Genomic DNA, 144,179 nt, shown 5'->3' with positions numbered 1-144,179 from the left:
TATAACAGACATATCAGATATGCAGCCCTCTAAAAATCAACCTTTTGTATCCTTTCCCTCAAAAGACAATGTAAATAGCACTCCTGAAAGCCTTCCCAAAACAGAAATACCTCAAGATAACACTGATAACCAAGAGAAAATTGCTGAAAGTGCAATTGAAAAAGGAAAATCTACCAGTCACAATACTAAAACTCAATCAGAAAAACCTTTTGATTTAGAAGCAGAAATTGGTAAACTGAAGATATCTATTCCTCTCTCTGAACTTGCCAAACATGATGTATATAGGCAGCAAATCAAAAGATCGCTGCAAATGCCAGAGAACAGGGATGATGTAAATGTTTTAGATGATCAACCAGAGCTACTTTTCAGTCCTGAAGTCGATGGTAAATCAACACATGGAGGTGTTCTATCATTCTATGTCAATTTACACATACATGATAAAGTGTTGCACAATGCAATATTTGATTCAGGTGCTTCACACAACCTAATGCCGAAAGCTGTAATGGAGAAGCTAAACCTTGATGTCACTAGACCCTACAAGGACTTATTTTCATTTGATTCTAGTGAGGTCAAGTGTTTAGGCTTAATCAAAGATTTATGTGTGTCTTTAGTCCAATATCCCAACAAAACAATCTTAATGGACGTGGTGGTTGCTGACATTCCACCAAAGTATGGCATGCTCTTATCAAGATCTTGGGGAGAAAAACTCCAAGGATCTCTCCAACTAAACCTCTCCTATGCCACTATTTCAGTCTTTGGGGAACCAAAAAGACTCTATAGGGAAACACTTATGAAATATGTGGTAAGTAGTGAGGAAAAGCCCAAAAACTTTCCAATTTACTCAGTCCATTCTGACATGGATTCTTTTATCTTGTTTAATGCTTAAATGTCTCCTCCCACTGATGATAAGCCTTTGGCTTTAGAACAAGACGCATTCATAAGTGAAGAATCAGTTTCCCATAGCCAAGAAACTGCCAAAACAGTCAATGCAACCAGCACACAAGAGGAACTCAATGAAACAGAAAATTCAAATCTACCCACTCCTAAAATGGTTGAAACTCTCAATACTAGTCAAGAGCAAGAAATACTATGGTATTTGGAGTTTGATGGTTCAGTTAATAAGCTAGGAGCAGGGGCGGGAGTATGGATCCATAATACACAAAACAATCATGCAGAGGGTCATGCTTATAGATTGAACTTTAGATGTACTAACAACATGGCAGAGTATGAAGCCCTCCTTTTAGGCCTTAAGCTAATCAAATCTCTAGGAGCTACAAAAGCTTCCATTTTAGGTGACTCCGATTTGATCACTCAACAGATGAAGGGCAACTTTGTTACAAATGACAATAGGCTAAGAGCTTATAGGACTGTTGCCACAAAAATACTTGATACCTTCACCGAATGCAAGCTTGCTAAAATTCCAAGAAGCCATAATCTACATGCATACAGCCTGGCTACTTTTGCTAGCACATGCAAGCTGCCATTTGAGCCCAATCACCATTTCTCAGCGGAAATCAAGCACAGGCCTACTGTCCCTAATAATGTCAAAGATTGGCAAGTTTTTGAGAACGATGCACAAATTAACAATTTCTTGACTTTACAGGAAGACTTTTCAAGCTTAAACATTGATGAAGATGTCATGGATGACCCACAACAGCAAACTAGCCAAAATGAGTAGACTATAATAGCTGAAACAGCAAATCAAATGCTACACCCAACCATTTTTTATGAGAAAAACATGCAAGAGCTGAAGCAAATGCATTTAGAAGAAATAGCTGAAACAGAGGCCGAAATCATTGATTTAAAAAAAAAAAATCTGCCTGCTGGCCTCACTCCATTAGAAGACTTATTTGATTCAAACGATGTCCCCAAAAAGCCTAAGATGCAGCCCTTAAACGCTGTTGTGGAAGACTGTAATATTGGGACAACAGAGAAGCCCAAAATGATAAAATTGTCCAAGTCTTTGCCTCCCGATCAAAAGCCAAAATATGTTGACTTGTTTAAAGAGTTTCAAGATGTCTTTGCCTGGAGTTATGAGGACCTCAAGTCCTATGACACCTCTTTTATTGAACATACCATTAACTTAAAGCCAAATCAAAAGCCCTTCAAACAAAAACTAAGGAGAATCAATCCTGTGCTTCTCCCCTTGATTGAGAAAGAAGTGAAAAGAATGTTTGAGGCTGGTATAATAGCACCCATTAGATTTTCGGAATGGGTATTCAATCTTGTTCCCACAAGGAAGAAAATAGGTGAGATTAGACTATGTGTGGACTTAAGAAATCTGAACCAAGTCTCCCTTAAAGACCACTACCCATTGCCAAAGATGAACCGTATTCTACAAAGAGTAGTGTGGTCTTCAAGAATTTCTTTGCTAGATGGCTTTTCAGGTTTTAATCAAATACTTGTTCACCCAGATGACCAAGACAAGATAGCCTTTACAACACTGTGGGGAACCTTTAAATATGTGAAAATGCCTTTTGGGCTAAAGAATGCAGGTGCTACCTTTCAAAGAGCCATGGACATTGCATTTGCCAAGGAAATCCATGATTTCTTAGTGGTCTACCTTGATGACCTTACTCCTTTCTCAAAATCTGATCAAGAGCATTTTAAACACCTAAGGCAAGTATTCCTAACCTATAGGAAATATGGCATTTCTTTTGTTGTAGATCTAACCCAAAATTATTATAGATCTGATATAAACATATAAGATAATGCAAATAAACCCAGAAAGAACAAGATCAAAATAGATATAAATGATTCTCTTTATTATCAAAACCCTTATGGTAGGGCAACACCATACATTCACTCCTTAAGGAAGGAGAACACTCCACAAGCCATATGCCTATTCATACAATAATACTTCTCTTCATATCTCTCCATGTGGAGTCTCTAGCCTCTATATAGGCCTCATACATACAATACCATGCATCATTACCATGGTTTCCTCATACCATCAACTAATACCATGGGCCCATTACATTATTATTAACTACTTGTGGTCCCTTACATGACATGGGTTAACCACCTTATTTATTACTATGGCCCATCCCATTATTACATTATTACCTTGGGTACCTCCCTTGGTACCCCATATTATCCCCCCTAGGTATATAACATTCCACCCCCCTAAGCATGTTTCGTCCCCGAAACATGGGAAGAACACAAATAATAAGATCTACTCAAAAGAGTAGTCCACTGATACCATGCACGTCCATCTAGCCATCCAAGAGAAAGGTGAACCCTCGATCTCGCTGGTGCCTCGCTCGCTTGAGATGGAAGTTGACCATGGTAGCTCTTCTGTGTTGATATGTAGTAGGTGGATCTAGGCTCCTTGCTATCCATCATACGGGGGTTGTTGTCCTTGTGGCTAGTTGGTTGCCATCTTGTTGGTTGTTTTCTTGCAGGGTGATGTGGGTGATGATATGTTGAAGTTTTAACCCACTGCGTCTTTTTCTTTAATTCACCCTGCTGTGGTGCCTGTTGTCGTGGCTTCTTTTCTAATATGACTTCAACCACTGAACCCTCATCAGATGTGTCAGCACCTGTAACCTATTCTACTTCAGCCTATGTTTGTGTTTGATTGTCGACCATCAACTGCTCATCATCTGATATGTCAGTCCCTTGAACATCTTCTGCTTCAGCCTCCATGTGCTCTACCTGTTTATGGATGGAAATATCCTGTAATGTAATTTTCTTCTTTTTATACCATAGCTTCAGGAATTTCTTCTGCACATTAATATTGATAGTACCCACGGATTCCATCCAAGGGTATCCCAAAACAACATCCATGTTATCCATATCTGAAGCATAAAAATCACCATGAAACACATACTTATCCATAGAAAGCTTCAAATCCTTGTACACTTGAACATCCTCATGATCAACCTGTGTATGTTCAATTTGTTTCGCCAGGACTTGCAATTTCTTTGCCAAGTTGACATTTATAAGATTTTGTTTGCAACTCGGATTGATAGACACATGGAGAGATATGAAGAGAAGTATTATTGTATGAATAGGCATATGGCTTGTGGAGTGTTCTCCTTCTGAATCAATCCATGAACCTGCAATACAGAGATACCAGCCAAAAATAACCCTTTTGGTTCCTTGGTTTCCTTCTTTCCTGTAAAAATAAAAGCTTTGCTAGGCTGTGTGTATGTCTGTGTGTGCTTATCCACAAAATTTGATTTACGGTCAAAGCGCTCTATAAGAGCTTTTTTGAAGGCATCCTAATTCTGAAAAGGTCCATTGCAACGCTGATGCCATTCCGCCCATTTGCATCTTTCAAGGTCCAAATACATTTCTCCCCTGCTCAACTGAGTATAATGATCATAGATGTATTCTGATTTGAAATATTTCTCCATTTGTTCTAGCCATTTAACTGGATGAGAGCCATCAAATTTATACAAGTCCCTCAAACTCCGATCTAGGCCCGCCATCACAAAAATATTGGTGAAAACTTGAAATGGTCACAGATCCGTCAATATTGCTCAGAATCTCTATTATAACATGTTTTTAGAAACGGAATAACCACTCTGCATCTGCCCATGTGGTAAAAATCTTGATCCAGGAACTTGAAATTTCAGATCTGCGCTGCTACTCTCCCGCCGTCACCCAAAATTTCTGCAAAAAGAGCGGGTTTTAATTCAGCGATATCTCCCTCATCCGGACTCCGATTCGACTGATTTTTTTTTTGAAATTATGTGTTTTTTCACAAAGATTCCAGATCTACAATTATATCTGGCAGATCTTGCACCAGGACTTCTAGATCTGCGCCGCAAAATCGCTGCCCTGAAAATTGTCTGCAACCCCACTGATTTTTAAATCAGCAATATCTTCTTCATCCGGACTCCGATTTAACTGATTTTTTTTTTGAATTTGGGTATTTTTTCACAAGGAATACAGATCTTTAATTAGATTCTGCAGATCTAGCACCAAAACGTACAGATCTGATCTGCAATTTCGCCACCCAAAAATCCCTGCAAAAAATAAAAAAAAATTCTCCACGGTTTGCCCAAGAAAGTGCTCTGATACCACTTGTTGTAGATCTAACCCAAAATTATTATAGATCTGATATAAACATATAAGATAATTCAAATAAACCCAGAAAGAATAAGATCAAAATAGATATAAATGATTCTCTTTATTATCAAAACCCTTATGGTAGGGCAACACCATACATTCACTCCTTAAGGAAGGAGAACACTCCACAAGCCATATGCCTATTCATACAATAATACTTCTCTTCATATCTCTCCATGTGGAGTATCTAGCCTCTATATAGGCCTCATACATATAATACCATGCATCATTACCATGGTTTCCTCATACCATCAACTAATACCATGGGCCCATTACATTATTATTAACTACTTGTGGTCCCTTACATGACATGGGTTAACCACCTTATTTATTACTATTGCCCATCCCATTATTACATTATTACCTTGGGTACCTCCCTTGGTACCCCATATTATCCCCCCTAGGTATATAACATCCTTAAACCCCAAGAAGTCTCTCTTCGGCCTAGAAGAAGGCAAATTGCTGGGCCATATCATTTCAAAATATGGAATTAGAATCGATCCGGAAAGGATCCAAGCCATTCTTCAAATCCCCTATCCAAGAAACATCAAAGAGTTGCAAGCATTCCTAGGAAAGATCAATTTCCTAAGGAGATTTACCCCAAACTTGGCCGAGCTGATAAGAATGCTAAATAACATGCTAAAGAAGGATTCCAAGGTAAAATGGACTTTCGAGGCCAAGCAAGCCTTTGAGGGAATAAAATCTGCCTTAACCCAAGCTCTAGTCCTCACAAGCCCTCAATTTGATAAGGATTTCATCATTTTTTCATTTGCATCTAAACATTCCATAGTTGTTGTCCTTTTGCAAAAGGATGATCAAGGAAATGAAAATCCAATTGCATTTTTCAGTAGAGCCCTTAGAGATGCACCATTAAAGTGTCAAATCATGGAGAAGCAGGCCTATGCCCTTGTTAAAGCAATCAAGGATTTCAGAGTTTACATTTTATATTCACATGTGATTGCTTATGTGCCAAATGTTGTTGTAAAAGACATATTAACTCAAGAGAGCATAGAAGGCAAAAGAGGCAAGTGGATTGCCAATATCCTTGAGTATGACATTGAGATAAAACCCACCAAGCTCATAAAGGGACAAGGTTTAGCCAAACTGATGTCCGAAACAAATCTCCAAGCCCTAGACATAAAGGAACTGGACAATGAACAAGAGCTGGCGACTCCACAGATCAGTGAAGCTTTTTTGCAATCCCCATGGTATGCTGATATTTGTTTTATATTGTTAAACATGTTTGCTCCCCCAGGATTGTATAGAACCAAAAAGAGATTTTTAAATATGAAAGCATCAAAGTTTTGTGTCTTAGATAGTGCCCTGTTTTAGAAAAATCATGAAGGAATTTTGTTGAACTGTTTAACTTTAAATGAAACTGATAGTGTTATGAAAGAATTCCATGTAGGTGACTGTGGAGAGCACTTATATTGGAAGTCGACTGCTGACAAGATTCTAAGGGCTGGATTCTATTTGCCCTCTTTGTTTGCAGATGTCAAAAAGTTTGTTGTTTCATGCCACAAATGCCAAATCTTTGAAGGCAAAAGAAACTTGCTACCCTTGCCCCTTAAGCCCATTTCAACCGAGAAGCCTTTTCAACAATGGGGTCTTGACTTCATTGGAGAAATCCATCCATCCTCTTCTGACCAGCATAAGTGGATTCTAACAGCCACAGATTACTTCACCAAGTTGATTGAATCCATCCCATGTAGGCAAGCCAATGACTCCACCATCATCCAATTCCTTGAAACCAACATTTTGTCCAGATTTGGCTGTCCTGAGAAGATCATCACAGATAATGTTGCTGCCTTCAAATCCAAGAAAATGATCAGTTTTTGCCATAAATTTCACATTACCTTAGGCCACTCCACAGCCTATTACCCTCAAGGTAATGGCTTGGCTGAATCATCCAACAAGAGCCTGATTAATATCATTAAGAAAGTGCTGGAGGAAAACAAGAAGAACTGGCACAAGAAGCTTGTAAATTCCCTATGGGCAGATAGACCGTCAACCAAGAGATCCATTGGAATGAGCCATTATGAGCTGGTCTATGGTATGGAAGCTAAGTTCCCTTTTTCTTTGGGAATCCCTATCATTAAATTGCTGCAAGAAATTCAGGCTGAACCAAATGATATCCAAAGGAGGATAAACCAAACCATCCATCTTCAGTAAACAAGAGAGAAAGTGTATAACAGAGCTCAGAATTTGCAAGAGAAACTAAAGAAAATGTTTGACAAGAGGACCAAGGCTGAAGATTTCTTCATCGGCAACAAAGTTTTAAGATGGGACTCAAGAAGGGAGGACAAAGGAAAACATGGAAAGTTCGATTTCCTGTGGAGAGGTCCCTTTATTATTTCAGCTGTGCAGGGCAACAACACATATTTCCTAAAGACTATAGATGGCGGTGCAGCTGAGGAAGGCCCTGTTAATGGCCGCATGTTGAAGCATTATCATGACCCCTTTTAGATGCAACGCAACTCTGTATATTATCTGTACATTAATATTTTATATTTTCAGCACTTTTTTTTTGCTTTTATAGTAGGCTGAATAATGGAACAACGTAGCAAAGTTATTTAAAGGCAGAACCAAAGCAAGTCCTCCATTTCAGATCTCTATCATTGCATTAATCTTGAAAAAAGAGCGCAAAGTTTTGATCCCTATTTTTGAATTTATTTCAAAGAAGCGTTCATGCAGATTTATATATGTTTAAAGCACGCAGAAAGAAGCAAGAATAGCGCTGTAATTTACAACATCTCAGTTAAAAAAGTGCTGCATAAAGGATCCAAAATTTCAGTCAATAGTATCAAAAACAGTGGATAATTTCAGTCTACAGCAACAATTGAAGATCAAGGCATTCTGACCTGCTGTTCTTGGCTTTTCATATGGAAAAGCCATCCCCAAGTGGAGCCATTGTTAGCCTCCTATTGCAATAGGTGTTCATATTTCATGATTGACAGTTGAAAATGCCAAATATGTCATCTTTTCATGCTGCAAGGTTCCATATTTCCAAGAAGTTCCATTTTTTAAGAATCATACCATTTTTGAAGAGTTTTACAGTTAAGGGAAAGCCAAACAGCTTAATCTTGGCTTCCCTAGGTTTAAATTGCTTGTTTTAGAAGACAGAGAATGAATATCTATCCAAACTGTTTAATCTTGGCAGATTTTAGCTAGGTAGAGAAACAAGGGTGCTCAACAGCTTAATCTGAGCCCCTGGAAGTTATAAGGGAAGATTTATATAGGAGGATAGCCAAAAGAAAAGTTGAAAAAGCTGGGTTTGCTAGTTCAAGTGCACCCAAACAAAAAGAAGACAAAATGTTAGGTAAGTAGACTGGGTAGGTAGTGTTGTGGTTGCAGAATGTTGATTTGTGATCCATTTTTATGTTTTCAAGTGTTATATCTACTCAGATCACAAATGCAAGGTAATTTTCACTTGGAGCAGCTCAATAGAGGCATGTCTAACTTCCCCTTCTTCCCTTTTCCCAAATCATTCACTAACTTCCCCTAAAGATGTTAAGATCTGCTTGACATCTCTCAAATTCATCATATTTCATGACATTTTGCCTAAGTAAAGGTCTACTTTGCTTAGGAGTGCTCATATCTCTTCTATGAGTCATATTTCCCCTTTGTAGCCTAAGATTTCTATCCTTAGCGCTTTTCTAATCAAATTTCATATTAACTTCTAACTTATTATGTAAATCCCTATCTATTTCCCCTCCCCCTACTAAAACAGCACTAAATAGTCCCTCTATATACATATCCCCTCTCCCTGGTTGAAAAATAACCATAAGTATGCTTGGGAATTACTAAGTTTTCCTGAAACTTAGTAAGAACCCTCATTCAGCTCATTTTAGCCCTCTTCTAATGCTTTGGACCCCTTCCTATGCATAATTTCCCTCCTTTGATGTGAAACACCCCTCTTTTAAAAACATTTTTTACCTTTCCAAGGCATAAATCCTCCTTTCCATGCATTTGGACTTCTTCCATTTGCACAAATTCCCCTCCGATGCATCAATGAACCCCTTCACATGCATAAAAAAAACCTCCCATCTCACATTTTCCTCCTTCGATGTACTATAACCCATCTCTAATCATAAGATCTCTCTGTTAGGATATTCCGACACATAAGAAATAGTTAAGTTCAACTTGGTCTAGTATAGAGTTAGGTATAGAGTTAGGTAAAGTGTGTTTCTTTACCGTTGTACATTTTGTAACTTACAATCCGACGGTCACGATATGTAGTGATCCGACGGTTCACTCTCTCCTCGGTATTACCGACACTTGATCCGTGACTTGACACCCGATTGTTCCATGAGTTCTATTTAAAGCGCATGGAGGGTCATTGTTTGGGTAATCCGTGCATGAGAGAAGCTTATGTAAATTTTCATTCTTTGATTAATAAATTGCCTGTAGTAGCCACGTTGGCGCAGGCCGTGGACTGTTTCCCTCTTTGAGGGTTTTAACCACGTCAAAATACTGGTGTATTGATCTGTGATCTGGTTGTGAGCGGTGTCCTTTTGGTGTTCTTTCTGAGGAACTTACCCTATAAATTCCTACATGGTATCAGAGCTATTTGAGGGCCGCGTCCGTTGGTGATCCAAATCTGAAGCCGGTAGAACTGCATCCGACTGCCGTTTCCTAGATCTGCTGTTTCTGACTGCTTTCAGGCCGAGAGGACTACTCTGTTGTGTTTGGAGCATCTGTTCCAGTGAGGAACCCCTTTCGTTTCACGCGAAAAGGTTTCCGGTAGCCCTAGCTGCGTCATTTTTCAGATTTGGAGGTATACAGTCTTTATTTGCAGTTTACTGTTATTTTCTCTCTGCTTATTTCGGTTTCAGTTTATTTAGCTTTTTTTTAACCGGATCTATAACTTTCATTTCTACGTATGCTCTTTGCCCTGCGACTCTGTGCGATCTGAGCAAATCAGAAACAAAAAGGAAGGATTTTTCTCATGCGTATGCTCTTTTCCCTGCACCTTAGTGTGATCTCGGAAAATCAGAAACATTGAGAAAAATATTTAGTTTTTCGGCTAAAGCTAACTTTGAGCCGCAAGGTTCATTTTTGAAAATATCTAGTTTTTTGGCTAAAGCTAACTTCGAGCCATAAGGTTCGTTTTCTTTGCATGTCCATGTTGGGTTTTGTGTTTTGTGTTTTGTAGGGAAAAAGAGCTTTCTCAAGGCAAGCACGAAAACCAAGGCCCCCCCCCCCTCTCTCTCTCTCTCTCTCTCTCAAATTTTTTGTATAGATCAATTGGTTCAAAGCTATTTTAAGAGAGTAGAGGTCTTGGGTTCAAGTCTCCATTTTATGGGGGCGGATTATTTCATTCCCACACATTCGCGCACTTTGTCGGCAACTTCAACAATTTTTTTTCAAAAAGCCATAACTTCTTCATCCGGAAGCCTTTTTCAGAGCTGTTTTTTTTTAAACAGCCTAATTTTTCGAGATCTATCCATTGGAACACTTACTTTAAGCATCTTCAGCTTCAGTTTTTTAAAAAATGGAAAGTCCATTCCAAGTCATTCTTGACAGCACTAACTACTTCCAATGGATAGCCTACATGGAAGATTTACTTAGAAGTAAAGGTCTCTACAGAATAGCCACAGGCCAAGAGAAGAAACCAAAATATGAAGACAAGGCTGCAAAATGGGAAAATAGACAAGATCAAGCACGTGGTTTGATAGGGATGTCTATTTCTCCTGATCTTAGATTCCATATTGCAGAACTTGAGACTCCTCATGAAGCATTGGAACAAATCACTAAATTTTTTGGGATTAAAAATGAAATTAGAGCCCATCAACTTGAAAATGAGTTGCTTACATTGGATCCTAATAATTTTTCTTGCATTGAAGATTTCTTGTCCAAATTCAAGACCCTTAGATATCTCTTGGAAGGTGTTAAGGTTAAGAAAGAAGATAGTAACCTTATTTATTCCATCCTTACTAAGTTGGGACCAGCCTACTCTGTATTTGTTTCCACCTTCCATTCTACAAGGGAAGCTTTCATTTGTCAAGGAAAAGACTACAAGGCCCCTTCCTTTGACTCTTTTTGTGATTCTTTAATAAGAGAACAAGAAAAACTCTCACGCCTTGGTCTTCTTAATCTTCGAAACTCTTCTAAGAAAGCATTAGCCGCCCAGCAGCAACCAAATTCAAAGAATCCTAAGAAGTCATATCCTAAAAAGAATGGTCCTAAACCAAACAAGGGTCCTAAGCAAACTCACCCTCAAAATTAAAGATCATTTCAGCAAAATGATAAGACCAATAAAAACAAATGGAAGAAGACTGATAGACATTGTAACTTTTGTAATCGAGATGGCCACTTAGAATCTAAATGCTTTAAGAAGATGGAAGCCTTGGAAGCCGCAATGAAGAAACATAACATCCATGTGGAGCATTCTTCAACTTCAACTTCAACTTCATCTTCAAGAATGGCACTTTCTGCATGTTGTTGTCAATCATCTCAGTCTGGTTATGCATTAAATGTATCTTCTTCTTCTCATTCTCATGAGTGGCTCATTGATTATGGAGCCTCTTATCACCAAAAATATATATGTTGGTGATGAAAAATCTCTTAATGTTGTAGGGACTGGAACTGTTCATCTAGACAATGGTCAGTTTAATGATGTACTATGTGTTCCAACCTTATCCTGCAACCTTCTATCTGTATATCAGATAACTCATTCAGGTGAAGGTAAAATTGTTGAATTTTCACCTCATGATGTTGTAATCAAGGATCTGAGATATCCTAAACAGATTCTAGCTACTGGTATTGCTGATGATTCCACAAGGTTGTATAAGTTTCAAAACTTTGGGTCATCAAATCTTCCCTCAGTATTTGTTGCACATAATGATGAAGTGAGCAAACTTTGGCATGAGCGATTTGGTCACTTAAACTATCGCTCCCTTCAGCATCTATGTAAAGAAAATATGGTGACAAGTCTTCCTATGGTATCTTGCAGAGATGGTGTTTGTTCCGGATGTGTACTCGGAAAACATCATCGGGACAGTTTTGAAAAACGTGCCTCTTGGCATGCCTCAGCCCCTTTACAGCTTATGCACAGTGATTTATGTGGTCCACTTCCTGTTGCTTCATTCTCTGGCTGCAAGTATTTCTTAACTTTCATTGATGATTTCTCCAGACGCACTTGGGTATACTTCTTAAAACTCAAGAGCGAAGTATTTAACACATTTTTGGCCTTCAAAGCCTTTGTTGAAAAACAATATGGACATCAAATTCTTAAGCTAAGAACTGATAATGGTGGAGAATATGTTAAAAACACATTCATCAACTTTTGCACCGAAAATGGAATTCAAATGCAACATACTGTTCCATACACTCCACAACAAAATGGTGTAGCTGAAAGGAAAAATCGCACCTTAAAGGAAATGGCTAATTGTATGTTGCAATCTAAAGGACTCAGTCTTAGTTTTTGGGCCGAAGCAATTAATTGTGCAAATTATATAATCAATCGCACTCCTACTAAGGTTCTAAAGAATATCACTCCAGAAGAAGCTTGGAGTTCCATTAAACCAGATTTAAGTCACTTTCGTGTTTTTGGAAGTGAAGCATGGGCCCATATTCTAGATGAAAAGCATAAAGCTTTAGAACCTAAGAGTGAGAAATGTACTTTTGTTGGATATTCTGAAGATGTAAAAGGTTATAGACTTATTCCATTTAAGTCCAAAAATGTTATCATTAGAAGAGATGTAAAATTTGATGAAAATAAATCGCCCTGCGAGCCTAGTCCGGCGGATGTGCCACCTCTTCCTATCTCTTCTACTTTTGGAAACATTTCTTCTTCAGATGATGAAAGTGAGGATGAAAATCCTCCCCCACCTTCTCAGGATCCTCAACTTCCAAGATGGGTCCGTGCTACTCGGGATGCAGCAGGTGATCTTGCCGATGATCCTACAGATCAGCAACGTACACGTTCTCAGTTTGAAAGAGCCTCTTCTTTACTGGCTCAAGCTCCAGTAAATCATGATCCTGACACTTTTGCAGAAGCTTCAGGCCATCCACATTGGGAAGCAGCTATGAATGAAGAATATCATTCATTGTTGGCAAATGATACATGGGATCTTGTTCCTCTACCAAAGGGACGCAAACTTGTTAGATGTAAATGGGTTTACAGAACCAAGTATGGACCAGATGGGAAAGTAGATAAACATAAAGCTCGTCTTGTTGCTAAGGGCTTTTCACAGGTTGAAGGCATTGACTACACTGAAACCTTCTCCCCTGTTGCCAAAATGAACTCTATCCGCCTTGTTCTTTCCCTTGCTGCCTCTTTAAAATGGGAAGTCCATCAAATGGATGTTAAATCTGCCTTCTTGCATGAGGACTTGCATGAAGAAATCTATATGGAACAACCCATTGGCTTCATCCAAACAGACTCCAGCCTTGTATGTCGACTTAAGAAATACCTTTATGGTCTCAAGCAAGCTCCTCGGGCTTGGTATGCCAAAATGGATAGCTTTCTTTTAGAATCTGGCTTTTCTAGGTGTTATTCTGACAATACTGTCTACACCAAGAAAGTGGGCAACTCTCTTATCATCGTTGTTCTTTATGTTGATGATCTTATTCTTACTGGTAGTGATCCCAACCTTATAAACCATGTGAAGTCCAGCCTTAAAAAGAAATTTGAAATGACAGACTTAGGACACTTACACTATTTTCTCAGTCTTCAAGTCTTGCAATCCGAGGAGGGTATTTCCCTTTCCCAGTCCAAGTATGCTTGTGATATTCTTCGTCATTTTCACATGGAAGACTGTAAGTCAACCCCTTCTCCCTTTCATTCTGGAGTCAAACTTTCAGTCTCTTGTACTTCTCCTGAAGTTGATGCTACCTTATACCGTCAACTTGTAGGAAAACTCTTGTATTTAACCCATACTCGTCCTGACCTTTCCTTTGCTGTTGGCCTTGTTGCTCGTTTTATGCAAAACCCCCGTGAAAGTCATTGGAAAGCAGCCAAAAGAATACTTCGTTATGTTCGAGGTACAGTACAGTTTGGGATTCATTACAGTGCCAAAGTTGCTCCTCTATTAGTTGGTTTCACTGATTCTGATTGGGCTGGTGACCCTGATGATCGGAAGTCTACTGCCGGTTATCTCTTCACTCTTGGTTCAGGACCTATTACATGGGCTTGTAAGAAACAGGCTGGCATTTCTCTTTCGTCAGCAGAAGCAGAGTATCATGGTGCCGTGGAAGCTAGTAAGGAAGCCTTGTGGCTTCGTCAGATCCTATCAGAGTTTGGCTTTGAGCAGCAGCATCCAACCACACTTTGGTGTGATAATCAAAGTGCCATTCAACTATGCAAAGATCCAGTCTAGCATCAGCGCAGCAAACACATTGAACTACACATGCACTTCATCAGAAAGCTCATTCATGACCATGTTCTTGAAGTGCAATATTGTTCAACAGATGATCAGGTTGCAGACATCTTCACAAAGGCTCTCACAGAGGCGAAGTTCACTAAACTTCGATATATGCTTGGAGTTCAGGAAGTTGTCACTAAGGGGGGATAGGCTCTAGTGCCTCCTTCCTTCTCCTATTGTGTCATATTTGTAAATCCTTCAATCCTATCCCAAGTTGTTCTTAAGGGTGGATATTAGGATATTCCGACACATAGGAAATAGTTAAGTTCAACTTGGTCTAGTATAGAGTTAGGTATAGAGTTAGGTAAAGTGTGTTTCTTTACCATTGTACATTTTGTAACTTACAATCCGACGGTCACGATATGTAGTGATCCGACGGTTCACTCTCTCCTCGGTACTACCGACACTTGATCCATGGCTTGACACCCGATTGGTCCATGAGTTCTATTTAAAGCGTATGGAGGGTCATTGTTCGGGTAATCCGTGCATGAGAGAAGCTTATGTAAATTTTCATTCTTTGATTAATAAATTGCCTGTAGTAGCCAAGTTGGCGCAGGCCGTGGACTGTTTCCCTCTTTGAGGGTTTTAACCACGTCAAAATATTGGTGTATTGATCTGTGATCTGGTTGTGAGCGGTGTCCTTTTGGTGTTCTTTCTGAGGAAATTACCCTGTAAATTCCTACACCCTCCTCCGGTCACTTTAGGTCTTGCCCGATTGACTAAACATGTCTCCGATTGCATTCACCTCCCCTCCGACGCGATATCACTGTCGGAGGTTTCAATGGAGGTATTGGCCCTTATATATGTGTTTTCCGATGGCAATCCACCGATCGCGACTTCGCAATCAGCGTTCGCAAAGTTTATATGCATAAAGTTTGTGTCCCCGACCCCTCCACCGATGCGATATCACTATCACACCCGAAGGCAATATCACTATCACAATGCTTCATTACCGCAAGTTCCACTTCCCTGCATAAACCCTATTTTATCGTTAATTTGCGTTTATCACAAAAACCCATATTTAATGATTAAACGCGCTTTATCGCAATATTTCTGTTATATCGCATCACAAGCCCTTTTCATATCGCATCACTGTAATACATTGGCCCGCGCCCCATTCTCCCCGCCGACGCGATATTCCAATCGTGCGGCAGCTATTGGATCAAGATCCAAATCAACGGTCCATATTAACTCGTCGCCCCCCATTTCACTCGCCCATTGCATAATATAAAGGCCTTCCTATCCCGATCACCGATAGCGATATCGACGATCGGCCCATCGCTGATCCAATATGCATGAACCCTCCGCCCCTCCGATATGCGATATTGCGAGTAGATCTCAGCCATTGGATTTGCCCGCATGCGATCCAATGGCTAGGATTTAATCCTAACTACAGTGTCGCTCCCGCTCAGTTTTTTCACGATTTTACATGGAAATTGTGCTTTTTCTATGTAAAAGAATAAAGGGCCATTTCTTCATTGTTTCACAGTTATGCCTGCGTGTGCCTAGTCAAAGGAAATGAGGCATTTCTTAGCCATTATTGATCGCTCCAAAGCCTAAGTTTTGCTCCAGAAATCTAGCACGGCTCAGCAAAGTCATTAGCATGCAGATTGTCACCTGTTTTGCAGTTTTCTTCAGATATAGCGTTGTTTTGATCGGCCAAAGCACTGATACAGTTCCAGAGGCCACAGAAATCGTTGCAGCAGTTATTTGTGCCTTGAAAAGGAAGAAAAGGGGTCATTTGACAGTTTAAAGTATATCAGGGGAGAGAAAGTGGCCCGATTCAAGTGTTAAAGAGTATCAGAGGAAAGATAAGGCCCAGATTCAGTGTTAAAGTGTATCAGTGAAGCAGCGAAGTGTATCAGTAGAAAATATCAGCAGCCTATAGCAGATGAACATTAAAGAGCCCCCCAAGCAAAGTCAAAGAAAGCGGTGAAGCCATTTAAGGCTCTCAGATCACAGTTAATGCACATCGAAGCCACTCAAGAGTAGTGGAGCAGAGACCAATGCGCAATTATGATAAGTGAATAGCGCATAACAGCAAAGGACACATATTTACTCGTTTTTGAGGCAGCTGCCCTAGCGCAACACTTAGATAAATATTTTATGCATTTACTTCAAGATAAGATAGATTAAAGCACTCATTTCCCTCAGATCTGTGTAAGATCTGCTGTAATAGATATTTTTGGGATATTTTCCCTATATAAACCACCCTGATTCATTGTTTAAAGGGTTGGTTGGTTGATAATCTAGGGTTTAGACTTGCGCTGTATACTTGGAGAGCATCTATAATCAAAGACTGTTGGAATGCTTGGATGTTGAAATATCTTTTGTGTTTTTAATGGCTAAAGAGTGACTATGGAATTCTTGTGCTTCTACATGGCCCAATAAGTGTTTCTTACCTCTGTTTTCAGTTTTATGTTTGCTATATCATCTATGCACCACCATCTAAATAGCAGGAAAGAAGAATAGCTTAGACTTTGCTTAGCAGCACTCTATGCTCAATTTCTGCTATTTCTACATGTTTTTCCTCAGAAATAGTTATGAATATGCATACTTAAATGATCATATTTACATTGTTTCTTTCATATATGACTGTTATTTAGGAATTCTTGACTGCTCCTAGATAAACGTTCATTCACCTTCCTTCTATGTTAGCTGATGAAAGATTCTTATTTTCCTTTCATCTCTGACCTTCATTCCATCTTCATTCCAGCTTGATATTGTTTTATGTGTAGCTATCTTGCTCTGTATTCCTCTTGTGACCAAGAAAACGCAACAACAAGCCCTAATCCATGACTCCATGCCCAATGGTTTGAACTTCTCACACTATGCATCCCAACTCTGCTTGAAAACATCATCCTTCCCACCAAAATCAAAACAAAAACCAAAGAACACCATAACTAGCCTAAAATCAACCCAAAACAAAGCTAAATTATAAAGGGAGAGACCTCTCTGATTGCAGGTAGGCTAGGACCTACAGTCCAAAGATTGGTTTGTGGTTACCTCGACCGTATCCCTTAAGGAGCCAAGGGAAAACCTGAGTGATAACAGTAACCACACTGAATTGTAATATGATGACAAGGTCGCTGCACTTCGTATCGACAAAAGTAAGAGACCTACCTATTTATGATGGTCTAAGTGAGGTAGATACCTTCTTGGATAGGTTTGAAAGAGAGGTGCTGGAAAAGAAATGCTACCAGGAGTTGGACTGGGTACTGTGCACTACGCCCGTGAGGTGCTGGGGTATGCACAAAGGGAGATTTGACGACCGGTGCGAATATAGGAAAATGATGCGAATGTGATTTGGGAAGCCTAGGGTGCGACTGACAGATAAATACAATGGATGGGATGATGTATGCACGCGTCTGGATAGGTGGTCACCAACGTATGGAAAACAACCTACGTGGATGCACATGAACTCTGCATTGAAGTGTATGGTCAATAAACATATGTTGGGGGGGCGCAATGTGCAAATGGCTCTTAATGTTGGTGAAACATTGTGTAGGAAGAAAAATTGAGTAGAAGGTTATCCATGTGGAAGCATTCACCAAAGTGTGCAACGTGCTGAACAAGCTATGAAATTCACACGAAGTGATTGGGACCTACGCATACCTGTAGTATTATGGGCTTATTGGACAACATGCAGGAAACTGATGGGACAAACACCTTCTCAGCTTGTTTATGGAGTAGAAGTCATAATGTCTATGGAGTACATCATGCCTAGTCTGTGCATAGCGGCACTCACAAGTATGACAGACCATGGAGCCCTAGAGGAGAGGCTTGCGTAGTTGGGGGAGCTCAAAGAAGAACGATTTTTGGCTTGATTCCACCAATAGGTACAAAAACAACATGAAAAGGCTTGGCAGGATCGACATATTAAGTTGTGCACCTTCAAGGTGAATGATTTGGTGTTTTTGTATAATAGTAAGTTCGATAAGTTCATAGGGAAGCTCCAATGCATTGGTTGGGACCGTATGTTATTAAGGAGATCATAGATGGTGGTGCGGTGCAGTTTGTAAAGTTAAATGGAGAACTCTTCCCAAGAAAATTCAATGGTATTCATTTGAAGGTGTACATGGGGGGCTCGGCCATCTGACTAGCTGATAGAAGCATAGTCTTATCACTCCAGGCAGCTAAAAGGAGGTGTAGGACTATGAACTACTCTACCTAGGAGCTACGCGATGTCAAGACTACACATAGTAGAGAATTGTCATAGGGTCTGCAACAGGATGAAGCTAGCTATGCTACGACGTAGGTTAGTTGGAAAGTGACTGTTCCAGTCACTATTCAAGATGTGATGCTTGGTTTGTTACCAAATGGAGTGGGTGAAAGGAATTTAAGGTGAACTTTATGGGATAGATTCTTCAAAATGTGCTGCCAAGTCATCAATAATGGACCAAATGTGGGGGGAATGATCGAATTCAAATTCAAAAGGCATTATAAATTACAAAGGGGTCTCCAGAAAACAACACTTGGCAATCTGAAAACTGAGCTATTTTGTGCCCAGACATTCATGAACCCGGACTTGATCAATCTGTTGAAGGCGAATTCCTTTTTTGAGAACTTACCCGAACTGTTGGGAGAATTGTAGAATAGCACAATGGCTGCACTTGAGGAAGCCATGGATATCGGAGTAAGGACTGATGAGGAGGTCGTAGACCATGATAGTAGGTGAAGCCCCAGAAAGTGTCGGGATAGTTGTAGAAATCCCTAAATCTTCGCACATGCCAAGACCTAAGAAAGACAAGCAGCCTATGATATCGGTGCACATGTCCCCTAGGAATCTGTTAAGGGCTAGGCTTACCATGGAAGAAAAGGGGAAGGTGGTCAATTTGGAAGCCAATAAGGAGGAAGACTTGAAGAAATCATGGTAGAGGAGGAGTAGGATGTAGAAATGGAGGTAGAAACCGAAGGTGTGAATCCTCTAACCAGGCTGCCCGCATATGTTCCTCCATGGAAGGGGAAAGCAAAGGTGCCTAAAGACCTAGATGAGAATAAGAGCTCTCTGTAGACTCTGCTGCTCCCCGATGACATCATTTTTGATGAAGCGCTCTTGGGGTGAGTGCTTGTTCTAAAATTTGAAGACTGGGATCTCGCAGACCATGAGAAGTTCCCAAATTTGGCAACCACACAGCTCATGTGCCAGAAGAAAGACATGCCAACGAGAGTTATAGAGTTGGAGCTATGCAAGTAGTTGAGAGGTGTAGAAAAGGCAAGAATGTTAAACCTGCTCTGGGTGTTGCATTACCACCGCGCCCCAATGACTATTTTCGTCATCAAGCAATTGCTCTGCCTAGTGCATGATGGGTGCTTGTGGATGGAGGAGCCCATCCCCATCATGGATATTTTGATTCATAGAATTACCCGACTCCCTTGTAAAGGGGATGACCCAGTGAAGATATCAGAGGTTAAAAGTGATGATTTGTCCATCACAGAGGGCATGAAGAAGTTCAAGCTAGAGAAGAAGAAGAGAGGGTATGCAATTTGCAACATCAACAACCCTGCAGTAAAAGTCACGATGCAGATATTGGCTGGGAAGGTTATGCGGAAGTGTCATGCAGATGAGGTGCCTCTGTCGGTGGTTGCTTTTGCCGTAGAATGCGCAGAAGGGGTCCAGTTCAATTGGGAAAACTACTTGTGTGGCAAGTTCCTAGAGAATTGTCGTGAGGCACAGGAGCAGGGGAAGGCTTTTCATTATGCGTGGCTGTTGTTTTCCATAGTGTTGGTGGCATCAGAATTTCCTGAAGATAGCCAGTTCCTAAGGACTATGCAAGACCTTTTGGAGGCAGTGAAGTATGCTTCAGTGTGGGCAACTCGAGATGCACATAGAATCAGGGATAGTAAGATATTCTGGGTGTTCATGGAGATGAACATCAAAATGGAGATTAATCGCAAGCCATGATTATCACCCACTGTCTACAATAGTTTAGAGAGATTTGCAAAGTTCAAGGCAGATTTCCACCATGTGTACATTAGGGCACAGAAGGACCCTGAGAAGACATGGCACGAGCTACCTTACCTGGTGATGGATGAAGTCATCTTCGCGGTCCTTGATTCATGGCAATCAGAGCGGCACTCTCTATCCAGCTCCGCAGTGGAAGTAGAGAAGTCCGTTGCCTAAAGGAAAAAGGATGAGGAAAAATTGCAGATGGCACAGTAAGCAGAAAAGCACAGGAATCAAGTGGTAGCTGCCAAGGCTGAGGCATCGCAGGACACTTGATAAGCATGGTTCTTTTCCAAGAAAATTGCACTTTGGTTGTCACAGTCTATCCTTATAGCTCCCTGTACTAACCCCATACTTGAACAAAATCTCTATAACCAAACTGCTTCCTTTCTTGCATGAGGAGCTGCCATGTATTCTGCTGCTGTAGTTGATAATGCCATTACATATTGTTTCTTACTCATCAACTGATTGCACCTCCAAATAGGTTAAACACATACCCACTTGTAGATCTTCTCTGATATAGATCTCCATCCCTTTCTGCATCAACAAAGCCACAAATATCAAAAATTCTATCCAATCATGGTCTTCCTTGGTAGCACAAACCATAATCACCGGTGCTACACAAATACCTGAAAACCCACTTCACTAATGTCCAACGCTCCTTCCCTAATTTTTACATAAACCTACTCAATACTGCCACTACTTGTGCAATAACTGGTCTAGTGTAGACCATCGCATACATCAAGCTACTAACTGCACTTACATATAGAACACGGGACATGTCCTTTTCCTTTTCTTGTCTCTTAGGATCTATTTAGCAGATAACGTTACACCTACAGGAATAGGAACCTTCACCAGTTTACTATCCTGCATACTAAACCTCTGTAATATTGTCTCGACATACTTCTTATGGTTTAGCTAGAGCTTACTCTTTGCCCAATCTCTTTTAATTTCCTTTCCCAAAATATATTTTGCAGCACCAAGATATTTCATGTCAAATTTGGAGGACAATTGGGTCTTCAGATCCTGGATAATTTCATTGTCATTTCCATCCAGCAACATGTCATCCACATACAAGAACAGATTAATAGCATGGTCACCAATTAATTTAAAATACATACATTGATCTACTTTTCTTCTGGTGAAGCCAAGTCCCCATATAGATGTATCAAATTTTTGATAGCACATCCTTGGTGATTGTTTTAGCCCATACAGGGACTTCTTTAACTTGCATACTAGTTCTTTCTTACCCTTCACCGCAAATACTTCAGGTTGCTTCATGTAGATCTCCTCTTCTAGATCCACATGGAGAAATGTCATCACATCCATCTATTCTACCTCAAAATCAAAAGCAACAACAACAGATAAAAGTAATCTAATAGAAGCTACCTTGGCAACAGGAGAAAAAATATCACCAAAATCAGTTCCCGACACCTGGGAATAACCTTTTTCTACCAACCGAGCTTTGTATTTCTCCACCTTTCCTTCTTCATTTGTCTTCTTCTTGAACACCCATTTTCTGCCAATGGGTTTCTTTCCAGTCGACAAATCCACCAAGTCCCAAGCCTCATTTTTGTGCAAAGATTCCATTTCATTAACCATGACCTCTTTCCATATTTTTCCATCATTTGAATCTACTACTTCCTTCACAGTTCTAGGATCATCATTAGTAATAAATAAAGCAAAATTTGAATAGAAGGGTTATGTACTATACCTTTTTGGCTACCTTCTTTCTTAAACTGGTCTTCTCACAACCAAATTTTGTGGATCTTCAACTTATGATTCCTCTTCTGCTGTAGAGTTTGATTCTTCCTCCTTTAGCTCAAACTCTATCTTCTCAGATTCCTTTGATGGGACTTCATGTTTAATAACATTTTTCACCTCTCTGAACACCACACCTCAGCTATACAAAATCTTCCTTGTTATTTGGTTTCAAAGCTTATAACCCTTTAAACCATCCTTATACCCAATAAAGATGCACTTTTCAGATTTACTATCCAACTTTGTTCTTTTCTCCTTTGGAACATGTACATATGCATCAAATCCAAATACCCTGAAATGTGAAAGAGGGTTTCTCACCAGTCCATACATCTTGTGGATTCTTATCCTCCAACACCGATGAAGGTGATCTATGGACTAGGTAACATATTGTGTCCACCGCATCTACCCCTAATTCCTGTCCTAACCCAACACCACTGAGCAGGCTTCTTGCCCTTTCCATCAACGTCTTATTCTTTCTTTCTACAACTCCATTTTGCTCAGGTGTGTATGGAGTAGTCTTCTATCGTTATATACCACACCTCTTACATAATTCTTCAAATTCCTTGCTGCAAAACTCTCCATCGTTATCTATCCTCAACACCTTTATCTTCTTCTCTATCTAGGTTACCACCAGAGCTATAAATTCTTTAAACCTGTCAAATACTTCAGATTTCTTCTTGAGGAAATATATCCATGTGCTCCTTGAGAATTCATCTATAAATGATACATATTACATAGACTTACCCAGTGATGGAACCTTCATAGGTCCAAACACATCACTGTGCACAAGCTCTAGTACTTGTTTCGCCCTTTTACCACTAGAGGGGAAACTCACACGATTCTGCTTCCCATATACACAATTTTCATAGGAATCAAATCTAGAGAGCTATTATTCATACCTTCTACCATAACTTTACCATGAAGTAATCGAATGCCTTTCTCTCATATATGTCCAAGCCTTTGATGCCACAGCATGGTATTTTCTCCAGAGACCACTAGATTTTATGCTCCACTTTCAGGAACCATAGAATTGTTGCACCCATCAATAACAATGCTACCTTGAAGCTTGTACAAAGTTCCAATCTGAACTCCCTACATCAATACCAGTGCTCCCCAAACCATCTTGCATGTATCTTTCTCAAACACTATTTTTACACTTGTATCATCCAGCATTCTTATAGAAAACAGATTTCTGGCTAATGCAGGAATATGCAGAACACCTGAAAGTGTTCTAATCCTTCCACCTTGCAACTTTAACTTAATTTTTCCGTGACCAATGATTCTAGCCTTCCTATCACCCCCCAAGAAGACATCACCACCGTCATATTTCTCATCCTCACAGAACCACTCTCTATGGGGAGTGAAGTGAAAGGATTCACTTGAGTCAATCAACCATGCCTCATGATCTCCATGTGTACTTGAAGAATCCATGTGCACATCCCCACCTTCATTTGAGGTGGTTTTCCCTTCTGCAAAAGGAGCATCATTAAATCCCTTTCCTTTGTTAAGAGATTTACATTTACAATCCCTTTTGTAGTGAACTTCCTTTCCACATTTCCAGCACACCACCTTTACAGGTTTTCCTAGATATTTAGACCTCCCTCTAGATTTAGATCTCCCACTCGATGAATTAATTTTGTTTTTGTTCTGGGACCGTCCTCATACAAACAAGTCATCGCCATTCTGGCTCTCCATATTTTTCCATTTCATCTCCTTCGTCAACAAGGATGAGACTATTTTATCAAACTACAGGGTAGTTGTAGTGCTACCTATTGCAATAACCACACTATCCCATGAATTTGGTAGAGAACACAACAAACTGATGCACCTATCTTCATCTGAAATGTTAATATCAATAGATAATAACTAACTTACCAAAGTATTAAATGAGTTCAGATTCTCTGACATTGAGTCTCCATATTTCATCCTTAGGTTACGCAACTTTTTCCGTAGGAACAATTTATCCACCAAAGACTTAGATTGGTACAAAGTCCCTAACTTGTTCCACAAATCCTTTGCTGTAGCTTCCCCTGATACATTCATCAACATTAAATTTGAGACACAGAATCATATTCTGCTCTTTGCCTTCCGATCCAACTTCTTCCATTCTTCATTGGACACTCTCATTGGTTTAGTACCTAAATCTATCACGATCCACTGATATTTATCTACCAACAGATCCTCCATCTTGAGTTTCCATAACTCAAAACTCTGACCATTAAATTTCTCAATCTCTATCTTTCCACTGGTCGCCATCTTCTTTCACCACCAGAATCAATTCCACAGATCTCCCACTGAACAGGGTCTACCACAGGCCTGATTGAAACCCCTTAGCAACAAATGCGTCCCATTGGAGGCAAAACAAATCTGATAAAAAATGTAGGTTTTAACCCCATATAGAAATTACCTGCATACGACTTCTAAGAACATAAAATAAACAATGCGAGAGAATAACACATAAAACACATCTACATAGAGATTTTCCCCTGGATCCCAAAATCGAGACTACCTGATTGATCTTTCATTATGTTCCTTTCAATGTTACAATACATGTTTATACATGCTGAAGCATCCAATACCATGGACCGAAAACCATCACACCCAAAGCCATGTGTGAAAACCATGCACAAAACCATAGGTAGGTCTGCCCAACCTAATATAGGGTCCAAAAAAAACTTGCTCGGAGTGCTACCGTGGACCCTGTAGAGGGGGCCTACCTGTCACCCCCTTGCCGAGAAATCAACGCAATAAAGGGGGGGCTTCTCCCCCCATCTATCCCCTTGGTTAACTAGGTTAGATAGTCGTGGGAAGAATATAACACAACACAACACCCATGCTACTATATTGTGTAGGCTCAGGAGTCCTCTTTAGTCCTTCCATGACCTATGTGATGAAGACTCATTCTCTTTCTTCTTCACTATTTTTCTAGCTTTATACCCTAGAGGCTCCTTTGTCTTGAGTTTTACTACTACATTGCATGTTGACCATTTGTACCTTTTGGCCTTGAGCCAGCTTCACTTGGACTCTTGTCTAAGCCACCTTTTGGCCATGTCTTCTACGAAATCAACCTTGCAATAATTTAGCCGCTACAACTTGACACACCTTTTTACCCATGGAAATAACATTCCTTTGAGTCTTATTGACCAGTTTCGTCACCTTTGCATAGGAATGTTACCCTCCCAAGAACTAGCACATTTGTATTTGTACACTCATTATTTCCATTGTACTATAGCATTCTTTTATTCTTTTTCAGTCTTCATGAATATGAAAAGGACAAAAAATATATATATCCTAAAAAGACCTAGAACAGGACATTGTTTCCATAATTAGTTGCAGCTAGAGTCAGTTGTGTCTCCCTTGAACAATGCACTCAAAAAATGAGTCTTTTCTCCATTAGGATGGGATTTAGTTTGACTTAGGAAAGCCTTAACCTTGTTATTGAGTTAGTACTCCTCTGATTGGTTATCTCTTCCAATCATATGGATAGTTTTCTTATCCCTCTTCCATGACAAACTTACACAAAGTTATCATATGTTCCATTTAGTCACATTTAAGTCATGCTTTTGTTCAAGGGAAGTAAACCCAAGTCGACCTTTCTACAGTGTCTCTTGACCTATTTTTCAATTTTCCATCCCTGGTTTTTAGAGTCATTCTCATTATCACATCAACTATTTGGTCCTTTTCTCATTCTAATTTGAGAAGGTCTCCATTCACCTCTTACTAATGGGTATTTCTCTTATCGTCTACAACACATTGCTCTGAGAGAAGATCTAGAGCTGCACCCTAGCCTTATTTTCATTATTGATAGGTTACTTTATGCACATCATCAATCAATATCATGGGTCTTTGACTGAGTGGCTTCCCTTGTGGTCGACATCAGCTTTCATTATCACACATTGGGATTCATGCATTACCTTGGTTTCCGTTTGACCCTCTTGGTGGATTCCTCACCTCTATGTTAGCTTGCATTATTGGTTGGTTCAGAGGGTTTCTATCATGTACTAGCTACATCTTGTGTATGCTAGAAATGTGCTTCAGTTGGGTTACTACATATTTATTCGTTTGATTCCTTCCACAATATTGGCCTATAGGTTACACTTGTACTGGATTGATGAAGGATGCCTTAATGCCTTCCTTCTAGCAGATCTTATCCCATCGACTTCAACTCATTTCTCTAGGAACAAGATCTAGATTCCATTTCTAGTACAATAGGGTTTGTAGTCATCAGTGGCAAACTCCTTCGCTATTGACAATGGGAAAACATCATTGTCTCCTAATTGATAGGTTCTTCGAAGTGTTCAACTACAATTCATTTATTCACACTTGTTAGATTGTACTTTGTACCTTGATTCTCATCATCATTATCGGTGAGTAGTCTCGCGTTTGTTAATGGTATTAATCAATGACCAGTAATTGAACGATTTCTCACATGGTCGACTTTAGATCATTTATTACCTTGTGTAGAAATGTACCATGGCTGTTGGTGAAGACCTTGGGTTTGTATCAAAATTTCTTGGTTCACTTGTCAGTTGGTCCTGTTTTTGCTAGTTGACAGCATCCACCTTATATCTTGTAGTCCCTTACAGTGACGTCCTATATGTTGGCACCTGAGTTGGAGTGTAGTACCATTTGTTCCACCATTTGACTTGGTAATTTTTTGGATTAGATTTATGACTTTAGTGATCGTCTTCCTACTTCAACATCATTGATCCCTTCTTTATATGTCATATTGAGACATGTACTTATCTGAATATGATTGCATGATCCACTATGTATCTTCAGTTCCTTTATACTTGTATACACATTTGATCCACTTTTGTACTTGACACGCGGACATGCCTTATTATCTCTAATCATGGGTATGCCCGCCTCATACACCAATTTATTTCTTATCTCCTTCACTAGCTTGGCAGGATAAATTCTGGTGAACTCCTCTCCAGTCACAGCATGATTCCTTCCATACACTTAATACACTTCAGCCATCATGTACCCCTTCTGACCTCATATATTAGGGGGCATCTATTATAGCACCATTTACCACTATTGGTAGATCCAATGCTCTAGTTATGGCCTAGGGCAACCTGTCCTTTCTAGACCTGGTCCAAATTCTAAAAAACAATGTTTTATTTCTCATATGCTACTTTTTCCTATGTTAAAAACATGTACAAATGAGTCAGTATATACCCAACCCGCGTAAATGTGTTAAAACACTAAAGAATAATAAATCTCCTCAAATTTGAGTATATTTTATAGGTTTTACCTGTTACTCACCTACTATAGCCCATGGTCCAACTGTTTCCCAATTGAAAAAACTAATTTGGAGAAGTATAAATAAACCTCCATGGGAGGCCTAAGGGGAGAAGAGATGAGATATTGATATTATATTTGATTGATCCCTGATCGAGTGTAAAGAAATCCCTATGCCTCCTAGACTCCCCAAGTTGTAGGAAACCTTTGTTTCCTCTTTTGAGATGTTCTTCATCCCCCTTATGACATCCTTGTGTGTATCGATGGAGGAATATTGCTGAGGCTAGGACATGATGGATTCAGAGGATGGTTCCACTTGGCATTGGAGGAAGACTCAAGTTATAGTTTTCCACCTTTCATTTAGCTTACATCAATAAAGAAATGTTGTTCTATTCCTGATATTTATCTTGTTTATGCATTGATCCATGTTGTGATTTTCTTATAAATCTTATATTAATGCATAATTTCTCATTTTATGATATGATCAAACACATATATCATGAACATGATTTCTATTATTGTTTTTGTACATGCTTTTCTTCAATAAGTTATAGGTTTTAAAGGCATCGGAAGAAGTACAGGATTTGGACCTTGCGGGATCGACCCCGAACGTAGGACCTCCAGGTAACACCATGTCTTCCCAGTTCAATAGTTTAAGCATTTAGATTGTTTGTATGCACATTTCTTGTTGTTGTATGCCTTTGGTCTGTTGGGGTTTTCAACCCAACGCCCTAGGGTGTTCCCACTTGCAACACTACCTAGCCTCTTTTTACATCCAATTTGGTGAAAAACGGAAGAAGTTATGACCTCTCCTAGTTTTCCTAGTATTTTCTCCACAAATTGCACCATTTTTGGCATGATCCTACGATGTTGCTCCAAAAAGCACTAACTTCGCAAAATTTTTTCCATGCAACGACCATAAGAAATCGGCACCAATAGATCATCGCAAACCACAATCAGTGAGAACCAACGGGTCTTATGGTTTGTGAACATGTTGTGGGTAATATTTGATTGTGACAAACAAGGGACCTGACGGATTATTAGCTGCAGTATAACTATATTACATCCCGAATATATAGCAATCAGTGGAGCTAGGGTAATACATATAATGAGACTTACAGTACGTCATATGTGATTGCGATATCGCAATTGCAACCTAATATTGTTGGGGCTGATTCTATAGTACTTCCCTTTTGCGATGTGCAATTGTGATTATCGCACCACACCCACGATTCTTCTGGGGGTGATTATTTAATGCCGACCCTCCTGGGATATCCTAAGAACCAACCTGTGGGCGTGGTGATAAAGCTTAGTGTTTTTGTAGATGAGGTCGCGGGTTTGAACTTGACCTCCCCACATAAAATTTCATTCGACCTTTGGGAGGGCACGTGGCGACCTCTGGGCTTGCCATGTGCCACTCTCTCATTGGTCCACCTGTATAACCTTCAACCAATAGGATCCTACCTACTCATGCCTATACGAACCTGTCACATGGCACTCAACCATTCCCTGACCATATTATTGTGCCACCTCAGCTGCATAGTGAGCACCGACTAGGTAGCCTAGTTAGCAGTACATACTGCTAATTGGGTCGTCCCCCTCTTTTTTCCGAAAATTTACTTGTTTTCCAAAGTGAACAGAACACATTTTGCAAGCCATATGGTGCTTCTTTCATATGAAATTCCTAAGGTCAAAATTAGCCGTTAATCAATCTAGCCATTGGAGACTCTGCTCAGGCTATTTATCATGCTAAGCTGAATCTGTTTCTTCAACTTGTCCTGACGATGAACCACACTAGTTGGTTCGAAACGCGTCGACAAATGATACTCCATGTGATTTTCGCTGAAAAATCTCTCACAATCATGAAATAAGTTGCGATAGATTCAAGATGAAGAGCACTATGCATTCGTTTAGGTTCCATACCATTCTGAAAACTTTGACTTTTGAGCATAATTTTGAGCACCTGATCACTCCTCCCCATTGGAAGCCTTTTGGACCCTAGAAGATCACTTTCAATTGTCTAGAAGGTGAAGGTATAGTACCCTCACCTTTCCAACCTCTATCCATTTTTCTTTTAAAGGATTTGTACTCTTGAGCCCCACTCGAAGACAATGGACACTTCCCCTTTTTGATATCCTTGTTCTTCTCTCAAGTATAGTGTCTTGTTGAAGCTCATCAAGGAATTTTGGACAAAATTCTTCAATAGGTGGAATTTGAATATTCTCTCCTTGATCTTTAATCAAAGGAGGCTCATACAACCTTAAATTCTCGACGTTAACAACAACATAAATTTTCATATATGAAGGCAAATCGATCCTCAAGGCATTGTTACCAATATTTTCCAAAATTCTGAATGGACCATATCTAATTGGTTTTAACTTTTTACCTTCTCCTTAGAGCCTATCTTTTTTGATGTGAAGAAAAACTTCATCACCAACTTAGAACTTGTGATCTTGTCGATGCTTATCGTGCCTTGCTTTGTACTTGCCTTGGCTTTTCTCAAGCTATCCTTGAACCTTTTGGTGTACTAATTGGATTTGTTCAATGAACTTTCTTGCTTTTTCTATGTGACTATGACCTTCAACAGCAACATCTTTGCTAGAAATAAAATCCAAAGGATATTTAGGAAAGTATCCCAAGCATTACTCAAATGGAAAAGTTTGAGTTGAAGAGTTTTTGGCTCAGTTGTAAGCACGTTGAATATAGTGAAAATGTTCATCCCATAACATAGCATGCTTGCTGCAACACCCACATAGAAGATGTATCACTATTCTATTCATGACTTATGTTTGACCATTTGTTTCTTGATGAAAAGTTGTACTCTTTTTCAATTTGGTGTGTCCATGAATCGCCATCAGCTTGACCAAAAGATTCCCAAAAAGGTGAGAATCTCGATCACTAACAATGGATGTGGGCAATCCAAAATGCACCCAAACATTCTAAAAGAATAACTGAGCAGTTTTTTCAACTATAACTTTCTTTTTACATGGCATCAAAATACACATTTTGATGAACCTATCCACAACTACATAGAAATAATCATGACCTCCTTTTGAGAATGGAAAACCTCCTACAAAATCTATAGAAACACTCTCCCATAGTCGTGAAGGAACCAAAAGTGGTGTGTACAATCCTAGCTACCTATTTCTACGCTTACTGATTGCACAAATGAACATCCTCTAATAAAATGAGACACACTTTCAAGCATACAAGGCCAATAAGAATACCTCTATAGATGTTCCATCATCTTACTTACACCGAAATCACCAACAATAAGAGAAGTATGCGCCTCTCTTATGATGTTAACTCTTTCTCCCTGTGGAATACAAAGCTTGCCAAGATGGTATAGCAAGTTATCATACAAATGATAATCTAATTCCTCTACTTGGTTACCTTGACTCAAGCTTGCATAAAAATTTTGAATGTCATTATCTAATACATATTTCTCAATATAACTTTCATGTAAAATAGAATTATGATTGAGTAAAGTAGCTGGACTAACAATAGGCCTAGAAATCATATCAACAACATTATTATAGATACCTTTCCTATACCTGAATACCAAGTGGAATTGTTGAAGAATTCCCATCCATCGGAAGTGCCTTGATTGCTACAACTTTGATTTTGATTTCAAGTATTGCAATGGTTGATGATTAGTGTGAATGGATGTTTCCTTACCATCAAGTAGTGTTTCGATTTTTTCACACTTTTCACTAATGCATACAATTCTTTGTCATATGTAGGATAGTTAATCATTGCACCATTAAATGTTTTTGAATGAAAACAGATAGGCTTATCATGTTGCATGAAGACTGCACCCATGGCGTAGTCACTAGCATAAGTCTGAATCTCAAATGACTGTCTCAAGTCTGGAAGTGCAAGTATTGGAGTTGTACTAATATTTTCCTTCAATGCATTAAATGCATTTTTCTGTTTTCCTCCCCACTAAAAAACCTTTTTCACACTTGTCAATGCATGCAAAGGAGTGGCTATAAGAGAAAAATTTGTAATGAATTTCCTCCAATATCGAGCTACTCCCAAAAAACTTCTTACCTCAATAATTGTCTTGGGCCTTGGCCAATTCAAAATTGCATCAACCTTCGAGGGATCTATTTTCAACTCACCTCCTCCAACAATATGACCCAAGTAAAATAAAGAAGTTTTTCTAAACTCACACTTTGATATCTTAAGATACAACAATTCTTTTCTGAAGACATCAAGTACTTTTCTTACATGCATGACATGTTCATCACAATATTTATTGAAAATTAATATGTCATCTAAGTATACTATGACAAACTCATCAAGAAATGGCCTCAACACATCATTCATCACATGCATGAATGTAGCGGGAGCATTACGTAAACCAAATGGCATAACTAGCCATTAAAACCAACCTTGTTTTGTTTTGAATGTTGTCTTCCAAATGTCTTTTTCAGCTATTCTAATTTGATGGTAGCCACTTCTTAAGTCTAGCTTAGTAAAATAATTTACATCTTTCAATTGATCAAGTAAATTATCTATTCTAGGAAGTGGGTAACGCTTCTTTACCATAATTTCGTTCAATGCCTGAAAGTCTGCACACATGCACCATGTTCCATCCTTATTTTACACGAAGACAATAGGTTAACCACATGGTGAGGAATATGGTCAAAAGATCCCTTTATTCAACAACTCTTGAATTTTCTTCTTAATTTCTACGCTTTCCATCACTGACATCCTGTACATGCTAATTTTAGGAAGAAGACAATCTTGTTGCAATTGTATCTCATGTTGAATTCCTCTCTTGGGAGGTAATCCCTTTGATTCCTAAAACATCTCATCATATTAGTTAACTACTTCAACCAATTCAGATTTCAAATTTGAATCAAAACCTTTAAAAGCTTCATTATCAACATCATTCTTGGGTTTGATCATTAGAAGCCCAAAATTATTGCTTGAGTTAACTAGTCTTTTAATATTCCCTGCATTAACAAGTGAAAGATTTATTTTCTTGTTATGAGCTCTCACAATACTTCTACTCCATGTTGAAATTTGGTACCGGAGGACAGGTGGTTCCCTTAGGCTTTGATCTTTGGCCTAAGGAAAAGTGTCCAAAAGAATTTAATTTTTCTCCTAAAGTGACTTTATAGTTTTTTATAAAGTCAAATTTAATTTAAAAGTGACTTTAAGTGATAAACGTACTAAAATCTAATTTTTAAAGTGACTTTTATAAAGTCAGTGAAAAATTAGAAAGGAAAAGTGACTTTGGAAATAAATGATTAAGTGGGTGTTTATTAAAGTGGGGTGAATTAAAAAATAGAAAGTGAGATTTAAATGAGCATTTAATCTCAGCCCTAGATCTCAGTCTATTTCAGTAATTGGATTTAGGGATCACCCAAAAGTCACTTAGGGTTGGATTAAGGGAGGAAAAGGAGGAAAAGATCATTCATTCTTTCATGAGCAGATTGAGAGAGAGAGAGCAAGAGAGAAAGGGAGATTTCTGGACAGGGAGGAGAAGGAGGCAACAACTTGGCACACATACCAAGGCAACAGTTAAGCAAATCCGTACAGCTGAATGAACAAACAGTAAAAGGCTGACTTTTGCACAGAAATCAAGGCAGCTGATTTTCTGCACAAAAATCAAGTTCTGTACAGTCCGTTCGTAATGTCCATACAGCCTGTCCGTACCGTCCGTACAGCCATCTGTACCATCGGTACAGCCGTCCATACCATCCGTACAGTAGCCGTACAACATTGTGTTGCTATTTGGAAATTTCCAGTGGGCTGTGACGCTCAAAGATCGAGATAAGTTGTAAATTTGCTTGCTGACTTTTGTTGAATATTTCTCACTGTAAAAGGCATTTTCTAGAAATAAAGAAGAGCTCTCAAATTGGTTTTCCCCAAGAGTTGTAGGGGGTTTTTCCAAGGTCACCTTGACCAAAAATCTCTGTGTTTAAATGTGTTTTAATGGCTGTTTGTAACTGCTGAATTTTATTTCTGCATTTTCAGCATTCTGTAAAATTTCCAGAATTTGTGTTTTCAGCAAAAAATTATTTTTTCAGTGTTAAATGTATGGATATGGGAATAGGAATTTAACTATATGGGAGAAATAAGGTGAAACTGAAAACTGGGGTGGGAAAACAGAAATTTTTACATGGTATCGGAGCTTGAGTGCTGAAGGGCAGTTTGGGATAGCAAGGAGGAAAATTACAGCCTGTTGATTTTTCACTCAGAAAATTCCAGCAAGCTGATTTTCCACAAACAAGAGTTTTTATCTTTACTACAGCAGTGCTATTTTTCAGCTTTAGGACAGTAAGATGTCATTGGGATTAAGGGTGGGGGATAGGTTGGATGGGCATACAAACTACAACGTTTGGAAGGAGAGAATGGTATCTTTGAGGAGGTAGAAATCTAGGACATCATGGTGCGTACTGCACAAAACCCTGTTGTTGTGCCTACTCATGCCACTCAGTTGGCTGAGTATAATAAAAAGAAAAACAAGGGTAAGAAACTAATTCTAGATGGAGTCAAAGACCATTGCATTCCTCATGTGAGAGGAAAGAGAAATGCCCATGAGATGTGGACAACATTGTCCAATCTCTACCAAAGTACCAATGAGAACTGGAAAATGGTCCTGAAGGAGAAGCTGAAAACTATTAAGATGGGTAAAGATAGTGCAGCTGGATATCTCACAAAGATTACTAATGTGAGAGATGAGTTGGCAGCAATTGGAGAGGACATTCCACCCACTGAGTTGGTGCGGATTGTAGTGAACGGCCTCCCCCGTTCATAGATGAACTTTGCTGATGGGGTTTGTGCATGTGAGACCCTTCCCACATGGGAGAGGTTTTGTGATGATTTCATTCAGACAGAGATTAGGAAAGGTCAGCTTGGGGCAGCCAACCCATTTGAACAGGATGAGGATGTAGCACTGTTGGGAGGAGGCAAGAAAGGCAAAGGGAAGAAGCAGGCTTCCACAAGCAATGGTGGGGGCAAAGGAAAAGGTGACACATAGAAGGACTATTCCAAAGGTGAAGTGTTGGAATTGTCAAAAGATGGGACACTATGCAGTTGTGTGTCCAGAGAAGAAGAAGAAGAAGGGGAAGAACCAGAATGTGGCAGCTTCAGCAGAGGTTGAGGACTTTGCAGTTCATTTTGACTGAGAGTTTGGGTTCACTGCATATGAGTCCCCTAGTGCAGGATCACTTGCCACACAGGTTCAAAGGGAGCATGCTTCTCCCTCGATTAGCGAAGCATCTTCAGGTATCTGGTATGTGGATAGTGGGGCTTCACGTCACATGACAGGAGTCAGGGAGTACTTCTCAGAGCTTTCAAAGAGTGGCACTGATATTGAGGTAGTACTCGGTGATGACGGAGTTGTCAGAGCAGTCGGGTTGGTGACACTGACATTTCAAAGGGAGTCCAAACCTCCCTTGAAGGTGTCAGACGTTCTTTATGTGCCAGGGATGAGGAAGAACCTCATATCCGTCCCAGCTTTGGAGGACAGAGGATATGAGGTACTGTTCAGGGGAGGATAGGTGTTGATGTATCCCAAGGGCACTCCAGCTGATTCAGCTAGAGTGATAGGTGTACGCCATGTAAAAGTGTACAAGTTTGCATTCTAGTTCCTTGTGGCATTGAGCAGTAGTACCGACAACAGAGCTAGCAGTTTTGAGCTATGTGAGATTTGGCACCGCAAGATGGGACATATGTATCATGGAGCCTTGATGACCTTGCGGCAGATCACTATAGGTGTGCCAGATTTCAGCACTGATCACTTTGATACTTGCAGAGGGTGTGCGATGGGCAATTTTTCCAAATTCCCTTTTCCCAGCAGTGATAGCAGAGCGACTGGGATACTTGATTTGATTCATTCTGATGTGAGCAATGAGATGTCTCATGTTTCCTTTAGTGGATATGAGTACTATGTTTTATTCATTGATGATCACTCCAGGAGGACTTTGATTTATTCTTGAAGACCAAGAGTGAGGTCTTCAAGCGATTTCAGGAGTTTTAGAGCTCTTGTGGAGACACAGACAGGTCGGAAGATCAAGTCCCTGAGGTAGGAAAATGGGGGAGAGTACACCCTTGGAGAGTTTGTTGACTATTGTGCGGAGGCAGGCATTAGGAGGGAGTTCACTGTAACGGGGTTGCAGAGAGGAAGAACAGATCCATCCTAGGGCCTACCAAAGCCATGTTACATGATCAGGGGCTGCCATTGTTCTTATGGGCAGAGGCCTGCAACACAGCTGTGTATTTGCAGAATAGGAGTCTGCATCGTGCCTTGGGGAACATGACTCTGGAGGAGGCTTTTTTTGGGAAGAAGCCTGATATTAGTCATCTTCATATCTTTGGATGCATCACATACTCCTACATACCCAAGGAGAAGAGGACCAAATTTGAGCCCACCACAGAGAAGGGTATATTTGTGGGCTACAGTGAGACCTCAAAGGCCTTTCGGATTTACATTCCTACACAGAGGAGAGTTGTTGTCAGAAGGGATGTGAAGTTCGAGGAGGACAGGGCCTTTAGGAGATCACGGAAGTTAGAGTATCTGGATCAGCCAGACCCTCAGCAGCAGTTGAGTCAGTCACAGGGATCTAGTAGATAGGGATCAGGAGGATCTAGAGGTACATCTATGAGGATGTCAGGTTTTTCAGTGAGCAATGGCTCACCGAGCCAGAGGGGTGGTGATTCGGGCAGCATGCAGAGCAGTTCACAAAGCAGTTCACTAGGGAGTCCATTGATGGACAGTTCACACAGTACCTCAGCTTCTACAGGTTCAGGGGCAGGCAGGAGGACAACAGATAGACAATCAGGAGTTTAGGCTCTTGATGATGATGGGGAGGAGGAGTTTCATTCTCCTATGGGAGAAGTGCACTAAGGGAAGAGGAAGCCCAAGTGGCTTCAGGACACCTTGAGAAATGCCACATCTATTGCTGAGCCTAAGAGGCTGGTCAGAGAGAGTAGACCACCTGAGAGGTTTTGTAGCTATATGGCAATGGTTACCAGCATTCTTGACTCTGAGCCTTCTAGCTATGAGGAGGCAGCTAGCCAGCAGGTCTTGAGAGAGGCCATGCAGGAGGAGTATTCTTCTATCATGAAGAATGATGTTTGGGAGGTGGTACTGAGGCCTGAGGGCAAATCCGTGGTTACTTCCAGATGGATTTACAAGGTAAAGCATGCTGCAGATGGTAGCATTGAGAAATTCAAAGCGAGGTTTGTGGCTAGAGGACTCTCCCAGGTAGACGGAGTTGATTATGAGGAGACCTTCACTCCCGTGGCTCGATATACTTCAATCCACTCCATTATATTGATTGCAGCAGAGATGGGTTGGAAGATCCACCAGATGGATGTGAAGATTGCATTTCTCAATGGCTTCATACGGGAGGAGGTGTACATTGAGTAGCCACAGGGCTTTGAGGTGCATGGGAAGGAGTCCCATGTGTCTAGACTGAAGAAGGCCCTTTATGGCCTGAAGCAAGCTCCCAGAGCTCGGTACTCGAGGATAGATACATACTTGCATGGGTTGGGTTTCACAAAGAGTGAGGCAGATCCGAACCTTTACTTTATTGTGATAGGTGAGGAGCCTCTCATTCTGGTGTTGTATGTGGATGACTTGGTCATTACAGGTGGATAGAGACTCATAGAGAACTGCAAGAGAGATCTTCCGGCGGAGTTTGAGATGAAGGACATCGGCTTGATGCATTACATTTTGGGTTTGGAGGTGTGGCAGGAGGAGGGGCATTTCTTCCTGGCGCAGGGGAAGTATATTGTGGACATCCTTGGAAGACACCACATGGGGGATTCTATACCCATGTCGACACCGATGATCACCAACTGGAAGAAGCTTCATGCTTCAGATTCTGAGTTGGTGGATCCCACATTGTATAGGCAGCTGATTGGTTCCTTGATGTATTTGGTCAACACTTGACCAGATATTTGTTTTGCAGTGAACACGATGAGTCAGTTTATGTGTGAGCCTAGGAAGGTTTACTAGGTGGCTGCAAAACAAATTTTGCGGTATTTGCAGGGGACAGTGGATTATGGTCTAGACTACAGGCAGGGGGATGGAGTGAGATTGGTAGGTTACACTGATTCTGATTGGGCAGGTTGTGCTTCTGATAGGAAGAGAACTTCAGGGTGCTATTTTGGGTTGGGTTCGGTAGTAGTGTCATGGTTCAGCCGGAAGCAGCAGTCAGTAGCATTTAGTTCAGTGGAAGCAGAGTATATGGCAGCCAGTCTAGCTAGTTGTGAGGCCATCTGGCTTCACAAAATGTTGTTTGGCTTATTTGGTCAGCCGTTGAGACCTTCAGTGATTTACTGTGATAATGAGAGTTGCATTAAACTCATGGAGAATCTGGTACTTCATGACAGGTCAAAGCATATTGGGATCAAATATCATTTCATCAAAGACTGTGTTTAGAAGGGCACTGTGAAGCTTGAGTATATTCCCACTGATGAGCAGGTTGCAGATATTCTTACCAAAGCCTTACCACGGGGCAAGCATGACTACCTTAGAAACAAGATGGGTGTGGTGAGGAACACCTTCCTCGGTAAGAGGGAGTGTTGAAATTTGGTATTGGAGGACAAGTGGTTCCCTTAGGCTTTGATCTTTGGCCTAGGGAAAAGTGTCCAAAAGAATTTAATTTTTCTCCTAAAGTGACTTTATAATTTTTTATAAAGTTAAATCTAATTTAAAAGTTACTTTAAGTGGTAAACTTACTAAAATCTAATTTTTAAAGTGACTTTTATAAAGTCAATGAAAAATTAGAAAGGAAAAGTGACTTTGGAAATAAATGACTAAGTGGGTCTTTATTAAAGTGGGGTGAATTAAAAAATAGAAAGTGAGATTTAAATGAGCATTTAATCTCAGCCCTAGATCTCAATCTATTTCAGCCATTGGATTTTGGGATCACCCAAAAGTCACTTAGGGTTGGATTAAGGGAGGAAAAGGAGGAAAAGATCATTCATTCCTTCATGAGCAGATTGACAGAGAGAAAGCAAGAGAGCAAGGGAGATTTCTAGACAGGGAGGAGAACGAGGCAGCAGTCAAGCAAATCTGTACAGCTGAATGAACAAATAGTAAAAGGCTGATTTTTGCACAGAAATAGAGGCAGCTGATTTTCTACACAAAAATCGAGGTCTGTACAGTCCATCCTTACTGTCCATACAACCTGTTCATACAGTGTGTACAACCATCCCTATCATCCGTACAGCCGTTTGTACCATCCGTACAGTAGCCGTACAACATTGTGTTGATGTTTGGAAATTTCCAGTGTGCTGTGAGGCTCAGAAATCGAGATAAGTTATAAATTTGCTTGCTGATTTTTGCTGAATATTTCTCACTGTAAAAGACATTTTCCAGAAATAAAGAAGAGCTCTCAAACTAGTTTTCCCCAAGAGTTGTAGGGGTTTTTTCCAAGGTCACCTTGACCAAAAATCTCTGTGTTTAAATGTGTTTTAATGGCTGTTTGTAACTGCTGAATTTTATTTCTGCATTTTCAACATTCTGTAAAATTTCCAGAATTTGTGTTTTCAGCAAAAAATTATTTTTTCAGTGTTAAATGTATGGATATGGGAATGGGCATTTTACTATATGGGATAAATAAGGTGAAACTGAAAACCGGGGTGGGAAAACAGAAATTTTTACACTCCATCTTTGAATAAATGATATTTTTTTTCATGTCTGTGGAAGATATCTTTTATGTCATAAATGTACGGGTTGCCCACAACTATGGCGTAGATATCTAATGGCACAACATCAATCTCCACTTCATCTATGAAATTATTAGTAATGGTGAATTTCAGTTTACACTTTCTAGTAACCTGCAATTGCGCATTGTCACACACCCATCCAAGTGGATATGGTTTATGATGTAGAGTGGTTTCCAAGTTTAAACTTTTAACAATGTTTTAAGAGATAAGATTTTCTTGAGAGCCACTATTGAAAAGTGTATCAATCTTGTTGTGCTTTGAGATCACCCTTATGTGAAAAAATTATATTCTCATATTTTTATTTGGAGTTTCATTTTGTGATTTTGAAGAACTAGTGCTAGAAATGGATTCTTTTCCTTTTAACCCCATGGCTATGATTTTAGTTTCATCTCTTGAATTAGATCCCAAATCCTGTTGAGTGGTTGTAGTTGTCTTTTGCTTTCCCTTGTTGTTGTTTCTCTTTGGTCTCATTTGAGGATGAAGCTTCCAACAATGAGCGTCATCGTGACCCTCTCTTGAAGAATGCTTGCATGTCACTTTCTCTCCTTCTCTTTTGATAGATGCATTTTTCTTTGCCTTCCCTTTGAAAGCCTTTTCCTTTCCTTTACTCTTAAATGGATTTTCACTACCTTTTTCTAGGGTGTTTTTCCCTCTTTCCTCAATATCAGTGGCTTGCACACACACATCATCTAGATTATTTGGATTAAACATTAAGATAGTATGTCTAAGGTAACTACGTAAACCCCCTATGTACTTCAACAATGTGTCCTGTGATTGGAAATCTACACCTAATATCAAAGATTGTTTTCTGAATTCTTGGGTGTAATCTTGCACATTTTGACCTTTAAGCTGTCTGAAGTTATGCCAATTCATGATGGATTTCTTCATATAAGCTAGAGGGTAGAATTGTCTTTTGATTGCAGCAATGAAATAATTCCAAGAAATTGAGATCTTACCATGTTTTTTAGTCTCCTCTTGGGTTTTTGATTCCCTCCATACCAGTGCTATGCCCTCCATTCTCAAGGAAGCTAACTGAATCTCTGTGTCATCCTCTTGAAGGTTTTGAATCTTGAAATAGACCTCCAACTGATGAATCCAATTATCAAGCTTCTTTGCATTAACTTCACCATTATACATGGGTAGCTCAAATTTAACATGAACTTTTAAAAAGGTGATTTACCAGTTCCTTTTGAAGTATGATGATGAGTATGAGTGAGGGTTGTGTTAGTGGAAGAGGGTGAAGATGATTTTGAAGAAGATGATGAAGAATATGGTGGAGAGGGTGGAGGTTTGTCTCCATTTCCATTACCTCCTCCTGAAGAGCCTTCTCCTTTGGGAGGTTTGGAACTTTTCCCTTGCAACCTGGTATTCCTCTCTTCATAGAGGACCTTTATCATCTCTGCCATATCAAAGAAAGCCTTTCTGAAGGTCTTGTCATCTTTTTTCATAATTGTAGGTTCTCCTTCATGAGACATGATCTCTGGAGTCTCAACTGCAATTGGAGGCTGAACTAGTGTTGGAGATTGAGCCAACGTTTCTCTCCTTCCCCTTCACCCAACTTCAAGGCTTCCAACCAGTTTTTCTTCTCCTCTTCTGATTTTTAACCTTGTAAGAATGACATAAAATTACAAAGAGTTAAATCCTTCCTTCACAAAGAAAACCTGGCTCTGATACCAAAATGATATGATTTCGAGTATTAGATTGTTGTGTTAATATCCTCCTAAGATTAGAAACAAAATGCTTTCATTGTGCTTAAGGATTCATGCATTTTTGCAAGTGAAAAATGAGTTTTTTATGTTTATTTTATGAGAAATTAAACATAAATAAGAGACTGAACAACAACATAAACATGTATTTAACATCATCAAAAACAAATTACAACAGGAACATGATAAAGGAGTTAACCCCTCTTTGGATAGGTCTCCTTGGTATGGCTGCCAATGGTTTGGGCCTCTATATTATGCTCAAAAAGTGCAAAAAGATGTATTTACATTGCTCGAATGATTCTAAAATCTGATCCAATGAGTCAAGAATATCCAAAAATGGCTACCTAACCTCTTTTTGCATCCAATTTGGTGGAAAACTAAAGAAGTTATGACCTCTCCTAGTTTTCCCAATATTCGTTCCACAAATTGAACCATTTCCAGCATGATCCAACAATTTCGCTCCAAAAAGTGCTAACTAGCTGAAAATTTCGCCGTGCCACAGCCATAATCTATTGGCACCGACATATCCATCGCAAATTGCAATCGGAAAGAACCAACGAGTCTTATGGTTTGTGAATGCGGTGTGGGAGATATGTGATTATGATAAACAGCGGACCTGGTGAACTATCAACTACACTATAGTTGCATCGCATCTAGAATATATCACAACTGGTGGAGCTAGGGTAATACATATAATGGGACTTTCACTATGCGATATGCAATTGCGATATCACAATCGCAACCTGATCCTGTCACGGTCGATTCTGTAGTACATCCCTTCTACGATGTGTGATTGTGATTATTGCATCCAAGCTTAGCTTTTTCTAGGGTCAATTCTTTAACGCCGACCCGCCTGCGATATGATAGTTAAGAACCAACCTGCGAGTGTGGTGGTAAAGCTTGGTGTTGCTGTGGGTGAGGTTGCAGGTTCGACCACGGCCTCCCTGCATAAAAGTTTATTCAACATTTGATAGGGCATTTTGCGGCCTCTAGGTTTGTCATTTTTTACCCTCTCATTGGTCCATCTATATAGCCTTCAACCAATAGCATTTTGCCAACTCATGCCTGTATGAACATGCCACATGGCACTCAACCATTCAGTGATGATATGATAGTGCCACCTCATCTACATAGTTAGCACCAACTGGGCAACCTAGTTAGTAGTATGGACTGTTGACTGGGTTGTCCCCCTTTTTCCTCCAAAAATTATTTGTTTTCCAAAGTGAACCAAACATGTTCTTGAAGCCATACAGTGTCTCTTTCATGCAAAATGAGTTGTGCCAGATTTAGGATGACGAGCACTATGCGATCATTCAGGTTCCACACCATTCTGACAACTTTGATTTTTGAGCATAATTTTGAGCACCTGATCGACTAGGAACCCACATTCTTAGCTCATTAAGGAATATGTTTGTTTACATCAAAGTTTAAGGTGAAGTAAAAAATTTGGCAACACTAAATATCCTATGGCAATGATCTCCACTACTAGTCATGAGAACAAATTAGCGAAATTCAATCAACTAAAGTGCCATGAATGCTCTTTAGTTTTGTGCATAATCATTCACGATCCCACATCCTGACGCATTCCTTTGACCAGATTCAAAAACCAAACCAATGGACTATCCTCGCAATCAGGAACCATGTCCAGCGAAATGAGAGCATGAGTTTGAAAGAGTGGCCTTCGATAAACGATCTTGACAGGAATTCAATATGTTTACATGATACTACCAATTAGAGAGGAAGAAAATTATCTTATGCAAACATGTGTTCCAAATATATTCCATCAAACCTAAGCATAAAATAACCAGCATGAATTTAAGTAATGATGTCATAAATGTTGATATACAATAGGTGATATTTTCAACCCCTTTATTTTTCTTCCTTCTATCTCAAGTGACCCAACATCCTTATAAACCTATATATTGGGGCTTTGTTTATCAATAATGTTATAAAAAAAATTCATTATATCATATTTTGATCCTTTAATATCAAGCTAATGAATTATTGGCACAACTACTCCCAATATTGTTGCTCGGATCCCTATTAATGTTGCATCATTGCATAAACTAATGATATGGCCCTTTTCTCTTAATTCAAAATTTTCATGTAATATCCTCTAATGTTGCATGCAACATTACTATGATATATTAATCTCCACACAATTTTGGACCATAACTATACTAAACACTAAGGCCAAATCAACAAGAGCAATGCACATCTTCTCCATCGCTTTATGAATCCCCCCCTTTTTTTACTCTCAAAATCTAACCATATGTTTTTTTTGTTTTGTGCTAGAAATTTTTCATCATTCCATGTGCACGTTAAAATAGGTGTATATTAAGCAATATCACAAAAAAATGATCAAAAGATAAAATCAAACCTCAACCACATGCTTCATTACTTGCAGGAGATTCAATTGATTTTTTCAATTTTATCTTCAAGCCCCCCTTGAGGTTGAGTTGACCTTTGTCTTCCTTTTTCTCCTTCCTCTCTTAGATTCGCTTAGATCTCACTTGTTGATCACTTCAAATCATGTTCGAGGAATTCACACAAATATTCCTTTACGTCCATTCAAATTCCATTGAGGCCAAGGGAAACTTGTAATTTGTGGCCTTATGACCAATATTATCGCAAGTAAAACATCTTATGTTCCAAAGAAACGGTGGAAATGGCTCAAGCCTTTTTTTGGTACTCCTTTTTCTACTTGTTCCATGAAGCCTACAATCAACATGCTTATGCCTGAAATCGTTACACATGAAACACGTATAGCAATAAAGATAACTTTTATACCTAGCCAAAGAAGAGCGCACATGTGTGTGTTTCGCATTGATTTTCTCTTTTCCTACATGATTTTATAGTTTGTAGCAATATGCATAAATTTTTGATAGCTAAAACATTTAACTGATCTTGTGGATGATCTATTTGGTATGACCTTTGCCACTTTTAATTTTTGGTTCTGGTGTTGTCCTCTACTACTGTTGGCATCATCTCTTGTTTTTGTTTGTTTAAATTTTTCTTTTGAACTTGATTCTCCCTTGTTCATGCTATGATCTAGAGACTTTTGGCTAATCTTTGGGTGAGTGACTTTCTCTTTCAAAACACTTCTCGATTCAGACACTTCAACTTCCAATATTTTGCATTGGAATTCTTTCTCCTCATATTTCTTCCTCGTTCCTTCTTCAATCTGCCTTCCTTCATCCAAACGATTTTTTAATTTGATGATTTATTTTCTATAAACACACTCCTTCTCATCAAGTATTTGCAGTAATTTATGCTAGTTTTTATTTTCTGTTGTGATATTTCTAATCTTTGCTTTTAGGATAACAATCTTGCATGGTTCTTCAACTGCAGTTTCTGATTTTTCTGTAAAAACATTACCTTCACTTCACTCCAAAATATCGTACTATATTTATTTGTTATCATCTTCAAAACCATCGATCTCTAGAATATCACCATCACTACAAGGAAATGTTCTTCCAGATATAAAATGATTACAACATTTACCTTCAGTATTTTCTACCAGTAAGAAAAGGGGTTCTTCTGAATTTGAAATCTTCCTCACTTGTTTGCTTCTCTCTGTTTTGTGAGAATACTTACTTTTATTCTTGGCCATGGTCCATGATCTTCTTTCAAGCGATCAAACTTCACTCGGAGAACTTGGCTCTGATACCAATTGTTGGAAATCATCTAACTAGTGAGGGGTGGGTGAATCAGTAGTAACTGTGATTCTGTAACTTTTAATTATTTTTACCAAAATGCCAAATGATTAGTTAGACAACATGAAAACATAATTAATAACATGTATAGTAGCGAAGGCAACTAGATGTTTTGATTATGGTTGAGGGATATATAGGTGCACAAGTAGTATAGTCATTAGAGTCTTAGTTTCATCTCAGTTATTGATCCACTGTTAGTAGGCCTGGACAGTACCCCAGTGGAGTCAGATAGGAACACAAGCATGGCTCCGTTGCCAGCAAGCCTAGTCAGTACCCTGGCAGAGTTACTTGCATCACCTCTCGACGCAGGAAGCATTTCTCTTCTTTTGCCTTATTCATTTTTCATTTTGAATTTCATCTTTCATTTTTTCATTTATCATTGTGCATAGAACTTATTCATTTTAGAGGCGGAAGACAGATCTTGACTTATTGAGAGTAGAAGAGGTTGTTCCAGCAGAGAAGTATTTTATTGTATCTCTGACGTGCATGTTAAGGTTTCCCCCTTACCTTACTCTACTTGACTGAGCTGACAAGGCTTAACCCAAAAATAATCGACTAGAGAAGGTGACACTAGTTAGTGTGCAAGCGTTATGTTTACACCAAGGTTCACTTCAAATAGTACGTATTTTCCTTCGGCATATCATGGAATAAAAGTAACAAGCTCATCATATAGAGGCAAGATGACAGATAACCAAGTAGTGATAGCTTTACAAGCCCTCTTGTACTTTACCCATCTCACTTCAAGATTCATACATGGTTTCATGCGAAACTAACCTATGAATGAAACAAGTGAATGAACTAACAATCAATAAAGCAAAGAAAGAGCAGAAGGAAAAACGAAATCGAGGCAAGAAAAAAAACAAGCAAACAAATCATGTAGGCAGAAAAGAATGCAAGCAAACAACTGAAAGAAAACACTATTCCTACTCCTAAACTAATGGTACATGGGCCTGATCACGTGAAGTGATACTTCCAATGCAATCACTGATGCATTGGTAGATCCATGTTGGTGAAGGCTTGGTTCATGAGCAACCCAGTTGTGTGAACCAACAAGAAAGAAATATATAACAATGAAGACAACCACACTTCATGATTCAAAGTGCCCATGGGACATAAGTGAGTGTATCTACATGACTGGTAGTCTGCGGTCTTATCATGGTGTTGTGTGACACTACGTGAAACTTTGAAGCATAAGAACACTCTTGACTATGACATGCAATCAAATGAAAGAAACATAGATAACTTGCATGGCACACGAGTGCTTGCAATGTAATATTTCTCCAATGCATGAGAAATGGGATCATGTAGTTCGAGTGGAGTAACTAAAATCTGAGTGTTAGATTGATCTTGAGTGCATACAGAAGAGTGATGAGGAGCCTTGAGTGTTAGAAGAATTTCCTGATCAAAAAAGAAACTAACTTTAGGATAGCGAGGAGCTGACATAACCATGAGCTCAAGCTGAAGTGCCTCAATGGTCTATGGGGTTTCGACTTTTTTGATAGATGGATCTTCGTAGACTTGTGGCTTAGACAGATTAACAATGAGTGAATCAACATCTTTATCAGATGATGAGGTGAAGATATGAAGACAACCAAGATCAGAAAAATTCAGGATGTTGGTTGGCATCCTCATGGTATGGTGAATCACACAGAGGGGTAGATGAGGAGGAAGGATGTTCACGTTCTGTGTTTCTGGAAAAAGTAGATGAAATATCAAGTGGATTTCCAATGAATGATTAGTCCTCTCTGATGTTAGATGATGGGCTAACATACAATGTGTCCTGTGAAAGATCAACAATGGGTGCATCCATGAATGAAGACACACACTTGAAATCATTTATGGCAGGTTCACCAATGATGTTAGGAAAGAATGAAGGGGGCTCGGATGGGAGGGATTCGTCCTTCATCGAGTGTTGATGCTCAAGCCCCCACTCATACTCTTCATGAATGATAGAACATGTTGGTTATGCAACACCAACTCCATTAGTGGGTTGTTCCTTGTTCACAATAAGTGAAGAGTCCGGAATGGACAAACGTAAGGCAACATCATCCAGCTGGGTATGAAGACGGAGATCATAGAAAAGAATGCATATGAGGACTTGAAGGAATCAGAACCAAACCTACGCAAAAATTGAGTGAAGTAGTGTTGGGAGGGTGTGAAGGATGAACAATTGTGTGAGCATGATTATCAACATCACTGGGCAATGGTGGAGATAATGAATGAGAGGGAGGCGGACAATAAATAGAGACAGTGCCCACATACACATGACATTGCATAGCTCCATTAATGAAGAATGTTGAGTGAGGATTGATCTCAAGCTTCCTCTTGGGATAGGCAGATTTCTTAAGGAAGTACTCAAACTGGTCCCAAATATAAGAAAACTTCATCTGACTCCTCAGAGCTTGAAACTGTAAGTCATGGAAGCACTACCAAAAATCAATAATGGATTCATGTGGACCACTCTGTTGCTGTAATAGGTTCCAGTCAAGATGGTCTGGATGAAAATGATAGAACTTGTCTTCAATAATATCACAAAAGTGTTCAAATGTGTGCACATTGTCAGTCGATAGGCTGAGAACCCAACGAAATGGAGATTGGCTATGTGTGTATGAAAGAAGAAAACTGTCCCGTTCATTAGAAAACTCATCTTTCTCATGAATCATGGAAAAACATTTATGTAAGTGCTCATGCCAGGCCACTTCACTTTCACCATCATATGTGTGAGTGGACAAGAGATCGAAAATCTTCCCTGAGATGGAGACATCTTCACAATTCGAAAAACACCTCGAGGAAGAAGAGTGAAAGACTCCATGAAAGATATGCAAAGTTTTAAAACTGGATGAGAGGGAACTGCTTGTCATCAATCCATCCTTCTAGCACCAAAACTGTTGACGGTGCTGGATCCACCCACATGCCAAGGGGATCTCCCTAGTAAGAAGTCCCAATTATACCTCAAACCATTTGGTGTAGCAGTCCTAACAGTGGGTTGTAAGGTAATGCCTTGACTATGATATCACACAGAGGAAAGTAAGATAACTCTATCAATATCAAGGGTGTGACTGATGTAGTGAGTCAAGGAAGGTGTATGAGAGGTTCTAACACTCCGAAGAGAGATGAAAGTGAAGGTGAGTACCAGGTTGAAATGGATTAGTCCCAACTCAGCTAAGAACACATAACATGAAAGGACATTCATAGCTTCTGATGGAGCAGTCCACTCGGATGTATTAGTCACAGCATAGAAGGTAAGGTAACACATACAACACTCATGGATTAGTCTGAGATGAATGTGGCAGTTTTTACAGCATGGTTCATATGAGAGGTCTGTCTGATTTCCAGCAGAGTAGTCAACATGGATGGTGACAATAGTAACAACATATACAACACTTTAACAACAAGATTCATATAATTACATGTGAATGAGTTCGTACACAAATACATAAGTTAAAAAACATATATCATTAATGCAATTAGAGTAGTCCAACTACAGTAACAACATATGCATGAAAATGTGTTGGCTCTTATTATATAAAAGTGTAAGTTCCAATTATACAATACATCCATGTAAACCTCCTAGCCCCATCAGTGAAACATGACAACCACATCTAACTACTCCTCCAAAGAGATGTACTATCTTTGCACAGTGGAGAAGCCAAGGCACATTACAATACTGTCCAAGCCTTCTTCAACATAAGCTTAGTAGAAGCTTGGTTGACCAAAAGCCTCTACAATGAGTTATGAGGGACTATTTATAGCAAAGGGTGGGGTGACCCTTAACATTATCCTTTGTGATAGTTCAACTACCCTCATGAGTCTTCACATACTTTATGACTATTACATCCAACTATTGACACTTGACTTACACTTGACATGACTCAATGTTACAATGCACATTTACTCATGTGAGACAACATGGCTTGATCAAGACAAGCAAGACATCATTGGCACTCGGTCCACTATGGTAAGACCAACTCTTTTACATGCTTGTGATGGTGAAGGTGGTGAGATGAACCCAAGCTTGGTCATCCGTGATGGTGTGCATGCACCTCATGGTGACATATTGGTGACGCAAACTTTTGCCTGTGTTGAAACCAGTGCATTGGTTCGGCCCCTTTATCCAACTTGTTTGCTAACATGTGCATGGGCTTCCTGGGTATGGTTGAATGGAAACACACTGATGCATAGTGTTCATGTTGATATTCAAGTGTGTGTTGGTGGTCATGTGCATCAACTTTCCGAAGTACATGTTCAACCTCAGTTGGACTTGATTCTTGTCTTCACCTTGGTGAGTGTGTTGAATGGGTTGAATTGCATGTGTGCACTCAACGACATGCATGCTACTGAATCACTTACATGCGATCAACAACACTACTCACCATGTTTTCCTTGTGTTAGCTATTGGAATGGATCCTTAAATTGTACAGGTGTAGTTTCATTCGTGAGTACATGTTGCACTCAGTGTTGTTCTTGTTCCTCCCAAAACGCATTTGTCTGTTTGTGCAGCTTCATGTTATTCCTGAGTTGTTGCTTCAGAACGTGCAACTCTTTCTTTGTTCCATTCTTTTTCTTTAAATGATCTACATGTAGCGTCGTCACCTCATAGATGAAGTGTCCAAAGTTTCTTTCATCATCAATGGATCTGCTTGATCTTGCAACCTTGTTCTACCTCCATGTTGTCAACAACCCTGCTCTTGCATTCATTGCATTTGGGATGTTGTCTTCAACTTTTGTTCATGATGCTACTCATTGTGATGTTGTCACTGTCATATCTTGATGTCCTTGTCTACGAACAACTTGATGTATTCATGCATAAGCAAGTCCATAGACACTTGATCGACTACATCCCCAAGTGTGCTCTGAACGGTGTCTTCGTCTTTACTCTCTTCGAAACCATTGTACTTGTACTATTGAGAGGAATATGAACACTTGCGATACTTGGAGACATTGAAACACTCATGGCAATAAATTTTTCATTTGAAAACAAAAATGGACATGAGAACTGATTTGCAACATACCTGGGTGAATGATCATGAAGGTTGCACAATTTCGACCGGGAGGTCAGGAGATCAACTGCCAAGACTACACAAGACATAGTCTAAGCTATTGGGAGACTGATTGACTGCTGGAATTGTGCAATGCATAGTCCAGTCTCGTTGTTGACTACTGGGATTTTGTAATGCACGATTCTATATGGGAAGGACTGCCAGCCTAGGGACAAATTTGAGCAATTTCTTGGGTCAAGAAGCCACTGTCCTCCAAAAATGTGCAAAATAGTCCTAGAGTTGAGTTCTGGGTAGGAATGCACAAATCTGGAGAGTAAGGTGAGCCTTCCTTCCCTAAATTGCATAATGAAACCTTGGTGAAGGCAGAGTTCGTGCCAAGGTTGGCCTTACTCACCAACGAGAAACTGAAAGCAACTAAGACAACAAATGCATGGCGGCACTAAGTGATAGATGAAGTGATTGACAGTGCATGCAACACATGAATGAAATATTCAACAAACAGATCAACATGCATGTGGGTGAGGCAGTTCGCTTATTGGGCGAACATACATGGAAAACAATTTCATGCCTGCAACAACAGTGAGATAGAAACGAAAACTAAAACAGAGCTATGACAAGCTAGTATACATGTAAAAAACAACAAGCACTCAAAGAAATCAAGCAAACAATAATCCCACAAGCGAAAACACAAAAAGCGACTGAAATGCAACACAAGGCATGGGAAACAGGCTTACGCCAAAATAAATGAGCTGAATGTTCTGACTGCTCCTAGATGTGATGTGGGATGTCAAACCTGTAAGGTTGATGTGAGGAATGAGCTTTGCAGTGTCTGGTTGATGAGTTTTAATAACATTGAGGTTGTGATGCGCATGCCACAAATCTAAAGGAAGCGAGACGTGGTGGGAGGTTTTTGAATGGCGCCTTGCATGTAACCTCCAACTACTAAACATAGATCACCGAGACAAGTGATGCCTTTGCATGTTGCCTTAGGAGAAGCAACCTATGCATGCAATTCTACTTTTCTCGGTCCCAGAGGGAATCGGTCAACTCAGCTGCACAGCAAGAGGCTATTCCACTGCTTGAAGGAAATGTGCATTTCTGGTTGAGAGTTGGGCTGACTACCCAAGTGATTTGTGCAATTTTTGGGTAAAGCATCTGACTGCAACCCAGATTTGCACAAATTATGGGCTGAGTAGCCTTGCTGGGGAAATTTACGCAAATCCTGGTGGGTGTGTTGGCAGGCAAGATTGCATAATCTTGGAGCCCAGTAGGCTACCAGAGAGGATTATGCAATTTCTAGAGGGAAGGCTGGTTTCCCTCTAGAAACACACAATTTTCAAGGGGAAGCTACTCAGCCTGTAGCTAGACCAAGTCCGGGTGAATAGCCTGTGAGGGGAATGGATCAAGTTGTGATAGACAGGCTGCCTTTGTGCAAGAAAGACAATGAAGCTTGTGAACTTGACAAGGTTGTTGTGAAGGTTGGAAGGGAGGCTCCAAAACGAGGCTAAGGAAAAATTTTGGAGGGTGGTTGTAGCTGCTACAACAAAAAATCAGAGGTAATTACCACAAACCACTTGTGGAATTGGAAACTAGCCCTTCCAACCCGAGAGAGGGATCTCTCTTTCAAACAATCACTAAGGATTGGTTTCAATTAATAAAAATGGTTATATATTTGGAAAATAACAAAGCTTATAGGTGTGGTGGCAGGGCAGAGAGAAATCTATTGGGCATGGAGTTAGTAAAAAAAATTGAGATCAATGATGTAGTGGATGCTTGGTGAATTGGGAAAAGTTGTTCAAAGGGAAGATAGAAACACACCCTTATGTCAATTAATAGCTGAAAATGTTAGAAAATTATATAAATTAGATAACCATCTCAAGGCATCAAATAATGGATGAATCTTAAAATGATTATGGAAGAAAAGACATATAGAATGTCTAAATGCCTGCAATAGAGCACCATTAACTAGATGAATTATGAAACAAGTTTTTCATTTAAACATCATAATAATAAATATAACACACACAAAATAGGAAACGCTCACATAAGAGAGTTGAATCAAATGAATCTTTGAAAAGATTTAACCAGGTATTTCATCCACCAATTTCATTAAAACTCAAAAAAAATTACAATATGCACAATGTTCTTTCCTCTCCATCTCACCAACCCAAACTATTTTCCATGTCTTTACATCATTATATACAATGAGGAATTTTTATTACCACTCTAGGTAGTCGAATTCACGTCATAAAATTTGAATGGTCTAGATGTAATGCATTTTCACTTGTATGTAGAAAAAATAGAAACTATTATTACAATTTAGAAACATCAACTCAAACAATGCATCAACTCAAGCTACATGATTTTAAACCTATCGACATGATTTTAAACTTATTGAAACTTATCTAGAAGCCAAAATTTATTTTATAAGTTTCAACATTAGAAACTTTCTAAAATAACATTGACTCATATGTTTGTGGAGCACGTCTACTATGAAACATGGACTGAATTTCTGGAAAAATTGGGGTGGAAAACTAGCTCATATAGCCTGAATCTAGAAAAATATTGTAAAACCAATGGGGATTTTTGTATATGAGAGTGGCCTTGAGAGAAACCTCTCTCAGTTTCCACAACTTTCTCTCCATTTCCTCGCAATCGACACCCAAACATCATAAATAAAACAGGAAATTCCAAAACTTGAAAATAGATTATAAAGATTCATTTGAATCTTCCAATATATGACACATGTGCAGAAACTTAAGGAGGTTTTTATTCTTTGTTCCATTCTTGGAAACAACCTCTTTCAAGTTTCCAAAATTAAGCTCCATTCAATTAGAAACAATTCTGGACAATGATGACAAAATCAATCAATTTCACTAGAAATTCATAGCAAGTCCAAGTAGACCTCCATGCTTTGTATGTTTGCACACTTGCTCAGGAAGAATGAATCAAATGGGTAGGATTTAAATGTCTGTGTGATGGTTTAGAACTCTTGAATTAGTTTCTCCAACGCTTGGAGACCTCCTAGATGAATAGTAAGAGGAAAAACACTTTAATTCCTAGATTATATGATCCTGACACTTGTAATCCCAATACCAATTGTCAACCTAGACCAGACAAAAAACATAGAAAATTCCACATCATCCACCCACATACTAGGATGCTACATCTTCCATTGGATCCACACAGAAGCCAATACCATATAGTATCTTTACCTGCAATCATCTATCACACATATACACACTCAAGCCACCTGTAATACAATCATCAACAATACATGCCTAGGTTGCCATCAATGACAATCAACAATCACTGTAACCAACAACAACATCATCAATGCCAACAAACTATCCTTTGTTTTCCTCAACAGACCATATATTTTAATTCCTTATGTTTTTCTATGGAGTATGATCTTAGGGGGATATTTTTTAGCCACTTATCTTTTACCATTGATGTCAAAGGGGGAGAGGTGCCCAAACATTGATATTTGGGGAGAACAACTAAATGGGATTTGCTGAAAATAGTGCTAAAGGAGTGTTGCTAAAAACAATATCCTTTAAGGAGTGTCCTAGAAGTAATCACAATAGATAAGGGGAGTGTTGTTGAAAATAGTTTCCTTTTAGTAGTTTCCAAGGAGGAGTCAACAATTATTTTTTCAACAGCCATAAAAAGTGAAACATCTAAGCACAAAAGAGCCTACTAGGTGTCAATGGGAGTGTTTCTAAGTATTGTTTCCCTAAATTCCATAGAAATTTTTGTTATTATTTTCATCAATATCGAAGGGGGAGATTGTTGAGTTGAATGCAAGATGGTTGTCTTTGATGTTAACCTAGTCATTGATGCCAAGGGCCCACAAGTTTAGGAGAGTTTGTTGACATTGTTACTGATGTGTTTTTGGCATATGAAAAGTCATGTATTCCTTGTAGACTGTTGAATGAATGATTTAAGGGTCTACCTTTGTAGGCATTTTTTCTATAATAGAACAAGTCAGGTACTCTTGGAAAGAGTGTAGTTGGATATCCCTCTCAAATATTTTTCCAATGGTATATGACACTTGGTAAAATGTTGGAATTATCACTAATGTGTTGTCCTTGATGGAAACATGCTTGACAAAGATGTACTTGATGTCAACATGGCAATAATATAATGGTCATGGAGCTAATGTAACTATCAGGAATATTGGTACAAATGTTACAGTCGATATAGATAGAAGAATGACAACTCAATTACAGATGGATGAAAAATGTAGAAAGAATTGAAAAGTATATACAGTTCTTGGGAAGAAGGGTCGCATACATACACAGGTCTTGTGGGAAAATTCACCTACATAATTGGAACAATGGAAAAATGGATACCAGTGGTCATTACCATGGTAATTTTCCCATAGTAATTGGGGTGGATACATGCATTTGATCCTGTCAACAAATACTAACAACATTACCAAGGGATTTACCTAAGGTAATGTCTAAGGAAAAAACTAAATAAGGAGATGGAGATCAAAGTGTTAGGAGTGAAAGTAATGGATAATTTATGTGTGATATGATATGGAATAGGTGTGCACCAGGGAGTAAGGAGATGGCTCGATTATGATAGATCTGAAAGTGTAGTGAAGACTAATGAATATACTTGCTTGATTTGTTTATGCTTGTAGCTAACAATGTTAGATATGTAGATATGATGATGGTATGGTCTGAATGTAGTGATGCATGTTGAGATATGGATATAATAGATGTTGTGATTTGCAGTGAATATTTGATTTAGTATTTTAAGATCTGTATGTTAGTTTTCTTAAATAAGGTCGTGTACATATGTAGATATGGTTTTGTAAGGTCATGTATATATTTCGTGATGATTTACATAGTATGTTGAAATATATAGCAGGTTTTATGCATGGTAGTCTCATATATACACATACATGTTTTATGGAAGTCAAGTCTATGTAATAAGGTTTGATTATCTCCTTGATGATGATAATTGTTGTTTTCTGTTAATGATGTCTTGAAGCATCGTTTTTATCTCACAGTGATTGCATTGATTAGGTTTTGGCTTGGTGCATCGATCAATGATGATGCACCAAGCCACAACCTAATCAATCCAATCACTGTGAGATATATATATATATATATATATATATATATATATATATATATATATATATATATATATATATATATCTGATTATTTATTGTTGTGACTTAGTATTTTAGTGATTCAGTGATTAAGTCTGACAATGTTTCAATATTAATTGATTTGAGATTTGTAGGCAGATGTTATGCAAAGGAAATACATATATATGTGGCTATGCTTCAAAATAATCGCATATATATTATGAATTTAATATTGATAATGGTTTGAAGTGACTAAACATTGTTTCTTTGATCTCTATCTATTATCCAATAGTGTGATTAATTAGTGAATTGTTAAATGGTTGAGGAATAACAATATTACTTGGTATTGCATTGATTTAATCTAGTGCATGAATCAAGATTTAGTTCAGTGATTTGATATTTCGGTTATTCAGTTGGTTTACAGTGGTTCACTGATTCAAATTTTGAGATTCAATTGGCATATTGTTTTGGGCTTATTGTTGGTGTGAGTCCAATGTGAAAATATGATGAAAGGTGGCCTACATTTTTTATGTGTATTTGAGACAAGTGGATCCAATCTGAAATATTATGAAATGTGTTCCACAAAGGGTATTGAGGTATGGAGCGTTTAGTGAAGGAGTCAGAGCTTCCTTCCAGTTGTAACTGGTAAATTTGTTCAGGGGATATGTGCTCCCTTCCTGTAGGAATCAGTAAATGATATCAGAAGATTGTATCTCCCTTCTAGTGGGTGCTGGAGAATGACTGGAGGTTATATCCTCCTATAGGTGGATTCCTGCATGCTAGTAAGAGTCTCCTCCAATACAAGATGTAATGAATACTTTTTTTATATAATATGAATTTAGACATAGACTATGATGACGACGTTTTTTTCCCACATTGGGTTTCCACCTAAAATATGGGTGATCATATGTGTTGACGAGTTTCTTATGTATTGTGATTTATTTGTTCTTTAGTACATATTGAATGACTGATGAAACCAATAATTTAATGATAAAGTAAAATGTTAGATGGAAAGTATGAAAAATAACTAAATTGTATATACATTGTTTTCTTTCACTAAGGTTACATACACACATTAGTTGCATAAAGAACAATCTCATAGAGAATCCATAATATGAAATTAAAAGTTAAATTTAATTAAAAATAGTAATTCACCCCGCCAACCCTAGTTTTTTTCCTAACAATTGGTATCAAAGTCAAGTTCCTCAAAAGAAGCTGGATCTCTTAAAGGGAGATCTATCAAAATGAGTATCCAAGAGGGAGTATTTTCTTCCAAGTCAGCCTTGTTTAATGGAACTAACTTTATATTTTGGAAAGTTAGAATGAGACCATATTTGCAGATAGTAGGAGATGATGTATGGGAAATTGTTGAAGGTGGATATCAATACCAATACTCCTTTCCCACAGATAATGTAGGAAAGAAGAAATATGAGAACAATGAAAATGTGGTAAATTTTATTTTGGGAAGTTTAGCTGAATCTATGTTTGTGAAAGCCATGCAGCTGAGCACTACAAAGGAAATATGGGATAAGCTTGTCCAAAGCTATGAAGGTGACACTAAGGTAAAATGTTCTAAACTTCAAACATATAGAATTTAGTATGAGACTCTTAAAATACATGATGATGAAAGAATTACAAGATTTTTCCTTAGAGTATACACAATGAAAAGTCTTGATGACGAAATAAAGGAAATTGTTGTTGTCAAAAAAATCTTGAGATTACTAACCCCAAATTTCGATTCCAAAATCTCAGCCATTGAAAAAATGCGGGATTTAAATAATCTAACCCTTGAAAAACTCCATAGCATCTTGATAGCTTTTGAGATGAGAAAAGGGGATACATCAAGTGTTAGAGAAGCGACATTCAAAGCCACATACAAAGGGAAATAAAAGGAAAATCCTAAAGGTACAAGTTACATTTTATATGAGGAAGAAGTGAATTGGGTGAGAAAGTTGCAAGTGGGAATTGGTAAATTCAAAGGCAAGCTTCCCTTTAAATGTTTTTCTTGTGGAAGAATAGGTCACCATGCATCCAAATGTCCATATAAAGAAAATCACGATAAGAAAGAAAAATAAAATGATGTTGAAATGAAAATTTCCAAAATAAGTTTTCTTCCAAGAAATTTTTTTATTCTAATGAAGATATTCAAACCACATCTAATGATCAAGAAGATTAAGATTCATATTATAACATTTGTTACCAAATACTTATGGCTCTTGAAGATCAATCAACTAATGAATCAAATAGTTGTGAAGAAGACAATTTAATGAAAGCATTGAAAGAAAATGATAGACTTAGAGGTGCAAACAAAGAATTGAAACTAAAGAAAGAAGTATAGTCAAGGAAATAAACATGTTAAGGATGCAATTGGAGGAAACCAATAGAATAACATTAATCTTAGCAAAATAACTTCAAGGAAGGGAAAAACATTTTGAAAAAAATAGAATGAGAAGTTTTGATTCTAAGGAAAGATTATGAGAAGATCAACAAATGGGTAAAGGCATCTGAATATCTAGAAAACATTATCAATGAACAACACTCTCATGTAGTCAATACAGGAATTGGATACAACCATATGGCTTTAGATTCACAAAGTAATGAAAAGAACCAACATAAGGTGTTTCAAAAGAAAACTAAATCAAGTCACTCATCTTCACCTAGATCAAAGTCAAGATCAGTCCCCAGGCATAAAAAAAGGTTTCCCAGAGATTGTTTTTCGTGTAAATCATTTGGGCATAATCTCATTGATTGTAGTTCAAGCATATGGAATGGAAGTAAAAGATTGGATAAGCTCCACAAGTTCGAGCACATGATTAGAAATTGCAAGAATATTTGGAGGAAGAAAGAACATCAGTCATGGACCTAGGGAAGATTGTCCCTACTATAGTCCATTGCTCTTAAAAATAATACTTCTAACAGTGACTACATAAGTGAATGTGAGGTACATAACCTCATGAAGAACAAGTGATGATTATCAGGTCCACAAGATCAATGGTGTATGATCTTAGGGGGATATATGCATGTGTATCTTGATGATGATTCCCTACGTTGTTTTGATATTCTCTTAATGATGTTTATGTTACTAACATTGAATATGATGAAGTAGTAGTGAACATAAACATACATGACATGTTCATGGGGAGTTGTGACTATAAAAATCAATAGTTTAAATTATGTATGTAGTTTTTATGAAAGACAATTGCGTGTATACGTGGTTTTTGATCTAGACAATCACATATGCCTCTCAGTAATGAAAAAGAATTACCAAAAATTCAGGGGAAGCTTCTCATAAGCTTCCATTAGTTATTATTGGGTTTTTTGTTTTGACATTAGTTTGTTGCAATTTGGTTAATGAAGCCCAAGTATTTCTTAATAATGATGTTGGCTCATGATAATGTTAAGAGTTGTTATTGTTTCTGATGCAATGGCTCTTTGATGCATTTGTTGATTGATGAGAAGGATATGAGCATATTTGATTGGCATAGGTTCAGGGGAGCATCTTCTATGCTTCTAATGGTTCATTGTTGGAATTGTAGTTTCTTTAGTACTCCCTGTTGAATTATGTAGACTATGATTGCTGGTGATTTTGATATCTGGCTATCATTGTTGTAACCACTGAAAATTATACATGTTGTTGCCATTATTTCATGAGTTATCAATGATGCATGGGTTGGATATGGTGAAGTTATGGATGATTCCTATATTTTTATTGAGTTACATTTGGAGAAGTTGTTAATGGTGTACTATTCTTTCTAATCTCTTGATAGAGGAGAATGTGTATGCTGTTGGGGTTTCAAAATGTCATGCAAATATCACTCATTACCATACATTTTTCACCTATGCTTCCATTATATCACTCACTATTCACCACCTTGTCACTGCATTTTCCCTATTATTCACCATTAATGGGTCTCATTTATATTTTCCAAATGTTATTTATTTTTAAGCATTTTTGAGAGAAATTCCTGATTAAATATTAGAAAATAATATATTTTACTTTATATATGGAAAGTGGGTGTTTTTGTGACATGTGTAGGTGCCAAGGAAGCTTCCAAGACACATTTATGTGGCCTTGAAGGATCAAATTCGAATTTGAAGAGATAAACCTCATGGAGAAGATGATGATATCATTAAGAAGATCAAGGACAAAAGGGGGTTATGTGTCTAGATGGTTGAGAGATGTATGGAAGTAAATGAGAGATTAATGGATGATTGTTATAGACATTTTTGGGCACTGCAACCCCAATCAAACATGTCCATAAACCAAGGGCTCCGAAGTCCCTAAAAGTGCTGCTCCATACCCTAAAAGAACAAGGTCAGCTGATTACATCATCTCCCATAAGTTCTCCATGAAAAACTGCTCAAAACTGGTCAAAGCTGGACCATCTCACCTGCTCCATGGTCAAAGTGTGATGCATCCCACCTAAATGCACATGGGAGGTGTGATGCATATTGAAAGGCCCTTCTATGGGGTGCGATGGGCGAGAGTGGACAAATGGCAGAGTCAAGTTGAGAGGTGGATGATCATGGAATCTTCCAGAAACATTTCCTGTGACACTTGCCTCTCTGAAGTCGCCCAGGGATGAGTAAGAGATCATCAATCTCCAAGTGGAATCAAGAAGTATCAGAGAAAGGACACTAATCAGAATCCTAGAAGCTAACTCACCCCCTTGCAATCATCTATATATGGATTCCTCATCCCAGAGATCTAGAGGCTGGAATGTTGTATCTTGTAAGGAAGTGTTGCTGGTTTCTTGGTGTAACATCATAGTGTTGGGTGATCTAAGCTTTTCATGAGGTCAAGAAGGGATTTCTTGTTGAGAGGATGATGTTGGGTCAGAACAATTGGTTGTAATCCTCTTCACTATTCTTGATATTAATAAAGCTATTTAGGTTTTCCTCCACATTCTTATATGATTGATGATATATGCATTTGTGTGGTCAATATATATCTGGTCCTATATTGTTTGTGATAGTAGATCTCTGTTCTTGGATAGTGTTATGCTGCTTTGATTCCACAGGTGCTCTTTGAAGCTGGGTAGATGAGGAAGCGAGTGGCAAAGATCTATCAGAAGGGAGAGGAATCAAGCAAGGAACCAAACGAAAGACAGAGGTTGGTCTCCTTTGTTCCCCTCTTATCTACTTCTCATAAAGGAAAACGAAAGTAGTTTTAGTTTGTTTGTTTCTAAGATAGCTACCAATCTTAGTGCGACTAGCAGCTCCGCATGGACACTAGATTTCCCGATAGAAAAATGGCGACTCCACTGGGGAGCGAATAGCTTGTTTGCTTTTCTATACTTTTTTGTTTTATAAACTTACAAACGGAGCCTAAAGTCAAGCCAGCTAGCCTTCGAACTGCATTTTCTATGCAAATGCAAAGTAGATCAATGCTGCTTCAATCTATCTCCGGGTTTTGTTTATAAACTGAACAAATGATTTGTAAACATCCTAATTTCCCTTATTGTGGCTCTAATAACCTCCTTAGATCTACCCCTGTGATTTATTTACTGATTATCACTTTCTCGGCCTAAATCCTTGAACTGTGTTGCAAACTGTGATCAAGAACTGGATCAAAAGTCTCACACTGTACCATCACACCCTCTCTTTAAGAAAATCTGGATGCATCGCACTTCCCGTGTGTAGTAGGTTGGATTCATCCCTGTTTCCCTGTGTTATAGGTGTGATGATCAAAAAAGGCTAATTTTGCCTCTAGGTCTTGGTTTTTCTTCATTCTTTTCAGCTCTATTCTGGAGTTTTGTTGTCTGTGATTAGTATACCACTGTGGAAACCCCCTTCCTTTCCATCATTCCACCTCCATTGTGCAAAGAACTATAAATGTTTTTATGTATTGTGAGCCATTTTCAGTTCTCTTTTACAAAGAAGTAGCGTAATTGAACTGTCGTTTCTTGATTTGGAAGTGTCGCAAGTGTTGTTTTCAATCATAGAAGAGAATGTGATTGTTCTTGATAGTCGATTACACTGTTACTCTTGTATTTGATTTGAATTTGTAGTTTTTCAAGGATCGAAAGCAATTTTTCAATTCCAAATCGCAAAGTGTCGTCATTTTCTTCATTTTGTCTTGAAAAGAAGCTTGTTACTAATGTCGCTTTGAAAAATAATTCAAATTTGTGCTTAGCTTTCTTTTTATCATTCACACATTAAGAAGGCTAAAAAACAAATACATGCATGTGCATTTGCATTTAGACTGTTTGTTGGTTTGATTTAGGACAGTGCATATAGTGTGTGCTCTTTGCTCTATGTTGAAAGAATATCATCTCTCTTTCTTTAGTAGCTAGGATTTTCATTGAAAAAAGAAGATTAAACGATTGTTTATCATCTTAGATTCCATTTTAGGAATTGTATATCTACATCATGCGGTGAACCTGAAAGGAAAATTTCTTAAACAAGATCAAATGTAAAATAAATTTAACGAATCTAAAAACGCTTTGGAACCTAACGCACAACATTTAGAACTCTAGACTAGAGACGTATTCTGGTGTCGTAAAGCCCGGTAACTGTTGTTTTCATTGCTGGTTGGGTGATTCCTCCGTTTTGAGATGACAAGTGCCAGTACGAACTTGTGCTCCCATGTACCGTCGATTATATATTGGGAGACCACAATAGGCTATATCATTTATCCATAGGAAGCCGTGTCTTCTGCCCTATCGATCGCAATGCATTGAACACAACATTCGGGAATATTGACTGTTGTATCGTAAAAAGTATTCTGCAGTTTTGCGATTGGTTTGGTAATCCCTCTGTCTAGACTTCCAGAGTAGTCTCTTTCATTCCTTTTCAGACTCCTTAAAGGAAAAGGTCCATCTGATCACTTGTCACTTCAAGCTCATTAAAAATCGAAGGCAACTAGAGTCATCTTTTGTTTTTTCTCTACTCTTAAAAATTGAAAAAACAAGTTGTGTCAAAGCGTCTAAAATTTATTTTAATCGGAATAAACGTCACCTTTCCTACGTTGGTCTTAGGTTGAGAAAAATGGAGTCCAACAATCAAGGATTTCCCTTTGGAGGAAATCCTAGTCCTTTCTCCTCTTGGGGAGATGTTAGTGCACCCCATATGGCCACATTGTCGCTTCCAGGATTAACAATCAGTCTGCCCGTATGGATCTTCTCGACCTCTGTCATTCAGAACACCGTGATTCCTGAGCAATCAAGTCAGCAACTAGATGATACTAGAGTTACCCCCCAACCTTCTAATTCGTCTGATTCTCCCTCTCTTCCTTCCTCTTCGCTTGATGGAGCTAGTAAAGCCAAAAATCAAGTAACTAAGAAGGAGAAGAAGGGGAAGGAGAAGAAAGAGAAGAGGAAGAAGGAGACAAAGGTGGAAAGGGGCAACCAGGCATCATCTAGTGAAAATCCACACACTGCACTGTCAAAGCCTAAATCTCCATGTGTCATTTGCAAAGGAGATCACTATCATCGATATTGTCCTTGCATCCCTTGGATCTTAAGGGACTCGTCTCCTCGTTTATACAATCTGGTGTCAGAAACCTCTGATTATCATGTTGAAAGTACACCATCAACTAGTGAAAGTGAAGTTTCGGGACAGAAAAGGAAAAGTAAATTCCCTTGTAAACTGTGTGAAGGCGATCACACCGTCCACCGTTGTCCCTTCCTAGATGAGGCTAGAAGAGTTTTGGATGACCGTCCAGTTTTACCATTACGGATTCCTCTTGGATATAAGAAACTCTTGCCAAGTCCATCACTAGTTGAAAATCCGACTGACACGCCATTGTGGTCGGTTGAAGCGTCTATCATTGAAGATAAACCATCTGAATCCACACCAGACGAAAGTGAAAAGGTCGAGGCGGCAGTTGACCCGGTCTTGCCTTCAAAAGTTCCATCTTCAGATGATACAGTCACCGGAGAGAACAAGAGTGACAACGTTCAAATTCTCTTCGTAAGCACAGACTCCGATGAACATGGGGGCAGTCTACCCATTCCTTTACTGCACGAAGGAAGTTCGTCAGAGTCATATCTGGCCGTCTATTTGATCCCACCTCCAAGCAACCTACTTGTTTCCTTTGATTGGAATCTACTAGGCAGACCCCTTTTAACGGCTAGTGTACCATTTCAAATTATTGCACAAATATACAGAATGGTCATGGTCGGTACCATCATAGATGGAGGGGCTTCTGTGAGTATCCTTTCCTCAGCTGCTTGGAGAGCGCTTGGTTCGCCATCGCTTTTGCCTAAGATGAGAAATCTAACAGGCTTTAACAAAGGAACCACTCGACCATTAGGGATCCTTCCCAATGTGCCGATAACAATGAGAAGGAAAACCGTTCACATGAACGTAATGGTAGTGCAAGGACCCCTAGATTATAATCTACTCCTTGGATGCGACTAAATTTATTGCATGGGAGCCATTGTCTCCTCGCTCTTTAGAGTAATGTGTTTTCCGCATGAAGGAAGAGTGGTCAAGCTCGTAGACCAGCTTTCATTCCCCGGCTCACACATAGCAAATAGTCAAATACAATCCATGAATAGTCTTTTCACGCAAGGAATGTCTCATCAATCCCCAGTCTGTCCACCTGATGAGCGCGAGTGATTTGGGAGGACATGACTGAAACCTAGGGGGCATGCACCCTGGTCTATTTCGGCAGGAAAACCTTGGGCATAGGGTAGGTTTCTGCGAAGGATATATGACCGGTTTATGAGATTATACTGGAATAAGATTCCTCCGTCAAAGTTATGTGAGTGGAGGCAAGTTGCGCCACTCACCTTTGTCTATTTCAGTAGACATCGCTGAGGAAGTGTTTTGTCTGCAATGCAGATGGAACAATCTTTGGTAACCTGGAAATTTTTCGCTATACCTGGGGGCATGCAAACCTTTTGGCATGCAAGTGAAAAGCGGCCATTTATTTTTTAAATTTGTAGGACCTCTAACCCTTTAAGCTCGTAGGATTAGTCGTTTCGTAACTTGCATAAAGAAAGGATGCGGGGCAAAGCTCTGTAAGGTGCAAGCTCCATAAAAAATGGCATCTTAGATGAGACATCCTTATTATATGACTAGATTGAGCAGTTTTTATGTGGAGTTCAAGCTCGTTAAAAATTAAACATAAGCAATGAGCAAATGTTTCCCCCAAAGTTTAAGCTCATTCATTAAAAAATGAACCAATTTCCAGTAAATAACCATCGTGAATGCATTATCATCAAACTTTCATCCTTGTTCGTGTTCTCATCATCACCTCCACTCTGTTTTGGCTGATCATTCACCTCCATTTGATTGTTTACCCTTTTTGAGGAACAGCTGCGAAGAGTGATCCTGTTAGCCATCCTTGTGACACTGCCGTGATTGGAAAATTCCAAACCTTACCTGGAATCAGCCGTTACCCGAATTTATCACTCGTTCCTCGAAAAATGAGTCTCCTTTAAGCTCTTTTCATCTGACTCGTAAAATATGAAAAGATTGCCAAGAAATTGGCCTCTCCAACTCGTTAAAGCAACCGAAAGTGTTATTCCTCCTCTAGACTTTAATCTTTTTGGACCTGAGGTATTATTACACAAAAAGATCGAGCGCTTGTCTTGTTTGGCTCGTTAAAATTACCAAAAATTCATCCCTTTTGTATTAGTTTATACTTTTTCGGACTTAAGGGATTATATGACGAAAAAGGATCATTGGATTTTCCTTTACATCCCTTTTCATACTCTCTAAAATTGAAAAGGACCAAGTTATCTTTGTCGTTAAACTCGTTAAAATCGAATAGCGACAAACTTGTCCATACAGACAAGAATGAGTTTCACTATCGGTACGCTTGTTAAAACATAGCGATGGGTTTGCCCGAAGGGGAAATTATGGTATAATCATATGTTATCCTCATCAAGCTTGAAAAAAATAAAGAGGTACTAGTCAGCAATGACTGGGGAAAATTTGGGAAGATAACTTGAAGAACTTTATTGTTAGCAAGTCGCTCTTGAACATGACACTTTCACTCTGCATCCGAGTCGGGTTGGGTTGTTGCGTTCACTGGTCATATCACCATTGGTCCATCACACCATGGACATTTGGGGTTAACGCTACCAATCCATCATGTCAGTGTCGCCGGTATGTTCAAGAGAAGTCACTCAGAGAATTCACCTGTGTCTCATCCGTTGCAATACATTCACGCTCCATTCTTTCATGACCGCCACCATGAACCTTGTATCATCAAACCATTTTCACCTCCAAAATCATTTACTCCCTTCCGTGTCATAGATATGGGATTCATTAACGCCCTCCTACGGCGAGTCACTTCTTGTCGACATCAGCTCATTATCCAAGAAGTCAATCTAGGAACAACCCTTTCAGTACTTTGAAGCTTGCGTGCCTCAACGACAAGTTTCTCACTTCCGGCGACAGGTTTACATCAATGGCCTTTGACCGAGAGATTTTGAGTGGTGTTCGATGCCAAGTCCCTTACTCACACCACGTGAATTATACTGTAGTACCTTGAGGGTCATTATCATTATCGGTGATTCCTCTCGTGCCTGTTAACAACTTACATCATTGGCTAGTAATCAGGTGATGTATTTCCATGTTCGACTCCAGAACATCTCTCACATGGATCGACTTGTACTTTGAGTGAAGATCGAATGAGATTGAAGACCCTGGATCTAGTTTCATCCATCCAGGCTGCGATATATATTCAGGAAAATAAATACATCAAATGTACATCATTGCTGCACAGATGATCATCTGAATCGAAGGATGATGACTCTACCAGAATCACCAGTTTCCCGCACAGACGGTTGTCTATCTTATGTACATGGAAATGAATTTATAAAGCTGAGCATGGGAATGCCCGCCTCAGCTAGATCATGAAAAATATTATGAAGATAATGTATTGTATTGTATCTTATTACAGGTCACCTTCCAGCGTGAAAAAACTTTGATCCTCATGATAAAGCATTTCACCTGACATCAAAAGATTAAAATGACCTCATGCTTTAGGGCGAAACGGTTATAGACATTATTGGGAAATGCAACCCCAATCAGACATGTAAATAAACCAAGGGCTCCTAAGTCCCTAAAAGTGTTGTTCCATACCCTAAAAGAACAAGGTCAGCTAATTACATCATCTCCCAGAAGCTCTCCATGAAAAACTACTCAAAATGGTCAAAACTGGACCATCTCACCTGCTCCATGGTCAAAGCGCGATGCATCCCACCTAAATGAACACGGGAGGTGCGATGCATACTAAAAAGCACTTCTATGGGGTGCAATGGGCGAGAGTGGACAAATGGCAGAGTCAAGTTGAGAGGTGGATGATCATGGAATCTTCTAGAAACTTCTCCTGTGACATTTGCCTCTCTGAATTCGCCCATGGATGAGTAAGAGATCATCAATATCCAAGTGGAAATAAGAACTATCAGAGAAAGGATACTAATCAGAATCCCAGAAGCTGACTCACCCCCCCACAATCATCTATATATGGATCCCTCATCCCAGAGATCCAGAGGCTGGAATGTTGTATCTTGTAAGGAAGTGTTGTTGGTTTCTTGGTGTAACATCATAGTGTTGGGTGATCTAAGCTTTTCATGAGGTGAAGAAGGGCTTTCTTGCTGATAGGATGACGTTGGGTCAAAACAATCGGTTTTAATCCTCTTTTCTATTCTTGATATTAATAAAGCTATTCACGTTTTCCTCCACATTCTTGTATGATTGATGATATATGCATTTGTGTAGTCAATATATATCTAGTCCTATATGGTTTGTGATAGTAGATCTCTATTCTTGGATAGTGTTATGCTGCTTTGATTCCATGGCTGCTCTTTGAATCTAGGTAGACGAGGAAGCGAGTGGCAAAGATCTATCAAAAGGGAGAGGAATCAAGCAAGGAACCAAATGCAAGACAAAGTTTGGTCTCCTTTGTTCCCCTCTTATCTACTTCTCATAAAGGAAAACGAAAGTTGTTTTAGTATGTTTGTTTCTAAGATAGCTACCAGTCTTAGTGGGACTAGCAGTTGTGCATGGACACTAGATTTCCCTATAACAATGATCATTATGAGTTTGTTACTCATCCCGTTGTATAAATAGGAGTATAATCTCCTCCATTTGTAATCTTAGAATGTTGAAGTTTTTGTAATCTTAGAATCTTGAAGTTTTTGTAATGGAGATTTTGGAATAAAGGATCATACTTCAATTTTGCTTCTACATTTGAGTCTCCATTGAAGTGGTGTGCTTGTGGAGTTATGGAGTGCCCCCATGGCCTCACTTGCATGCTTATTTTCTTATTTTAGGTATATTTGTTTTATGTTTTTTTGTTTGATTTCAGCTTTCAAGTTTTATTAAATGTTCTAATATTGGAAGGATCTTATTTGAAAGTGTTTTTGTAAAAGAACCATAAGATCTCATACAATGATTAGATCTAGGTTTACTTCATTTCATCTTTTAAGTTCTTATTAGATGATCTAATTTTTGGAAGAGATCTTGTAGAATATGTTCTTGTAAGGGGACTTTAAGATCTTGGAAAAATTAGGAATATTTCTAGATCTATATATTTTAGATAGGAACTTCTAAGTTTACCTTCTCGGGTTGACATTAAGTTAAGCTCTAATTGACATCATCAATTGGAACCAAACATTTTGGCATTGTTTCCGGGGAAGTGCAACTAGAAGGATTTAGTATTTATTTTATGCATTCATTTTTATGGACTAATTTGTGGAACTTGGTGACAACAGGTTTGTAAAGGAGTTCAAAGTTTGGAGCATTTCTATTTTCGCACATAGTTAATTCAGTTTTTATTTTAAACCCCCCGTTTCTCACTAATCCATCTACGAATGAAGGCTTTGACAATGTTGAATAGGTACTCCTTGGAGAGCAAGGACAATAACCTTGAGCCAACTCTAAGACAGGATTCTCACATACTTGTAAAACATAACGTAAAATTTTTAAATCTTGATGTGAGCATGTTCGAATTTTTAGTCCGTAGATGGCTTCATTGGAAGCATTCTTTTACTTAGAAAATAAAACATCTTTCAAGTTAATGTAGAATAGATTAAAAATAAAAATAAAACGAGATCTCGTAGAATTTCGTCGTAGAATTTCATCGTAGAATTTCCTTGTAGAATTTTCTTTTAGTCTTGTTTTTTTCTTTTTAAATATCATCATGAATAAAAAGAGCTGCTTCATCTTTGCATTTCTATGTCTTGTTTCTGTATCACGGGTGAGCCAGGAGCCTGATTATCAGAAAGATTTGTCTTCCGAGAGTCTAAATGCCCCCATGACATTGCAGAAAGAGTATAGATGATGCAAGGTTTTGTCGCAGATCTTAATTGTGTTTTTTGTCACAGATTTTAATAGTGTTTTATCGATCCAGCCTAACCCGCATAAATAAAAAAGTCAAGATATTAGTGTGCTCTCTTCCAACACTTCGTGTGATCAGGAAGATCAGAAAATCTATTGATTTATTTCAAATAAAAAACACTCTTGCTGAAAAATTGAGCTACGCATTCTATAGATTATAAGATAATGAATAGTGGAACATTGATATTATCCCTCCATTCATTTAAGCCAATGACAACAAAAACTGCTCTTGACTGAGGTTTTCTTCCTGCAATGCATAAACATGTAAATAAGGTGCTTCTATTGGGGGTTCTTTTTCATAGAGCTGCAAGCATATATCGCAACTGCGTTTATAAGCCTCAAAAAGTGGAGTCTCCCCACTCTCCAATGGCAGGGATTTTAATCTCTGCTGCATCATGCCATGGATATACAGAATATAATGAGTATCTTCTCTCATATACTTCAACATTTCTGAAGGCAGTTGCCACAAATGCAAATCAGCAGTCTGGTAATTTTTATCAGCAGTGAAATCACAAAATTGTTGTAGTAGAAGCTTGAGTTTATTTCGCTCCAATTGCAATACTCTTGAGGCATGGCCAATATCAAATAAGTTACATATGAAAATTACAATGTCATGTTGCATCCTAGATTGTGCGCTGGGCTTTCCATGTGTTTTTCTATTCGACACATTAGGAGAACACTTTGTCAACATTTTGACTTGACCGCCACGCTTCACTTACACTTTTAAATCCATCATTTTAGAAAATATTGTCTCTAAGTTGACTTTCATTTGCAGCTTCAACTAATCCTGTTCAGGTTTTGGCTAATTCTGTTTAGTCAAGTCACAGGCTTAACAGATCCAATTGGATTTCGTTGAATTTGACAGGCAATCCATATGCAACCCTTGAAAACGTCAGTTTTAAAAAGTGGTTTGTGATCAAACCAAGACAGATCTAGACAAACGAAGACATGGGTTTTTTCCACAATAGAATTAGTTACATAACCCAACAATCGTTTGCTTGAATTTTTAACGTTTTGAGAGGTAATCACGGTTCTTTGAGACCCTATTTTGGTAATTGCGTAAAAAACAATTTTAAAATTAATGCACAAACAATTAAGGGTTTTGCTAGCCGTGAAGATCTTTGAGAAGTGCGTAAGTGTAAATATAGTTAATAAAACTCAAAGATATTGCAACGAGATTCTGTGCTACGATCTCTCACGTTTATTCCTTTTGTGCAATATGGATCTGATTAGCGAATATGGATTTGTTGACACAAATAACACCATCCCATCTTATCATCCGAACCACTGTATGCATGATCCCATTTGTCAAGCACATGATGAGCGTGCATAATTTTCTGTGGTATAAAATGCAGCGTATCTTCCATGTCATAGAAATTGAGCGTTACATTCCCTATTGATTGGTGATGGTTTCAATACTTGTAGAATAGATAAAGTAATGATTTCACTGCTTTCGGTTTCACTGGTTAGTGCAAGCCTAAGAAGAGAACTGCATAAGTGTCAAAACATGGATGGGCATTGGACAACCTTGTTTTACGAGATCCTATTTCCCAGTTCGATCTGCTCACCAAATAAGGTTTCAAATCAATTTAGATCGGAATAGTGATCCAAGGACCAGTGGTGCATGCCATGAGGCGACTATGTTCTTTCCGCTAACCAGGGCAAAAAGAGTTCAATGATATTTGTTAATGTTCTCTTCCTAATGGTTTGGTCTTAGGTTTTCTAAAACACACGAAATCAAGGATTCCCACAATGGCAGCGAAAACTTTACAACGGCTCGACTCATCCCTTCTTGCAGCACGCCCGTTCCTATCCTGCCTCAACCAAACACCCTCCATATGCCTTCAATCCCACTATTTCACAGGTTAATAATCATGATAACAAAATATGAAAATCGTGTGATGATCCTCTGTATTCATGATTTGAATGTGCCTTCTGACTCTACAAACAAACTTACGGCCCCTGATTGAAGACTTTGTTCTCTGCGTTATCATCATAGCAATTCGATCTTATGACGTCAAGCAAAATGAAGGTCAGCTATTGAGTTTTTATTTTATAAAACTCTGAGTTCATAAATTTAGTTATGGAGTTAATGTTTAGACTCTGAGTTTTATAAAGAGGGCCAAGATAGTAGGTGTTATAAAGGGATAGAATATAGCCCACTATTTTGTTTTATGTGTTTAGTTTTGACATGTATTTATTTTTGTTATTGTATATTTAGTTTTAATTTGTTTTGATATATATTTTTAGTTGTAATTTGTTATTATGTTTGTTATTTAATGTTTGTTGTGTTATTTAATTTTTATGTTTGTTAAATTTGTATTAATATATTAATATATTAATTGTATTAACAATTGTATTAATTGTTATAGTTGTAGTTTGTTATATTTAATTGTAATTTGTTATATATAATTGTTGTTATGTTATATGATTGTATTAATATATTGTTTTATATTAGAAATGATTGTCATGTTATGATTTAAAAAAATTGTTATGTGTTTTGTGATTGTTTTGAAGCATTTAAAGAGTAAATATTGGCATGTGAAGGATATAGGCATAAAACAAAATTTTGGTGATATGAAAATTGAGAGAATAATGGAACTGGATGAAACTGCAACAGTTGGTACAAGGGTAAAATTAAGAAAAAAGCAAACACACTTTTCACAAAATTCACGCAGGTTTGAAAATAAATAATGGAACACTTGGAAACAAATTTTGAGGATCGATTTATCAAACATTTGGAGGATTCTATAGATGATGATTATCTTGTTTTGATAGCATCAAGTTGGCATTAAACTCATAACATATTCCTGTTGAATGCTTTTATATCACATACTAATATGCAGAACACAACAGATCTTTCTAATGCCAATCTTTTTGTCGAGCATATTTCATCTGACACAAACAGGGAGTATTACTTTTCATGGTTATTTTTAAGAATGGATTGATTTTAATATCATGATTAAGTCAATTTCAACACTTTGATTATCCTTAATATGTTTTATTTGGTATGAAATTTTTGCGTAAGAATCATGAAGGAACTGGCCATTTCTTCTAGAGCACACTTATGTTTTCTTTGTACCAAGTTTTTTTTTTTACAGGTTACAGGATAATCAAGTATTCATTAAGGAGATTACATTGTGCACACAATTGGTCTTCAAATGACTAAATTCATGAAAAATTATAAAGACAAATCCATGTCCACAACCACTACCTTGCACCTCCCTTTTTGCAAAAGATTTTTCCACCAATTGTCAATCCATAAAGCATACCATTTCCATGTCCATTTTTCACAGCAAGAGTTCTTGTTCATTCACCATGCATTTCCTTTTATCTATTCCTAACCCATCAATAAAATCCATTTTCCATTTCCATTTCCTTTTTCCTACCATTTTTCATTTCCGGCAATAAAACCCTGCTTCTATGTATATCATTGAGTCAAAGTCCTAGAGTCTAATTATCTTTGTAAAAACACCTAGAGGCTTGCATGCCTTAATGGAAAGTACTCTTGCCAATGAACAATGGGAGTACATTAATATCCCTTTTTCATTGGATCTTGTAGTTGACTCGACTACAACAAACTTATTCATACCTACAAAGATGTGTTAGGCATCTTGACTCCCATTGGAATCAATGGTGGGAGCTCTTGTGTTGGCTAGTGGCATCCATTAATGGCCACTAAGTCAACAACTTATTGCTATGTTCGACACCAGGATATTTAATCACATAGTGAGATTTGTTCCATCGACTGTTGAAGACTTGAAGACCCATATTTTGTAGCAGATGAAGTAGATTTCCTTTCATTGTTTTTCAGTTTGTCATGACTTGAGGGCAAGTCAATAAATAAGGTTGGGGGGGGAATGTAACTTATATATTTTGTATACCTTCCAAGCCTTGTAGATTTCCAGCCATATTCAACAGACTCATCAGATTCACCAGACTATCCAGTAGCAGATACGACAATACAAATCCATCTTTCATCCACAACTTGTAGAAGAAGCCTCAGATCAGAATTGTAGCAGCTAAACATGCATGATTCATCCACTTCTTTAGGTATGTAAGGTATGTAGTTTTCTAACCTTTAATCTTGAAATTCTTTTTACATGCTAAAATGATGATATTTGGAAAATATTCTACTATTTCACTATTCCCTTTCTCATTAAAAAATTGCCAAAAACCATTAGTTGGGGAGGGGGGAATTTCACACTTCATTTTTTTTTTCCTCATTCATATTACATCTTAACCCACATAGTTTTCCCACAATAAAACTACTACAAAATGATTAGCATATTAAATGACTTCTTAAATATGATGAGCATATTAAATGACTTCTTGAAATGATTGATCTCAACAAAGTAAATAATTATTGTAACACAAGAACCAATCATTAAATAGAGATCTCAACAAAGTAAATAATGATTGTAACACAGGAACCAATCATTAAAAGATGCAAATTATTTGCAAACGAATCAAAGTTATCCAAAGATGTGCAAAGTTAAAAGGAAGTCCATGATTGAAAGATGTTTTTTACACAATAACCAAACATCTTGTAAAAGGAAGATCATCTAAGAATCAAATCAAATAAGTCATTGTAATAGCTTGCATGAGGACATGCAAGAGCTTCAGTTGGGGAGTATGTTGGGGTTTCAAAATGTCATGCAAATATCACTCATTACCATACATTTTTCACCTATGCTTCCATTATATCACTCACTATTCACCACCTTGTCACTCCATTTTCCCTATTATTCACCATTAATGGGTCTCATTTATATTTTCCAAATGTTATTTATTTTTAAGCATTTCTGAGAGAAATTCTTGATTAAATATTAGAAAATAATATATTTTACTTTATATATGGAAAGTGGGTTGTTTTTGTGACATGTGTAGGTGCCAAGGAAGCTTCCAAGACACCTTTATGTGGCCTTGAAGGATCAAATTCGAATTTGAAGAGATAAACCTCATGGAGAAGATGATGATCTCATGGAGAAGATCAAGGAAAAAAGGGGGTTATGTGTCTAGATGGTTGAGAGATGTATGGAACTAAATGAGAGATTAGTGGATGATAATTATGAGTTTGTTACTCATCCCATTGTATAAAGAGGAGTATAATCTCCTCCATTTGTAATCTTAGAATGTTGAAGTTTTTGTAATCTTAGAATCTTGAAGTTTCTGTAATAGAGATTTTGGAATAAAGGATCATACTTCAATTTTGCTTCTACATTTGAGTCTCCATTGAAGTGGTGTGCTTGTGGAGTTATGGAGGGCCCCCATGGCCTCACTTGCATGCTTTTTTTCTTATTTTAGGTATAATTTGTTTTATGTTTTTTTGTTTGATTTCAGCTTTCAAGTTTTATTAAATGTTCTAATATTGGAAGGATCTTATTTTAAAGTGTTTTTGTAAAAGAACCTTAAGATCTCATACAATGATTAGATCTAGGTTTACTTCATTTCAACTTTTAAGTTCTTATTAGATGATCTAATTTTTGGAAGAGATCTTGTAGAATATGTTCTTGTAAGAGAATCATAGATCTCAAACAATTGTTAGATCTAGGTTTGATTAGTTATTGAAAGAGATCTTAATGAATATGTTCTTGTAAGGGGACTTTAAGATCTTGGACAAATTAGGAATATTTCTAGATCTATATATTTTAGATAGGCACTTCTAAGTTTACCTTCCCAGGTTGACATTAAATTAAGCTCTAATTGACATCATCAATTGGAACCAAACATATGCTATGGCCACTATTGATGTTGGTTGATGGCTTATGATGCTGAATGTACTCTTGGTTTGCTCACATGTTATTGATGATATTGAAGAGATTGATGCTTCACTTTCTTATCTGATAATTGATTCTTGATGATCACGAGGTTCATGTTGTTATTATCTTATTATTGTTGGATGATTATGTTGCATATTCATATATGATACATGGTGGTGGCTACTAATTCTTAGGGTTTAAATCCTTGATTATGATTATGAATGTCATGTATGTATCTTGGTGTAAAGGTCGTCAGAAGACCTATGTTGTAATCATTATAAAAATTCATTCATGTATGGGCTATTTGGATCAAGTCATGTATGCAATCTCATTAATTTGGGATATTAATGTAGAGTTGGTTCCAATATGTAAACCCATTATGTTGGGTGATTAATGTAATCATGGGAGCATAGAGTCACTGGTGATAGGAAAGGTAATATTTGTTTGAGTCATATATCCTTGTACTTTTATTGTATATATTTAGAAGGTCCAACATATGCTTAGCAAGAGCATGGTCAATATGCAGCTTTTTGATTTCATGTCAACAGACCATATTTATAGTATTGAGCTCTACAAGGGAAGTACCTCATTCAACTTGGTTCAACCCTTCTCCCTTGATATCAAAGTGGGAGAGAAGACTTGGTGTTTGCATATGTGTTTGTCAGTGTTTGAAGGTGGTTTCCATGAAGTCCAAATAGGGAGATTGTTGGCTTTCATGGCTAATGTGTTTTCCTTGATGGCAACCTACTTGAAAACTATGTACCTGATTTCAACATGGAAATGATGTTATGGTCATGGAACTAATGCAACTATCAAGAATATTGGTACAGATTTTACAATGGATCTGGACAGAGAAATGGAAATTCAACCATATATCAATGAAAAATGTAAAATAATTGGATAGTATATGTGGTTCATGGGAAGAAGGGTTGTGTACATACACAGGTCTTGTGAAAAAAAGTTGCATACATCATACGAACCATGGAAATATAGATACCATGGGTGATTACCATGGTATTTTCCCATAGTAATTGGGGCATCAATGTTTATTTGATCCTGTCAACAAATAATAACAACATTACCAAGGGATTTACCTAAGGTATTTGATGAGCCCCGAATTGGGTAACTTATTGGGCTCATTTTGCCTAATTTTCCTTGTTCAATCCCCCATTTTTCATAGATTATGCATGTTTTTCTAGTATGTTTATGTTATTTGAACGAATAAGGGTGGTCACTCTACCTAGGAGGCTAATACATAGTCATTTCAGGTTTTTTAAACAAATTTTGAAGCAAAACCAAGCAATTATGGCTGAGGTGACAACCAAGCTTGAGGTGAGTATTCATAGGGAGGTTGTCTGTCGCATTAAATGGCCCTTCGTCGAAATCTCCACCCTCAACTCCGAGTTCAACAGGCCACCAGAACGAGTTCTAAAGGTAGCTAAGCAGCTTTGGAAAGAGTGATTGTTTTACTGCAGTTGGAATAGCCGAGTCCCTTGAATATAGGAGGGCTACTAGCCCCCTCGTATTGTATAAATAAGAAGGCATCAGCCTTCGTAGTTTACTTTTGGAACTGTTGGTATTTGCACTATAGTGTTGTCCTTTCTTCAGCTCGTTTTTCCTAGCTACTGTTGTACAAACTTTCTTGTGATGGTTATTTTTGAGTAATGAGAAGCAGTCTTACTTGGAATCAGATCTGAGTTCTTTATAGGAGCTTGCAGCTCTTGGGGTTAGGCCCAACCCGAGTGCTAAGGCCTCCTTTACGTATTTTTATTTTTTCTTCATGCATTTGCAAAATTATTTCTGTTAAAGTAGATTCAATCTTGCTGATTAACTAGGTCACTGTTAATGGTTAGAAAGACTTTTGATGCTCAGATTTAGTTGATAGGTTGTTTACAGGGAAAAGCTTCAAAAAAGGGGCCATCAACCATCTCTAGTTTCACCTCTCCCTTAGTGGGATTAGGAGCTGTGATCAGGATAACCTTGATGCCCACAAAAACATTGATTTTGCTTTGCCATGCAATCATTAGCGTTTGATTTTCATGTACAGAAGTTGGTTACAAGTTCAGAATTTTGCTTGCTTATTTGCATGAGTTAGTATACATGGTTTCATTACAGTTCAACTTATGTTCATTCATTTTACTGACAGCTAGATCAGATTAGGTCAACGTAACTAGGTTTTTGATTTTACAAGTCTTCATCGGTTCAGTGGGAAAAACAACTTGTAGAGCACCTGTACCACTCCTCCATCTGCTTATTCTCGATCAGCACCATCCACTCCACGCTATACTCAGAATCCTTGCCTCACGTTGCCATTTGCTCCCATAACCCTAGTTTGGTGTAACATTGCTTCAGTCTTCTTTGAACCAAATCTAGCCATCTACACCTGTCCAAAACTCCATCCACCAAGTGCTGGACCATCTCCAACCCTTATCCTACCTCCATACCCACTCCTTCATCTTTTTCCATCCATCCATCCTCCAAAATCCCATTTCTAAACATCGTGTAGAAAGTTACAGAACATCCTGTAGAAAATCACAGACATCCTGTAGAACCCCTGCAGAATTCCTGTAGAAGCTCACGAATGAGGTTTCTTGATAGCCAAACTCTGTGAAACTCTCTGGAAGGATGTTAGGGACCCCTTAGGCCCTTTCTGAACCTTCCCGACCTCATCCAAGCATTTCCCCTCACCAATCCACCTCTGCACAGTCAAAACAGTCAAATTGCATGCATGATAATTCTGACAACTTATTCAAAAATACAAAAAGATGTTTTTTTTTTTTTCAGATGTTACTGTAGAAGTAGATTAGATACATGTATTTACCTTCCTAGAAGTCAATGGCATTTATTTCAGTAGCTCGCATCCTCTTTCTTGCATCAGTAGGGATAGCTGGTAAAATTAGGGTTTGCTAGGGTTGCGCTTCCTTTCAGCTTTCTAGTTTCTTTCTGCAAGTAGATCAGCCCTCTTTGAGTTAGCTTTCGTCCATCAGTTAAAAAGCTTCTTCTTAGAGCTCATAGAAGTTGGCTTAAGCCCCTAGTGTACTTGTGCCAGCTGACCAAGTGACAGCTGCAGCAAGAGCTAGTACTTGTGCATACAGCACCATCGCTTCCAAGTTTGTTATGAACTACCAGGTTGATAAAAGTAAAGAAGGGAGTCCTAGGAGTTGCAGCATTATTGCTGCAATACTGGAGCTCACCACTCTTTTTGGCACCGCTGCTGGGGAAGCGTCAGAGTATTTGTGATTGCTGCTTTTCTTCTTTTTTCCTACTCTCGCCTTCTGCTAAGTAGTTGATTTCATTTCCATTCTGCAATTTCATTTCTGCAAAATTAAATTGACATTTCCTGCTTTCATAGATTAACCTTTCAATTCTACAAGCGTAAAATAGAATTTCAATTTTGCAAGTGTAGTCTATTATTTCCTTCTCGCAATTTGATTTTAGAAAAATAGATTAGTCTTTTCTTGCTTTCATTTCAATTCCGCATTTCCATTTCTGCAAGATAGATTTTAGTTAGTTGCAATTCCATCTGTTTCAGTTTTGCAGGTACAAGCAGATAAAAAAAAAAGCAAAAGCAACCAAAAATCCTTTCATGCCTCGTAGGAATAGAGATAATACCGGAAAATTACTACCCAACACCCCCACCACTTCACTAAGTCACCCTTCTCTCTTCTTTGGTGGCAGTGATCTAGAAGAACCTATAGGTGAACCTCCTGAGATATACGAAGATCCTATAACAGAAGAAGAGCAAGAAAACATTCCTTTCGAGACCATGGCTGACAACAGAAATGATGATGAGAGAATAGAAGGTACCTTCCCCATCCGAGACACTAACGGGGACTTGAAAATGAAGAACATAGGTCCCTCGGCCTTACCTCATTTCCATGGATTGACCACTGAAGACCTTGATACCTTCTTGTTTGAGTTTGTTGTCCTTTGTCGAACTTATGACTATACAGAAGACGAGCAAAAGTTGAAACTCTTTCCCTCTACCCTCAAGGATGTAGCATTAGGCTGGTTCATGGGGTTACCTGGAAACAATATCACTACTTGGGCTCAGATGCAGTAAGCCTTTAACAAAAAATATCGGGATTACTATAGGTCAAAGGAAACCAAGGGAGAAATCTTTCAGATGACCATGGGAAATGATGAGTCTTTATAGGACTACAAGGAAAGGTTCCAACTCAGCTATAAACGGGCCAGGTGCACACTTGACCCTAAATCTCTAAAGCTGGTTTTGCTCCAAGGAATCTCTGAAGACCTTCTAGATACCCTTCACATGCTAGCTGGAGGAGAAATTTACCAACTACATTATGAGGACATAAAGACTGTGTTTAGAAACCACTCTAGGGCAGCCTGGAAAAGAGGAAGGGGGAATCCACTTTCAGCTAGTACTACCTTCTCCAAGCATGAGTTTGCTAATCAGATGGAAGACCTCAAAAGTGAGACGAGACAAACCATTGCCATGCAACTTGATACTTTCCGAATCCAACAAAGGGAAGAGGAAGCTGAGAGGGCTTTGGCCATTTTCTGTCCCAGATGTACGAGGAAGCACCCTAAGAACGAGTGTCCATTGCACTCAGTTGAGGTATGTTTTGTTTGTGAGGAGTACCACCCTACAAACCAATGCCAAACCTTACCCGGATTCAAAGCCATGTACCAAGGGACTGAGGCACTCACTGAACCTCTCTACTTCCTCAACCAAAGGAGGCCGCATGGACCCGGACCTTACCAGCAGGGAATGCAAGGGACATCCCAAGCTTATTACAGCCCCAACCAATCTGCTCACATGCCTTCTTGGGCTCCCCCTACTCATCCTTCCTAGTCTGCACCTCCTCCATGGTCTTATCCACCTCAATTCCATACTCAACCCACTGCTAATTCGTTTCACTCACATGTCCAGCCACAACCTCAGTGGAATGCACCTCAACCAGGGTGGAGGCCCCAATACAACTCTCCTCCTGCCATTCTGCCTCCACTACTAGCTCAACCACAACCATTACCTCTTGCTCCTCCAAGACAACCCTAGATGCCTTCCCAACCAAACACCAACCCCAAGGACCGACAGGCCCAGCAGGTATACACTGGGGAGACAACATGTCCTACGTATGCTATGGAGATCCAGGAGATCAACCTGTGATCTGGGAAGACCCTTCCAGATTCCCAACCTCCTCCCCCAGAGGACGAGGAAGAGAAACAGGAAAGTGAACCCAAAGCCATTCCACCCTTTCCTGAGCGACTAACAGTAACCACGCAACCAAACCTAGAGGAGACTGAACTTCTGGGAGAACTGAAACAGTTGTGTGTGAAAATACCCCTTCTCGAGGCCATCAAGGATGTACAGATATACAACAAATTGATTAAGGAGAAGTGTTTTAGGCACCCAGGTAGGAGAAAGAGAGATGCCTTGACTATCAATGTCAATGGACAACTGTCTGATCTAATGTTGGGGCAAGTAATTTGTCCAAAGTATTTGGACCCTGGGAGTCCTGTAGTTGATGTCCACATTAATGGCACCATAATTCCACATACCTTGATTGATCTAGGGGCTACCATTAATGTGATGACCAGGGACACCATGCTTAAACTCAACCTTAAGAATTCCTTAAGGAAGACCTCGACAGTCTTGCAGTTGGCAGATCCCTCCACCATGACTCCTGAAGGGATTGTGGAGGACGTTTTGGTCTCTGTTGACTCTTGGGAGTACCCTGCGGACTTCTTGTCCTTTAGCCAAAGGCAAAGCTCATTGGATACTGCTGGAAATAATACTGAGAGGGGGGATGAATCAGTATTATCAAGCCAAATATTCCCTTTTAAAAATTAGAGGATATACGCTACCTCAGTTAGTAAAACCCACGTATATCCGCAACTATGTAGAAGGAAACCCATGTATACAATGCAAACTTATGATTTACTTTATCTTTTAGATGTTGATTATCAATCTGTGTATCTGAGTGAAATAAATAGTAAACATACCAATAAAACATAATAGAAGACAGTCACACACAAGAACACAAGATATAAGGTGGAAACCCAATGTGGGTGAAAACCACTTGCTGCAATTCATCTCTATCTTTCTTCAATTAGAAACTTCCTTTTACAATGTACTAGTGCAGTCCTTTACCAATATGCAGGCTACAACCTGCAAAGAGCTACAACCCTCTCTCGTTTTCCAGCTTCTCCTAGAAGGGAGCTACAACCCCCTTAGCTCTTGTACTAGCCAAGATACTAGTACGTAGGTGCTGGCCTACTGAAGGCTACAACCTTCTCTTTCTTCCAGGGACCACATTTCATAAATTTTCAGACTGGATCCATGAACATCAATCAATCATCAAGTATATCTGCATCAAACAATCTCTTTTCCCCAAATAGTACTGAATCAAATAAACACTTTTCTGACAGTTGTACTCAGAACACAGTAACAGTAACCACACACCAAATTCTAAACCCAGAATACTGCAGCAATAAACAGAGGCAGCTAGATCATAATTTAAAATATATACGCTACTTCAACAACCTGAAACTTGCGTGCATACACTCCTGTGTTTGGACCAACCTGCGTATACGCCATTTTCATTCACTGAACTAGCATGTATACGCTCTTTCACTTCACTGAACCTGCGTACAGATCTATAAAGGATAATTCATTCTTTCAAATATTCAGACACTAATTAACCCAGATTGTCATATTTATAGATCAAGCATGCGCCTCATATAACAGATCAAAATCATACAAAGATACTATTATTCAAGCTTAAATATTATGACCCATCAATAGAACTTATCCTTCTTTATGGGCTAAGGTTCCTCCTTCATTCAGATCTAGATCTGCACCATAACCCCAATCACAAATATTTCAGATCTAGCACTTATTAGATATTCAATTCATTCAGATTAATTACCTTGCCAAATGATCTCCTTCCTCTTTTATAGTCTTAGGCCTTTCACAATACCACGGTCCAAAACCATAATAACAAAATACCATGAACCCTATACTTGGGGTCAACACTTTTGGATGCAATACCACGGACCGAAACCATAGGATCAAAAACTTTCGGACTAATACCATGAGCCAACAATGAAAGTGCGTGAACTTTTCACTTCATGAAAGGAACTTTTCTCTGCATGAAAGTGCGTGAACTTTTCTCTATATGAAAGAAACTTTTCTCTGCATGAAAGTGCGTGAACGTTTCTCTACATGAAAGAAATGTTTCTCTGCATGAAGGTGCGTGAACTTTTCTTTACATGAAATAACCTTTTATCTTCATGAAATTGTGTAAACTTTTCTCTACATGAAAGAAACTTTTATCTTCATGAAAGTGCGTGAACTTTGTTGCACTATAATTTATCATCTGAGATGAGTTGCCATCAAGTACAACATATGTATCATAATGCCAACAATCTCCCCCTTTGGACTTGATGGCAACAACAACCAATAACTCTCCCCCTTTGTCATCAAGGGCAAGGGGCAGACCAAGATAATCTCTTTCCTAGATAAAATTTCCGCTGCCCATACTCCCCCTGAGTACCTGCTGAAATCTCTGAATGAGCTCCCCCTTTGTATATGCCAAGGTGTACCACTCTGTCCATGCTTCTTGAGTACATGATGAAGTCTCTGCTCTACTGAAGTGTGTTGTTCATGCTCCCCCTGACTATAAGCAAGGTCTGCAAAAAGATGTTTTACAAGAAGAACGATGACTTATACATCATAAAAGACCTTCCTATCACCAAAAGACTCAATACATACATCCATCACCCAACCAAGTGGGGATCATCCACCCAACCAAGTGGGGATACATCAGAGAATTACATGTGACAACCAAATACATTACATCTTCATCCCAGGCATAGTGGGGAACCAAAAATAGGTCGTTACATAACCTTGACACCATAAAAGAGATACATGACATAGAGACGAAATATCTAGAGAAAGGCTTATGAAAGTCACAATAACTGATAACAGCAGCATCTGTCAATCACCATTCAGATCAACAACCATGATTTCCTTTTGTTCTCCCTTTGCATTTGTTCCACCTGAATCCAACAACAGTTGTGAACTAGAACCAAAAGCTTCTGAGATAATGCCAACAATGCATCATTAGAAGTTTATCTGCTCCCCCTGAACCTGTGCCAAATGGTCTCTGTTAGACCCATACCAGATTATCTTCAACCAGAGCCTGTCCCTACTGATATCCATGAAACCTCCATATACACGACTGTCTCTGCACAAACCTGCGTATGTACGCGGATCCTCGTTAAGCAACTCGCGTACCCCCATTTTCCTCTGAAATAGACAAGATTTAAGAGCAAGATGATGCATCAACTACACCTAGCTTCTGCCTGAGTTATTCAAATGTCTCCCTGGGCATTGGTTTGGTGAGAATATCAGCAACTTTTTCCTTAGAAGGAACATACTCCAACATGACCTTTTGTTCCAACACTTGTTCCCGAAGAAAGTGATACTTGATTGGTATGTGATTGGTTTTTGAATGCATGACTGGGTTCTTTGAAATGTTGATTGCACTTGTATTATCACATAAGATGGAGATAGGTGGTGTACAAGTGATTTGAAAGTCCTGCAAGGTTTGCATCATCCAAAGAAGTTGAGTGCAACAAGATGCAGCAGCCACATATTCCACTTCAGTTGTAGATAAAGCAATCGAAATCTGTTTCTTGCTGAACCAAGATACTAATCTAGAACCCATAAAGAATGCTCCACCACTTGTGCTCTTTCTTTCATCCACACTTCCAGCCCAATCTACATCTGTATAAGCATGTAGAGTGAGATCTGTATCTCTAGGATACCATAAGACATAGTTTTTAGTTCCTTGAAGATACTTGAAAATTCTCTTTACTGCCTGAAGATGGGTTTCTTTAGGATTTGCCTGAAATCTTCCAACTATTCCTACTGCATGCATGAGGTCTGGTCGAGTACTTGTCAAATAAAGAAGGCTCCCAATCATGGATCTATAGGTTGGTTGATGCACTACTATAGATTCATCATTTGCACTGAGGCTTCATCCTGTAACCATAGGGGTACACACTGGTTTTGAATCTTCCATGCCATATTTCTTCAAGATCTGCTTGAGATACTTTGTTTGAGACAAAAAGATACCACCTTCATTTTGTTGAATTTTCAATCCAAGAAAGTATGTCAGTTCTCCAAGCAAAGACATTTCGAATTCTTTCTGCATCACCAAGGCAAAGCTTTCACTCATAGCTTCTTCATTGTTGTCGAAGATAATGTCATCTACATACACAACAAATATTAGCAATTTGTCATTTTCAATTTTTATATAAAGATTGCTATCTGTTGATCCTTTTGAGAATCCTTGTTGATGAAGATATTTGTCCAAATGGTAGTACCAAGCCCTTGGAGCCTATTTAAGACCATAGAGAGCCTTTTTTAGTCTGTATACAAGATTTGGATCATTCCCAAGAATGAAACCATCTGGTTGCTCAATGTACACTTCTTCTTCTAAGTCTCCATTCAGAAAGGTTGATTTCACGTCCATTTGAAATACTTTGAACTTCTGAAAGCTTGAGAGAGAAAGGAACATTCGGATGGCCTCTAGTCTAGCAACGGGAGAAAAGGTTTCTTCAAAGTTTATTCCTTCTTATTGAGCATACCATTTACAAACAAGTCTGGTCTTGTTTCTAATCACTTCTCCATTTTCATTCAACTTATTTTTAAAGATCCATTTTGTCCCTATGACATTCTTCTCTTTTGGTCTAGGAACCAACTCCCAAGTGTTGTTCTTATCGATCTGCTCAAGTTCTTCATCCATTGCCTTGAACCAACATTCATCGTTGCATGCCTCTTTTACATTTTGTGGCTCAATGGAGGAGAGCAAAGCCAAATAGATTGAGGCTTCTGCAATTGTTCTTCTTTTTTGTATACCTGTTATGAAACTAGCTCAAGAAAAGATAGAAAACATAGATCAACCCCTTGTTGTACTAATAACAATAAGGGGTTACACTAGTAGTTTGAGGAGTGGTAATTCTGACCAATGAATTACAAGGTATGGTTGGATTCATCTCTTCTTTCTCTGATACCAAATGTTATGAAACCAACCCAAGAAAAGATAGAAAATATAGATCAACGCCTTAGAATCCAGCCTCTTCGAGGGGGCAACCTCCTTTACATTTCATAAATGAACAATTCTTTGATGATACAAATGAAAAGACCTCCTTTCTATATATAGGAGTCTAAGGGGTCATAACATAATCAGAACCGACATAACAATAATAATGTAAGGGCACAATAATAACAATAGTGGGCTTCTATGTGGCATAATAGTAACAATATGGGCACTACATGGGTACATCAATATAATAAGTGGGTTGTACTAATAACAATAAGGGGTTACACTAGTAGTATAGGGGCCTAACAATACCTGCCTCTTTCTGCCCCAAAATTTGAGATTCTGGATGATTCTTCTGAACATACCTGGATGGAGTCTTCTCTTCTATCCTTATCTGTTCCTCTAGTGCCTCTTGAGGTTTTTCTTCATCATCAGCCTGATTTGGAGAATAGTCTTCATCCTCTTTGATATTTTCATAATTTACTTGCCTAGGAATGTATCCTTTTTCATCAACCACTACATCAATGTTGTCAACAATTTTTCCAAGTCTTTTATTGTAACACTTATATGCTTTGCTATGGGTAGAATAACCAAGGAGAATGCCTTCATCTGCTCTAGGTTCAAGTTTGCCAAGCTGTTCATCATTATTCTTAATATAGCATTTGCTTCCAAAATTTTTGAAATGCTTTACCAAAGGAGTCTCACCGTACCAGAGCTCATGAGGAGTTTGAGTGTTGTTCACTCTGACATTTGTTTTGTTGAGAATAGCAACTGCAACAAATGCAGCTTCACCCCAGAAGGTTGCAGGAGTTCCAGACTCATCTAGCATAGCACGAGCCATTTGTTGGACCATTCTGTTTATCCTTTCCACTAGTCCATTTTGCTAAGGAGTCCTTGTTGTAGAGAATTCCCTTCTTATTCCATGTTCTTCACAGAAATTGAAAAATTCATTTGAGTTAAACTCCCCACCTCTGTCGGACCTGAGGCACTTAATTTTGTGATCTGATTCGTTTTTAGCCAAGGCTTTGAAGGATTTGAATTTTTCGAATGCTTCGTCTTTGTGCTTCATAAGTCCTAACCAAACCATCCTGGAGAAGTCGTCAATGAATAATATAAAGTATTCTTCTCCTCGAGGTGACCTTGTCCTAAATGGACCACATACATTTGTATGGATTAGCTCAAGAGGCCTGTTGGCTGATCCTTCCTTCTCAGGGAAGTTAGTTCTGGTTTTCTTACCAAACTGACATGATTTGCATATTGTGTTGTCTGGAATTTTGATATCTGGAAGACCACGAATTGCTGGTATTTGCATGCTTTCCTTATTTGTGAAAAGCTTAGATGCCCCAACCTTCAGTGCCATAACTAGTGTTCATCATCCTTGCTCAAATAGCATTGTTGTTGTCCTTCTTCAAATATGTATAAATTATTTGGAGTTCTTCTACCTTTGATCACTGTTTTTCCTGTATCGAGATCACGAACACTACATCCATTTGATCGAAATATTACCTCGGTTCCTTGATCGCACATCTGATTGACACTCAGTAGATTATGCCTCAAGCCATCAACATACAAAACATTTCCAGCTTTGACCTTTTCTTTCAACTGAGTAGTGCCTCCTCCTTTTATGACTGTAGGGGTATCATTTCCAAAAGAAACTTTCTTTCCCTTTTCTAAAACACTATATGATTCAAGTTTTTCTTTATCACCTGTCATATGCTTCGAACATCCACTGTCGATGTACCATAGATTTTCATGTCCTTCCGCATAAAAAGCTATCCCACATCTTTCTGGTTGTGGTTCCTTTATTCTCCATGTTCTGGTGCTTGAGGCTTGTTCCTTTATCTGCCGAAACCTGCTCCCGCCTTTAGAATCTTCATGACCGAAGTTATTACAGATAGAACATTCAATTTCATTTTCAAGGGCCGAAAAGTTGTTATAGGTCCTTTTCGTAATCCCAGTAATACTTCTTTGTTTTTGAGCTTCTCTAGTCATGATTGTTTTATAGGCAACACATTGAGCTACTTTGTGACCAAATTTATGGCAAGAGAGACATAGGCCATTGAAGAAACTTCTGCGATTATCAAATCTACCAGCCAATGATTGTAGTTTCTATTGTCATCCATTCATGAAGCAAATTGAGAAGTTTTTATCTGTGGCTGGTTGTAGCTTTTGTTCACCCTTAAGATGGATTGCCCCTAATTTACCTGGTAGTCTTTGTTTATTCTTGATGTAATTCATCCCTGTTTTACCTGGTGATCTCCATTGGGCTTTTGCTCATTCCTCCTTGCTGCATCGAGATAACTCTTTGAGGTGGATGCTTGAGATGCTTCTCCATTATACCCTAGACCTGTCTTGATTAGTGGAGAATGTTGTACATTGATAATCTCATCTAGAGTTTCAGATCCTTTAACAAATTTAAGATTAAGAGCCTTTGTTTTCTCAATTTCTTTTCTAAGGCCAACAATTTCACATTCTAACTTCTCAAAAAAAATTCTTTTCATCAAGTTGGAATTGCAAAGTATCAATGATCATATCTTTTTCTTCTAAACATGTTTTGAGTCTAGAAGTATCTTCATAAAAACCATCTACATCTATAGCATCCATGTAATCATCATCCTCAAAATCCATTAAAAGTTTATAAGAATTACCTCATTCATCTTCGTCTCTATTTGATAGGCCATCACTGTCTTCATGAGTGTAGTAACTTTTCTTAGTTGCATTCTGTTTCTTGTTCCATCTAACAGGTTCCTTCCCTTTGTCAATCTTATCCTTATGAGGACACTTGGCAGCATAATGACCGACTCTTCCACAAGCAAAGCATTTGAAAGGTAACTTACCTCGGAATCTTCCAGCACCCCGTTGAAGATTCTTGACAAAATTTGATTCTTCTTCTTCTTCTAACACGTGTCCTGACTCATAGTAGTCTCCTTTGCCTGAAGCATTGAAAGTAGCTTCTCTCCTTTCCGATTGTCCTCCTTTCCTCATTTCATAAGTAGTTAGAATCCTGTGCAGCTGTGACATGGTAAGGTTTCATAGATTCTCTTTTTCTTCTATTGCAGAAAGTTTAGATTCAAACCTAGGGGACAAAGATCTTAGAACTTTTTCAACCACAACAGCCTATTTTATTTCTTCACCCAAGTTTTTCATACAATTAACAATCTCATCTACATGAAGGAAATAGTTAGCCACACTTTCATCATTGTGCATTTTGAGATTTTCATACTGAATTCTGAGGGTTTGAAGTTTTGCTCGTTTTACCTGATCATCTCCTTCATAGCTCAGAACAATCTTGGCCCATATTTATTTTGCGGATTTATACTGCATAACCTTGAAGAATTTTGATTGAGATAGACATCCTAATAGAGTATTGACTACCTTTGCATTTGTTTCATATTTCTTCTTCTCAGCCGGATCTGTAGGAGTTGCCGATGGAAAAGTGTACCTTGTATCGATGATATCCCAGACTTCTGTACCAAGAGATTGAAGATAGGCAGTAACTCTTACCTTCCAATATACAAAGTTTGTCCCATCAAAAATTAGTGGCCTGATAGATGCTTCTCTCTCGTAGTTTCTCATGATGATGGATCTTCCTCCAAGCGATTAAACTTCTTCAGAAGGACCTGGCTCTGATTCCAATTGTTGGAAATAATACTGAGAGGGGGGGTGAATCAGTATTATCAAGCCAAATATTCCCTTTTAAAAATCAGAGGATATACTCTACTTCAGTTAGTAAAACTCGCGTATATACGCAACTATGTAGAAGGAAACCCACGTATACAATGCAAACTTATGATTTACTTTATCTTTCAAATGTTGATTATTAATCTGTGTATCTGAGTGAAATAAACAATAACCATACCAATAAAACAGAATAGAAGACAGTCACACACAAGAACACAAGATATAAGGTGGAAACCCAATGTGGGTGAAAACCACTTGCTGCAATTCGTTTCTATCTTTCTTCAATTAGAACTTTCCTTTTACAATGTATTGGTGCAGTCCTTTACCAATACGCAGGCTACAACCTGCAAAGAGCTACAACCCTCTCTTGTTTTCCAGCTTCTCCTGGAAGGGAGCTACAACCCCCTTAGCTCTTGTACTAGCCAAGATACTAGTACGTAGGTGCTGGCCTACTGAAGGCTAAAACCTTCTCTTTCTTCCAGCGACCACATTTCATAAATTTTCAGACTGGATCCATGAACATCAATCAATCATCAAGTATATCTGCATCAAACAATCTCTCTTCCCCAATTAGCACTGAATCAAATAAACACTTTTCTGACAGTTGTACTCAGAACACAGTAACAGTAACCACACACCAAATTCTGAACCCAAAATACTACAGCAATAAAAAGAGGCAGCTAGGTCATAATTTAAAAGATATACGCTACTTCAACAACCTGAAACCTGCGTGCATACACTCCTGTGTTTGGACCAACCTGCGTATACGCCGTTTTCATTCACTGAACTAGCATGTATACGCTCTTTCACTTCACTGAACCTGCATACAGATCTATAAAGGATAATTCATTCTTTCAAATATTCAGACACTAATTAACCCAGATTATCATATTTATAGATCAAGCATGCGCCTCATATAACAGATCAAAATCATACAAAGATACTATTATTCAAGCTTAAAGATTATGACCCACCAATAGAACTTATCCTTCTTTATGCGCTAAGGTTCCTCCTTCATTCAAATCCAGATCTGCACCATAACCCCAATCACAAATATTTCAGATCTAGCACTTATTAGATATTCAATTCATTCAGATTAATTACCTTGCCAAATGATCTCCTTCCTCTTTTATAGTCTTAGGCCTTTCACAATACCACGGTCCACAACCATAATAACACAATACCATGAACCCTATACTTGGGGTCAACACTTTTGGATGCAATACCACGGACCAAAACCATAGGATCAAAAACTTTCGGACTAATACCATGAGCCAACCATGAAAGTGCATGAACGTTTCTCTTCATGAAAGGAACTTTTCTCCGCATGAAAGTGCGTGAACGTTTCTCTATATGAAAGAATTTTTTCTCTGCATGAAAGTGCGTGAACTTTTCTCTACATGAAAGAAACGTTTCTCTGCATGAAAGTGCGTGAACTTTTCTTTACATGAAAGAACCTTTTATGTTCATGAAAGTGCATAAACTTTTCTCTACATGAAAGAAACTTTTATCTTCATGAAAGTGTGTGAACCTTTCTCTACATGAAAGAAACTTTTATCTTCATGAAAGTGCGTGAACTTTGCTGCACTATAATTTATCATCTAAGATGAGTTTCCATCAAATACAACATATGTATCATAATGCCAACATATACCCCCTCATTTTGGGAAGGCCTTGGTTAGCCACTGTGGATGCTTACGTTAATTGCCAAGCTGGAAGCATGACCATCAAGAATGGGCCTATGTCCAAGCAGCGGGTCCTATATCCTCCTGCCCAACCTCTGCTAGAACATGACTTACCACTCTCGTTGGAAGAAGGAGATGAGGATGAGGTCTACTCTGCACCATTGTGCACAGTAGAAGCCACTAGTGGAGGTCCTCAAACCGAGGATGATTTGATTGAGACTTTGATTCAAAATCCACCTCCTAGTGCACTATCCTTAGAGGAATTAGTGGAAGATACCCAAGACAACACCTTAGTGGACCTCTGTGTGACTGATCCAACCTCTCCCAGAGTTAAGAATGTGGAGTTTGGTCCTGAAATAATTTTAAAGATAAACTCCTCCCTATCTCCTTCCCAGGAAAAGGAGATGTGCAGCTTACTGAACAATCATTTAGATGCTTTCGTCTGGAGCTATAAGGAGATGAAAGGAGTCCATCCTTCGGTCTGTACCAATCACATCTACATTAAAGAAGATTGTAGACCAGTCAGGTAGCATCAGAGGAGAATGAATCCAGCCCTTAAGGACATTGTCAAAGAAGAATTGCAAAAATTATCGGATGTAGGATTCATCTATCCCATCTCCTATAGTGAGTGGGTCTCGCCTCTAGTGCTGGTGCCCAAAAAGAACAGAAAGTGGAGAATATGTGTAGATTATCAAGAACTTAACAAAGCCACTAAGAAAGACCATTTCCCTTTGCCTTTCATAGATCAGGTGTTGGATGGACTGGCAGGGAAGAAGTTCTTCTCTTTCCTAGATGGGTTCAACGGGTATAACCAGATCCAAATTAGCCCAGAAGACCAAGATAAAACCACGTTCACCTGTACTTGGGGTACCTTTGCCTATCGAGTCCTTCCCTTTGGGCTATGGAACGCTCCTACCACTTTCCAGAGAGCAGTATTGAGCATCGTTTCTGAGTTGGTCCATGATTCAGTAGAAATCTATATGGATGACTTTACTCCTTATGGGTCCAATTTCCAAGAAGCATTGACCAATCTGGGAAAAGTTCTAACCAAGTGCATTGAGATGAACCTGTCCCTCAGTCCCAAAAAATGTGAATTCCTGATGACTGAATGGACCGTGCTAGGTCATACCATTTCTCGGCAAGGATTACAGGTGGATCCTAATAAAATTGCTATCATCCAAAAGGTCCCACATCCTCAGAAGGTAAGAGATGTTTGGAGTATCCTAGGCTTAGCAAGATATTATCGAAGATTCATTAAAGACTTCAGTAAACTAGCCTCGCCTTTGTTTGGACTCTTAGGGAAAGATGTTGAGTTTAAATGGATTGACAACTGTCAAGGGGCACTAGACGAATTAAAAGATAAGCTGGTGTTGGCCCCGATCTTGAGAGGTCCAAACTGGGCCCTACCTTTCCACATCCACACTAATGCCGCGAACAAAGCCATAGGGGTAGCCTTAGGACAAGTTGAGGAGAAACTCCCATATGCCATATACTTCATCAGCGAAAACTTGTCCAAGGCAGAAATGAACTATACTGTAACCGAGAAAGAGTTCCTGGCTGTAGTCCATTCCCTGAACAAGTTCAGACACTACATCACTGGTTATCAAAAATTTGTACACACTGATCATGCTGCGATTAGATATTTAATGAATAAGCCTGATGTCAATGCTCGTATCATTAGATGGTTACTTTTGTTGCAGCAATTTGATTTGACGATTGTTGACAAGCCAGGTAAGGAAAATGTTGTTGCTTACTTCTTGTCTAGATTGGATTTGGCTGCAGGTGAAGAAGGGACAGTGGATGACCAGATGCTAGATGAACATCTGTTTTCTATCCCAGTGCTCTCTTCATGGTTTTCTGATATAGCAAATTACTTGGTCTCAGCACAGTTCCCTCCGCATCTATCCTCAAAGGAGAAGAGCAGAATTGTAAGGAAAAGTGCCCCGTTCACTTGGATCGGGGGCAACCTGTTTAAACTTGGGCCAGATCAGATCTTGAGACATTGTGTTAGGGAGAAGGAAGTATTTGACATCCTCCTAACCTGTCATGATGGACCTTGTGGAGTCCACTTTGCAGCCAAATGGACTGACTTCAAAATTCTACATGCAGGCTACTATTGGCCTACTCTTCATAAAGATGTCAGAAGATACATCAGCCAGTGTGACCAATGTCAGAGGATAGGAAAACCGACTCCAAGGGATGAAATGCCTCTCCAACCTCAAGTGACCTTCGATCCTTTTGAGAAGTGGGGCATGGATTTTGTGGGTCCTATCAACCATCCTTCGAAGCAACGGTCTTACATCATTGTGTGCACTGACTATCTGACCAAGTGGACAGAAACGAAGGCAATCAAAGCAACAACGGAAGAAAAGGTAGCTGAGTTTTTGAGGGAAAATATCTTCTACAAGTATGGCTACCCAAGAGAGTTAGTCATGGATCAAGGAAGCCAGTTCACCTCCAACCTGATTGAAGATTTGCTCACTCATCACAAGATCAAGCACAAGACTTCCACCCCCTATCATCCTCAAGCAAATGGGTAGGTGGAAGTCACTAATAGAACAATGGAAGGGATTTTGACTAAGGTTGTGAGCAGCAACAGAAAGGATTGGGCAGATCACCTGGTTGAGGCCACCTGGGCCTACAACACCACTTGGAAGACCACAACCGGTTTCACACCTTATGAGCTGGTCTACGGGAAGAAAGCTTTGTTTTCCATAGAGTTTGAGTACAATACGTTAAGGGTGGCAGCTCATTTGGACCTAGATCTCAGCCATGCTCAATGTGAAAGATTATGGCAGCTGAATGCATTAGATGAACAAAGAATGCAGGCCCTCCTCCACTCAGAAGTAGTTCAACTCCAGAGGAAGATATGGCATGACTGGCACCTTAATGAAAAGTAATTCCAGCCAGGAGATTGGGCACTGCTGTATGGCTCAAGATACAAGGATTTCAAAGGAAAGTTGAGGATGAGATGGTTAGGACCGTATATAGTGGAGAAATGCAATGAAAATGGTTCAATCCTTATCAGGACCATTGATGAAGAAGCCATCCCCATGCTTATCAATGGGCATCGACTGAAAATCTACAAGAAACCCCTTCCAAGGCAGGAGTTCATTGAAACTGTGGAAAAATCAGTGCCGGTAATAGAGTAGGGTTCTGCCTCTGTTCTAGCCACCCCTTGATCATCAAAAAAAAAAAGGAATAAAAAGATCCCTGGACGAAAACCTCTCTGAGGCAACTAGGGCAGGCAGTGAGGGTGAAAACCTCAGGGAGGCACCCCTGTTGTCTCTCAGAAAATAAAGAATTTGAATAAAAAGATCCTTGGGTGAAAACCTCTCTGAGGCGCCCAGGGTAGATAGTGGGGGTGAAAACCTCATGAAGGTGCCCCTGCTGTCTTTCAAAAAAAAAAAGAGAAAAAGGAAAAGAGGAAAGAAAAAAGAAAAGAAACAGGTCTAATCTCTGAAAAATTATTGCAGGTTGCAGGGAATACAATGCTGAGAAAGAAGGTCATGCAAAACAAGGACAGGGGTCCATACCAAGTCACCAGACATCCTCACAAACACTCCCTCCATGACCACTCACCTTTTCTAGGATTTGGACACATTCGGGTCAAGATTCGACCTCCTACAGGAAGTTTCAGGGCTTTCCATAGGAAGTTCTGCATTTCTACAGGAAACATCCTGTAGAACCTTTGGGCAGGCCAAAACCGATTCTAAAGAGGGATTTAGAGCTTGAAATCTGTTGATAAGGCATGCAGCCAACCCTTTCTCCCATCCGTCACCTGTTTCATCTCTTTCCACCACCATTACCACAATCTGGACCTGTTTCGTGCACAGTCATACAAAAAGTCATGATTTCCTCAGATTGCAATTTTTTTCTCAAAGGACAAATCAAGTACATGAAAGCCCACACACTCTACCTGTTAAAGCTTAATCAAGACCCTTTAATCGTGAATACAGCCCTGTTCATTTCAGCATGCAGCCCAAAAGGAGAAACAACTACAGGATGTCCTACAGGAATCCTAGCTGATCCGCTTGGAATACACACTATGGAGTCAAGAGCAGTTGAAATCAATGCAGGAGGCATGCAACCAGCTCCGCTTGAACGTGATCACCTCCTCGACAACTAAGAAAAGGCAGAGCCATGCATGCAATGTTCACTACCAGTGGATTGAATTCCAAAGCCTGCATGCAGCATCAGCCAATGAACAAATGAATTCTAGCGCATGTGCATGAAGCAGCAAAGAGTAGAGCCATCATTCCACATCTAGAAACCTGCAAAGCATGTCCACAGCCACACAATTAAGTGACTAACCTTATTTCGTCAAATCGCATGACCTATACTATGAAAACTGCATGTCTGTGAATGTGTGGATTGAACAAATTCGGTGGCCAGTCAACTGGCCACCCAAAGCCAGAACGAGCTCGATCACGCTCAATTCCGCCAGAAGGATGTGGAGCCGACATGTGGGAAGTGTCCACTCGGGGAAAATCAGCAGATTTGCAGTGAAATCGACGGACTGACAGGGATAACGGTGGGTAATGGCGGAGAGAGACGTTGGCAGTCAGAGACACGCCGAGGAATGATGGCCATGACGTTGTCTAACAGCTCGACCTGGACACCTCACCCCTTGCACCATGAATTGCGCCGTATTTGAAAATCATTCAGCCAAAGCACTCACATTAACCACTGTCATTTACACCTACCACGAGTTTTCAGCAACATGAGCGTCCTCCTCCTCTGCAGTTCGTTAGCCCGAGTTTCTCGGCCCGGTTCCAAATCTTCCCACGTCCCAAGCTTGCTCAAAAGCACCGTGATGTCCTCCAGAAGCCAGAAAAGCTCTCTATAGGAAGGAGCTCTACAGGAAGCACAACATACCCTCCCGGAACAAAGAAACCTGTATCTTCTGCGTCGGAATTGGAAATTTCGAAGAGAGGTAGGCTTGAACATGCCATTCCCATGCTTTATATTTCGAAAGGTGGTGCATTAGCTTGTTTGAAGTGGAAAAAATTAAAACCAGTCTGCCTGTGGGTCAAGAATGGTGGTTTTCTTATATGATACACGCAATTTCTTTCAAATGATGCTGCATCACATTTTCCTCCGCGATTCCTATTAACCAATTTTCTCCATGAACGATAAACCACTGTAAGGCTCACCTGTGCACATATAAAAGATTGTTATGACTGTTATGTGGATGGAATAGAAAAACAAGCTCTGCACCCTGTCTGTGAGAGCCTAATTTCCTTTTGACAAGTCGAGTTTTGGGCAGTAGCAGTAGTATAACCAGGAAATTGATGAAAGGGGAGATACAAATAGCTAAGAAACCCTGTCCTGAGAATCAAAGGAGGAAACCATATCAGAATTTCCATTATAACCAGAGCTCAAGCCAAAAACAGAGTGTTTTCATCATGCCAGGAGGGTTTATCAGAAAGGAACCTCGGATTCCAAGAAGTTGAGAGAAACTCTTGAGGTGGTAGACCTGTTTACCCATGCAAAGTGGATGACGTTCTGTGACATAATTCAAGGTCACGATGATGAAATAACAGAGGAGTTCCTAAGGTCCTTGTAGCCCAAATCCAAGATACTGGCCATTTTTAATTTCCGAGGATTGACCATAAGATTCACACCAAAACTCATTAGTTGGGTCACTGACTTGCCATTGGAGATACCCTGGGATAAAGAGGAAAGGAAATTGGGCTAGAAGGCCAAAAATGATTTTTTCATACCAGAAGAACAGTTTTCAGAGGATAAAAATGGGGTCTGGAGAGCTAGCCTACATCCATTTTGGAGCGAGGTCAGCCTTCAGATTATGAAATACATTACCTGTGAGGGGCGATTCAGTATTGTATATGGTTATCAGTTTCAGTTGCTCACTAAACTCAGGCATAAGATGGATTTACCCACAGAACAAAAATTAAGCCTCCCATACTTCCTCCTACAGTCATTGATTGAGTGTGGCACAAAACTGAAGGAAGGGACATGAGACCAGCTGGCCCATCATGGGCTTATCAAGCTTCTAGTAGAAGATGCCCTCCATACTTATACTGTCCCTCTCTCCTGGGATATTTTTCACAATATGACCAATGATGATGATATCCAAATTCTTGCCGAAGAACTCACTTCATCTAGCAATGAGGAAAAGGAGCATATCGAGGCAGAGAAGAAAACTAAGGGTAAGGAAATTAGGGGTAAGAAAACCCAGGACAGGCCACCACAGGGAAAGCAAGAAGAGAAACAAGAAAAAGGCCAAGCTACTGAGGACAAAGCTGTGGGTGAGATAAAAGCACAAAGACCAAGGGAGAAACGGTTGCAAATCACGACGTAAAGGACTGAAAAGGTCCAAGCAAGTGAGGGCACATCCAGGGAAACCACAACAAAAATGAAGGAGAAGACAACCCCAGCCAAGCAGGCCAAAACAATGAATTTTTTTTCTACAGGAAGCCCGAAAATTGTTTCTACAGGAAGACAGAAAATAGTCAACACAGGACTTTCTACAGGAAGTTCGAAGATAGAGCAACAGAGGGAAAAATCACTGGAAATTTTAGCTAGGGAGGCAGCAGCTGTGCTGGCCACCCTAAGCACATCTTCCAAGCAGAAGGAAAAGCGAAAGAGGGAGCCTCCCCTATATTTTAAGGCAAGAAGGAGTGTGAGGATTAATACTAGCAGACCCCAGCCTCCGTCAAAAGAACCAATCACAATTGTACACACACCTACCTGTTATAGACATTTTTGTGTCCTACAACCCCAAGCATGAAATGTCCATAAACCAAGGGCTCCTAAGTCCCTAAAAGTGTTGTTCTAACCCCTAAAGGAACAAGGTCAACAGATTACAGCTTCTCCCAGAAGTTCTCCATGAGAAACTACTCAGAATTGGTCAAAACAGGATCATTGCAGCTGCTCCACTGGCTAGGTGCATTGCATCTCACCCAAATACACTGTGAGGGTGCATTGCATTTCAAAAGTCCCTTTTGTGGGGTGCGATGTGTAGAAATTTTGAATAATTTAACACATATTCAATAGAGATTATCCTGATCATACAATTTAAGCGGAACATGTATAATACATAATCTCCTCTACGTTGATCAAGAATATAGCAGCATCAATAACAATAAAACATCAAGAGCATTCACACATTAACACAGTATGTATCACGGGGAAAGCATCTCGCTAAAAACCCCACACTATCTGTATATTAATGATTGAGTCATGTAACATTACACAGCATAATACTTCTCACAAGTATCTCCACCTCTGTTACACACAATACAGCTCAGATCTGATCTCCAAATCTCTTCCACTGCTTGCCTGCCTCCACTGCTCAATACTTGCTCAAGAACTGATGAGAATAGCTTCCCAAACTCGATTTTCACCTGCAAAATAGTCACTCACTCTTTGTTGGACGTGAGCAAAGGCTAAAATGCGGGCCAAATACGTGAGCAAACTCATTGGCATACTCAATCCCTTGATTGTGCAAGATCTGGTGCACAACTATAGTCACAACTGATAGCAATCTGATTCTCTACCACCTGTCCCTGTTGAACTGAACATGCACTGACATGCAACTGAGTTAACTGATGTATTCTTTAGTTGTATTATGAGTTAATAATTAGTTTAACAACTCATCATTAGTCTATCTGCAGTTAGACTAACTACAACCAGTTTAACTAAGTTAAACTGAACACAACTCCATCAACTGTACCTCCAGTCCACTAAACTCAACTCACTTGAGTTCTAACTGAAGTCATGCATGCAACAACTCAACTGACTCATAAGAAAAACGAATTTCCTTCTGACAGCTGCATGTGCCACTTCCGTAGCTCAAACTGAAGTGCTCCAAGAGAATAAGATTAAGTTTATAGTCCAAATATTATTGTGAGATAATAATATTTGACTTTTCTATTTTTGACAGCCAGTCTAAAAATAGACTTGATCACTCACACTGTGATCACTCACACTTTCATCAAAAATAGAAGTCCATCTATTTTTCCCAACTTGATCAATCATCCATAAACATAGACATGATCCATATGTCTAAAAATAGACATAGTCTAAAAATAGACTTGCGCCAAAAATAGCCTGCGGGCCCACTTAGTGAAGGCGACTCTTTTCACTAAGCTCCATCATCTTGTTGCAATCTCAACACTCCCTCTCGACAAGATATGGATTATCAGCAACCCCTATCCTGCCTCGGTGGTACTCGAATTTGCTCCTGGTGAGAGCCTTCGTCAGAATATCAGCATCCTGATCCTCCGTTGGAATGTACGAAAGTAACATGATCCTCTGCTGCACACAATCTCTGATATGATGGTACCTGATGTGCTTGGACCCGAAAAACCCGACCAAGATCATCCTCATCCACACAGATCTCTGCTTCCTACTGTACCAAGAAACTACTGTCGATCCGATACTGAAGACCCCTCCTGATGTGCTCTTTCTGTCTGTTGGGCTCCCTGCCCAATCTGCATCCGTGAAGCCACATAGCTTCACCTCATCCTCCTGTCTGTACCACAAACCATATCCCGATGTGCCTCTCAGGTGGCTCAATACATGCTTGCCCGCCTTCCAGAAGAGCTTGGTAGGCTTAACCATAGCTTGTGAAAGCTGGTTAACTGCATAGCATATATCAGGTCGTGTATTGACCAAATACATCAGCGACCCCACCAACTATCGATAAACAGTGGCATCCACTTCTTCTCCCGAAGTGGCATCCTCCTTCCTCCAACCTCCAGGAAGAGGAGTATCAACAGGCTTGCAGCCATGCATGTTGAACTTCTCCAGTATCTCCCGAGCATACTTGCCCTGAGAAACAAACAGTCCACCACTGCGCTGCCATATTTCCAATCCTAGGAAATAGTGAAGGAGGCCCAAGTCCTTCATCTCAAACTCTGTAGCAAGATCCTTCTTGCATGACAGTATCAACAGCTCATCACCCGTTAGAATCAAATCATCAACATACAGTACAATGATAAGCAACTTACCCTCCACCACAATCTGGTATAGGTTCGGATCCGCCTCGCTCTTGGAGAATCCAAGTCCTGTGAAATAGCTGTCTATCCGTGTGTACCAAGCACGTGGTGCTTGCTTCAACCCATACAGCGCTCTCTTGAGCCTGCACACATGCGACTCGCTGCTGAAGACTTCAAAGCCTTCGGGTTGCTCAATGTACACCTCCTCCTCAATGACTCCGTTGAGGAACGCAGTCTTCACATCCATCTGATGAATGTGCCATCCCATCTGCGCTGAGAGAGCAAGAATCATCCGTATGGAAGAATACCTTGCGACAGGTGCAAAGGTCTCCTCATAATCGATCCCCTCAATCTGTGAAAAGCCTCGGGCAACAAATCTTGCCTTGTACTTCTCCACACTCCCGTCAGCTGCCTGCTTAACTTTGTAGATCCATCTCGAACCCACCACTGATTTCCCTTCCGGTCTAGGAACAATCTCCCATGCACTGTTTCTGACAATAGAATCATACTCTTCCACCATGGCGTCTACCCATGCGGGATCCTCCACAGCTTCCTCGAAAGAGGATGGCTCAGTCACAACACACTTGCTCATAAGAGCCATGTATCCAGTGTACCGATCAGGTGACTGTCTCTGCCTGCGTTGGGCTGTAGGTGGTCCTACAACTTTCTCTGCATCTTGAGCCAGTCGCTCAGCTTCTGTCAAGCGCTTTCGCCCTCTGATGGTTGGTGCTGCATGAGTGGTCTCTTCCACTCCATGAACCTCGTCCTGTGGCTGATCCACGTCCTGAAGCTCATCCTTAGGAACTAATAGCTCCTCATATGCATGCAAGTGTAGCTCCCTCTCAAGCGAACACTTCATGGCTTTCTCCTCCTGAAATTTTATATCCCGTCGCACAACAGTTTTACCACTGTCTGGCAAATACACACGATAGTTGTGGGGCGTATCAGTGTACCCCACAAATATCTCAACCTCTGCAGTCGGCTCCAACTTCTTTCTGGCATCCTTCGTCACATGCATGTAAACGTTAGCACCAAAAATCCTCAAATGAGAAAGATCAGGCTTCTTACCAGAATAAGCCTCCTCGGGTGTACTCATGCCAAGTATCCTATGAGGACAACGGTTCTGCACATAAACTGCTGTATTGCATGCTTCCGCCCACAAGTGAAGGGGTAGGCCCTGATCATGCAACATTGCCCGTGCAGCACCCACAATCGTTCTGTTCTTCCGCTCAGCTACCCCGTTATGCTGTGGGTTATGGGGAGCTATGAGCTCTCTACGAATCCCTTCTGCCTTGCAGAAATCCTTGAACTCGTCCGAGATGTATTCACCACCATTATCACTCCTAAGAGCCTTCACCTTCTTCCCCGACTCCTTCTCGACCAGTGCTTTGAATTCACAGAACTTTGAATATTTCTCGCTCTTCTTCTGCATGAAGAAGATCCAGCACTTACGAGAGAAATCATCAACAAAAATCACATAATACCTGTGTTTTGCTGTCGAAGCAACTGAGAAAGGTCCACACACGTCTGTGTGAATTCTCTCAAGGATTGTCGTGGCGCGACTATCCTTCTCGTGAAAGGTGGCTTTCACAAACTTCCCCAAAGTACACCCCTTGCACTGATCTGACTGCGCAAGTGTGCCTTTAGGAAGCCCTGTAGTGATCTGCTGCAGTATCTTCAAGGCTCCATGGTGAAGGTGACCCAATCTCCTGTGCCACAACTCGCCATCATCCCGGCTCACCAATCCTTCTGCCTTGCCTGCCATTGCTGCGCATCCATCTACATGCAACTGATAAAGGTTCCTCACTCGAACCCCTATCTTCCGGGTCTCACCAGTTGTCTTGCTGCGCAGGAAGGCCTTTCCCTCGCTGAAAACAACATCATACCCCTTGTCTTCTAACATCGCCACTGAGATGAGATTCTTCTTCAATCCTGGAACATGCATGACTTCCTTCAATACAAAGGGTTTACCAGACTCCCTCTCAAAGGAAATGGTACCGATACCGGTCGCACTGTATCTACCATCATCGCCCATCTCGATGTGCACTCCAAGATCTTTGTCCTCCAGATCAGAGAACAAATCTCTATCTCCCGTCATGTGAAAAGACGCACCACTGTCCAGGAACCACACTGATCCCATCACACTTGAAACCAAGCATGCGATCAATGAAAAATCAAGCTCAAACTGAGAAGCTAAAGCCTCTCCCCCTGCAGATCCAGCAGTTTGCTTGTTCTTCTTCTTCTGCGGACAATTTGTGGCATAGTGTCCATGCTGGTGACAGTGAAAACACTTCACTTTGGACATATCCTGCTTCTTGCCTTTCGCACCAGACTGAGAAGCTTTCTTGCTCTTCCCTTTCTTTGCTTTGGCAGCCAAAGCACAATTCTCTTCATCAGATACCTTTGATGAAGATCCATTCTCACCTTTATTGTTACTGAGTTTATCCTTGAGCGCCAGGTCGCTCTTGCTTTGGAATAACATTTGCAATCCGTTGAAAGACATTTCAACAACACTACTGCAAATTCGAATTCCACCAGCAACCAACTCAACTGCTTCCGATCAACCCTCGCTTGATATCCTGTAAAAATCTCTTCTACAAATCAAGCTGCTCCGATACCATGTAGAAACTTTTTCTACAAATCATCTAGCTCTGATACCATGTAGAAATTTTGAATAATTTAACACATATTCAACAGAGATTATCCTGATCATACAATTTAAGCGGAACATGTATAATACATAATCTCCTCTACGTTGATCAAGAATATAGCAGCATCAATAACAATAAAACATCAAGAGCATTCACACATTAACACAGTATGTATCACGGGGAAAGCATCTCGCTAAAAACCCCACACTATCTGTATATTAATGATTGAGTCATGTAACATTACACAGCATAATACTTCTCACAAGTATCTCCACCTCTGTTACACACAATACAGCTCAGATCTGATCTCCAAATCTCTTCCACTGCTTGCCTGCCTCCACTGCTCAATACCTGCTCAAGAACTGATGAGAATAGCTTCCCAAACTCGATTTTCACCTGCAAAATAGTCACTCACTCTTTGTTGGACGTGAGCAAAGGCTAAAATGCGGGCCAAATACGTGAGCAAACTCATTGGCATACTCAATCCCTTGATTGTGCAAGATCTGGTGCACAACTATAGTCACAACTGATAGCAATCTGATTCTCTACCACCTGTCCCTGTTGAACTGAACATGCACTGACATGCAACTGAGTTAACTAATGTATTCTTTAGTTGTATTATGAGTTAATAATTAGTTTAACAACTCATCATTAGTCTATCTGCAGTTAGACTAACTACAACTAGTTTAACTAAGTTAAACTGAACACAACTCCATCAACTGTACCTCCAGTCCACTAAACTCAACTCACTTGAGTTCTAACTGAAGTCATGCATGCAACAACTCAACTGACTCATAAGAAAAACGAATTTCCTTCTGACAGCTGCATGTGCCACTTCCGTAGCTCAAACTGAAGTGCTCCAAGAGAATAAGATTAAGTTTATAGTCCAAATATTATTGTGAGATAATAATATTTGACTTTTCTATTTTTGACAGCCAGTCTAAAAATAGACTTGATCACTCACACTGTGATCACTCACACTTTCATCAAAAATAGAAGTCCATCTATTTTTCCCAACTTGATCAATCATCCATAAACATAGACATGATCCATATGTCTAAAAATAGACATAGTCTAAAAATAGACTTGCGCCAAAAATAGCCTGCGGGCCCACTTAGTGAAGGCGACTCTTTTCACTAAGCTCCATCATCTTGTTGCAATCTCAACACGATGGGTGAGAAATGACAAATGGCAGTGTCATTCCGCGAGGTGGAGAGGCAATGGAAGCTTCCAGAATCTTCTCATGTGACACTTGCCTCACTGAATTCGACCAAGGATGAGTAAGAGGCCCTCAATCTCCAAGTGGAAGAAAGAACTGTCAGAGAGAAGACACTAATCAAATCACAAGCTGACTCATCCCCTTTACAGATATCTATATATGGATCCCTCATCTCAGAGATCCGGGGGCTAGAATTTTGGCATATTGTAAGGAATTTTTGTTGGTTTCTAGAGACAAACATCAGATTGTTGGGTGATCTAAGCTTTGTTTGAGGTGAAGAGGGGCTTCTTTGCTGGGAGGTTGATGCTGGGTCGGAACAACTGGTTGTAAGTCCTCCTGGATCTTTTCTTGTTTATCAATAAAAGCTATTTGAGTTTTCCTCCATGCTTTTGTATCATTGATGCTTGTTATATTTGTATGGTCAATTTACATCTGATCCTAGATTGTTTATGAATATAGATCCATGTCTTTGTATAGTGCTATGCTTCTGTGATCTTACAGGTACTTTGTGAAGCTGGGCGTGCAAGGGAGCAGGTAGCTGGGGACTATCAAAGAAGAGAGGGATCGAATCAAGGGATTAGCACAAGACAGAGGTTGGTCTTTCTATTCCTCTCTATCTATAATTCATAAAGGAAAAAGATAAGTAGATTTTCTCTGTTTGTTTCTAAGGCAGCTGTCACACCTTAGTGGGATAGAGCAGTTCTAAATAGACACTTTTCCCTGTAACACTACCACATAAAAGGAGAGGTCCCCCTCCAAGGCATCCATCACTTATAAACAGGGAAGCCTAAAGACATCCACCTGGAGGGAGAGAATGAAAATGTTGGACACAAAGGCCTCTCTACAGGATGCTGAGGCTATTCTACAGGAAACACTGGCTAGGTTGAAGGAGACCGAAGCAATGGAGGTTGAGGCAGCTAAATCACCACAGGAGGAAGAAAAGGTAGAAAACATTTTGGAACCTAGCCCCCAGCCCAACTTGGGCTCCTATTATAACTTCTTGGAGGTTGGAAAGATCATTCCTCAAAAATTCACAGTGCCACATTTCCTTGCACTAGAAGAAGAGAGAGTGAGGACCCACACTTGGATGAAAATCGCTAAGTCCAAGGGGGTGGCAGATATAGGTCCTTTGGAGGAATAGCTCAAAGAGGCAAGGAGGGAATTGGCTCTAGTACGACATGTGGAAAGCAGCCAGCAGGTCAGACTACAGGAAGAAAATGAACAGGGACAGAGGAAGGAAGAGATGCCTCATATCTTGGGAGAAAAATAGCAACAGGAGGAACCCACAACAGCCAAAGATACCTCTGATGAATAGCAGAGAAAGGAAGGCATGCAGACTAAAATTGAGATACTGAATCGGCAGCTACAGGAAAAAGAATTGGAGACACAGTCTCTAAAACAACAGATACAAGAAAATGAGGCCCAACTGGCCTGCATGGCCAGCTGGGCAATGGAAGCTCTACAGAGTAGGCAGCGTGCCAAATCCTATGCCCTATACCTCAAGGATCATTGGTTACAGTTTCAAATCAATACCTTGGCTCAAAGGGGCATCACCCCATTCCAAAATTATCATCAGTTTGCAGCTATATGTGGCAGTAGTTCATCTGAGGATAGGGCCAAATTATCAGAGTTCTACTTGCACAACTTCGCCCTTTTGAACATGAACACATGGGATCCCAACACGGTGATAGGAGATGTCCAGCTCATGTCCATGGCCTCTCGGATGAGCCATGAGGAGCAGAGAGCAGCAGAGGTCTGCAGTATCATAGGTAGAGAGCTCAGTGAGCCTCTCATGATCAGAGCAGAGAGCAACAGAGGTCTGTAGTATCATAGGCAGAGAGCTCAGTGAGTCTCTCATGATTAGAGCAGAGATGGATGACCCATCAGCAGTGATAAGCGCCCTCGAGCACTTGGCCAACAATCCTCAGGAGCTACCAAAGTACATTGAGCAACAGGCTCAAGCCATTGCCCACTTTGAGGATATGGAGAGACTGTTGGGAGAAAATTGTATGCATGCTTGTGTAAGGCAGTGGAATGCACTGCCTCACAGCCTGAAGATAAAAGAATACCACTCTCCCACCAGGATGAGGGGAGCCTTGGCAAGGGTACCCCTCTACAAAAATTTGATGCAAAATTTGTAGGCCAATTGGATTGGCTTGAAGTTCAGTCCTCCTTTACTTTTGGGATTGCTAGAAGGAGTGAAGGAAGAGGAAGAAGGTAGACAATTGGAGGAAGTGGAAAGGAAGGGAGTATTCCATTATCGGGAAGAGGATATCACAGTAGAGGATTGGTACGTGAGGGAGGCAATCAAATCCGTAAAGGACGATGAGTTGGACTAGTTGCTTAGAGGATGAGTAACCCATTTAGTAGGGGGTGATGATGAGCCCCGAATTGGGTAACTTATTAGGCTCATTTTTCCTAATTGTGCTTGTTCAATCCTCCATTTTTCATAGATTATGCATGTTTTTTTGGTATGTTTATGTTATTTGGACGAATAAGGGTGGTCACTCTACCTAGGAGGCTAATACGTGGTCATTTCAGGCTTTTTGGACAAATTTTGGAGCAAAACCAAGCAATTATGCCCCAGGTGACAGCCAAGCTTGAGATGAGGATTCGTAGAGAGGTTTTATATGGCATTAAATGGCCCTTCCTCGAAATCTCCACCCTCAACTTCGAGCTCAACAGGCCACCAAAATGAGTTCTAAAGGCAGCCAAGCAGCTTTGGAAAGAGTGACTGTTTTACTGCAGTTGGAACAGCCAAGTCCCTCGAATCTAGGAGGGCTGCTAGCCCCCTCGTATTGTATAAATAAGAAGGCCTCAACCTTCGTAGTTTACTTTTGGAGCTGTTGGTATTTGCACTATAGTGTTTTCCTTTCTTCAGCTCGTTTTTCCTAGCTACTGCTGCACAAACTTTCTTGTGATGATTATTTTTTAGTAATGAGAAGCAGCCTTACTTAGCATCCGATCTGAGTTCTTTATAGGAGCCTGTAGATCTTGGGGTTGGGCCCAACCCGAGTGCTAAGGCCTTGTTTATGTATTGTTATTTGTTCTTCATGCATTTGCAAAATTATTTTTGTTAAAGTACATTCAATCTTGCTAATTAACTAGGTCATTGTTAATGGTTAGAAAGACTTTTGATGCTCAGATTTAGTTGATAGGTTGTTTACAGGGAAAAGCTTCAAAAAAGGGGCCATCAACCATCTCTGGTTTCACCTCTCCCTCAGTGGGATCATGAGCTATTGTTGTGGGGAAAAATTCCTATGCAGGACGATCCTATCCACCTAAGGTGTGACAATGCCTTAGCAACAAACAGAGACAGCTATTCTAGCATTCTTCCTTTATGAATTAAGAATGAAGAGAGAGATAAATGGACTAACCGGTGTCTTCCGTTTGTCCCTCGATCCGGCTTCTCTTCTCTTGGAGAGTTCCCAGTTACTTGCCTTCTCGCTCGCCCAGCTTCAAGAGGTTTCTGCAAGATCACAAGAAGAGAACACTACACAAGACATGGATTCATATTCATAACTAGTTCAGGATTAGAAATAAACTAAACATACTAATGCAATCATACATCAAGAATACATCAGCATATAGGAGAAACCAAGATAGCTTTATTGATGAATAACAAGGTTCAGGAAGAGATACAACCCAGAGGGCTCTAATCCAGCATCTCCTTCCCAGCAAATGGAATTCCTATCTTCACCCCCTTCAAAGCATTAAGCACCCAATGATTCCAATCTCAAACCAACATCAATTCTTTGCAATAACAAAATTCCAGCCCTCAGATCTCATGGAGGAGAGATCCATATATAGATGTTTGGAGAGAGGATGAGTCAGCTTGAGATCTGACTAGTGTCCTCTCCCTCTATCAGTTCTTGATTCCACTTGGAGGTTCTTGCTTCCACTTGGAGATTTGGAACCTCTTACTCATCACCAGTCGAATTCCCTTAGGCAAGTGTCATTTTGGAAGCTTCCTGGGTTTTGACACCTTGAGAAATGAACTTGCCACATGTCCACTCTCGTTCAGCGCAGGTAGCCAGTGTTCCCTTTGACATTCAACGTAGGTAACCAGTGTTGGCTTTGACATTCAGCGCAAACAGCTAGTGTAGCCACTGAAATGATCCTGAATTGACTTGTTTTTTAGCAGTTTCTGGTGGAGAACGTCTGTGAATTGTTGTGGTTTGTTAGCCTTGTTCCTCTAGGGGTAGGAACAATATGTTTAGGGACTTTGGATCCCTTAGATTATGGACATTTCATGCTCAATGCTGTAAGGCAAAAAAATGTCTATAACAGTTTCCCCCTAAAGTATGAGGCTGTTTATCGGGTGAAATGCTTTATCAGGGGGATCCGAAGTTCATCCAATGCTGGGAGGAGACCTGTAATAAGATACAATACAATACATTATTTTTCATACTGCTTTCATGATCTAGCTGAGGTGGGAATTCCCATGCTCAGCTTTATAAATTCATTTTTCTGTACATAGAACAGACAATCGTCTGATGGTAGACTGATAATTTTGATGAAATTATCATCCTTTGAGTAGGATGATTATCTGCTGCAATGATGTACATGTCAATGTCTTTATCTTTCCTCAATATATATCGCAGCCCGGATGGATGAAACTAGATCTGGGGTCTTCAAACTCGTTCGATCTTCACTCTATGTACAAGTCGATCCATGTGAGAAATGTCCTGAAGTCGAACATGGAAAGACATCGCTTGATTACCGGTCAATGATGTAAACCGTTAACAAGCGCGAGAGGAATCACCGATAATGATAATGACCCTCAAGGTACTGCAGTACAATTCATGTGGTGTGAATAAAGGACTTGGCCTTGAACACCACGCAAAATCTTTCGGTCGAAGGTCATTGATGTATACCTGTCGGCGAAAGTGAGAAACTTGCCATTGAGGCATGCAAGCTTCAAGGTACTGAAGGGGTTGTTCCTAGATCAACTTCTTGGATAATGAGCTGATGTCGACAAGAAGCGATCCGTCAAAGGAGGGCCTTAATGAATCCCACATCAATGACACGGAACGGAGCTAATGATTTTGATGGAGGTGAAAACAATCTGTGACATATGATTCAGGGTGGCGGTCATGAAAGGATGAAGGATAATGTATAACAGTGGATGGGACACGGTTGAATTTTCTGAACGACTTCTCTTGAACATATGGTGACACTGATGCAATGGATCGGTAGCATTACCCCAAATATGGATGGTATGGCGAGACCATGGATGTGACCGGTGAATGAAAACAACCCAACCCGATAGTGGTACGGAGGAAAAGTGTCATGTTCAAGAGCGACTTGCTACCATCAAAGTTTTCTTTAGTTTCTCCCAATTTTTCCCCAGTCATTGCTGACCAGTACCTCTTTATTTTTGTCAAGCTTGAGGAGGATAACATATGCTTGTTCTATAACCTACCCTTCGGGCAAGCCTATCGCTATGTTTTAACGAGCCTGGCGATAGTGAAACTCGTTCTCTTCTAAAGACAAGTTTGTTGCGATTTAATGATTTTAACGAGTCTAACGACAAGGATAACTCGGTCCTTTTCATTTTTAGAGAGTCTGAAAAGGTACATAAAGTTAACTCCAAAAGTCCTTTTTCGTCATCTAATCCCTTAAGTCCGAAAAAGTATAAAACAATACAGAAGGGATGAGTTTTCGATAGTTTTAACGAGCCGAATAAAACAAGCGCTCGATCTTTTTGTGCAATAATCCCTCAGGTCCAAAAAGATTAAAATCTAGAGGAGGGATAGCACTTCCTGTCCCTTTAACGCGCTGGAAGGCCAAGGACTCGGCAATCTTTTCATATTTTACGAGTCAGATGAAAAGAGCTTAAAGAAGACTCGTCTTTTGAGGAACAAGTGATAAACAACGTTAGCAGCTGATTCCAGGTACAGGTTGGAATTTTCCAATCATGGCAGTGTCACAAGGATGGCTAGGTGAAATCACTCTTCGCAGTTGTTCCTCAAAATGGGTAAACAATCATATGGAGGTGAACGATCGGCCAAATGAAAAGTGGAGGTGATGGTGCAAACACGACCAAGGCTTTAATGGCTGATGATATTACATTCGCAGTGGTTATTTACCGGGATAGGTTCGTTTTTTATTTTAAAATGAGCTTAAACGCTGGTGGAAACACTTGCTCATTGCTTATGTTTATTTTTTAACGAGCATGAAGTCCGCGTTAAAACTGCTCGGATCTTGCGTTTATTTTTTAACAAGCATGAACTTTGTGCTAAAACTGCTCGATATACCAGTCATATGATAAGAGTGTCTCATTGAGATTCTATTTTTTATGGAGTTTCATCTCACAAAGCTTTTCCCCACATCCTTTCGTTATGCAAGTTTGGAAACGACTAATCCTACGAGTTTAAAGGGTTAGAGGTCCTAAAAATTTAAAAAATAAATAGCCGCCCCTTGCTTGCACTCCAAAAGGTTTGCATGCCCCCAGGTATAAAACAGAGTTTCAAGGTTACCTCTTCTTCACTTCCGCCAAAACATTTGTTTTAACAAGAGAGGCTTACCTCTTTCAGGTTACCCAAAGATTGCCTCGTTAATCTTTCAATCAAAACACTTCCTCGGCAATGTCTACCGAAATAGACAAAGGTGCGCGACGATGCCCGCCAACTCACATAACTTTGACAAAAGAATCTTATTCTAGAATAACCCTCTTCCTCTACGGACGGGGTACAGACTAGTCATATTCTCCTGCGGAAACCTACTCTATACCCAAGGTTTCCCTGCTGAAGCAGACCAGGACGCATGCCCCCTGGGTTCCAGTCATATCCTCCCGGATTACTCGCACTCATCAGGAGGACGGACCGTGGGTTGAGACACTTCTTGCGTGAAGAGACCATTTAGGGATGGTACATGACTATTTGTGATGCGTGATCCGGGAAACGAAAGTTGGTCCACGAGCTTGACCACTCTTCCTTCATGCGGAAAACACATTACTCTAAAGAGTGAGGAGACGATGGCTCCCATGCAATATATATAGTCTCGTCCAAGGAGTAGGTTATAATCCAAGGGTCCTTGAATGACCATCACGTTCATTTGAACGGTCTTCCCTTTCAATGTTATGGGCACATTGGGGAGGATCCCTAAAGGTCGATTGGTTCCTTTATCAAAGCCTGATAGATTTCTCATTTCAGGAAAAAGCGCTGGCGAACCAAGTGCTTTCCAAGCAATAGAAGAAAGGATACTCACAGATGCCCCCTCATCAATGATAGTGCCATCCATTACCATTCTGTATATTTGAACGATAATTCTGAATGGTATGCTTGCTAGCAACCGGGGTTTGCCTAGTTGGTTCCAGTCGAACGAGACAACTAGGTTGCTTGGTGGTGGGACCGAATAGACGGCCGGGTATGACTCTGACGAAGTTCCTTCCTGCGATAAAGGAATGGGCAAATTGCCCCCTTGTTCGTCGGAGTCTGTGTTGATGAAGAGAATTTGGACGGTGTCGTCTTTATTCTCCTCTGTGATGGTATCATTCGAAGATAGAGCCTCTGAAGGAAAAACCGGGTCAACTGCCGTCTCAACCTTTTGACTTTCGTCAGGCATGGATCCAGACGGTTCATCTTCAATGATAGGTGCTTCGGCTGACCACCTGGGTGGGCCAGCCGGGTTCTCAACTAGTGAAGGACTTGGCAGGAGTTTTTGATATCCAGGAGGAAGTTGCGCTCGTAGAATCGGGCGATCTTCCAGAACTCTTTTAGCCTCGTCTAAGAAGGGACAACGGTGGATGGCATGGTCGCCTTCGCACGGCTTGCAGGGAAATCTAGCTTTCCCTCTCTATCTTGGGACTTCACTTTCACTAGTCGACGGTGAGCTGTCAACATGGCTATCAGAGGTCGACGCTACCGAATTATGCAAACGGGGAGACCAGTCCCTTAGTATCTGAGGGATGCAGGGACAATCTCTATGGAAGTGGTCTCCCTTGCATATGACACATGGCGATTTAGGCCTGGTCAGTGTTGTGCGTGGATTTTTGTCAGACGACACTTGTTTGCCCCCAGTCGCTTTTGGCTCCTTCTTCTTCTTCTCTTTCTTCTTCTTTTCCTTCTTCTCCTTAGAAACTTGGTTTTTTGTTTTACCAGTTCCGTCAAGCGAAGAGGAAGGAGGAGAGGAAGAATTAGATGAAGTAGAAGGCTGGTTGGAAACTCTGGTCTGGTCTAACTGTTGACTCGACTGTTCAGGAATAGTGGTGTTCTGAACGACATTGGTTGAAAAGAGCCAGACCGGCAGGCCAATTGTCAGTCCTGGAAGTGACAATGTGGCCATATGGGGCGCACCAACATCTCCCCAAGAGGAGAAGGGACTAGGATTTCCACCAAGGGGAATTCCTTGGTTGGTGTGCTCCATTTTTTCAACCTAAAGATCAACGCAGGAATAAAGGGTGATTGTTCCATTTAAAATAAATTTTTAACGACGCTTAGACACAACTTGCTTTTTCAGTTTTAAAGAGTCGAGAAAAAGCTAAAGATGACTCTAGTCTCCTTCGATGTTTTAACGAGCCCGAAGTGACAAATGCTCGGATGGACTTTTTCCGTTATAGAGTCTGAGAAAGGCCAAAAGGAACTCCTCTGGAGTTCTAGGCAGAGGGTGTGCCAAACTTTTCGCAAAACCGCAGAATACTTTTTAGGGTACAGGCGGTCGATCTTCATGAATGTTGTGTTCAGTGCATTGCGATCAGTAGGGTGGCCGACACGGCTTCCTATGGATAAAGGTTTTATGCCTATAGGGGTCTCCCAATATATACGCGACGGTACGTGGGAGCACAATCCGTACTGGCGCTATCATCCCTCAGGAGGAATCACCCACCATCCACGAGATCGACAGTCACCAGGCTTAACGACGCCAGAACACGTCTCTAGCCTAGACCTCTATGTTGTGCGTTATGTTGCAAAGCGTTGTTAAGTTCATTCAATTTATTTTAGGTTGATCTTTTTAGAAGTTTTCGTTTCAAGGTTCACCACGAGATGTATGATACAATTCCTAAATGCAGTCTAAAGATGATAAGCAAGCTTTATATCTTTTCAACTTTGAAAATCCTAGCTACTAAGGGAAAAGAAAGACACCATCTTTTCTCAAAGAGAAATCAGCACACTCTAATGCACTTTTCCTAAATCAATCATGCAAACTATCAAAATGCAAATGCACAATGCAGGTGTTTGTTTTCCGCTTTCTTAGTATTGATGCCTACAAAAGAAAGCTTTTTGTACAACTTTGAGTTTGATTTTAAATGACAAATACAAACAAGTTTACTTTTCCGAAATCAGAGAGGGTAGAAGAGATTACAACACTTAACGATTTTCGAAATGAATACTTGTTTCGACACTCAAAAGAGACAAACTCAAACCAATAAGCAAAAGCGAATGTATAATCAACTGTAAACAGCCAATGAACTCTCTCCTAAGATCACAATCAACAGATCTGAATCAAGGGCTACAGGATGATTATTTCACTCATGCAAAGGAAAACTGTAAATGACGCCACAAAAACATAAAAACACTCACAGTATTTTTGTACAAAAGGAGGCGGAATCTAAGTAGAGAAAAGGAGTTATCAGACTGGTACCTATGTTGGTTACAGGCTGCAAAAATCAGAGATCAAAACAGGGCAAAACAGAGCAGAGAACCCCAGCTGCACAAGGCCAAACTGGTTCAGCGCAACCTTAACACAGGAGTTTTGACATTCAGCGCAGGTAGCCTTCACGGGACCTGCGTTGAAATGCAGAACCTCTTCACAGCCGTCGCGCTGAAGGAGAAACTCTCGTTTCTCACTGGGTTCTGGGTCACAGATTGCTATTTAATTCACTGTTTTAGGCCAAATAAAAGCAACAAGCAAGGTATAATCAAAAGGATGCTTTGAGGGAGTACTAAGATCTATCACAAAGGATCATCAAATCATTTGTGAGTCCATTGTTCAGATCATAGACAAGTCCAGTGATTGGATCAAGGCAGCAACTGTCTACTTCGCATCCGGGAATAGCAGATGCAGTTCGATTGTTGCTGTCAAGTCTATGAAACAAACAATGATAGAAACACAAATAAAATGACTAAAAAGATTTCCCCAGTGGAGTCGCCAATTTGTTGTGGGGAAAAATGCCTATGCAGGACGATCCTATCCACCTAAGGTGTGACAGTGCCTTAGCAACAAACAGAGACAACTATTCTAGCATTCTTCCTTTATGAATTAAGAATGAAGAGAGAGATAAATGGACTAACCGATGTCTTCCGTTTGTCCCTCGATCCGGCTTCTCTTCTCTTGGAGAGTTCCCAGCTACTTGCCTTCTCGCTCGCCCAGCTTCAAGAGGTTTCTGCAAGATCACAAGAAGAGAACACTACACAAGACATGGATTCATATTCATAACTAGTTCAGGATTAGAAATAAACTAAACATACTAATGCAATCATACATCAAGAATACATCAGCATATAGGAGAAACCAAGATAGCTTTATTGATGAATAACAAGGTTCAGGGAGAGATACAACCCAGAGGGCTCCAATCCAGCATCTCCTTCCCAGCAAATGGAATTCCTATCTTCACCCCATTCAAAGCATTAAGCAACCAATGATTCCAATCTCAAACCAACAACAATTCTTTGCAATAACAAAATTCCAGCCCTCAGATCTCATGGAGGAGAGATCCATATATAGATGTTTGGAGAGAGGATGAGTCAGCTTGAGATCTGACTAGTGTCCTCTCCCTCTGTCAGTTCTTGATTCCACTTGGAGGTTCTTGCTTCCACTTGGAGATTTGGAACCTCTTACTCATCACCAGTCGAATTCCCTGAGGCAAGTGTCATTTTGGAAGCTTCCTGGGTTTTGACACCTTGAGAAATGAACTTGCCACATGTCCACTCTCGTTCAGCGCAGGTAGCCAGTGTTCCCTTTGACATTCAACGTAGGTAGCTAGTGTTGGCTTTGACATTCAGCGCAAACAGCTAGTGTAGCCACTGAAATGATCCTGAATTGACTTGTTTTTGAGCAGTTTCTGGTGGAGAACTTCTGTGAATTGCTGTGGTTTGTTAGCCTTGTTCCTCTAGGGGTAGGAACAACATGTTTAGGGACTTTGTATCCCTTAGATTATGGACATTTCATGCTCAATGCTGTAAGGCACAAAAATGTCTATAACAGCTGTGATCAGGATAACCTTGCTGCCCACAAAAACATTGATTTTTGCTTTGCCATGCAATCGCTAGTGTTTGATTTTCATGTATAGAAGCTGGTTACAAGTTCAGACTTTTGCTTGTTTAGTTGCATGAGTTAGTATACATGGTTTCATTGCAGTTCAACTTCTGTTAATTCTTTTTACTGACAGTTAGATCAGATTAGGTCAACGTAGGTTTTTGATTTTACAAGTCTTCATCGGTTCAGTGGGAAAAATGACTTGCAGAGCACCTTTACCACTCCTCCATCTGCTTATTCTCCATCAGCACCATCCACTCCACCCTCTACTCAAAATCCTTGCCTCACGTTTCCATTTGCTCCCATAACCCTAGTTTGGTGTGACATTGCTTCAATCTTCTTTGAACCAAATCCAGCCATCTACGCGTGTCCACAACTCCATCCACCAAGTCCTGGACCATCTCCAACCCTTATCCTACCTCCATACCCACTTCGTCATCTTTCTCCATCCATCCATCCTCCAAAATACCATTTCTAAACATCCTATAGAAAGTTACAGAACATCCTGTAGAAAATCACAGACATCCTATAGAACCCCTACAAACTTCCTGTAGAAGCTCACGAATGAGGTTTCTTGATAGCCAAACTCTATGAAACTCTCTGGAAGGATGTTAGGGACCCCTTAAGCCCTCTCTGAACCTTCCCAACCTCATCCAAGCATTTCCCCTCACCAATCCACCTCTTCACAGCCAAAACAATCAAATTGCATGCATGATAATTCTAACAACTTATTCAAAAATACAAAAAGATGTTTTTTTTTAGATGTTACTGTAGAAGTAGCTTAGATACATGTATTTACCTTCCTAGAAGTCACTGGAATTTCTTTCAGTAGCTCACATCCTCTTTCTTGGATCGGTAGGGATAGCTGGTAAAATTAGGGTTTGCTAGGGTTACATTTCCTTTCAGCTTTCTAGTTTCTTTCTACAAGTAGATCAACCCTATTTGAGTTAGCTTTTGTCCATCAGTTAAAAAGCTTCTTCTTAGAGCTCATATAAGTTGGCTTAAGCCCTAGCGGACTTGTGCCAGCTGACCATGTGACAGTCGTGGTAAGAGCTAGTACTTGTGCTTCCAAGTTTGTTACAAACTACCAGGTTGATAAAAGTAAAGAAGGGAGTCCGAGGAGTTGCAACATTATTGCTGCAATATTGGAGCTCACTAGTATTGATGAAGGAAAAAGGTATATAAGGAAATGGAGATCAATGTGTTAGGAGTGAAAGTAATGGATTATTTATGTGTGATCTGATTTGGAACAAGTGTGCGCCATGGAGCAAGGAAATGGCTCAGATCTGATAGATCTGAAAGTGTAGTGAAGACTAATGAATATACTTTCTTTATCTATTTATGCTTGTAGCTAACAATATTAGATATGTAGCTATGATGATGGTATGATTTGAGTGTAGCGATGCATGTTGAGATATGGATTTAACAAATGTGATTTGCAACGAATATATGACTTAGTAGTTTAAGATATGTATGCTAGATTTCTTCAGTAAATCTGTGCACATACACATATATGGTTCTATATTATCATGTATAAATTATGTCATAATTTATTTAGCATGTTGAAATATATACACAAGTGTTATGCATGGTAGTCGCATATATACACAAATCTGTTTTATGGAAGTCACATATATGTACTAAGGTTTGATTTTCTCCTTGATGATGACAATTGATAATGTTTGTTTTATTTGCTATTGTTTGTCAATGATGTCACGATAAGCATGGTCTATATCTGGTAGTGATTGGATTGATTAGGTTGTGGCTTGGTGTATTGATTAATGGTGATGATGCATCATGATTGGGTATTTAGCCAGTTATTATTGATATATTTTTGATTAATTGATGTTGTGACTCACTATTTCAGTGATTCAGTGATTCAGTTTCACAATGTTTCGGTATTCAGTGATTTGAGATATGTACGCAGATGTTATGCAAAAGAAACATGTATATATGTGAGTATGCTTCAGAATAGTCGCGTATATATTATGATGTTAGTATTGATCAAGGTTTGAAGTGGCTGCACATTATTTCTTTAATTTATGTTTGTTATCCAATAGTGTGATTAATGAGTGAATGATTAAATTGTTGAGGTGTGATAGTATTACTTGGAATTGTATTGATTTGATCTAGTGCATTGCTTGATGTTCAGTTCAATGGTTGTATTTCTTCAGTACTCAGTGGTTTGATGTTTTAATGATCAGTTGTTTTAGAGTGCTTTAGTGATTCTGATTTTTAGATTCAGTTCGATATTAGTTTGGAGTTAGTGTTGGTGTGGGTCTAGTGTGAAAATATGATGAAATGTGGCCTACATGTTTTGATGTGTATTTGAGACTAGTGGATTCAGTCTAAAATATTATGAAATGTGGTCTACGAAGGGTGTTTAGGGTTGGAGCCTTTAGTGAGGGAGTTGTAGCATCCTTCTAGTGGTATCTGGTAAATTTGTTCAGGGAGTAGGTGCTTCCTTTCGATAGGAGCCGATAAATGAGATCAGGGGGTTGTAGCTCCCTTCCAGTGGGTTTTGGAGAATGAGTGGAGGTTGTAGCCTCCTGCAGGTGGGTTCCTATGTGTTGGTAAGAGTATGCATTAGTAGAACATGTAATGAATTTTTTCTTTATATAATAAGAAAGAAAACAAAGATGACAACAATGGTCATTTTCTCCCACATTGGGTTTCCTCCTAAAATACTGGTGTTCATATGTGTTTCTTATGTCTTGTGATTTATCTGCTCTTTACTGTATAATAAATTACTATTGAAATTAGTAATGCAATGATATAGTTATATATTCTATGGAAAGTATGAAAAATAAGAAAACTCGATATACATTGTTTTCCTTCAGTGGATTCATGTACACATGTTAGCTTCATAAAGAATAGTAGCATGGAAAATTCAGAATATTAAATGAGAAGTTAAAGTGGATTAAAATACTAATTGACCCCCCGCCCCCTCCCTCGCCTCTGAGTTTTTTTCCTAACATCAAACTCTTAATGATTGATGAGAAAAAGAATTTTGATGTTTGGTAGTGAGTAATTTCATAAGACATCTATGATATCTAGGAACATCCAAGATATCTGTCAAATGTGGGGCTCAAGCAATTTGGCATGCAAATAAAATATCTGAACATCTAGATTCATCCAAACTTATCTACTTGGAGGAAGAGATATCTTAATACTTGGGAATCTAGGAATTTTGAAATAATGGCCAAGGAAAATACAAAATCACAAGGGAATACCATTTTGTTACAATTTTTTCTCCTTTGAAGTCCTCATTATGTGTTATCCTTGTCACCACAACTCATCTTCAAGGCTCATAACATATGTGGCTTATCACAAGGAACCCCACTAGTCTATATTATGACAACACTTCATTACCATAAACTTCCCTCCTCTTGTTCCATGGAATGCATTTCTTTAATACATAGCTTAAAAGAGTGATCACATTGAACCTAGACTCTTTCTTGCCCATGTTTGATATGGTCCTTTCATCCTTATCCTTAAAAAGTAAGTAAATTTGACCTTGGTTTCTCTTATCCACTAGCACTGCCACTTCAACTCTCTTTTGCAATGTAACTAAAGAGTTGTTGAGCCCTTCACCTCTACATGTCATGTCACTTGGAGCATTGTATGGCCTAACAATGATATACACTATTGTCCAAGCCACATTGAATGTGTAAAACATGAGTTTTTCTGAAGCTTCCATAGACCAATTTCTACACCTCAACTTTCAAGATCATGTTCTTCCCTAATGAACCTAAGGGGGTGACATTTTGAGTTATAAACCTTGATTAAATTATTTCCATGTTAAGGGAAAACGTGCTACACCTAGTGGTTATAGTGGTCGTGGATGAAATTGACCTCGTCTCACATGATTACAAGACCAACCTATTTGCCAATTCCACTAGTCATAAAAAAGGTTGACATGTTAATAAGTAACATGGTCAACCATGTTCAGCCATGGGAAAACAAGGTCAACCATTGTCGGCTATGGTCAAACATGTTCAATGATAGTGAATATTATCAACCATGGTTAGACATAGTCAACTATACGTAAACATTATCAACCATTGTCAATCATGGTCAACTATGGGAAAACATGGTCAACAAATTGTCCATGGTTGACCATGGTCATCCATGGTGAAGTGGTTAATAATGGTTGAGTGTGCAACCATGGTCAAGTGCTTAGCAATGGACAATTCATTTATCATGTTTAACCATGAGCAATAATGGGTAACTATGGTCAACCATGGATGAGTGGTCAAGTATGGTCAACTAGGATATGACCTTAGAAAATATGGTCAACATGGACAAACCATGATCAATATGGTTAACCATGCTTAATCATTAACCGCCATGGAGAACCATGGGTAAACATTGTCAAATATACTCAACCATGATCAACCATGGTTGTCACAATTGACCATGGTCAAACATGGTCAACCATATATAACCCTTGACAACAAGATCAACTAATACCAAGTGGTCAACCAAGGCCAAGTGGTTAATCATGGTTAAGTGGTAAACCAATTCAAACTATGGTCAACCACCATTGAGTGTTGAACCATAGACAACCATGGTCAATCTATGTCTATCCATGGTTGAACCAAGGTTGATCATGGTCAATTTGATCATACGTGGTAAACCAAGGTTATTCATAATCTATCAATGTCAACTACAGTTAAACGTGGACAACCATAGTTAGGTATGGACACCCATAGTCAACCACATCATGATTGTGATAAACCATCATCAACCATAACTTGACCATGTTTAGCAATAGTCGACCATGTCAACAAAGGCCATCTATAATCAACTATTGTTTACTAATCCTCCTCAAAGACCTCAACCATCAACTAACAACAACCACTTAAATAAAAATGAATAATAATAATAATAATAATAATAATAATAATAATAATAGTAATAATAATAATTTATTTTAAGGATCTTGCCTAAGTAAAACATTGAATTGGTGTTATAAGACCCTTCAACTCTATGTAGATTTGAACCTATAACCTCTTATAAAGAAAAACATAACTTTTTAACCTATGATATACCCACTTCATTAAAAAATAATTAAGTATTAAAGTGAATTATTGCTAATAAAATAACAAAACATAGTGATTGAGCTAGCCTCTCATTTTACAATGCAATTTTACTCATATCCACCAAAAAGAAAAATCAAAATATAAAATTTAAAAAATTAAATAACTATATGAAACATTTAAATAACGTAGACTTATACAAAATTGGATCCCTCACGCTAATATTATTATTTTAGATGAATCTATGCTAATTAAATAATAAAATACTCTAAATATTTAATATATACATACCAGAAACGAAATAGGTAATATAATGTAACTTTTTGTTTCCGTCTGGTCCGTAAAATATTTCTGGTGTCGAAGAAGGTATGGAATTTGTAGCGACAGATGCTTGGGGAAGAACACCGTCCGAATCAGTTGTAGATGGAACTTGTTCAGTAATACAAGTGTTTACCCTCACACTAGGATCAGTGCTACTGTCCTTTGGTGGCTGCTGAACTTCTTCTGTAAAGGCAGGGATACCAGAAATGTTTGGAGTAACCAGAGTCCCTGATGGTGTTGGAACACTTGTTCTAACTTTACCAGGGGATTTGAAACCGGCTAAATGAGTTTGCTTTGTCCGTAACAGTTTCGATTCCGGACACAAAGACGGTTGACTCGTAAGCCTCCGCGAACGACAGGGTTTCAATTGAATTTCTTCCACGATTGCGGATTACTCGATCAACTAAAAATCAAGGGGAAGTATGTTTCCGAATTAGATGAATTTTAGACGCTTTGATACAACTTGTTTTTTCGATTTTAAAGAGTCGAGAAAAAACAAAAGATGACTCTAGTCACCTTCGATTTTTAAAGAGCCTGAAGTGACAAGTGCTTAGATGGACCTTTTCCGTTAAGGAGTCTGAAAAAAAACGAAAGGGACTGCTCTGGAAATCTAGACAGAGGGATTACCAAACCAATTGCAAAACTGCAGAATATGTTTTATGGTACGGTAGTCAATCTTCCTGAATGCTATGTTCAGTGCATTACGATCGATATGGCGGCAGACACAGCTTCCTATGGATAAAGGATTAAGCCTATTGTGGGGTCCCAAAATATACTCGACGGTACGTGGGAGCACAAGTTCATACTGGCACTTATTGTCTCAAAGTGGAGGAATCACCCAACCAACAGTGAAAGCAATAGTTACCAGGCTTTACGACGCTGGAATACGTCTCTAGCCTAGACTTCTAGATGTTGTGCGTTAGGTTCCAAAGCGTTTTTAGATTCATTAAGTTTATTTTATAGTTGATCTTGATTAAGAAATTTTCCTTTCAGGTTCACCGCGTGATGTAAATGTACAATTCCTAAAATGCAATCTAAGATGATAAAGATTCATTTAATCTTCTTTTTGGCAAATGAAAATTCTAGCTACTAAGGAAAGAGAGATGGCGTTCTTTCAGCAAAGAGCAAAGAGCACACACTATATGCACTGTCCTAAATCAAACCAACAAACAATCTAAATGCAAATGCACATGCATGTATTTGTTTTCAACCTTCTTAATATGTGAATGATAAAAAGAAAGCTAATGCGCAAATCTGAATTATTTTCAAAGCGACAATTACTAACAAGTTTCTTTTCAAAACAAAATGAGGACAACGACAACACTTTGCGATTTGGAATTGAAAACTTGCTTTCGACACTTATAAAAAATACTAATTCAGACCAAATACAATAGTAACAAGATAATCGACTACCAAGAAAAATCAGATTCTCTTCTATGACTGAAAATGACACTTGCGACACTTTCAAATCAAGAAACGATAGTACAATTATGCTACTTCTTTGTAAAGGAGAACTGAAAATGACTCAAAAAATACATAAAAACATTTACAGTTCTTTGCACAATGGAGGTGGAATATCAGCAAGGAAAGGGGTTTTAAACAGAGGTGTACTGACTACAGGCAACAAAACTCCTGAATAGATCTGAAAAGAATGAGCACAGAAACCAAAAATTTAGGAACAAGGCCTTGTCTGATCAACGCACCTGTAACACAGTGAAACTGAAATGCAGCACACCTTCTACATTCGGTAAGTGTGCTCCATTTGAAGTTCACAAAAATAGACAGTGCACTGGACGAGGGACGAGACTTGGATTGGGTTCCGAGTCACAGTTTGCAGTTCAGTTCAGGGATTTTGGCCAAGCAAGTGGTAATCAGTAAATCAATCACAGGGGTAGATCTAAGGAGGTTACTAGAGCCACCACAAGGGCAATTAGAGAGTTTGTAAATCAGTTGTTTAATTCATAAACAAAACCTGAAGATTGACTGAAGCGGCATTTATCTACTTTGCATTTTCATAGCAAATGCAGTTCGAAGGCTACCTGGCTCAACTTCAGGCTTCGTCTGTAAGTTTATAAAGTAAACAAATGTAGATAAACAAACAACCTAGTCAGTCCCCAGCGGAGTCGCCATTTTGTTACCGGGAATAGTGTCTATGCAGAACTGCTAATCCCACTAAGGCTAGTGTCTACCTTAGAAACAAAGAAAGTAAAGACTACTTTTGTTTTCCTTTATGAGAGATAGATGAGAGAAGAATAAAGGAGACCAACCTTTGTCTTGCACTTGGTTCCTTGCTCGATTCCACTCTCTTCTGATAGTCCTTTGCTACTTGCTTCCTTGTATACCCAACTTCATAGAGTACCTGTAGAATCAAAGCAACACAATACTATACAAGAACATAGATCTATTATCATAAACAATCTAGGATCAGATATAAATTGACCATACAAATGCATAAAACATAAATCACACAAGAGTATGGAGGAAAACTTGAATAGCTTTATTGATAATCAAGAAAGAGCCAAGAGAGTTACAACCAAATGTTCTGACCCAGCATCATCCTCTTAGCAAGAAGAAGCCCTTCTTCACCTCATGACAAGCTTAGATCACCCAACACTATGATGCTGCACCAATAAACTAGCAGCACTTCCTCACAAGATACAAAATTCCAGCCTCTGGATCTTTTGGATGAGGGATCCATATATAGATATTTGTAAGGGAGATGAGTCAGCTTTTGAGAGTTTATTAGTGTCTTCTCTCTGATAGTTCTTGATTCCACATGGAGACTGATGATCTCTTACTCATCCCTGGTCGAATTCAGAGAGGCAAGTGTCACAGGAGAAGTTTCTGGACGATTCCATGCTCCTCCACCTCGCGGATTGACCCTGCCATTTGTCCCCTCTCGCCCATCTCACCCCATAGAAGGGCTTTTTGAAATTCATCGCACCCACTGTGTGTATTTAGGTGGGATGCAACGCACTTTGCCTATGGAGGAGGTGAAATGGTCCAGTTTTAACCAGTTCTGAGTAGTTTTTCATGGAGAACTTCTGGAAGAAGATGTAATCAGTTGACCTTGTTCCTTTAGGGGTTGGAACAACACTTTTAGGGACTTAAGAGCCCTTGGTTTATTGACATTTATGATTGGGGTTGCAATGCCCAAAAATGTCTATAACATCCATGGAATGCATTTCTTTAATAGATAGCTTAAAAGAGTGATCACATTCAACCTAGACCCTTTCTTGCCCATGTTTGATATGGTCCTTTCATCTGTATCCTTAACAAGTAAGTAAATTTGACCTTGGTTTCTCTTATCCACTAGCACTGCCACGTCAACTCTCTTTTGCAATGTAACTAAAGAGTTGTTGAGCCCTTCACCTCTACATGTCATGTCACCTGGAGCATTGTATGGCCTAACAATGATATACACTATTGTCCAAGCCACATTGAATGTGGAAAACATGAGTTTTTCTGAAGCTTCCATAGACCAATTTCTACACCTCAACTTTCAAGATCATGCTCCTCCCTAATGAACCTAAGGGGGCGACATTTTGAGTTATAAACCTTGATTAAATTATGTCCATGTTAAGGGAAAACATGCTATGTACACCTAGTGGTTATAGTGGTCGTGGATGAAATTGACCTCGTGTCACATGATTACGAGACCAACCTATTTGCCAATTCCATTAGTCATAAAAAAGGTTGACATGTTAATAAGTAACATGGTCAACCATGTTCAGCCATGGGAAAACAAGGTCAACCATTGTCGGCTATGGTCAAACATGTTCAATGATAGTGAATATTATCAACCATAGTTAGACATAGTCAACTATACGTAAACATTATCAACCATTGTCAATCATGGTCAACTATGGGAAAACATGGTCAACAAATTGTCCATGGTTGACCATGCTCATCCATGGTGAAGTGGTTAATAATGGTTGAGTGTGCAACCATGGTCAAGTTCTTAGCAGTGGACAATTCATTTATCATGCTTAACCATGAGCAATAATGGGTAACTATGGTCAACTATGGATGAGTGGTCAAGTATGGTCAACTAGGATATGACCTTACAAAATATGGTCAACATGGACGAACCATGATCAATATGGTTAACCATGCTTAATCATTAACCGCCATGGAGAACCATGGGTAAACATTGTCAAATATACTCAACCATGATCAACCATGGTTGTCACAATTGACCATGGTCAAACATGGTCAACCATATATAACCCTTGACAACAAGATCAACTAATGCCAAGTGGTCAACCAAGGCCAAGTGGTTAATCATGGTTAAGTGGTAATCCAATTAAAACTATGGTCAACCATCATTGAGTGTTGAACCATAGACAACCATGGTCAATCTATGTCTATCCATGGTTGAACCAAGGTTGATCATGGTCAATTTGATCATACATGGTAAACCAAGGTTATTCATAATCTATCATAGTCAACTACACTTAAACGTGGACAACCATAGTTAGGTATGGACACCCATAGTCAACCACATCATGACTGTAATAAACCATCATCAACCATAACTTGACCATGTTTAGCAATAGTCGACCATGTCAACAAAGGCCATCTATAATCAACTATTGTTTACTAATCCTCCTCAAAGACCTCCACCATCGACTAACAACAACCCCTTAAATAAAAATGAATAATAATAATAATAATAATAATAGTAATAATTTATTTTAAAGATCTTGCCTAAGTCAAACATTGAATTGGTGTTATAAGGCCCTTCAACTCTATGTAGATTTGAACCTATAACTTCTTATAAAGAAAAACATAACTTTTCAACCTATGATATACCCACTTCATTAAAAAATAATTAAGTAACTTGTGTCTATCACTTTTATTGAAGTGAACTATTGCTAATAAAATAAAAAAACATAGTGATTAAATTGGCCTCTCATTCTACCATGTAATTTTACTCATGTCCACCAAAAAGAAAAATCAAAATTTAAAATTTAAAAAATTAAATAACTATATGAAACATTTAAATAACGTAGAGTTATACAAAATTGGATCCCTCTCGCTAATATTATTATTTTAGATAAATGTATGCTAATTAAATAATAAAATACTCTAAATATTTAATATATACATACCAGAAACGAAATAGGTAATATAATGTAACTTTTTGTTTCAATGTTCGAAAGTATAACGATGGCTTAGAGTCGGTCAATAGCTTCATTGATATTGTCACACCATTTTGTTGATTGCGGTTGGAGAACGTGACCACGTGCACACGCCGACCCACAAGGATGACGCACTAACATATGCCACACCCTAATTTTCTGACATATTTAGCTTATAAAGGGAAAAGGAGTATAACGCAAAGAGACAAACAAGACGACAAAGTATTCGTGCACCGGCTAATATTGGTGTCTCTACCTCGAAAATGCGTTCGGAGAGTGTTGGTATCCCCGAAGGGTATGTTGATTAATCGGTACAAGAATTTTCTTACAAATGACCCTGCTCAGGTTCTTTACAACCGCAGAACACTGGAGAATATCTGGGACGCCAAACACGAAGCCCTTAACCCATTCACCCGCCAGCCCTTCAATGTTAGCGATGCCATTCCGCAGGCTGAACTGAGGCAACAGATGTGTCAATACGTTGTAACCAACGCAAGTTTAGACGTCATTCCTGACTATACCGAAGTCCTGAGCGACAGCGATATGAAAAGTCTGTTAAATCAATTGATTTCAGACTACAAGTCTCTAATTAATGCTGACAAGGCGAAGAAGATAAAGTTGCAGCAAAATCATTGCTGGAAGGCCATGTGGCAGAGATTTAATCTGCTACGTCTATGTTGCCAGTGAGCTGTTCCCTTCAATCAGGGGATATGAATGGTTGTACCAAGTAATAACTGAAGAGCTAGTTTATTTATGCTGGAATTATTACTCTTCATGTGATGATGCAAAGGAAGTGTGCGAAGAAGTGGCTCGGTTCCTCGATATTATTGGTTTGCATGACAGCGATTTGGCGAAGGTACCTGAGGACTTTATGTGGGCGTCTGTACACATTCTATCTAACCTTGCAACAGAGGGCGATTATGTTAAAGGTCAGAGTATGGTTTTAAGAATTTACCGTCGGATTTTTCCGACTACGACATTGGACACAAGAAGGTTTTCTGCTCCTGTACGGTCCAAATCGCTCTCTATATGTTAGGAGGGCGCGAGAATGTTAGTGACATATCTAATGAAGACTTGTACAATGGAATGGCAATTCTCGATGCTGCGTGGCTTCAAAACAAGTCTCTTTGCATTTCAGAGTCTGATTACGTTGACATTACCGTCAACGTCGTAAATATTTGCATTTGCCGCCTCAAAGATCTCCATGATGCAGCTATAGCTGATCGTGAAAGACCCCACTGCTGTGATGAAGTTGATGAAAAAGAGAAGAATATTTATTTGATAACCATAGCACTCAATCAAGGGCTCTGGTTAATTAATTACATACTCACAGTTACGTCTTATGAGGGGGAAGACGAATTCTTCTCGGAAGCCAAGCAGAAGCTGCAAGATTTAGATATAGTAAGCATAATTGTCCGGCTGGTAAGACTTGCCCTCGCTGGTTTCAAAAATCTGTGGGCATCTCATGTGCAATTTGGTTTGAATATTGTACCGGCACTTTATGGAGGAGGAGGCGATATAAGAAGAGACGAGGTGGTTCTAGTGTTTGGAGATTTTCTTAGAAGCAATAGTGTTGATGAGTATGGCCCACTTGTTAAGGTGTTACTGCAAAACAAAAGTCATCTCTTTAGTTTGCATGTGTGAGTAAAACATCCTCCATGGGACGAATCCTCACTCAATACATCATCATCAACAAAGGCCATGTTATTACTCCAAGCCACATTAGGGGGACATCACAAGGGTATGAGGTCTTCATCTAGAAATGTGTACCATCCCTCCTAGGAGGATATCAAGTCGTCCTCATCATCAAACTAGTTCAAAACTCTAGAAATAACCATCAAGAAGGTACAATGCTAGCCTAGGGATGTTTTATAGTCTTATAAGAAACACCCTAGACCCATTGTGCAACACTCTAGGCTCTCAAGGGAGGAAAAAAAGATCATTTTTGTTGGATACATCTCAAGGTTATTGTTCCTCATATAACAGTCCATGTCTTGGTTGTGCTTCCCAGAAGTTTAATCAAATGGGGATGGACATCCTTGTAAAGTATTGGAGAAGTGTCATAAAATACCTCAAGGGATGATAGCTACACTTAAGATTAAGCATCTAAATCATACCCTCTAAAGCAAATGAGGTCATCACAAATGGTAAAATAATTATAAGAGCATCACAACAGGAAATATCTAATGCAAGAAGCACCAAAGCACTTTACAGAAGCAGAATCTTCAAATCGCTTCCTCACTTATGATTTCTAAAGAAGTTACCATGCTTTGATATGGGAGGGTTATTAAAAGGTCTTATAATGTTCTTCCAACTTGTAACTCCTACAACAACGCTCCTCATTCCCTCTCCGTTCCTTGTCTCTAAAGGAAATTGAAGGGCCGACCTTTTCAAGATAAATGAAAGATCATACTATTAAGTATGTCAAGCTTCTATGAGCCTTAATTAGCCCTTTTGGCTTGATATATTGGGGGGAATTTGCAAGTCTAATTCAACCTATTTGTCTAGTCCAAAACCAATAGGTAACCATTCGTCATACAACCTACCAAGGAAACCCTTTGAGAGAAGTTTCCACTTGTTTTTTCCTACACTATAGTTCCTTCTTCACCTCTAACCTAGTGCTACATGTCAAAAGTTGCACATGGAAGACATGAATTTGGTAAACAACACAAGAGGAGGTCGTAGGTGTAGATCACCAAGAGCTCCTACAAGAAAATACGTCACTTAGGATTCACATTAAACTCACATAATAAACAGATACACTTAGTTAGGGATAGTAAATAGAATCTGTGAATAATAGGAATTGAATGTCCAAAAAAAGCACAATCACAACTATGTAACCATAATCACCTAATCTCCATTAATTCTAACACTACACTCACGAGATTGAGACTAAACTTAATTTGAAAGCCTCCTCTCTCCATGTAATGTCATCTTGGAACTTTAGGGAGCACTACAACACCCCCTTCAGCTCCTACACAACACATAGGCTCATGGTTCTCTTTTTTTGAGCCTCCCTCTTAAGATTTTGACTTGGTCCAGCCTTCGTAACTACCTCTTGACCTACTATGCAATGCTACACTTCCTTCTTTGTCCTCTTAAGATGTTTTTTTCTCTATTTTAAGTATCCATAGCACCCTCTTGATGCTCTAACGAATGTTATAACACTCTAGAGACCTCCAAGTTGACAATATATAAGAACATTTGAGATATTATCTCAATTTTAATTACATGGTTCCCTACTAAGAATTAAGGGAATGTTATAGCACTCCACTAGTCCTCCAACTAGCATTGCAACTCATAAAACACCTTCTAACTAGAGCTTTATTGAAAATTTTAAACCCTTCTCTCATTTTAAAGTCATCTTTTGAGCTTTTAACCACTTTAATTCAAGTTAACAAGAGATAAAAAGGAGAAAAGCTCAAGTAAAAGAAAGAAATTGCTTAAGTTACTCATGCAAAGGCAAGTTAAAACACTTTAAAAATAGATCATTTCTAATTATTTTCCTCAAGCAATCTTAGATATCTTATTTGGAGATTGAATCACCTAAAGTAAAAGTTGTTTTTCATCTTAGTTTTTCAAGTAAAATTCAACCACATGCACCCAATATTAAGTAAAATTTTTACTACCTTTTTATTTTGGATTTTTTTTTTATTTTTTACATTTTTTTGTAATTCTTTTTACCTAGTCGCTAATTTTAATAGATGAAGTGATATCTCATTTTTATTTATTTATTTATTTTATGCTTATTGGAATGGAGTCTTAGAGAAGAATGGGACACATTCAACCTTGTTTTCCCTCAAATATTGTCAAGGGATCATTTTCGTCTTGTATAAGGGGAAAATTAAAGGATCTATGGCTATTGTAAACTGAGGACACTAGGAAGCTTAGAGTGTGAATGTAGTTCTCCTCTTGCTGCTTTAGCAAAAGTTGGAGCATTAGAGGGAGGGTTGTAGAGGCATATGTCACTTTATGGGCCTAAAGAGTACTTGGAGAACCATGAGGGAAGTTAGAATTCATAGAATCTACAGGGATATGAGACATCCTTATTTGACTTGACTTGGAAACCCTAGAATGTTTATGGAAGAGCCCAAGCTACTATGGGTGCAAAGAAAGGATTGCACTACCTTGGATATTGTGGTTTCAAGCGGGATGTGAGCTTATTGATTGGAGAATGTTGGGGTTCAATATATTGGCCTTGATGATATTAGTTATTGGACATATACCTAGCTTCATTAGTTGTGATTATTGATTCACGGTCCTATATTAGGGATGACTTGCTGTATATAAATGTAACAAAGATATACATTTATATACATTCTTATGACCATTGATTTCATATGTTGGACACAGATTGTCATTGATGTCAATATGGCAATATTCGAAGAGAAAATGGAGGAAAGAGGAGTAGACAGAGCCACTAGAGGAACTAACAGAGCACAGATCAAAAAACATTGTTATATGGATTTTAACATTATTGGAGGGCAAACTAAGGGCAAAGCATATATTTATGGAAAACACATTATCGACGGAGAAGTTTATATATATATATTTCCATATATATATATATATATATATATATATATTGGTGACAACTCTAATCAGTGGTTCAACTATGTGCCATCACCGTGCCACATTAAAACCTCTGATTGCGATAAAGCATTTGGACCCATTGCAACATTGTAATATGACTTAATATATTATCACATCTGTCGCATATCGCAAGACATAAAGCGTTGCCACATTAGAAGCATCGATTGTGATAAGGCTATGGACCTGAAGGGTATATTAACTATGGTTTAATACCATATCACATCTGGTCCATCAGAGCAGGTGAATCGGCCATCGGCCATGGGCTATGCAATAGGCCATGAATTATCAAAGACCTCTACCAAGGGCAACTCCCGATTGCGATACATATGCACGTGGACCCACCGTACATTGTAATATGAGTTAATCTATCATCACATCCATCACATATCACATATATTATGAAGCCTTGCAACACTAAAGAATTGATTGTGATAAAACTATGGAGGAGCAGATCTCATATAGTTTAGGTGGGGGTGTAATAGTTTTTGAAGTCCGCCCTTAGTCCTGTTTGCCTTTTCTTACTCCTATTTCCTTTGTAATTGTATATTTGGTTTGCACGGCATTTGGAGGTAGCAATAAACTAAGGGATGCTCTGAATGGTTCAGGAAGCCTTAACGATATCTTAGAAGGCTAGAATCAAGCCAATTGTGATTGCGATAGGATGTGGCATGTCCATTAAATGATGGATGCCTGCTATCATTGAAAAAATGGGTCTGTGTTACAATTTTAACACCCAGTGACCATAAAGCTAGGAAGCGACATGGAAAGCTAGCGTAGAGGATGCCACATCGACCAAGGAGGGAAGCCAAATAATCAAGCGAGTTATAGGAAATGATAGCGATGGAGGAGGAAGCCAAAGAGGTGGTGGAAGGTGGAAACAAATAGTCAGAGGGATCTGAAACACATAAAGGTAGAAAAACAAGGTGAAGTGTGATTGATGAATGCATAATATGTGAGAAAGGAATCCAAAGAATAGGCAAGAGGCAGGAGAGGTTGAAGAAGCAAGAGATTGGCTTGGGAGCAGAGAACGACAACAAAACAGTTTATTTCAGGTTTGGGTTGGAGCCCAAGAGGTTGGAGCCTCACTAAAGTCCAAGTTGGAGCTTCGAAACTAATTGCAACCAGTTATATATATATATATATATATATATATATATATATATATATATATATATATATATAGATATTGCATTTATTTCATTGCGCTATTTTGTGTTGATAAAAGCATTAACTCCAGCTATCTATTTCTGTGTTCCATATATATGTGTGTGTGTGTGTGTGCTTTTGGTAGCAACAAGAACAACAAAAAGAAATAATGATTCACCCCCCCTCAGTATTTCCAACAATTGGTATTAGAACAAGCTTCTTCATACTAGCCTAACAGCTTGAAGAAGGATCTGCAGCCATGATGAGAAATCACGAAGCATCAGGAAGACCTCTGTGTGATGGCACTACCTTTTGTTTTTGGAAAAAGAGAATGACCTACTACTTAATGTCCCTCAGACCTGAAGTCTAGCATTTTGTTCAAAATGAGTACCATATGCCTACCACTCTTCCAACAAATCAAGATGAGAAGAAATCCTACATTGCAAATGTAAAGGCCTTGAACTCCATCACTAGTGGAATCACTGATTCCGAGTTTACAAAAGTCATGAACTGTAACTCTACCAAAGAAATGTGGGACAAGCTAGTTGGCTTATACAATGGAGACTCAAAAGTCAAGAAGGCAAATCTTCAAATTCACATAAGACAATTTGAAAGTCTGAGGATGGAAGATGAAGAAGATATTGCAACATATCTCCTCCGAGTAGCTGAAGTGATCAACTCCCTTAGAGGATTGGACGAAAAAATTGAAGAAAGTACCATTGTTCAAAAGTATTAAGATCTCTTCCAGACAAATTTGACTCCAAAATAAGTGTCGTAGAAGGAGCAAAGGATCTAGATACCCTCAAGATGGATGAACTCCATGGAATCCTCACTACTTATGAGATGAGGAAAGGTGGCCCAAGCTCCAAAGATGCAGCATTCAAGGCTTCAAAGTCAAAGAATGACACACAAAAAGAAAGGGTTCAATAAGAAGAACTTCTTCTCTAAGCAAGATGAGTCTGATGAGGATGAGGTTATGGTCATCAAAAAGAAATTAGATGAGGAAAGTGACCATGATGAAAGCCAAGAAACATTGTTCATGGCATTCACAAATGATGATGACTCAAGGCTGGAAGGAAATGTAGATGTAATGTTAACAAGTGCCATTGTAGAAAATGAGAAACTACAGAATAAAATCATTTCTCTCAAAGTGGAAAACGAGGAAACAAGGAGAGAAGATCTCTTGGAAGAAAACCTAAAAGAAAAAGAAGAGACTTGTGAAGAATGCGAAGCCAAAATAGTGTCTCTGAGAAAGGAGTTGGAGCAAATTAAAAAGGGCTGTAAAAGCTCTCAAATACTTGAGACTATTCTAAAAAGTCAGAAACCTCAACATGACAAGTCTGGAATAAGTTTTAACGGAGAATCCTCAAGCACTAAGAATAGTGCGAAAGGCTATGCTGATGCACTCTCCTGCAATCCAAAAGAAGAAAAGATATGTTATAAAAAGTGCATCCCAGATCCAAAGAATGAAGAGATAATTACTCCAAAGAAGAGTGTGGAGTCGAATCATCGATACTATAGGAAATACAAACCTGTATTCCACCAAGGTCCCATCTGAAATAGAAAGAATGAGGCAGGAGTAATTCCCATGAAGGAAATTGACTCAAACCATGACTGCTTCAACAGGTACAAAACCATCTTTCTTGGACACTATTTTCATTGTAAAAACTTCGGTCATCAAGCCAGACATTGCATGGCTCGCGAAAGTGAAATTCCAAAGCTAAAGGACTAAATTATCAATTCATATGCCCCAAAAACGCAGGGACAAATCAAAACCTTCAATTCATTTGATCCCTTGACCAAATTTGATCTGATTTGCTCATTCTGCTACAATAATGGACACTATGAACAAAACTACCCACTCAAAGGAAGAAATACGAGTAGTAAGAATTCCAACACGGATAAATGTGGCATGGCTCTATATGCTAAAAATAATGGAAATCATTGGCTTGTGGATAGTGGTTGCTCCAGACACATGATAGGAGACAAAAGGTAGTTTGTCTCATTGAGCAAAAAGGAAGGGAATGTGTCCTTTGGAAGTGGATCTGCTAGAATTACGAGAAAAGGAACTATTACTCTGATCAATGGAAAAGGAAAAGCTCAAGATGCTCTACTAGTAGACAGTCTCAAACAAAATCTCTTGAGTGTCAACAAAATCTATGATCAAGGACATAAGGTTGTCTTCAGCACCAAAGACTATGAAATAAGGAACTCTTCCTCAGGGGAACTTCTCGCGAAATGGGTTAGAACACCATACAACATTTACATTCTGAACAAGATTCAAGATAATAAATGCTACCTGAGTCAAACATATGAAAGTTGGCTATGGTACAAGCGACTTGGACATACAAGCTTCGAAAATCTGATCAATATCAACAAGATTACAATTGTACAAGACATCCCAAGGCTATTCAAACCAAATCAAGGAGTATGTGGTCCATGTCAACATGGAAAGCAAACCAGAACTATCCACAAGGCAAAGGAGCTCTCTACATCAAAGCCCTTGGAGGTCATCCATGTTGATTTACGTGGACCAACTAGAAATCAGGCACTCCAGGGAGAAAGGTACTTTGTGTTATTTGTTGTTGAATATACTAGAATGATGTGGATATATTTTATAAAGTATAAATCTGAAATTTTCAGTGTTTTAAGAATCTAAAATCCCTTGTAGAAAATGAAAAAGATTCAAAAAATAAGTGCCTCAGAATAGAGAGAGGGGAAGAAATCACATAAAACGAGTTTAGTGAGTTCTGTAATATTCATGGAATTAAAAGGGAATTCTCTATTACCAGAACACCTCAGCAAAATGGGGTAGTTGAAAGAAGAAACCGAGCAGTCCAAGAAATGGTCAGAACAATGTTATTAGCATCAGACTTGCAGCCAACATTTTGGAGAGAACCAGTAGGGACTGTTGTCTATACATTGAATCGAACTCAATTGAGACCAAACTGTTCAAAAAATCCTTATGATTTATGGAAAGGAAGACCTGCTTCAGTGAAGTACTTCAATATCTTTGGAAGCAAGTGCTTCATAAAAATCAATGATGGCTCACAAGGAAAGCTTGATTCTTGGGTTGATGAAGGGATATTTCTTCGATACTCTACATGGAGCAAGGCTTACAAGTGCTACAATTTTCAACTAAAGAAAATAGTGGAAAGAATTGATATAAAGATTGATGAAGACCTTCCAGAAAAAGAAATTGAAGAACATGAAGATGATCTTCTCATTGAAGAAGAAGAACCTGAAGAAGAAGAAATAGGTGAGGAAGAAGAAGAAGAGGAGAAAGAACCACCTCATACCCCTTCAAAGATCAAGTTTATACAGAAATATCATCCAGAAGAACAGATTATTGACAATAGAGATGAAGGGATGCAAACCCGAAGAAGGATGACCATTACACCAAAGATAAACATTATTGATCTTCTATATATGATAGGACCAGAAACATTTGCAGAATCATGTAAGGATCCTCATTGGGTAAAAGCCATGGAGGAAAAAATGTCCCAAATTGAGAAGAACGAGACATGGGAGTTGGTACCTCGTCCAAAGGACAAAAACATAATAGGAACCTGTTGTTGGGAAAAGTATCCAATACGGAATGACCCTATCCCACTCTAAGGGTGATAGTACCTCAGCAACAACTGAATACAAAGTTATTCAAGATTACTTCTTTATGAGATGAGAGAGAGAAGAGAAAGAGGATCCACTAATCGTTATCTTCCGCTAATGGTTGATCCAATCTTCCCTCTTTGCTGCTTGCTCCTAGCTCCTTGCTCTTTCACCGGCCCAGCTACACAAAGATCCTGTAAAAGCACAAGAAAAGGAAACTACAAGAAGCATACATCCATAATTGATTCAAGGATTAGAATAAATCAAATATACAAGCATCCATTCACCATTAAGACACATGCATATAGAAGAACCTCAAATACTTTATTAATGGAAGAAGTAAAGTTCTGAGAGTGTTACAACCATAGTAGGCCCAATCCAGCAACACCTCCCAGCAGAAAGAAGTCTCCTCTTCACCTCCTTCAAGCAAATCACCCAATAGTTCTATACTCAAACCAACAGCACTTCCTTACTTGCACAAAATTCCAGCCTCTATAGACCTCATGAGAGAGCTCTATATATAGAAGTTTTGGAGAAAGCATGAGTCAGCTTGAGACTGACATGAAGCTAACTAGTGTCCTCTCCTACTTCAGTTAATCTTCAGTTCTTGAGTCCACTTGGAGTCTCTTGTTTCCACTTGGAGATCTAGATCCTCTTACTCATCACAAGGCGAATTCCCTGATCCAAGTGTCATTTTGGAAGCTTCCTGGGCATTTGACACCTTGCAGAATGACTGTGCCACTTGGCCAATCTCGCCCAGCGCAGGTAGCCTTCATTGATTTTGACATTCAGCGCAGGTACAGAGTGGAGCAGTTGACATTCAGCGCAGATGCTCAGTGGAGCAGCTGACATGATCCAGAAATAGCTTGTTTTTGAGTTTTCAGGTGGAGAACTGATTTTCAGTGCTGTGGTTTGCTGACCTTGTTCCTCTAGGGGTAAGAACAACATGTTTAGGGACTTTGGATCCCTCAGATTATTGACATTTCATGCTTCATGCTGTTAGGCACAAAAATGTCTATAACAGTTGCCCCCTAAAGTATGAGGTCATTTATCGGGTGAAATGATTTATCAGGAGGATCCGAAGTTCATTCAATCGCTGAGAGGTGCCCTGTAATAAAATACAATACAATACATTATTTTTCATTCTGCTTTCATGATCTAGCTGAGGCGGGCATTCCCATGCTCAGCTTTATAAATTCATTTTGGTACATAGAACAGACAATCGTCTGATGGTAGACTGATAATTCTCTGCTGAAATTATCATCCTTTGAGTAGGATGATCATCTGCTGCAATGATGTACATAACAAATGTCTTTATATTTCCTGAATATATATCGCAGCCCGGATGGATGAAACTAGATCCGGGGTCTTCAAAACTCATTCGATCTTCACTCTAAGTACAAGTCGATCCATGTGAGAATTGCGCTGAAGTCGAACATGGAAAGACATCGCTTGATTACCGGTCGATAATGTAAACCGTTAACAAGCGCGAGAGGAATCACCAATAATGACAATGACCCTCAAGGTACTGCAGTACAATTCACGTGGTGTGAATAAAGGACTTGGCGTCGAACACCACGCAAAATCTTCTGGTCGAAGGTCATTAATGTATACCTGTCGCCGGAAGTGAGAAACTTGTCATTGAGGCATGCAAGCTTCAAAGTACTGGGGGGTTTGTTCCTAGATCAACTTCTTGGATAATGAGCTGAAGTCGACAAGAAGCGATCCGTCAAAGGAGGGCCTTAATGAATCCCACATCAGTGACACGGAACGGAGCTAATGATTTTAGTGGAGGTGAAAACAATCTGTGAGATATGATTTAGGGTGGCGATCATGGGTGGATGAAGGATAATGTATGGCAGTGGATGGGACACGGTTGACTCTTTCTGAACACATCTCTTGAACATATAATGACACTGATGTGATGGATCGGTAGCATTACCCCAAATACGGATGGTTTGGCGAAGACCATGGTGATGAGACTGGTGAATGAAACAACCCAACCCGATGTGATACGGAGGACAAAGTGTCATGTTCAAGAGCGACTTGCTACCATTAAAACTTTGAGGTTCTCCCAATTTTTCCCCAGTCATTTCTGACCAGTACCTCTTTATTTTTGTCAAGCTTGAGGAGGATAACATATGCTTGTTCTATAACCTGCCCTTCGGGCAAGCCCATCGCTATGTTTTAACGAGCCTAGCGATAGGGAAACTCGTTCTCGTCTAAAGACAAGTTTGTCGCTATTTAATCATTTTAACGAGTCTAACGACAAGGAAAACTCGGTCCTTTTCATTTTTAGAGAGTCTGAAAAGGTATAGAAAGTTAACTCCAAAATTCCTTTTTCGTCATCTAATCCCTTAAGTCCGAAAAAGTATAAAACAATACAGAAGGGATGAATTTTCGATAATTTTAACGAGCCGAATAAAACACGCGCTTGACCTTTTTGTGCAATAATCCCTCAGGTCCAAAAAGATTAAAATCTAGAGGAGGGATAGCTCTTCCGGTCCTTTTAACGAGCTGGAAGGCCAAAACTCGGCAAACTTTTCATATTTTACGAGTCAGATGAAAAGAGCTCAAAGAAGACTCGTCTTTTGAGGAACGAGTGATAAATAGGGATAGCAGCAGATTCCAGGTACAGGTTGGAAATTTCCAATCACGGCAGTGTCACAAGGATGGCTAAGTGAAATCACTCTTCGCAACTGTTCCTCAAAATGGGTAAACAATCATATGGGAGTGAACGATCGGCCAAATGGAATGGAGGTGGCGGGTGCAAACACGACCAAGGCTTTTTATGGCTAATAAATTTACGATCACAATGGTTATTTACCGAAATAGGTTCATTTTTTAATGAGCTTGAACTCTGGGGGAAACTCTTGCTCACGCTTTTCTATTTTTTAACGAGCATAAATTCCACGGTAAAACTGCTCGGATCTTGCGTTTATTTTTTAACGAGCATGAACTCTATGCTAAAACTGCTCGAATATATGGTCAAATTTTGATTTTTTACCATTACTAGCTTTTCTCTTTTCAAATATAGTACTGTATTTTCAATTGCTGCAACAAACTTTGTTAGAAATGAATAATATTTGCATGACAATGAGATTATAACCCTAATATTTCACTTTGTACTATGTAAAAAGCCATTAAAAGGAGTTTTTACCTCTCATTTACCATTTCATTTGCATTTGGTTTGTTGGAGCTCTGGAGGTGCCTCTTCCTCCTTGATTTTCACCAGCGGATTCCGGAGATTCTGCGGACGATTTTCGGCGCCGTCTGGACCAGGTAGGAGCTAAACCCTAGCTCTTTCTTTTCACGGTTTCATTTCCCTGTTTTTTGCCTGTTTTCTGGTCTTTCTGAGCCCCTGGGGTTTTGCCAGGGCGCCCTAGGTTCAGCGCAGGTTCCCCTTTCGAAACCTGCGCTGAAGGTCAATCTGCCTTAAGGCAGTCTGACCCTCAGCGCAAGTGGGGGACCTTCTGCCTACGCTGGGCTCAAAAGGACTGAGTTTCAAGGTCTTTTTTGATGATTTTTTCGCCAGTTTTTCATCAAAACAGGAATTCACTCTTTCTCTTGTTTGCTTTGCAGGGAACCCTGAACAAAATGTCCCTTACATGGCAAGAACGAGAACATGAAGAGGAGGACATGATTGCCCTCATGACCCGGTCACGGTGAACGCGCTGCGAAACTGTGGCCTGCTGAAGTTCTTCCGTATCTCTAGCATGAGAGCACAGATTTCCCTACTGCAGTATATGCTTGATGCTTGGGATCCTGTTAACCAAGTATTCCAGATTAGGGGGAAGACCATCCCCTTGACCATAGAGGACATGTACTTCTTGACTGGGTTGTCAAGACGAGGTGCCCCCGTTTCCTTATCAGGTACGGCCCGGGGGACTGATTCCACCAGGGATTATGTCCATCAGTATTGCAGGGAAGGATCTCAGCCGAGCAGAGACGGCAAGATTGTTATCCGTGAGATTACTGATCGGGCTCTCAGGTCCATTCTGTTCACTATTGGTAGGATGGCCGGCAGCGTAGCTCTACATGTTGCCAACAGGTCTTATATGCAGCACGCCTTGGAGTGTCTCCAACCGAAAGTATTCAACTGGTGTGATGCAGTACTTGTTCAGATGAAAAGTCAGTTGACCAAGGTAAAGGACGGGAAGCTGAAGAACTTTGGATTTGGTTCTATTCTGACTGCCTTCGCCTTGGAGAAAATCCCACTGATGCAGCCTCAGTACATCATACTTGACTTGCCTTCTCCGACCGAGCCACGCATGCAGAGGTGGGTTGACCACATGTCTAGGCATGCAGGTCAACCTCAGATTACTTTTACTGAGGCCTTCTTTAGGTGGTTCGAGCACCAGGAGATGGCGTTTTCTGAGTATCCATATGTGGGTATGGATTTCCGAGGTGATCCGGATTTGGTGCTACCGGATGGCGAGCAGTGGGGTGCCATTGGTAAACTCTTTGATCATATTACTGCTTATTGTTCTTACTCATAATGTCGTTGTGCTTTATTCTATCAAGACTTTTAATTGTACTCTTGGGTGCATGCAGATATTGGTCCTGTTCGTCCAGCAGTTCGTCCGAGATCACCAGCTGCTGCCCCGGCAGAGGAACCTGCTAGGAGAGTTGTTATTCGCGATCTTGACGACACTGAGACCCTTACAGCTGTGCAGGAGCAGGTTGAGAGCCTTACTCGTGGCCTTCCGGATGTACAGATTGACGAGTTACCTTTGCAGCTGCAGCGGCATACCATTGGTGTGCCTAGCCGATGGACTCGTCTCTTGCGCATGATTGCACAGGCCGTGACGTACTATCATGAGCACCACTAGGCTAGGGTGCCCCCTAGCATCTTTTTGAGTTTTTAGGTCATATGACCAATTTTGTCTTGGTTACAGAACATTATGTATGAACTTATATAAACAGCTTATATATTTTGATTTTCGGGTTTTATTCTGGTTGATTTATGTGATCCATATGTACAATCTTTGATGATGTGTCTCTTTTATAAATGTTGCAAATGTCTATCTAACACATAGTTTGCTAAAGAGTCGGTTAATGTGTTTAAATTTCTTGAAATATGTTGATATTGAATTGAATCAAATCATCTTTCCAAGATATTAACCCTTAGGAACATGCGATAAATAGCTGGATTGCGAACAGAATATATACCATTGAGTTGCAGTATTACGAGCTGTGAGTCTAGCCCGACAATTAGTCGGCGTATGCCACGTGTGATGGCATCAGAGAGTAGTTCTATCAACGCGCTATACTCAGCGATGTTATTCGTCGATTGCCCAATACATACACCTCTGAAACTTACTAACTCGCCGCTTGGATAAAAAATGGCCCAGGCTGCGGAGGACAGGTTCCGCGAACTACGACTCGCTCCGTCGGCATATCCAACACATGTCTCCAGAAGGTTTGACATCTGCAACGGAAAAGGTGGATCACTCGATCAGAACAAACACTTTAGCGAAAACAAAATACAACAAAAGCATGTAGGTTACTATTTAAGCATAGTAACGCTTGAGGTACAACCCGTTGCGGGGCTGCGCCAGTGGAATTCCATCGTAATCCATTAACTCGTAGGCTCCTTTTGCTAACACCCTTTTAACAATATAGGGGCCCATCCATAAGGACTTAAATTTACCTGCTCCCAATTTATCGAATTCTTGGTCATAAAGCAAGACCAAATCACCTTCTGAGAAGACACGGGGTTTGACATTTTTGTCGAACTGAGCCTTGACTCGTTTCTTATGGGCCTCGTTAGCCAAAGCAGCGTCACGACGGGTTTCATCCAACTGGATTAATTCCAAGAAACGAGCCTCTTCTTCTGAAGTTCCGGGGAGAAGATCGATTGCGAGATTAAGCGATGAAATTTCGCATTGGACTGGTAAGACTGCTTCCAGGCCATACACCAGTTGAAAAGGTGTGAACCCGGTTGCGTTCTTTACCGAGGTCCGGTAAGCCCACAAAGGTGAGTACAGGATTAGGTGCCATCTTCTTTTATGAACCCGATCATCCTTTGCAACATACGCTTCAGGACTTTGTTGATTGCTTCGACTTGTCCGTTGGCTTGCGGATAATATGGGGTAGAGCTGTCGTGAGATAGCCCTAGCTTGGCAGCTAATTCGACCATCATGTGATTGCGAAAATGCGACCAATGATCTGTAACTATAGCCTGTGGTACGCCGAACCTGGCGACTACATGATTGAAAAAGAAAAGAGCCGCTGTTTCACCAGTGTTATCCAATGTAGGCATCGCCTCGGCCCATTTGGTAAAATAGTCAACAGCGACTATAATATACCCATGCCCCCCGGTCGAGGTGGGGTTACATTGCATGAAATCGATGCCCCACTTGGCGAAGGGCCCAACAGCAACTACCGGCTGTAAAGGTGCGGGTGGTCGTCTGGTTTTGCTATCAAAGATTTGACAAGCATGGCAACTTCTGACTGCTGTTATGCAATCTTTGAACATGGTTGGCCAGAAGTATCCTGCTCGTAAGATTCTTTGTGATGTTGCATATCCAGACTGATGCCCCCCACACGCGCCTGAATGAAAATCATTCAGGGCCTTTTCGGCTTCCTCATGGGTAAGGCACCTCCTCAGAACTGTATCGACACCACGATGGTAAAGTGTATCACCGACGATCATGTAGTCTTTTGCTTGGTATTGTATACGTTTTTGTTCGGAGCGAGAGGTGTTAGACCTGAATTTTTGGGTTTGGAGATAAACTATGATGTCTCCATACCACTCATCGCTTACAGATATCAGAAACAAACTTTCGTCCACGATTGACTCTTCCGATGTTTCATCGTTGGATGATGATGGGAGATCGCACAATAATTCTGCGAAAACTAGAGCTTTCTTTGATTTGGATTTCACAAATTCCAGATCAAACTCTTGAAGGATCGCTATCCATTTTGAATATTTGCCCCCCAGCAACTGTCGCGACAGTATATAAGTCATGGGGTTGCAATCTGACAGGATGGTAGTTTTCCGAAAGAGGACATAATGTCGAAACCTTTGAATCGCTTGAACAGCTGCAAGCGCTAGTTTTTCAACATAAGAATATTTACTTTCTGTATCGTTTAAGTTTTTACTTAAATAATAGATAGGATGTTCTATTCCATCGACTTCTTGAACTAAAACCATCGCAATGGTCGTATCTGCTACAGCTAGATACAGGTTAAAATCTCTTTGATAGTCTGGGGCGTACATTAATGATGCTTTTACTAGACAATCTTTCAGAGCATCAAAAGAAGCTTGCGCCACTTGGTCCCAGACAAAAGGTACATCCTTTTTCAAAAGACGAGTATAACCCTTAGCAAGTTCTGCGTAATTTGGAATGAACCTCCTCAGAAAGTTTGCTTTCCCTTGGAGTTTCTGAATCTGAAGCAAATTTGAAGGTGGAGGCAAATTAATGATTGCCTGAACCTTACAAGGGTCGAGACGAATCCCATCCTTAGAGACTACAAAGCCAAGTAAACGACCAGAACCGACGCAAAACACACATTTGTGTGGATTGAGTCTTATCTTGTAGTGTCGGCAACGTAGAAATATCGCTCTTAAATGCTGCGGATGATCAGTCCGCTTTCGCGAATGAGCCGGAAGATCGTCGAGATAAGGTTGAACAATGTTCTTGATGTCATGGAAGGCATAATTCGTCGCCCTCTGAAACGTCGCCCCTGCGTTCTTTAAACCAAAGGGTAATTTTCGATAAGCGAATGTGCCCCACGGACAAATAAATGCAGTCTTTGACTGGTCCTGTGGGCGGATATTTATTTGATTATACCCGGAAAATCCGTCCATAAATGAAAAGATTTCACATCCGGCGCATTCATCAATTATCTGGTCGATGAAGGGTGTAGGGTAGTTGTCCTTCGGACAAGCTTGGTTTACATCCCTATAATCAACACACACTCTAATCGTCCCTTGTTTTTTCATAACAGGGACAATATTCGATACCCAATCGGTTAGAGGAACCGGGTAGATGAATCCAGCATGGAGGAGTTTTTCAACTTCGCCTTAATGGCAGCGGCTTTCTTCGGGTGCACCTGCCGAAGCCGTTGTCTTACTGGTTTGACATCAGGATACATTTTAATTTCATGTTCAACGATACTCGAGTCGATGCCTGGCATTTCGTCATATGACCAAGCAAAGACATCTCTAAATTCGCGAAAAAGAGCGTTATATATTTCCAGTTATGAAGGGGAACAACCTTTGCCGACATAAATATTCTCTACAACATCTGTCTTGGTCGAGATATTTATGGCTATAGTCTCTTCAATATTGGATAGGTTTCGCTCGGAATCCACCGTATTTACAGTATTTGTTAGGAATTCAAATACTGAAGGGTGATAAAGGTCACTTTGAGTATCTTCTTCATATTCCGGAAGAAGGGAACGATGGTGGTGATCATTCCATGGTGCCCCCTCAATCATCATTGATTGTAAGATTCCTTCGTCAGTCCCATGTACTTTCAACCAAGGATCTAATGGGGTTCCATATTCTCTAGACCTATCTGCCCAAACGCTTGACGAGCGTTGATTTGGGCTCGCCTCCCATGCCTGAAACATTGATTGCTACAATATTTCCAAAGGGCTTGGGGACAATACCATTGCATGATCCATGTTGACCTTCGTGGAAGATATCATGTTGCAGGTTGCTACAAACGGTATATTTCCTGAATTAATAGGAGGTGGTAGCGCGAAAGTTCCCATCAATGTGGTGTCTTTCAATAATCCTACTCTGATATCTTGAATTGAATGATTACTTTCATGGATCATGGGAATGCTTCCTGTAACTTGCAAACCATTAGGGAGGAAATTCTGTTGGTCGACGATCGTAATCCCTCCTTCAAACGGGAATGCGATCTTCCTAAAATAAGTCGACACGACAGCTGCCATGGCATAAATCCATGGTCTACCCAGTAGGATGTTATAGTCAAGATTCCCATCAATGACTTCTACATCAATTTCTACTGTTTTTCCTCCCAGTTCAACTTTTAAGTTATTAAGGATACCGTATGGGGTATAAGTCCTTCCGTCGAAAGCTTTTAATGTCGTCGAAGATCGCGACAAGGTTGGAGATCCTAAAGTTTTCCAGCAACTCATTGACATAATACATGTCGAGGCTCCCTCATCAATTATTGTTCTGTGAACAATTTTGTTGAGTGCTTTCACTTGAATAAGGAAAGCTAGCTGAGCTGGTAACTGAGGATCATATCCCTTGTGATCAAAGGATACAAGATTGGAATCCTTAGGATCAACCCCACCAATTGCCGATAACAACGCCTGCCTTTGGGTTGGACAATTTTGTAGCACTTCAAGAGTTGACATAGCGGATGGCGATTGGGCTAAATCTTCCACTATATTATAATGCTGCACCGCTCTGGCGCGAGGATTAAATGTCGACTTATGTACTACACCCTTTCGCGATTTTATTGTTAATTCAAGGATGGTGGGCATTACAACTTCTGTCGAAGTTGTTGTCGAACTACTTGGTTGATCTTTACCTTTTTCGTTCGACACCTGAGGATTCCCATAATCTTTGTTCCTTGTCGAAATCAAAGCATCATTTTGCTGTTTCGAAACCGACAACATAAGGACTTGCGACGGGGAAGAATTTCCACTATCAACCAGATTTTGACCTGGGTTGGGAAATGGATCAGTTAACACAGCTGATGTTTGGGAACTTTTAAAGAACCTCTTTAACTCAGCTTTGAATGGGCAATTCTTTGTGTTATGATCCTTATCATCACATATTAGACATGGATAATTTTGTTTCCCTTTGCCAGGAGGGTTTGAAGAATTTTTTCCAGGGGATGACTCACCTTGTTTCTTCTTCTTCCCTTTGCTTTGTTTCTTCTTGCTTCCCGGTTGATTGGTTTCTTTGCCTTTATCTTCTGATATGGCATTTACTTCCGAAGCAAGAATTTCTTCTTTTGAATTTTGATCCGAATTCTTACGAGCTTTCTTTGACGAAGCCTTTATCGATTTCGTGTTTGATGTGCCAATCACGCCATCACCGGCATGAGAGTCACTATTTGATTTAGGAGGGGGAGGAATTGAAAATTCCGGTCTAGGGGCGTCAGGTATTTTGTCATAGAGCGTGCCGGACTGAGTATACACTAAGTCCAAATATTGTGCACGAGCAATCACTTGCTCCTCTGTTACGACTCCCCCCTTGGCCACATCCTCCGTGATAGCCGGAAGTAACGACTTTATAAACCATTCAGCTAGTAGCTGATCGGGAACATATGTTTTCACCATCCTACGACGACGACGCCACTCATGTATATGATCGGATATATGGGTAGCAGTTTTCTGTTTGAAGTTGGTTAATATTTCTGTTCCCATTTCATACCTTATCGGTAATTGAAAGTGGGTTAAGAAAGTCGTGGCCAGGGAACTAAAATTGTCGAAAGAGGCTCTTGGCAATTCAATATACCATTTAGCCGCTGGACCTGTCAATGTCCTCTAAAAAAGGCGAAGTCTTATCGAATCGTCGTTAAGGGTGTTCGACGAACACCACAGATGGAAAGTCATCACGTGATTCGATGGGTCTTCACCTGGATTTCCATTGAATTTAGGAATGTCAGATGGAAGTTTATGAGGAATCGCTGGCCACCAAGGGGCATAAGCAATCGGATCGTTCGTTAACCGATGTAAATCAAGTAACTCCAAAGTTGCCACGAATGGTAACTGTTGATTCAGGTTAGGCGAAGCGTAACCAGGGTACGATGGAATCGCTTGAGCAGTGGGTCTTTGCATACTAGCATAATGTAATTGATGTTGGTATGATTGATACGGTTGGTGGACTTGACCACTGTAAAGTGGTTGGTGTTGACCGTTTTGGATATACGGTTGTCCACTATTCGCGAAGATTTGCTGCTCAGAACCTTGGTATACTGGCTGGAACTGTGGTTGTTGGTATTGTACAAGCCATGGTTGTGACGCCATGTTCTGTTGCGCCATGCTAACCATTGGACCAAGGTGTGGGGTAATTGTACCCGTTTGTACTTGTGTCGTCCCACTAGTTGGCGATTGTGGTTGTGACCCATGGTCAAGCGACTGTTGCATTACAACCTGAGAAATCTGAGGTTGACATGTAACAGGTATCGCTTGAACTTGAGACACAGT

Source organism: Pinus tabuliformis, chromosome 4_1, assembly GCF_031772625.1.
Source record: "Pinus tabuliformis cultivar Carrire ecotype Pingquan chromosome 4_1, CPIR1, whole genome shotgun sequence".
NCBI lineage: Eukaryota > Viridiplantae > Streptophyta > Pinopsida > Pinales > Pinaceae > Pinus > Pinus tabuliformis.
This window is presented reverse-complemented; position numbering follows the sequence as displayed.